Genomic DNA, 144,179 nt, shown 5'->3' with positions numbered 1-144,179 from the left:
AAAACACGTTTCATCCTACAGATCGAGAGTGTATTGAACTAATTCAAATAACAGCGATTCACTCTAAAAATTTGGTATTGAACTTATAAGTAAGAGATAGTGAATAATAAAAATAATTGGAGCCAAAATATCTGTCGTTCTGTTAGCTTGATTAATTATGTAAATGAAACATAAAGGGTTAGACCCTCAAAATGTCTTATTTTTGGCAATTTATACTGTGTGTAAAAAAGAAGGAATTATATTTCTGTCTCTCAGGTACTTTTAAACATGTGTTTCAGTACATGGAAAACGTTTATGTTATCATGTTGATACAAACTGGCGGCTACTGGACCAATCTTAGATATATATTTTCTCAAGAAGACCGATTATTCTGGGAACTCGTGCTATTAAAAAAACTGGATTTAAACTATGTAAGATTTGCAAGATTTGCTAGTAAACAAAGTATGTTTTTAGCATAAATCGGTTATATCCACTTGCAAGTCAGAAAAAATTAGATTTTACTGAATTTTCTTTTTCGGGAGGAGATTAAATAAAAAAATAAAAAAATTACACTTACAGAATTTTATTTCCTTTAATAACACTACTCAAGAAATCTGAAAGAAAAATTTGCCAATGATGTGCTAAGAGTTCTGTGGAGTGTCCTGATTAGGAATTTGAGTTCAAAAAGTTTCCATCACGTACAGCTATTTTTTTTAATTTTAGTAAATGGTGGTGGTCTGACCGCTACACCCCTTGGCTACTTTACAAAAAATCATACGTATTATTAAATTTTCCGGTTCATTTTTTGTTTTAGCAATCCAAAATGAACCAGGAACAGCCTCTAACATCACAGTCTTAAAATGACTGTAAACTAGTGTAATCGGTGGTTTATTTTGAACAACTTTTCTTTGCCTTGAAGCCATGAGGACTTCCAAAAAGTTGTCTGGCAGTGCAGAAGATTTTTCTGCATAAAATTATATGAAATCTAAAAATCAAAAAAATTCTTTATTCTTATAATGGTAAGCCAAAATTTTTACTAAAAAAAAATTACGTCCTATCAAAACAAAGTTTTTTTTTTAAACCGGCAAATATATCTAAGAAGCTCATGTGAAAATTTCAAGCAGGTCGGTTCAGCAGTTTCCAAGAAATTTTTCTCACCCACTCTGACAGCAGTGTTTCGAGAAAAATTAATTTAAATAAGCTCACAAATCGATCATACAATACATATACATATGTATACACATACAAACGGAGGCTTTTTTAAAATAAACGAGATTAAAACCCCTTCCCAGGTGCATTTCTTTTAATAACTATGTGTTCATATTGATCATTTATATATACACTTTATAGGGTCTCCGACGCTTCCTTCTGTGTGTTACAAACTTCGTGGCAAACTTAATATACCCTGTTCAGGGTATATAAAGCACAACCCTAATGTAAGTCCTAAATTTGTCTTCGTTCATATGTTATTTAGAGCAGCATTTATTGATCCTTAATTTTGGCAATGCTTGAAATTAATATTTGTCGTCAGAATTTTTTTTTGCAACATTTTGAGAACCACATTACGCACAATTGGGACGAGCACGTGGGGAGCAGGAAGATGTGCACTCCGATTATTAGCTACACTAATGAATTGGTCTGCAGATTTTTGAGCAAACAAAATTGGATCCAATAGCTTAAATGGACTACACAGTCAACATCACTAGAACGTCGTGCACACGTACATCACACACACATGCACATATGTATGTACATATATGCGTGTATGTGTTTGTATATGAAATGGTCAGTGTCAGTCAATAGTTTTAGAAATTCGGCAGTGGGGCCAACAGCACATGATAACCGCTGGAATTGCCAATATACAATTCAATCGCTAGCCTGTGGACATATTTCGGATTAATAACGCACATACGCTTATGCCTTCAACGCTCTGCGCCTGGCGCGCGCCCGCCATGCCACGCCAGCCAACCATGCCCGGCCCATGCGCTGTGCAATTAAGAGCTCAATCAGTCTACATTTCGGGCAAAGTCCATTTATGAAATTATTGATGTGCGCACACACACACACACACACACACACACACACATATATATATCCGTCGCCCACCCACCAACCGCCAATCTTCTTAGTTTAATTTTGCCATTCGGCAGCACTCCCACAGCTGCTGCGCCCCGCCTGCCTGCTCCCTCGCACAGCAGAGGCATTAGTTGGCTGGCGGTTAGTTGGTTTCCGATTTCAACAATTGGCCCAAACCGGGCATGTCCAGCACCCATGGCAAGTATCTAATTTCGTTGAGTGGCGGTCATGTTTGTTTGTGTGTGTGTGTAAGACATTTGTGTGTGTGCGTATGTGCTTGTATTGATGCGTATTTTTTATTGATATTTCTATGAGTGATGAATGTTCGGATCGAATGCGGCCGACAATGCGGCTTTCTGATTGCGCTCCACGCTCAACACACTCACACACATACACATGCTGCTACATGCATATGTATGTATGTACATGTTGTTGGCACGCCTTTAAGGCAATCGAATTTCCATCCCGCACTTCAGCTAATCTCACTCTATGTACACAATTGATTTGCTCATTGAGTTGCTCATAAAGTTTCGCCAGAAAAAGTGGATATGCCGCCAATATGAGTTCCAGGCGAGAACTCAATTTTGGCAATTCTCACTCTACATATGGATTCTAGCTTTCTTCGGACGATCCCGAATATTGAAACAATTATGTATTTATGTGCCATGCGAGTATGTGTGTGTGTGTGTGTTTAATTTTTGGCAAGAATGCTGGAAACATAGCGCAAGCAGTGTATGTACATTTGTATATAGCAGCAGTGTTGAGCTGCAGCATGTCGAGAAGGGAAGGAAATATTATAGTTTGCTCACACCGCCGTTTCCCATAAATTGTGCAAATATTTGCACTCGTAAGTGGATTGAAGATGGATGAGTTTATCATAAACGTACCTACTCATAGTTTCACACAGACTCGCAAACTTTTGTTTATACTTCGCGCAAGTACAATGTACCTTCCAACATACTCACTCACTTACTCATACATATACACATACCATACACAAATATATATATACATATATATATATATATATATATATATATATACATATATATAATCATCTAGTATATATATGTTAATGTGGCTGTTTGCATTCATATATTTAGTTAAGTATGTGCACATGAGCAGCATTTATTGGCACATTTAAGCTGCAATTGCCATCACCGCGCACCCGCTTTGTTGCAGGCGCATTTTGCCAGCGTAAAATAACCTCCTATGCTATTATCTATCAAGCGGTAGTACTTGCTTACAATCATATACATGCATACATATGTGGTTTACATATACATACATGTATATGTGTGAGTGTATTGCTTGCTTCATGTCCTTTAGATAATTTCATGCCAGAGTGCGGCAGCAGTAAGAAGCAATCAAACTGATTTATTTCGATATATCTTAAAATTATCTCAAAATTTTCTTGAGCTCGCATTTAAATTGATCACTCATACACACACACGCACACACGTGTCTCTTACCTGTTTGATAATGAAATTATATAAGTATAAGAAGTTGATGAAGAATATAAAATGACAGCCACTTTTCGGTGGTGCCATATCTTTTAATATAAACATTATATTTGCTTCGAAAATCGGTAAAAGATTAAAAAGTTACATGAATAAAACTCGATTTTTTATTGTCATATTTAACTCTATAATACAGGGGGCGATCCATTTCGAGGTTCCCTACTTTTCTACACAGAAACTTCAAATTTAATGGGGAACGTTTATTATCATTCGAAAGAACACTCTTTGGCATTTTTTTAAGATTCTCTCTTTCAAATGTTGGCTGCAGCTACGTCTCAGATGGTCGGTCCATCCATTGAGTCCAATGTTCCATGACTCGCTCGAGCATTTCGATTGGTAACTGGCGAATGACAAGCGTGATGTTTTGCTCCAAGACCTGAATCGATTGGCCGGCATAGACTTTAGACTTTACATATTCCCACAGGAAAAAGTCTAACGATGTGATATCAAACGATCTTGGTGGGCAATCGACCGGCATAAAATGTGAAATTATCTGCTCACCGAAGTGTTTTCTTAATAAATCCATTGATTGTTGCGATTTGTGGGAAATGGCGCCGTCCAAATGTCGTCGAGATCACGAGCTTCAATTTCAATCACCATTGACGGTTACATTCTCACCAGGATAATTTTTCAAGAAATATGGACCGATGATTCCACCGGCCTCAAACCACATGAAACTGCTGTTTTTTCTGGATGAAATGACAGCTCTTGAATATCTTTAGGCTGCTCTTCGTCCCAAATGTGACAACTTTGCTTGTTTACATACGTCTTGAGCCAGAAATGGGCCTCATCGATGAAAAGTATTTAGCTCGAAAATGGAAAATGGATCTTATTGGAACTTTTCAAGAGCCCATAGAGCGAAGCAATGTAACTTGGGAAGGTCGAGCAGCTTCAGTTCTTGCGCAAAATTAATTTTGTAGGCTTTCAATTTAAGATCTCGACATAAAATGTGCCAAGTCGCTCCATACGTCAATCCGAATTGTTGCCAACGGCGCGGAATCTACGCTCCACGGTCTTTGTATACACTCTCAGCTGCGGCTGCATTTCTATTCGGTCGAATATTAACAATAATGAATGCTGGGTCTCAAGATGGTTGATGGTGTTGCGAATAGTACGCTCAGAAGGCCGATTATGTTGATCCGAAGCGCTCGAAACAAATTCCTTACAAAACGTGAATTTTCGATAATAAAGTTTGTTAAGGTTGGCAGGATTAAGTCTTTCCATGATGAAATGCCACACAATACTGAACTAAAATAACATGACACCTTGACAAGACTTATCTGTAAAAAAATGCTGTTGAAAAAGATATTTCTACTCGGACCACCCGTAATTTAAGAATGTTATCCAAACATTTTAAATTTATCTGGTAAATAGTTTCGGAGATGTCACCGTATTTGAAGGAATTTTTTAGCTTAGTGTAATCGGTTCGCAAAACTTTAAACGCGTTTTTTCTCGAAGACTGTCGCTAAAGAAAGGATCTCCAAAGCGTCTGACCGACCGAGTAAAAATTTTCACACGCCCTACTTAAATATACATATGTACATATATATCAGGCAACGCTGAAATATAATTTTTGATAATAATTTTGGTTTTTTTAAGGCGCTCTAAAATGTAAAATTTTATTTTTTTTGTTAGGAAGACGCTGTTTCAAAAAAGCAAAATTTTCAATGGTCTTTCAATTATAGAAATAAACTAGTAATATTTTATTTACATATTTTATTTTATTTATATATTTTGTATGCAGCTCATTAGATAAAAGACGGATGTTCATAAAAACACTTGTCGCCGCAAGTCAATAATGAGTATTGCTTAGCAGTTTTGCCTTCAAACTTCTTTTTTCGATTTTAGCCTCCTCGTGAAGTCCTGAATTAATATTTTAGTTATACCATAGCCATACCCAAAACATTAACTGTTATGAGTTGAATCGATTCGTAAAATATTTTGATAGCATCCATCATTTGAAGTGATGGAAAAATTTACCGTTTTTACATACATATGTATTTATGCGTGCTCTTTAAATGCACTCCGTTCTATTGTGGATTCAATTCAAACTATAACTTAACAATCTTAGGATTTTTATCCATTGTTGGCCATGATCGACACACAGCTCATTTTAAAATGACTTTATCAAATCCATGCAACTTTTAATGCATAGAATAAGACATTTCGAATTTTATACATATTTTCAGACGTACTTAAATTTTTTAAACTACAATATGCGTTCGTCTCAGATTTTCTTTTGGCTGCGGTTGAAATCAGCTTACAAAGAAATAAGTCACTCCCAATGGGTGTAGCATCGCACTGCATTACTAAAAGCCTGCCGTCATGGTCCAAAATGACAAATATAAGCATCACGTACATACATACATATATCGGTAACATGCAATAAAATAAATAACACCGGTCAACAAAAAAATATTTTTTGGGGGTTTCAGTTCTCATGCTTGAATTCTGATTCTAGACATTGAAAAACACTTAAATATTAATCTTTAGTTTTTTAAGTTTGTTTTGGGCTGATCTACATCGATAAGTATATTTGGGGTTTAATACGAGAGAGCTCATATGTATGAGCATAAAAGAAATACAAAAAATATTCACTTTTAGACAGTAATTTCTTGTTATTTTACATTTATATATTATTTTCTATCACACATCTTGAATAAAAACGACTCTTGTATCTAAAAAAAAGTTTTCTAATTATAATCTATAGTGAAATTGTAGAAATAATATAAAAATCATCGAAAAATTGCTCTAATTTCTACGAAAGCAAACTTTAACCGGAACAAAAATTTTTTCCTTATTTTTGTCATAGGAGAAACTAAAATTTAACATGTAGATGTCGGACCCAAAAATCGTGTTGACCGGTGTAATTAATAATGAACATCTATTTAGCAAATTTTCAAACTGTTTGTCTTCTTTTACGTTCTCTGTGTTTGTACGAATAGGTTTGTAACCACACTGTTGCCAAATCCTTTCAAACTTCAGTAACGCCAATGGCAGCTAAATTGTGATATTTTGGCACTGCATTATCTACCCAAAAAATCATTTCAGCACTGCAATATCGCTTAAGGGCGCCATCTGGCGTGAAAATATGTGTCTCAACTAAAATCGAATCTAAGGTGCTGCGCTCTGCTAAACACTTCCGCAACACAATATGTGCATCCAATACAGTGGCTCTTACACAATTTCAATTTTTCACTTACTGCTGCATTTTGAGCGCCTGGTGTAAATTCACTCTGCACATGAATACGAAAATTTTTTCGTTCGCTGCGACATTTTTTTTGTAGCATGCATGAAATTTTTATGCTTTAGTTGTTAGAAAGTTGGTTGTTGTAAAAGCAGGCAACATGGGCTTAAAGTTAAAAAAAGTTTTTGATAATACAAACATTTTTTAAATAATTCTTACTAAAAATTATTATTTTTAATATTTTTCGCTGCGAATTTTTATTTGAATTTTGATTAAACATTGTTGGCAGTGTTGAATGGTCGGTTTAAAACCGGAACAGGAGGTTACATACATACGTATAGCTAGTTTGCCACGACGTTTGTAAGAACCAGAAGGTAACGTTGGGGGCACAAATACAAAATGTAAAAATAAACAGATGAACTTCCCTAACGCGAATCACCATAATAATCCAGAGAGAGACTACGAGTTATGGCAGAAATTTTTATAAAATGTGACTTCCATTGCCAATTCAAAAGTTCGAGTTATGGGGAACTTCGAGTTATAGAAATTCGAGCTATGGAAGTTCAACTGTATTTAAATGACAGCGTGACAATCTTTGTTGGTTTAGCCATATCTTTCTGTATATGTATGTGCGAATTAGTTCCTCAGTTTCTGAAATATCGATCTGTAATTCCTTACACATCCTTTCCTCCACAAGAAGCTGTTAATATATCGGAATCTTCAATATCGGACTACTATAGCATAAAGCTGCCATACAAACTGAATGGTCGGAAACAAGTGCTTGTATGGAAAACTTTTTTATTTGACAAGATATCTTCAAGAAATTTCGTATAAATTATAGACTAAAGTAATGATGCAATCTCCGAAGAAATCGTTCAGATCGGATAACTATAGCATATAGCTGCCATATAAACTGATCGATCAAAATCAAGCTAAATGACCTTTTTCCACTCCTTTATGCTATAAAAAATGCAGCTATGAAGCGTATTATAGCTTTGCTGCAATCGAAGTTAACGTTCATGTTGTTAATTATTTTTAACATATGAAAAATATTAATTAATATTTGTTAGCAGGGTTGAAAACAGTTTTGCTTAATTTTTGCTCCATTAAATCGTCCATTTATTTAACTGAGCACACGTAATAAGTACACACAACATTTCATTTAGTTTTTTTTTCATCTTTTAAACCATCGATTAATTTATTTACATCAATTTTTATCTTAATAATATTGCTTACGCTACTTATTCCGTTATTCGATTTCTTATATGATGTATTCCCCAACTATCTTAAGTCCGGCTGCTCTACTACCTTTATACAACATATTTCCCTTATCATATCCAACCCTAACTCTTTGTACATACATACATAAGTATCCATTTACTATATACATATGTACATGAAAATATGTACTTCTGTTTGTTATGACTTAAATTAGCACTAACTTAATTTACAACAATAAAATCAACTAAAACTATCACAGGCATCGAAAAAGCATCATTGCAGCCTCCGAGGACAACAACAACAACGTTTCATATTTTTGTTTAAATACAACGTGACCTAGGCACTTCTACATTGAATTCAACACATATACACGTATGTACATATACATAGATATACATACATTTTTATATACATGTGTGGCTTAAGGCTGCGCAAAGTCATGGCAACAACGCGAATAGTCGCTAGCGACTTAGGAACATTAACGACCCATATAAACCGTCCAACCAGTCATTCTTACGTATATAACTCCTGCTTATTTACTGTTGGATCAGTTCATGGGCATGTTGACTTCCCACAGTTTCATCTGATTGTCGAGCACTTCGTTGAACCAGTTTTGCTTCTCGGGCTCATCCCTAAATATGACGTTCAATGATTTCAGATCTAGTTGAAGTATGGCATCGTTGCCCAAGAGGCTATCCAATGCCTTGAGTAGCGTCGCATTGCCGTGCAACTTGAGCAATGTCACATACTTCACCACATAGTACTCGTATTGCAGTTTGCGTCGCGCCCAGCGCTCCACCGTCGCATTGGCGCTCGCTGAGCGTATTTGACCCAGGTGCACGGCGTGCCATGGCGCAAAGAAATCGTACAGGTCCTTCTTCGAAAGGCTGTTCAAGCCTTTCGTTTTAATGCGATCCCTGATCAGCTGGTAGTTTTTCCGCGAGTAGACAAACACCTACAAAAACAGAGAAAATAAATAACAAATATAGTAAGTAATAGATTTAGTCTTACCTGGTACAACGAATTGCCCGTCGTGTAGGAGTTGATGTAGTGTGTGCCGTACGATTCCATAAACTCGATGGCGCCGGTCACATTACCCGCCGTTATGCCACCGATACGCTCATGCACGTCATTTTCCAGCGTTTGATTGAGCGGTATGTCGCCTTTGAACTTGCCCACTTCGCGGAAACGCACAACGCGCACCAACACATACGAATATTCGCCCATTATGTAGGACGTGTTGATGCCCAGCTTCTTGGCGGCATTCTCGGCGAACCAGCCACCGGTGAAAGCCTCCCACGGTTTATCCAGCCGCTCGACCGTAAAGTCTCTGAAGTAAGCCTGATAGAGCTGTCGTCGATTATCGCAAAATTCCATATGAAAGTCACCATGAAAGATGCCCGGCGCATTCTCCTCACGACTTTCACTCAACGCATTTAAATCCTGCAAAGAAAAGATTTTGTACAGGTTTAATAAATATAGAATGAAAGGTGTTAACTTATTGAGAACACAACAATTTGGGTGTTAGACCAAACCAGTTTTTCGAGAGATTGAGTGATAAGTAAAAAATTAGTTTCTCTCTTTTTCGAAAAAATCATCATTAATTACGGTATTTACTAAGTTCCTAAACAAGGAAGAATATGGGACCGTTTCCTATAATTTCAATTGTGGATATGGAATAAAAGTTGGATATTCGGAAAAAGTGTATTTTCTCTTATTATTTATTTTTAAATAAGTAAAAAAAGGGTCGGTGATATCTCTTATGAGATGAAAATCTCCTGATATTCAGTTATCAGAAGTTTTTACTAGAAATATATATACTACATATATGTATCAAATGTTAATTTTTTGTAAGTGAGGCGCTGTAGAAAAACACGATCTAATAGATCTTTTGAGCAAAATCGTCTCTAATTTCCAATAAAATGTATGATTTCTTCATGAACTGTTGGTAGACAGATTTCGAATTAATAAAGCATCGATTGAAACAGACTTAGGGGTCTTCACCTAGCCACACACGAAATGTGTTCAAAAGGTAACGGGAACTTTCGTTAAAAATGAAAAATATTTATTCATTTGTCTTCATACATATCGATGCCTTCCAAATAGTTCCCTACGCTATTATGGCAGCGCTTCTTCCAATGGTCGAAACAGTTCTCAAAACTCAATTTTTGGGATAGCCTTTGCGCTTTCAGCGATTCTCATATACATATCTTGTAAAATTTTATAGTATTTCAGTTAATAAAATAAAATTTGATATTTTTTTTATAAAAAAATTTGGAAAATTGGACTCTCCAAACCTGAGGAATTCAAAAATTCACGTTATTTTTTTAACACATTTCGTACAAAAAATGTGGTTCGTCTTCGAAATAAAGTCAATTATGATAGATTTTCAAGGTAAACAATATTCTGAACGAAAGAATATGAATCAGCAATATATACATTGTTATCGACGATTCACAACGACCAACGACTTTATTTTACCCACATTGGCTTCAAGAGGACTTCCAGGACGTGGGGCATTCTCAAGATCGAAATAACCGGAAGGAAGTGGTACACACCTCTTTAGACATTGGCGTTCGGTCAATACATCTTCTCCATATACTATAAATCACATAATTTTCGAGTTGTTTGAACTTAATTTTTACCCTTTTGACAGTAAAACAGTAAAATTTACCGAAAATGTTGTTTTCGATATTCCATCTTCGACAGGCCACCAAACAAAAACTATTTCAAAAAATTTAAAAACATTTTTTACAAACAAGCCTTACTAAATCAGCGTTTCAAATGTATAACTGAAAAGCGTCTAAGTGTGAAGTTAAAAAATTACTTGGTGAATGACCTAAAATTTATGAAGGCAGTGTGTTCCTGCCAAAAGCACTCCATTCCCTTAGTATTTCTTACAAATTCTTTATTCACTCCTCGACAAAATCGGATTTCGCTTTACCGTAGGCAAATACAACATTGATGATGGAATTTTATTTCGAAAACAAGGTTCAGAAACAGTTTGAAACAATTATTTCATTTATTTCATTTAGGATATTAGGTGACAAACCAGGAGGGTTAGAAAAAAAGTAGTAGTAGTAAGACATGTCTCGTTCTGGAAAAATTAAAAAAGTGAAGAACTAGGGGCTTGAAAATCGTCAGGAAAATGTTAGAGAGGTGGCAAGAGAAGTCGACATCTCTCGCGAGTCCATTCGAATGATTTTAGTGGTTATTTTGGGTATGAAACACGTTCTTATTCGACTTGTCCCGATAAAGCTGAATTTTTGTTCAAAAAGAATATCGTAAACAAGTCTCTTTGGACATGCTTGATCGTGTGAATTTCGATCCCACATTCATATAGAGCATTGTAACTGCCGATGAGAAATGGGTTCATGAGTTTGACATGCGAAAAAGTCAACAATCATGGGAATGGAGGGAAAAAACGAGCCGAAACCAAAAAAAAACACGCAAAAGTCGCTCAAAAATCAAGGTGATGGTCATTGTTTTTTCGATATTCATGGTTTGGTACATAATGAAATTGTTCCGGAGGGACAGACGGTCAATAAGGAGTTCTATTTGGCCGTATTGAGGCGTTTGTGTAAGAACATCCGGCCGGAATTGTGAAAGAACAATTCATAGATTTTACACGATGACTGCACCATCGCATCGAGCCACGATTGTGGCCGAATTTAAAGCCAAAAACGCAATGAATACCATTGATCAATCACCGTATTCACCAGATTTGGATCCATGTGATTTTTTTCTTGTTCCCAAACTGAAATTGACGCTCTATGGAACCCTTTTCAGTCGATCGAAAAGATAAAACATAATTCACTGAAGGAGCTGAAGGCCATCATAAAAAGGGCTTACGAAAAGTGTTTAAAGAGCTGGAAAAAATTGTTGGCATAAGTGTATTACATCTGGTGGGGTTTACTTTGAAGGCAACAAAATATATACTGATGAAGTATATGTGCATTGATGATTCATAAAATTGGATTAAAAATAATCTGATAAACCGCAAAAACAATTCCACGGAAAATATGCTTATTAAGCTGTGGGTAATGTAAATGAAGTTGAGTAAACATGATTTACTGATAAGCCAGAATTATATGTAAATTAATATTTAGTAATTACTTGCTAAACAAAAAAAAAATATCAAAACAAAAAAAAAATCAAAACAAAAAAAAAATCAAAACAAAAAAAATATCAAACCAAAAAAATCAACAAAATAAATTTAAAAAATTGTCGTTTTTCAACTTCAAAATTGCTTATAATTTTTTTTCTTTTAACTTCCATTACAATAGCTCTAAGATGATATCGAATGATATAACTGATTTAAGAAACCTTAAACTCGTTAAAGTCACTCCAATGTATGTAAATATGTATGTATGTACTTTAACTAATTATAGCAAATAATGAATTTACATATGTATGACATACCTTATAAATTGACTTTGTCGGCTCCTTGAATAGCCATTTGTCCGTCTCGTAGCTGTCGTTGTATGGTATGACACGCATCGATATTCCCAAATAGCCATAGCGCACGAAGATATTGATGGCCTTACCGATGCGCAGTTGAGACTCACGAGTACCGCCGAAGGACAGATTGCAGGCTACGAAAATAAGTGCCACCAGCCAGAACAGACCATTACCCAGGTTCATCGCTCATGCGGCGTAACGTTTACATAGAAACGTCTCAAATGTATGTGCTGTACAAACGAAGTAACTGTAAACATTAAAAATATATTCAATTATGTACATATGTTGCAATTTTTGATGAAAAATAATTTTTGCACAAATAAAATAAATGAATGCAAACATGCACACACACACCTATTAAATTTGCTGTGAAAACCATTTGTATGTGGATCGAATGTTGGTGTATTTTCAAGGTCACAAAAACGCAGAAACTTGTACGAGCCTACGCTTTGCCTCAAATGATCCAAATTAGATAATTTTTAATGTTTATATTATACATACATATTATCATACATACATATGTATAGTATATATATACATTGACATGTGCTTTTGGTGATGTAATTTTAATCTTTTACCAAACTTTCGAAAAAAGTCAAGCTTTTTTCGTCTTTTACATGACAGCAAGATTGGTTTCAATCAATATTCAATATGAAAAAGTAATCCATGTGCTTAGGCAACGAAAGTAATGGCATAATTGCAATAATTTTTAGTCGTAAAAAAAAATTAAGCTGTTGCCAATATTGAATTTCTACTCCCACATATTTTTTACTTATTATATTATGAAGCAAAATGCTTCGTGCATGCGGAAATGTGGAATTGTTTTAAATACAGTATATATTATATGCGTGTTAGGGTGGGTAAAAAAACGAGAAAATTATTTCGCTTGATACTCTAAATAATATATAATATATTTTATTTATTTGACGGGTGATTCAAGTAGAGGTACTTTTTTCAATAGGTTATATCACATGTCAGTCGTGTCAAGCTATAATGTTATTTTTGTTCAGCATTTTTTGGTATTTCATCGTTTAACTATTACGAAAATTCACGTGCTGTAAAGAATTTGTTTATGTTCAACGTAATTAGCCTACTGAGCATACTATTCGCAACACCACACCCATCTTGAACCCCAGCATTCATTATTGTTAATATTCGACCGAATAGACCACGTCCAGCACGCAGTGAAGAAAATATAGCAGCCGTAGCTGAGAGTAACACGAAGACTGTGGAGAGGCGATTCGCAGCAACTCAGACTGACGTGTGAAACGTCCTGGCTCATTTTACGTCAATATCTAAAATTGAAATATATCTTGTGCAAGAATTGAAGCCGCCCAACCTTTCCACGCAACATCGCTATTCTCTATGGGCTCTTGAAAAGTTCCAAAGAGAACCGACGATTTCGAGTAAAATTTTGTTCAGCGATGAAACCCATTTATGGCTTAATGGGTAAACAAGCAAATTGCCGCATTTGAGACAAACAACAAACCTCAAGAAATTCAAGAGCTGCCATTTTATCCAGAAAAAGCAACCTATTGATGCGGTTTGTGAATCGGTAAAAGGTGTTTCAACAATGATGCGGCCAATGGCGACCGTTATCGCGCCATGTTAGCCGACTATTTGATGCCTGAAATTGAAGCTCGTGATCTTGGCGACATTTGGTTTCAACAAGACGGAGCCATTTCCCACACATCGCATCAAACAATGGATTTATGGAGAATACACTTCAGTGAGCAGATAATTTCACGTTTTGGGTCACTTGATTGGCCACCAAGATTGTATGATATAACACCGTTAAACTTTTTCCAGTGGGGATATGTAAAGTCTAAAGTCTAAGTGGACAATCCCGCTTCAATTCAGGCTTTGGAGCAAAATATCACATGTCATTTGCCAGTTAGCAGTCGAAATGCTCGAACGAGTTATCGAAAATTGGACTCAGCGGATGGACCAACTGAGACTTTTGGAAAGAGATAATCTCCAAAAAATAAAAACCAAAGAATTTTCTTTCCAATGATAATAAAAATTCCTCATTAAATTTGAAGCTTCTGTATTTTTTCTTAAAAAAATTAGGTTTAATATACACATAGTGTATGTATGTATGTAGATATACAAGTATATGTATAGAAATATTGTAACCTAAGTCTAAATTGTGTATTTAAAAACAAAATGCTTTGAAAAATCTTAAAACATTAGTCAGATAACTTCTGTACATCAAGCTTCTAATCACCTAAAGCCATCAACTTTTTGAGAAGTGATTTGCGACAGCGAATTGTCTTGTTTTTCTAAATGGTTAGCTATGTTCTTGCATATAATCGCTTGTAATCAGATATCATAAAGAAGAGATAATGCTACTAATATTTCTCGCGCTGACTAACAATATATCAAACTTGAACTTGCGCACATACGTGTATATATGTATACTCACATACATACATTTGAAATGAATATGAGCCAACATATGAGACCCAAATTGACCGTGAATCGTGGTAAACTTGACATCGGATGAACCATCGACATCGACATCGGCACTCACCATCACCGCCAAAGTTAATGATCGCCGTCGTAAACTTTTCAAAAGCACAATTAAAACGCTGAATATGATAAAAGCAACAAAATAAAGGCTAAAAATGGCTTACACTGGTGACAACACGCTAGCAACAACAATAACGATGTGAATTACATATAAACAACGCGCGACCAAAATTAGTCAAATGCCAAGCACAAACCTACACACTATTTAAACATATATAGTACGCATGTATATGCTAATATGATGGAAAACTGTAATTAAAAATCATTTATGTTCGAAATCAACGCCTGAGATAAAAGAAATAGCAAAATAATGCGCGGTTATGCACATTCGCTTCGCTTTTGAACAAAGCGGAAGAGATTTGCATTTTTTCTAGCTTTTTATAGAATTTCGTCAATTAACTGAAGAAGATGAAGAAGAGTGCTGATGGCCATCGAAAATATTAACTGCGAGAAGTAATTAAAAGAGTTTTGATGGCATTTTTTTTTCTTTTGTTAATTGTCTAATTAAGAGTTATTTCAATCTTAAGATTTTTAACGCCTTGAATCAAATTTACAATAATATCAATTTATTCTCGATAAAATGTAATTTCATCATAACATTGTGATTGGCATAAAAATGAAGGCGAGGCCTGTATATGCATAATATTACCATGCTCAATGGACCTCTGTTTAATTGACTTCCTTGGTCATTTACATAACAAGCTTAGACAACAAAGTATAACATGCAAAAGACAATTTATTTACCCATTGTGTGTTTACTGTTAGTAATTATATGAATATGCTTTTGAAAAATACAACTTGAAATTTTCCGGCTTGATTGTAAAAAATATTATAAAGAATATGAGTGCCGATATAAAAGTTGCTTTCTTTTCTCCCTTTACAGTTAAAAATATTATTGGTATATCATTGAAAAGGAACATATAACTAATTAAAGCTTATGCCATTTACATTGTGACAAAAAAGTACCCGGGAATTGTAAGTAAAGCGCAAAATATTTAATTAATAATCATTTTTATTTCATAGTCTTCAAAGTAATAACCAAAAGACGTAATACACTTATGCCAACGATTTTTCCAGTCCTCGAAAGACTTTTCATAACGTTTTTTGGGATGACCTTCAGTTCCAGCGAATTTTATTTCTTCCATTGACTGAAAACGGCTCGATGCGATGGTGCAATATTATCGTTTTAAATCCATGAATTGTTCTTCCACAATTCCGAACGCCTCAAAATGACCAAATAGAACTCCTTATGGACCGCCTGTCCCTCCGGAACAAATTCATGATGCACCAAACCACGAATATCGAACAAAAACATAGAACATCACCTTGATTTTTGAGCGACTTTGGCGTGGTTTTTAGATTGGGCTCGTTTTTTGCCCTCTATTCCGATAATTGCTGACAAACTCGTAAACCCATGGTTCATCGGAAGTTATAATGCTCTCCATGTACATATGTATGTGTGATCGGAATTCGAACGAACAAGCACGTCCAAAAAGATCTGTTTACGACACTCTTTTTGAAGAGAATTCAGCTTTATCGGGACGCGTCGAGCAAGAACGTGTTTTATACCCAAAATATCCACCAAAATAATTCGAGCGAATTCGCGAAAGTTCCCTAATACTTTTCTAACGATTTTCAAGCCCCATATCCTCCACTTTTTTAATATTTTCATCAGTTAAAGAGGTCGAAGATCATCCAGAACAATGCAAGTATTCAGAACTCTCGACAGTATTTGAAGGCTTTGTACCACTTGTATGTTTGTGTTTTTATAAAACCGAATCACCGTAAGCCTTTTCTAACATTCGCAACGATTCCGCAAACGAAATTTGGTTATAAATACCAAATTTTTTGTTAGAAATTTTTATCCATTTTAAAAATCGCAACGCACTACTGTGGTGTACCGACTTAAGAAGCTGCTGTAAACAAACTGGTTGACAGATCGCGTTCATATTTGACATAGTAATTAAGAACAGTCCTACCTATTTAGCGCAATACATTTTTTTTTTTTTTGAAATACCATTTACCCAGGGAATTCAATAACAATTTCCGCATGTTTTTTTGTAACAATGTCTAATAAAAAACATAATTTTTGCATTAAATTGAATGTTTTTATTTAGTTTAGTTAACGGGCAATAGAGACAGTACTTAGACTGCGTTGCATTATCGGAAACTTCAGCAGAGTCCAATTGTGAGTGCCGATCAATCGCAACCATAAAAAGAATTCCACAATCTTTAATCGTTGTTCCTTCGTTGTTCCTTCGCTTCAAAAACCCGGTTTGGAGCCGGTGTGGGAAAGGAGTCTTACATGATCGTTGAACTCGACAATTTAAACTATTTGGCGAAACCAAAATTACGCGTAATTGACTGTTACACTTGTAAAAGACAAGCAATCTCAAAACTGTTTGAGAAGTTTTTTCTAGTAAGAAATATTATCTTTGTAACAGCATATAGCGTAGGACGATCACATTTGCTGAAATTTGCACGTTTCATAGACGTAGTGCAATAAACCGAGAGTCCTACAAATTTTGAAGGGTTTTGATAGGAGTGCCCAAAAGGTATGGTATCTATTGCAGTGTTGGGAACTGCGATTCCTGTGCAGACCAACTGTCATAGCAGCGAACTTTTAATCCATGGATCGATTCGTGCAGCGCTATATCGGTGACTCAGGAGCGTTTCGGGGACATTGCTCCATCTGTCGAGCATTTAAGTAACCTATTCCAATCATTTGGCTAGAGTTGTGGGTTGTGCCCCCGCGACTTCGCTTTAATCGACTGCTTGCTGCTGAGGAGTCATATCCTCTGATAAGTTCAGACTAACGGACGGCGGGCCACTGATAGCAGAACGGTCAGTTACGAAATAAGTTAAAACGAATAAGCAATACCCCGACGATGAGTGGCAGGTGTGGAAGATGCGGTATAAAAGCTGGCAGATCCGCTTCTGTGAATCGAATCGACACCACCTCAAAGAAATACGTGTCCCATCTCATGATGCATGATGAACAAAAATAAAAAACCCAGGCGCGACGTACTAATAATGGGCGACTGCGTCTGTCCACAATGTTAGATGCGGCTGATTTAACAACCCGACCGGTACACACCGCGGCGCACTAGGAGTACCAGGAAGTCTCGATAGCGATGCCTCCGCTGGTTAGAAGGAAAGGGTGATGTGAGCTTGCTCTTCTAAAGGTGTCAGCCGTGTGGAGTATCAGTAAACAGTCACTTCGGTCCTTGATCAGGAATGTGCATTGAAAGCAGCAGTAATAGCTTACCCAATAAGCCATTTCCAAACGGCTTATACACTTTATGAAGGGAGGCTAGAAGGAGAATGACCAAAAACACTATAAATTTAAATTTTGCTCGCGATCGCTATGATTGTTTAAATTGTACAATTAATTCGGTCTCCTTTGACCAAATTTTAGTGCATAATTAATTCCTTAGGGAATATTGCTGTGAATGTTTGCAAAAAAAAAAGGATATATTTGCCTTTTATACACTATTTATGTTTTTACACGATGCATTTAGCAAATTATGTGACGCAAAAGCACAGAAAGTTTAGCAATCAGTTTGTTGTAAGTTCGCGGAATGCAGGGCAGACGAAAACAAAGGAGTACGAGCGCTATTAGCATCTAAATTGCTTTCTAATGAGTTGAGAGAAAAACAACAAAATCACTTAACACTTGCCAAGTCATAATCATAAAAAGCAGCCACATGAATTGTAATGTAAATTTGATGTAAAAGCAAAACTAAAACTAAACAACCAAAACAAAACAAAGCGCTCGGGGAAAAACTGCAAATTCGAGCGCAAATAAACTGCACTTACTTGCACAAACCGGTTGCAACGCCAGGCGGATTCCTGCTCGTATCACTTACGATACCTGATACATGCATGCAAACATACAGATCTATTATTGTAAATAAACATGGGTGTGTGTGTGTAATTTACTCCTCAGCATAACAAAGCACAGCCAGGAAACGCAGGCGCGAAGCTTGCGACAAGCAAATAAAGTGCAGAAAAAATGTCGATGTGACAACGGTGTGTGTGTGTGTGTGGAATCGCAAAAATTTCAGAAGTTTTCTGGTTTCCGATTTCAATATCGGTATATTTTACAGGCACATGCAAAAAATTACAGCGGTAAGTATGTGTGTGTGTGCGAATGAGAATATACGTGACAACAATGTGCTGCTGCTTAAGTTGTTGGTCATCCAATATGAGCTTAAACAAAGAGTAATGCAAAGTGTGTGTACTTGTAGCCGGCGCTGCATGTTGTTGTTGGTAGCTTTCAAGTGAATACTCTTTAAAATAAAATTATTCGATCTTTGGCATAATGATATTGCATTGACACATGCACCAGCACGAAGCACGATTCGATGTATAGTGTTATTATATCATTCCTCTTTTTGTCAGAAATCTTTACAAAAGTTCAGTATTGCATTTCCATAAAACAAATTAACGGTAAATGTTGCATATTGCATATGCGATGGCAAGAGTTGATCGATATATTTTTGAAAAAGTTGCCGGAGAAAGCATATGTTAAGCGATGAACATTCTAATGATGCGATGAATGACAAATACGTGCCCGAAGGCTGACTTAAGTGGCTTTGGAATTAAACAAGAGGGCTTACATCACATAAACTCCATATTTTGTATTTACATATGTAAGCCGTATTTGTGAATATTGAGCGTGACGCTCTGATTGAGCTATTAACTATAACCAAGTTCTTGGAAACGGTTCATTCCAGCAATCAAATCGTATTTCATAAATAAAGTGGTAAACCAATAATATACAGAAAAAATAGTAAGAATTTCAACATACTAAGCTCCACAATTAGACATTTCCAATCTCGAAAAATCAAATTTTCTTAACAGTGGTCCACAGTGCTTTTGTTGTCCTAGATATGAGGTGGATTTTGGATTTATTTTAGCACACAGAATGGTTTTCTAAGGATTTCTCACGTTCATTTTTAAATATTTATTTTTATTTTACATTGGAGAAGTCAGAAAACAAGAAGCAAAATAATAAGAGATACATGTATGTATGTATTTATAATTTCAGTTTTTTTTTTTAATAGGGGAGCATCGAAGTAAACAGTTAGAAAAATCTCGCGTCTTTTATGAGCTTTTTTTTCTTAATTTTTCTGTCTTAAAAATTTTTTTTTATCAGTAATTCTCCATCACGTGACGACCCCATCAACATTGATCCCTTTCTTCCATCACTTTAAGATCGTGGTTGAGCGCCTCTCTGTTCCTCATTATAATCGATATTGGATACTATAGCATATAGCATCAACTGCTTGTAAGAAGATCATTGCTGAAAAAATGTTGGCTCGAAAACATTGGAACTACAAGCGTTGTTGCTTGAAAAGGTCGAGCGGCTTCAATTCTTGCACAAGCTGTATTTTGTACACTTTCAATTTAAAATCTCGATCCCGACGTAAAATGCGTCAAGTCGTTTCATACGTCAGTCCGAGTATCTGCAAACGGCGCCGAATCGACTCTCCATGGTCTTCTGGTACACTCTCAGCTATAGGTTGGTACGCAGCTCTCAAGTAATTGCTCAAGAAAAAAAATACATTATTTCTCAAGTAATTTTGACAGCTGGTTACGCATTGTGAATGATCTACATTAGAAGAGCAAGAGAGAATAAACAAAGAAAACAAACTTTGTGCGTAATATGTATGTGTGTATGTGTATGGTAACATAAATATTTTCATTGAGATTTTAGAAATGTTGTTGATGATTGGTAGGTTTTATACAACATTTCAAAATGGAATATACTTCATAATAATGATTTCAACTAATTTAGGATGAATTTGACGATTACTTTGAATTTCCTTCAAGAAACTTGTTGATTTGATGTTTCTTGGCAAAACCAGGTTTGCCATATTCACATTTTACTGAAAAAAGCATTAAAAATTAGTACTATTTCTTGAGAGCTGCGTACTAGCACAAGTAAATTTATCGCAGGAAAGTTTCTTTACCGTTTCTTAAGCGTTTTTTTATATGAAGTTTTAACGTTTCTTGAGAGCTGCGTACTAAGCTTATGACTGCTTCGTTGCTTGCTGAACGTGGTCTTTTCGATCGAATATTATCTAATAATGAATGCAGGGTCTCAAGATGGGTAATGGTGTTGCGAATAGGCTGATTATGTTGACCGTAAGTTGAGCGAAGCGCGAGAAACATATTCTTTACAGAACATGAATTTTTAAAATAAAATTGAACGACTTGTAAACGTTGTTCAGGCGTAAGTCTTACCATAATGAAATGTCAAACAACATAGAACAAAAATAACATGACAACTTGACACTACTCATGCGTGATCTGACAAAAAAAAGGCTATTGGAAAAAGTACTTTTACTTGGATAACTCGTTAGCTGTCATACAAACTGACCGATCAAAGTTCTTGTAAAGAATTTTTTGTATTTGTGAAGGGTATTATAGCTTTAAGTTTGAATTCGAGTTTTTCATATCTACAGTAATTAAATAATTAAGTCGGTCATTTAACGAAAATTACTAACAACATTCTTTAGAAAAGGAGCTTTTTATAAACATTTACTATTTATTAAGTGTGCGATGAGGAATGCATGGTGAATAATGAACAATTCAGAGGAATTTTAGTATAAATTATGTATTGAATTTCATCACCCAAGATTTCAATAAAATGCTCATGTATGTACTATATGTAAGTACATGTATAATCGTTATCAAATTGTACACATAACAAAGCAGGAATTCATACGCAAACACATACATACATATTTAGGTTTGGAATTCGATTTCTTCACATACATAAATGCAAATAATTAGAAATAAGTAAGTGGTCGTCTGAACACAATTGCGATAACAAATACGCAGTAAATATTATTAGCAGGCAGTGGCTTGTAATAAGTATGTACAAACACCCAAGGAGGACGGAAAGCTTGCGCGGCAGCTTAGATCTTGGCGCCGCACACAATTCGACATCATAATTACTAGTTACAGTTACAGCCGATGTTTCTGTTATTGTTTTGTATTTTAAAGCAATGAACACCTATGAAAGTATATGGCTGAATATTTACAATAACACGTTGCCAGATCGCTATGTCGGTGGGTAATTCGCATTACAACAATACAAGAATTATTTGTAGCAAATATTTGTTAAACTAAGTAATGTTATTTAACAAGCTTTTTTTTGCAAGTAAATGATTCGTTTTCGAATTGAGGTCGTGTGCTTATTACACACAAAAGACAAAGTACGCACAGCAATCGATATTATGCCCATTATTTGCTTGTAAGGGATTTAAATCTACAAAAGGCAGTTGACGCAGTTTTTTTAAGTGACAAATCAAAAAGTTGTGCGTCATTGCATACAGGATATTGAAGAGCGACAATTCAAAAAGACTTTTATATAATGAATTGGATGTACAACTTTTAGCCTGTCATTAAACTATTAAAAAATATTGAAGAGCTATTATTTTTTATGACCCAAACCTAATTAGGTTTAGATTCACTCTTACTTGAATATTGAATTTGAATTTGAATCAATACTCAGTGACTATAGACTGATACAAAACAAGTAAGAAAGGCTAAGTTCGGATGTAACCGAACATTTTATGCGCTTGCAACTTGCAAGAAACAAAGTCCGCGAAATTCCTTCAGGAAAATATGAGAGTTAGGAAAGATATTCTCTTATGAGTAAAACCGTTTCTGTAATTTTCATTGAGATAACTCAATAATTGGCCGACATATCGAATATAAAGTCACCCAGAAGTTGGAAAATCTTTATAATAGGTAAATGGTGGCTCAGGGAAGTATTGACCCGATACAACCCATTTTTGATATAGAAAGATACGATTATCAGGAGAGGATTTTCTCTGAATTATAATTGTATATATTGGGTAGTCGAAAAAGTATTTTCGTATTTGGTCAATAGATGTCGTTGCTGTCGTATATCTCCAGTGCTATCAATCACATTGTGTCATACCATATAGTGTTGGAAAGGTGAGATTTTAAGCTTCATTTAACCAATTAAATTCGGGGAAGTTAAAAAAAAGTTACAGCTGTTCAAAAAAGGGTTAAAATAACGAAGAAATTCGCTATAAATATTAAAAAAAAAAATTGAAGTTAAATACGAAAAGACTTTTTCGACTACCAATATAAATTTCTTCAGGAAAAAATGCCAAATTTTAACAAAATGTTTCATTGAAGCGTAGGTTAAGAGTAAAGCCAGACGGTTGTTCGAAAATCCTGAAATTATATGTGGTAGGTTAAGTTTTCGACCAATTTTATCTATTTTATGCACAAAGATAACTCAAACATTGGCTGACATATGTAACATAAAGTCATCAGGAAGTTTAAAAATATTTATACTAGGTATATGGGGGCTCAGAGAAGTATTCAAACCATTTCTGATACACAGAGGTACTATTGTCAGGACAGGATTGCCTCTGAATTTCAATTGTACAGTCTTCTAAGTCTACATATTCGGTACCTACGGGCTTGAACAGTTTCGGTTGGATTTGGCCATTTTTCGTCATAAGGTGGCATACTTTAAAGGAACTATTAGTGCAGAATTTTACACCGTTATATTAATTACTTCTAGATTTATGTACTGGAAAGTAAAAAAATAAAATGGGATTAGAATTGAGTTATATGGACAGTAGGCGTGGTTGTAATCGAATTTCGCCCATTTTCGCTGTGTAAATCGCCCATCGATCAATTTTTACAACGGCTCTCAGATAGCCCTCTCATACCATCTCGAAAGTAAAGTTCTTTTAATATTTGCGCTGCGTGAATTTAGTTTTTGGGAGATATGTACATTAAACTTTTTAGAGAACGGGATACGCCCACTTTTTCAAAAGTCCATTATAATGGGATCCCATGTGCCAAATTGGAGTTTTATATCTTAACGTCATCCTGATCATTTATATAATTATAATAAAAAAATTTGTACAAGATAAAAATAAAAAACCGAAAAATTGGGTCATGGAATTTTTATCTTAAATTTGTAGTAAAATGAAAAATGTCTGTATGCAAAAGTTATAAATCCTTTCATTGCCTACATACATATCTATAGAACTCGTAGTTTTGTCGGAAATCGAGAAAAACCGTTTTTACCCCTTAAAAATTCAGTCCACCCCGCCCCTTCATTTTCCCGGCCTTAGATTGCCCGCAAGTTATTTTTTCCGTAATGTTTTCTATTTTTTATTTCGTTTCCGGTTGGTTACAACCGACTATGAAGTTCTTTCCTTTTTATAATTTTCAAAGGCTTCTGCACTATTCTCTTTTACCTTTTTTTTATTTTCAAAGACGAATTTTAGTGAAATAAATATGTTACTTTTATTATAACTATTTTCGCCGAGCCGTGCCCACATTGGCCATGAACTAATGCAGCAACTATTTTTCCGCTCACTTGCCGAGTAGATGCTCTATTACGGGCAAATAAATACAAATGTACGCAAATGCATTTATATAATGTACTAATCAACATTGGTGATTACGGAAAACGATTGCTTGTTATAAGCGCACCAATGCTTCTGAATGGACAGCGTTATTGTCATCACTTCCAAAAAACGAAAAGAAAACTTTTGCTGTTGGGGCGCAATGAGTTTGCGCATTTGCATCCGAGCTTTTCGGCTTGCAATTCAAAGCCTTGAGCAAACACTGTGACCATACCGAACGCAACTCACGTGGACACAAAAACAGTTGGCGTCGTCTTTCAGCGACTCAAGCATAAAAACAAACCAGTAGCTACATACATACATTCATATAGACTCGTAATATGTTGTGTACAACTAACTGACGCTTTGAGTAACACCAGCGACGTTTCGCACTGTTCGGGCGTTGATTAGCAATTTGCCGTCATTGCGACAATCTTCTTTGCGCATGCACCAGCGTCGTCATCGCGTTTAGGCTTGCGCCCTTCCGAGCTCTCATGCATAATAAATGAACGCAAACAGCGAAGAAGACGCTACCGCATAAGCATTTGGCGAAGAGAAGACGCGCACGAATGAGTGAGTAACCTTGTGCAAATGTGAATCCAAATAAAAATTTTACGCCACGATTGAAAAGATCGACCAATATTCGCCGCCGCAGAGAGGCAACAATGCGACTTGGACGTACATACATACATATAAATGGTATATGTATCGATAACAAATATGTACTTACATATGTATATGTTAAATATACTTTGGTAGATGTAAAGCAATGTTGCGCAAGCTTTGACTTGTAAACGAGCTGTATTTCTAACTTCAAAGAAGTCTAATCGAAATATGCGCATGCAAAGCTAATATAATGAGGCAGCCGAAGAACAGTCATTCGTATGCGAAATCAATTGAAATCAAAAGTGCACTTTGCCGATTTGAATTTTATGTTGGATTTTTTGCTTTTCGCAAAAATTTGCATTCTAAAGTGAATATTGGCATTCTCAGCAATGTTTCGTAAAATTTAAGCGCAGTTAGCTTATTAAGAGTCACACATGTGTAGTAGGACAGCCTAAAAACATCAACATCAACAGAAAGGGCTTCGTCTTTCATCAGGATAACGCTGGAGCACACATATCTTTGATCTTTGAGTAAAGTTGGCTTCAAAAGAAGCCTGTGAAGATTACTTGTCGCAGTTTTTCGCCGAGAAACCAAAAAAGTGTTGCATTGATGGAATAATGTCTCCAGCAGAAAAATGGAAAAAAGAGGTGGATAAAAATGGTACATATTTGGTTCATTAAAGTTCATTACAAATAGAAAAAAAAAATAAGTTGAAGTTTAATCGATGTTTAAGAGCTCACATTATTGGAAGCAGAGAAGATTTCTTGAAAGACAACTGGTTCTATATCCTTCAGAATTTACTGTTCCACGTTGTTAGACTGGCTTGGTTGCGATATATTCAGTTGTCCCAAAAGAACAGGTAAACATTAGCTTGGACCCTTTGCGTGGGAACAACTCTTGTTGGATTCGAGTCATCTTGGAACGCCCAAGCAGTCGACTGATCTTTACTTTTGGGCGAATAAAGTTCATCTATGCCCTCTTGATTAGTTAAACCACGTAGAAAGTTGTAAAAAATAATCGCGACGACTTAATTCCATTTGTTGGCCGAAAAGAATATTTGAAGTTACTGTAAACAACAAAAACAGCGGTCGAATGTCAATACGTTTTGGGCATGCATAAAACAAAAATGTCAAACTTTACGATAAAGTTATGAAGCGAAGGATTTGCAACACTCCGGTTGCCAAATACCGAAGTATAAAAGGCAACCTACATACACAGTAAAATTAAAAAAACAATTAAATATTTTTCGAGTTAAATCAAGACGCGCTCGGCTGCTGTGGCGTTATCTCCGTAGATGAAATCTAAAATAAATATCTACTTCAAGACATTGTCGTACAATGACCAATGGTCGAAAATAAAATCAAAGAATGACAAAATGGCGGCGTTTTTAAAAATAACTTAAATTTTACCTAAAAAAAATTAAATGTTTGAAACTGTGACGTCATTGTTTGTACCGCAGAAAAAATTAGATAGTGAAGATCAATGTTTGAATCCTCGCAGTAAATTCGAAAAATGCTTCTTCGAGAAAAACGAGTTTTATGAGAAATTGACAGAGCTGATTAAATCGAGCGATTGCATTTTAAGGATCTATGACTTAAAAATTACTTTTGATAACGATTTAAATTTTTAGATCAATGTCTACGAGTAATCCTCGCAGTAAATTCGAAAAATGCTTCTTCGAGAAAAACGAGTTTCATGATAAACTGACAGAGCTGATTGAATCAAGCGATTACATTTTAGAGACATACGACTTAAAAATTAATTTCGTCGATATGTCGATTTAAAATTTTATTATGTTATTTTTAGAGGTATAGGCTAACGAAATATGAAAAAAAATATATTATTTTTCCACTAGGTGGGCCATTTAAAATCATTCTATATATATTTATGTATTTATGTGTTGACGGGTATGGCTATAGTTCCAAAAAATTTTACAACTCAGAACTTTTCTTTATGTTCAGTAACTACAACATCTAATATCGAACTTATAAAACTTATAAACCGAAGTATGTATGTATGTACAATATTGAATCAATAAGAATCGCGTTAATTGCAGCAACGGCACGTGGTTCATCGTAAGTTTCATCAGAACAGTTGTGTTGGCAACTGAAAAAAGCTGGGTATTTTTGCTCATGAAAAACTGTTGTTCATAATTTTCCTTCTTGTTATTTTCATTTTTGAATATTCGAAAAAAATATGTACATATATTATTGTAATAAAATATTATTAGGCTTCTTTTAGATGTCATTACACTGCGCAATGCTCCAAGTATGATTAGAATGAATGAGATTGATCTTCACATTTCACATCATTATTTTATATTCAAGAGACTAGCTTGATCGCTGTAAAAGGTTTTTAGAATCTATGGATTTGCTATGTTTTCAACACTACAAGTTTTACAAAAATTCGTCCAATTCTATATTTGCCCTACGTTAGTGTGCAGGACAAGGTTATTCTCCATTTTCCACCCTATAATAACTTATGTAAATATATAGCAGTGTTTAAGCCTCTTACTATATGGTAACAAATTATTCTAATTTCTAGCTTGAAGGATACTAGTGGTTCTGATCAATTATCCTTCAAGCTAGAAATTCAAAACTAAATTTTCCGTGACGCTAATTTTTTATACCATTTTTATAACAATGCGTACTATTTTAGGTACATAAATACATCAATAACAAATCTATTACAGTAAAATCATAGAAGAAATCATTTTAACTCATCTTAATTGAGGGTTACGCAGCAAGTGTTATCAAAAAACATAAACATAAAATTGAGAATGGTGTCATAACATTTATTTTCTAAATTCTTTAAATGCTATTTTTATAAAGCGCTACTGAATTATAAATATATTTTGATGAACATTCATTTATTTTTATGTTCATACAGAGCTCATGTTAAAAACATTATCAATGAACAAAGTTCGCTACTTTAGCTACTACATTTCTTAGACTGTAATATTAAACGCATCAACTGATGCCCCATTGGAAATCGAATACCTTGTATAATGTATGTACATAAGTATACTGTTATATATATATATGTACATACATATAGTCATTTCAAGTAAGCTATATATTTATACCCAGAATATATTTATACCCCAAGAAATCTGAATCATCCAGAAGGAAACGTGGAGACTTTTTAAGTACAAATTACGATTTATCCATGACCGTCTGTCTGTCAGTTTTTGAGCTATGCATCTGAAATTTTGCATGTTTTTTTCTCATCAAGAAGCTGCTCATTTTTGGGACTGGCGATATCGGACGGCCGTAGGATCAAACCGATCGATCAAATTCAAGTTCTTGTATAGAAAGCTTTTTTCTTGTATGATATACTACATAATATCTAACGAAATTTAGTTATACAAACATATAGTTGCTATAAGAAATGCACCTGTAAAGGGTATTATACTTCGGTGCAGTCAAAGTTAGCGCTTTTTTCTAGTTTTACTATATAGTGTATTGTCAATCATACATATGTATGTACTATATAGCTACTGTCTAAATGGCATAAAAACGGCTCTTAGATTATGCCTACCTATGTATGTATGTCTAGTTGTATGTATGTATATATGATTGTAAATATGTATGTATAATTTAATATGACCACAATTGCGGTTCAGTAATTCTGAGATCATTTATTTTTAGATTACTGAAGAATGATTCATCATAATTGCATTAACCATTGATGATTGGTGTCAAATAAATCTAGGCATAGGCAAGCGAGGGTAAACACCGGTCTGTCAATGACATGACAGAAATGTTATAGCAATAATTACGTAACTTGAATTACGATAAGTGATGCACACGAAGGCATCTTCTTAATAATCCAACAATTCCAAAAAAGATGATTGTCCATTCACACAGACTCCAATTGGAAACAGAAAACTTACTTCAAATTAAATTTATAGTAAATTTAATTTTTTTATACAATTTTGAAACGCCAACAAAATAATCATTTATTATCTATTAAACACGATTATCGGCTTATGTTTTGTAATGTACTTTTACCACGTTATTTTCATGTTTTAAATGAACTAGTTCACAAATACCACTTCATATTTACATTTTGCACTTTTTGTATGCTCAAAGAGAAGTTGAGAAACCGCAAATTTACAAACAATGATTAGGGCTATACAAAATTAGTCAGTCAGAGAATCAAGCTTGTATTTGAGAACAACTAACTGTTGACGAATGACATTCCTACAGGGCACATTTACAGCGTGCCATAGAGATCCCAACACACCAACTGGTTTGCCTTATCACGATTTATTTTTTTGTTCGAACAACAACATCAATATCGGCAACAAAACCAATCAACATACTTGTACATAGCCACTGCATGCTGTTCATATTGTTGCTTGTGTGAATGTCGTGGAGGCAGCGAAGCAAGCACAATTAAACTGAAAGGCGCACAGTTTATACTTTGCTACATCAGCGCTAACCAATAACAATGACAAGAACAAAGAGAATAATGTTTTTTTAGCATCAAAACATACATAATAACATAAAAGTCAAAAGGTCATGTTCGCTCAAATACCTATGTACATACATACATATTGTATGGGTGCCGATCCTCAAGTGCTTCCAATAAATTAAAATGAAATATATATTTTACACACATACATACATACGACATTTACCTACAAGCATATGTATACTCGTATTGACATGCACAAGTGTTTCCCTAAACAAGAAAACATGTTGGCTCCGGCTGCACACAGAAGTTATAATACCCTTCACAGCTGCATTTCTTATAGCATAAAAGTGTTAGGAGATCTTTATCTTGCTTTTGATAGGTCAGTTAGTATGACAGCTATATGCTACAGTAGTCCGATCTGAACAATATGTTTGCAGATTGTAGCATTGCTTTGGAAAATACTTCACGCCGAATTTCGTGGCAATATCTTGAAAAAATTAAAAAAAAAAGCTGTCCACAAAAGCGCTTGGTTTTGACCGATCAGTTTGTATGTCAGCTATTTGATAGTGTTCAAATATCGGCGACTCCAAAAAAATGAGCAGCTTTTTAGGGAGAAAAGCACGTCTGCAAAATTTCAGCTCGATATCTCAAAAACTAAGGGTCTAGTTCGCGTACATATGACAGAAAGACACTCATCACATACTCGCATATACTTCACAGAGTCTCCGAGGTTTCGTTCTGGGTGTAACTCGTGGTAAACTCAAAAAACACTGTTCAGGGTATAAAAATGCTATAACGCTGAGCGCTGCAGATCTAATTTGTTGATATGAACTTTGCTGTTGGTGCTCGAATTTCAATATTTTAATTTCGCGTTTACGGTCATTGTAATTATACGCTCGGCCGCACATTTAAAACAGTGATGTGTATCACTTGTAGCACTCCTCATGTGTCCAACTTCCGTTTACAGACACATAAGTATGTGCTGACATAAATATATGTATTTATATTATTTATTAAAAAAATATGCATAATATTGTCATAAACCTAGATAACTCATCATGTGAGCTCGCCAACTTTATATTTAGAACAATTAACTGCTACAATATGTCATAATTCTCGCTGGCGGCGCCAACCAGTTGATTCGGCATCTAGCGCCGCTGACTTCACCGAAACCAAATTGTTTGTGGTTTACAAGTTGTCACACCAGCTCGCAGTTAGTTGTAGTGACAATTCGTTGATCGCTTGCTAGAGTGGCATGATGAACCCCACCGGCTTAACAGAAAACTTCCACTACCAACTAGTAACCCATCTTTCAAGTTAGACTTCTGTTTTAGTCACGTTTTCACACAAACATTTTCATTTACATATGTACCATCTTACTATGTGCAAAAATGAAAATAAACAACAATTTATTAGCACCAAATTATTGAGTTTCATCACTGTTGCTGATAATTAATCCAAAATTTCAGAATGATTGCGTTCAGTGAATACTAACGAGTAATTCACACTTCACAAGTCGTAAATTACTATTAGAACACACATTTCAAGCGGTAATTTGCCGTAAAGTTATTCAAAAAGGCGAGAAAAAACAATCACTCCATATTATTACATTCATACTTCTTCACTGCTGAGCCACTCACTTTACTCTGCACTTTGTTATGAATGTGTATTTGCTAATATGTAGCAGACGCGCGACAATAACCAAACACAACCGATCGACACGAGCTTCACTGCATTACTGAGCGCAGCACAGCAACACAAAAACCCAATGGCCTCGGGCAAAAAGCCATGTGCTTCAACTGAGCCAAAGCGATAGTGAGTCTGGAAACATGTTGCCAACAGGTGCTCTTAAACATGCGAGTGGTCGGTCGGTACATATGCACTAAGGCATAATCATTGATTGCATTGTTAGATCGAGTTTAGTTTGAGAAGATTTCCAGATTACAAGAGATATTATAACAAAAACTTAGTGACAAAATATAGTACTTAAAATATATCATTCAATAGTTGATGGCTAAGTCGGAGACCTTATATAGTATTCATGCTTCATCAGCGTGACGAGGGGAATCGATTTAGTCATGCCCTTTATCTGTACTTGTATATATGCGAATTAATCCCAAAGTTTTTGAGATATCGATTGTCGAAACCGTTGATATTGGTCCACAATAGGCTAGATGTAGTTCTCATATCAATCGATCGAAATAGTATTCTAGGTATTCTAACCAAATTTGGCATAGATTTTTGTTCAAACATTTTGTTCTGCTGTACAAATTGACCGATCAAAGTCAAGTAAATTTTCATAAACATGTTTATATCAAAAAATATGACTAGAACTAGAACTAGAAATACGTTTTCTGTTGGATGAAGTATAGTTCTATCCATAAAATCTAGAAGGATGGAGTCATGTGTAGAAGTTCACGCAAATGAGGAAAGTATTCTGAGCGGCATTCACTTGGGAGTGGTCAGAAACATTCTTTTACATATGGCTTAAGCAGCCCACGACTTCCTGTCGTAGCCGAAAAAACATTCGTTTGATGACGAGCTAAAGTGAGAAGGTGAAACCTCCCTCCCCAGGGTTGTGACCTGGGTTTGGGACCCGCCACGTAAAATACAACAACCCCAATGAAAAGTATAAAACAGCCTCGCGCTCTTGTAAGATCTTTTCACTCCCCTTCAACTACGCCACTGCAAATGTTGCAGACACATCTCTCATATAAACGCATATTTAGCTACAACAATGCAACTGCAACAGTATCGAGCGGACTGCTGAGTAAAAAACGATGCATTTTACTCACCAACTGCCGATCGTCGACACACTGAGAGGAAAACTGTGGGGGTGGTAGTTGGTGCTAGTGCGGGTATGAGCCGGCATTTGAATTTATAATTGTCGAAAGGTATAAAGTGGCAGGCGTCGAAGGAATGTCTGCCTGATATTTGGCCGGTTCGTTGACTAGTTGGCGTGTGGTGGCTGGCTGATTGGTTGGCCAAAGCCAACACGTACACGAGTGCATGCATATGCTGATGCGACTACAATTGTGATCGTGTTGCTTCGGCTCGTATTAATGCAATGAAAGGGCCCGCTGCATGCAAAGTGCAGCAAAAGGTAAACAACAACATTAGTCGACACTAAATGATAAGGTTTTTTTTTCTGTTTTTCTCATTCAAACACGCAGGCCGCTCTGTGTCTCATCGTTGGCTCGCACACGCACAGCTTACTTGTTGTTATTTAATGCTTTGTTTGTACGACTACTACGACTAGTGGGGTATTTTTAAAATCGTCGCACATGTTGGGCGCAAACGTGGTGTTGCGTTTATAATTAAAACAATAGGTAGACTTCAGCACAATATTAAAGTGTGGTGTTGATTTTTGTATCAACGCACAATGTAAATATTGAAGGCATTGCACTCCAAAAGGGTCAGCACAGCTAAATGGGGTTTTGTCAACACGCTTTGGCGCCCACAATGCTGCAATTGTTCATTACTCATGTAATAACTATCCACATACATATGTACATATGTATAAATGTATATTTATTATGTGATAAAAGTATTAAGTGAGCTTAATTTAATTGTAGTTTCTCTTATCTGTGTGCGTATGTATAGCCAAATAAAGCTTCATTATATACAAATTGTTTATCTATGTGGTAATATTAGCTCGGATTTGTACGATAAGATGGAATTTTAAAAATGTATACACAAATATTACGCCATTATAGTACTACACTTGCACAATTTGATATAAAAATAAAGATAATTGCATTAGAGATAAAAACCGTGCAGCTGGTAAGGTCTGATCTAACAACTCAGAAAGAAAATAGTTCATAATTTCAGAAAATATCAAAACAAACATATTAAGCAATACTAGGGTTGCCTTTGATACTTTGGAATTAGTAAGCAAAAAATTTTTTTAGTCAAATGTTCATGCAATATTGAATGTATGCTGGTCGCACTAATCCCTATAGTTGTCGCAATCTATAGGTCACATGTCGATCTTGCAATAAAAGTTTACGCACAGCGTCAATGCAACAAGAACTAATTTTAGAAGACTTTCACGAATTTGGTGTTGGAGTGTTCTAGGCCCTCGATTGATTTCACCGTGAAAATCTTCGCGATTTAATTCCATTTTTTGGACGAGATGAATATTTTAAGCTACTGTTAACAACACAAATAGCGTTCCTACGACAAAATGTTCTGAGTATGTATAAAATAAAAAAAAAATTAAAATTTTCGATAAAGTTGTGCGTAGCCAGATTACAACACTAGGGTTGCCAAATCCCAATAAAATGTTAAACCAGTTTTTCTGCGAATGCTTTTTACAGAGTCCTTGAGGAAAATTTCTCTGAAATGGCTGGACCGATCGACTTGCAACTTTCACAATCAGGAAATATAATTTCCACTCCTAAAGTATAAATTTTTTCACAAAAACCCACTTTTTTGGGAAGCCTTCATTTTGTCAAAAATCAAAACTTTGACTATATCTTCGATCATTAATTGTATTCATCTATTGTTATAATAAATATTTTTGTTTTTTTTTTTGGGTTTGAAATAATTTAAAGCAAAAAAGGCTTACTTACCGTTATACACATTTTGTTAACGGGTTATATACAAGTTAGAACGTTCAAAAAATCGATTTTTTTTTAATTTTCCCGGTGAATATTTTCGAGGTTACACGCAAATTTTAAAAGGCGTTTCAAAGTGCTTGGAAGTGCATTCCAAACTTTAAACGCATTTTTCTCAAAATGGCGTTTTCAAAAGTGGCGTCTCAAATCTTAACACGAGCTTCTTAAATATATTTTTTAGTAATTAATATAAAAACAAGATTTTAATCAATAATTTTTTTTATAAACAATTTCAGTCAGAAATTTAGGTCAAAAATGGAATTTTTTAGAAACCGCCATTTTGTCATAAAAATGTAGTTTGCTTTAACATTACTCTAGCGAAATCTTTTGTTTTTTTAATTTTATTTGAGAGGATTCAGTTCAGAAATATAGTGGTCACCGCAAAACGTTTTTTTTTTAGAAGAGCTCCAGGAAATCAGCTGTTCCTTTCCAAATAAATACTTTTACTAAGACTGAAGTTATTCTCTTTAGGTTTTCACTCTGTCTTCTTGCGGTGGATCAAGTCGTATTTGCACAATAGATGTGTTATTGTCAATAGGGTGTCATAAAATGTTTAACCGAAATCAAAGGTCTTAGGTTAATCTTTGACAATAGACTAAACGCATCAATTATATCACTTCGAAATCGTTTTCTGTCCTTGGCTTTGTCTGTCGAAATGCTTCCAAATTTTCCGATTCCTATACGTTAAAATTACATCGTTTGTTCATTCCATTTTGTAGTATGCTGTGCTCATCTGAAGACGCATTCAAACGATTTTTCTTAAATTTGCCCTCCGCTCCTTAAAGTTTGTTGGCCCCATACCGTCTTATGAATCACGTTTACTGCTATTATACCATAAATTACTTGAAAATCGACGTACCGTTCTCTGCCTTTCATTTAACTTCGATGATTTTAATGAAGGTATTGACTGTCGTTATAGGTTAGGAAAACTTAATTTCAATATTCCTCAGGGTTGCCTCAGATCTATTACCCCATTTTACTGAGAAAGTTCTACTTGATTTTTTTCACGCTAGAGCTTCTTCATTCTCACCCTAAATTCTGTTTTTAGCTAAGTTCACTATTTGTTTGCTTGTATTTTTATTATTTTATAATTTTAATAATTTTCTAATGGTATATAAGAATAACTGTTCATAACTTTACTTAAGTAACTGATAATAAAAAACAATCAAAAATTAATAGATTGGTCGATAAAAGTAAAGCTCTAACAGATATACCATACCTGTACCAAAGAATATTCATATACCGCTCGCCCAAAAATCTTAAAATTTGTTGAATAATCCTCCAGCTGTTATTATTATTACGGTTTTATTTGTACGAAGGGATATATACAGGGTGCGTTCCAAAAAAAACAGGACTCTTAAAAACAAAAACAAAATGGTCAAAATAGTCTCCTTCTGCTTCAAAACAGCTTTTTAAACGGTCCAAAAGCATATCGAACGAGTGTTTTAGCTCGTTGACCGGTATGGCCGCCAGTATGCCGGTGCAAACCTTTTGAATGGCCTCTACGTCTTCATAACGCTTAGCTTTCATGGGCAAATTGCATTTTTCCGAAAAGGAAGAAGTCGCACGGTGCCATATCAGGTGAATACGGGGAGTGGTTAATGGTTAAAATGTGATTTTTGGTCAAATAATCGTCCTTCGAATGTTGGATTCTGAGCAATTTTTGGTCGTCAGTCTATTTGTGCGAAAGAAACCGTTGACACACCTTTCAAAAGCCCAAATATTCGGTCAAAATGCGATAAATCGTAGTTTTGGAGATGTTCAATTCCATTTCCATGAATTTCAATGATGATTTCGCTGATTTTTGATGAATTCACGCATAGTTTCGATGGAATTTCCGGTGATCACGGATTTTGATTGGCCCAGATATTGATCGTCATTTATGTCCTTACGGCCACTTTGAAAACGTTGAAACCACACGTGCACTCCCGTAGCAGAGGAGGCAATCATCGCTATAAACTGATTTCATCAATTGAAACGTTTCGGTAAAAGTTTTAGCAATTTTAAAACAAAATTTAATGTTGACTCTTTGTTCGAAGCTCATTTTCGCACCGATAACTCAAACATACTGCCACTTAAAACGTAAGAACTTCACTTCCAATCCATGAAATGTCATGAAATTCTCACTGGACAATCTATAAAGATAGCAGATTCTAACGCACCAGTCGACATATACATAGATGGCGCTACCAGGGGGCACTCGATTCAAAAAGTCCTGTTTACTTTGGAACGCACCTTTTAGTATGTGAATATGTTATAATAATGTATATGCATTTTGAGGAAAATATGTATGATGTGATGTATGTATATTTGCATATACATATGCATATGTGATGTATGCAGAAAAAAACATTATATTTAGAATTTGTTGAAACATTCATAACACTGCGATACATTAAAATAAGCTATAAAAATTACAGAGGCAATAAATAACAGTAACAAAAGTCCCAAAAACCGTGTATTCATATGCAAAAATATGTAGGCAAGTCCATACATACAAACATATGTGCATACGTGCAAGCAAAGAGTATTTTAAATTTTGTGTATCAAACTACGGAAACATCATCAGCATAAAAAATTAGCTGAAATAAATATTTAGTATGCAACATGCAAATTATCGTCTAAAAGAACTTACAAACACACACACATATATACTTCCATATGAAATGTACTTGGAATACACATCGGTACTTAATAGCGGTGGTTGCTTGACCAGCTTGACTTTGGAACTTTAGTGGTCTTGAATATTTAAGCTGTGCGCGGAGTCACTCAGAATGAGAATTCACTTCAAAGACACGCTGAATTATGCATTAAAGTTAGTGTATAGACCTAACTATGTATGTATTAATGTACATACATACGTACATACTATATGTGATTTAATAAGCGGGCTATTATTAAAGCGGCTAACGGTCATGCATATTTATGGTCTTTCGTATTACTTGTATTAGAAGTACGTATGTACATACATACATAAGTGCTCCTATAAAATTTAGTATTCTCATACAAATGGAGTAGTTCCAAGCGCTTTAGCAACTTTGTTAGCCATTTCTAAAACTGATCTGAAATTAATATAAAAAGTTTAGTTGTTTTTGGCGGTTTCGTATGTAGTGGAGCCACAGGTCAGAGTTAGACTAAGACCACAGAAATAACTGACATGAAGATAATGTAGTCAAAAGCACATTTTATAGCCCCTTACTACCACAAGAGCAAGATTTTGAACTAAAAATTAGGAAATTCGAAATATATTGAACTTGGCAAGCTAGTACATACGCGTATTTCGCCGATATGGAAGAAAACTTAAAAAACCAAGAAAAACGAATGTGGCGCTTTTCCACTCAACTACCTAAATTGAGTACTAACGTCGAGAGCTTTGTTTAATAATGTCGGTGCTCGGAGTAATTTGCTTTAGGTTTAGGTTCATCTTGTGCAAATAATTATTTTCTTTCTTAAGATATAGCGGAAATGGGTCATACCTAGTGTGACAGCCCACAAAACGGCGATTTTGGAATTTAAAAAAATACAGTATGAATCCTATAAAACTTGGAAGTATATGGTAATTATATAATTTAAGAATATATAGACAAATTTTTGAGGAAAAAAATATTATTATTCGAGTTAAATGCGATCACCAATGGCGCAAAAAACGATCGTCTACTGGTGCAGTAATTCCGGTCTTCTACGTAGATAAAAGCTAAAAAAAAATCCACCACAAGAAGATATTATCCGTAAAGTGACCCACGGTAAAAAAACCAAAAACTGACATAATGGCGGCCTTTTTAAGAAATAAGTTGAACTTCAACCAAAGTTGGGGTCGTTTCTGGCCGGACAAAATTCAATTATTGATCATATTAAAAGAGTGTCAGGCCATTGTAAGGAGAACTATACATTCAGAAACTGTTTAATAGTGATGCGAACATTAGTCTGAAACTCAGCATATTCGAAAAATGAAGTTTCGAGAAAAAATCGTTTAAAGGTTAACTGATGAATGGTCACACTTTAGAAGCCTATAACTTACAAGCTATTTGAGATATCGAGCTAACATTTTAGTAGGTTTTTTAAAAATAGTATAACATATCGAAATTAAAAAATTATATATATATTTTTTTTCACACTAGGTATGCCCATTAAAAAGAAGACCCCTCTCACAATGAATTAAAATTATTTATGTTATCATTTCTTTTTAGACGGCATATTTAGAGACTACTGGAAAGTATTTTGGCGCCGTCTCTTGATAACTAATAATATTTTATTAGAAAACTATCATAAGTAGACTCGCAGACTGAGAACTCGAGAACTGAGATTGCCGGCAGAGAGTTTGTAGATTTTTTTTATAATTCAGATATTGTTGTCTCGCACATGAAGTACTTTGTTATATCGATTAATGAGTCATATAATTATTAAAACGATTATTGTCAATATTTCCAATTTACAATTTATTGAACAAAAAGATGCTCCAAATTAGGTAGATTGCTTAAAAGACTTATTACGCAACTGAAAACTTATTATTTATTTATTGTATCTTTTTTTTGTTTGGAGAAAAAACTCTCTTTTACGTGTTTTTACTGCAAACTAACTAATAAAAACAACAAATACAAGAAATATTTTTTTAAAATTATAAAAAAAAAATTTGCCTTCCAATATTAACTAATTTGGTATATTCAAAATTTATTTATCTCTACTGTATAATTATGCCATTGATAATAATAACTTTTAATAAATTTCTTTTAATTAATAAACCTGTCAAATACCGACTCGGTGCCATTCATTTTACTATGACAATGTGAAATTCTCAAAAAAATTAGAGCTATAGGTAAAATTCCATTTATATATAAGCAGAGTTTAACGGCCCAATCATTAATTAACAGATTCTCAATTTGTCAAGACAAAAATAATAATGAAGTAAATGTTCGGCCAAAAAAAAAATAAATTATTCAGACGCCAGCTAAGAAATTTTTGGCTGAGTGCAAATTGATAGACTAGTGCAGAAGCCTTTAAAAATTACAACAAAAGGTGTCTTTTATAATTTGGAATTTTATAATGCGAAAACACACAATTTTATTGTAAAGTTTGACATTTTTGATGGTATCCATACTATTGATGATGTGCGCAAACTGATATTGCAAGATCGTCAGGTGATCTATCTTGAGATTGAGACAACTATAGGCATTAGTGGGAAAAGCATAAATTCGATATTGCATGAATATTTCATTGTTGATAAAATTTGTTCACGTTGGAGGTGATTCAAAACACGACATGACATCGTGACAGGTGATGAATCGTGGATTTACGCGTATGAGCCCAACAAAAGTAATTCGCGCACGAAGCATTTCAAAGCCAATGATGGCTGGTTTTTAGAAAAAACTTTACTAATCGCAACAATTTCACTAGAACAAAACAAAACAGTAAATTCTGAGTAGCACACAATCATTTGTTTGCCGGAGATGGATCACTCTTCACCACGATAATGCGAGCTCTCAAACATCGACTGGAACAATTGCATTTTTGAGCTCTTAAAACATTGATTTGCTAAGTAATCCACCGCAGAGTCTTGACTAGGCATCGAATGACTTCTGTCAATATGAACAATTCAACGTTTTGCGACAACTAAAGAGGCGATTAAAACGAATGTTTTGGAGATACCTCAATCAAAGTGGCAAAAGTGCTTCGACAATTGGTTCAAACGCACGGGAGAGTGTATAGATCATAATGGAGAATATTTTGAAAAATAATTAAGGTATTTTCGATGATTAATACTTATTTTTGTTATAAAAGGAAACCTTAAAATAACAAACATTAAAGGGAAAATAATTACCGAACAATCTGAGGTCGGGAAGAGAAAGGGAGAAGCGTGGTTGCAGTTTTGAGTGTTAAAAACGGTATATCTCAATTTACGGCAAAACTAAAGGTCTTATAGAAAACATACAGCAATGTTTTACGTAATGGAAAGATCTATAACTTTTGTATATAGACCTTTTTCACATAACCTCAAAACATATGTGAAAAATTTAAATAATCAAGTTTTTGAGTGTTCTTACTTTTATCTCGTACAAAAAATTGCTTTCTTTCACAAGATTTGGTGTAAACTTACCTTCTGATATGCCAAGCATACTGTATATTTTTTTAATTGAATGGGGTTAATACTTCCTGTAGCCCCCATATACCTAATATAAAGATTTTCGAGCTTCCGGGTGACTTTATATCGCATTATTGGCCGATATGTGAGTTATCTTAATGAAAATGAGAGAGCATCTTTTCTTATAATGGTGCATATTTGTGTTTAGAATAAAATAGGGTGAAAACTCGCCCTATACTACATATAACTAACAGGCCTTATGTAGGTGAAGGTAGTTCCATGGCTTTAATCCTTGCAAGTTTCGAAAGTATGAAATGTTCAGTTATACCCGAACTTAGTTGAAAACATTAAGAAAGAAACCTTATATTGACCCAAAATTGAAAAAACTGTAATTTTTAAACAAAAATTGTAGATTCCTGTGTTCGACTGTTTTAGCAAAAAGCTTTTAACTGTTTGCAGTCTAGCGGCTTTTATCGAGGCATCCTCACTTCAATGCTAACTTTTTGCTTTGCAAACCTGTGCGGCAAAGAAAACACGTTTGATTTAAATTTATTTTTGGTGTATTTCATGTTTTTTCTTTTAATTAATTTTGTGGATTTCATTCTTTTCTTTGCTTTTCGTTAATTCTTATTTAGTGTTTTATTCTTGTTTTACTTTTTGTCTTTTTTTAACTGTATTGTTTCACTTTGTTGTTGTTGTTTGGTTTGGTTTGGTTTTACTGACTTTATGCGATTCATTGTATTAATCTAAATATATATAATATATAAGTTTATATATTTATGCTGTTTCAATGTTCAGCTTCAGCTTTTAGGCTTTATGGCGCCCGTGACTCTTAATACCATTATCACTACCATCAAAGTTTCGACACATCTGCATCCAACGAACCACGCGTCTGCGCACACACATGCGCATACCATTAATTTCATATGCAACTGCGCATGCGCATGTGTGTGCGACTTGTGTATGTATGAATCTATGAATGTACGTCTCTCAGAGGCTTCATATACTTCTTATTTTTTCGTTTGAATTCATTTATTTTGTTTTTAATATATTCTTTGTATTGTTTTCTTTTTTTTTATTTCATTAATTTTATTTTCTTTAACTTTAATTCTGCTTAAATAACAACTGTTTTTTCATTATTTTAGTATTACTTTTAACGGCTTTATATTACTGTTGATCACATACACGTATGTATGTGTGAGCTACATATGCATGTGTGCATGTATGTATGTATGTACATATCTCAAACTCGATTTTTAGTGTTGTTGCAATGATTGACGTTTTTCTTTTTGTTTCTTTGATGAGTTGCATTTAAAGAAAATATGTGTATAGACAATTCTAATAAAAAACTTTCAACAATTAAATTAATGTTTAAGCCATTTGCTACGAATAGCCAGAATTAAATTACACCCCCGTACAGCTAAGGTACCCATTACAACTTATGATTTCATAAAATTTCAATTCATTTCATTGAAACAATGCTAAATTTATTTATTCTAAAGTGTTTCGAAAATAAATTCTAATAATGACATGCAAGCAAGCGCTGCTTCAAGATCTTGCCGCCGTTACTCGTTTATTGTACATGTAAATATATATACATATATTCATTTATGCATCCCGATTTTTATTAAACACGACTTTCACTCAAAGGGACAAAAGTGTGTGTTTGGCTCTCTGGCGCTGTAGAGTAAAGTGCGTTCGCTTTTCGGCTGCTCGGCTACTCGTTTTCGTCAAATTTTATTCTACGCGTATGTATGTGTAATTTTGATTCTCAAAGCAGTGATTTTCTTTAATTGTATTAAATGTATATTAATTTTGTCAATGTCGCTAGTAGTGTGTACGTTAGTGATAATTTATAAGTATGTATGTTTGTATGTTAGCGTTTTTTGTAATGAAAACCTACTTGGAATTGCTAATTTAAGTACCGTTATTGAGTAAAATTCCCCTTACTCGTATTATGTAATTCATATCTAATCATAATTACTACCACGCCCCGTTTAAGTAAGCATCTAAGCAGCTGTATATTTTCACTATAAAAAAACATTGCAGTAAAATGGGCGAGGTGGTGCGGAACTAAGGCAGGAGGGTGGTCACAGGGAGGAAAACAACGATTAAACATACATATGAGAGATGAGAAGTTGCTCTGTGTTTGCTATCGATGAGGGAATGTACAATAATGTTGTGGCAGGATGTGGGACTTGGACTTCCAACTAGCTCCTTAACCAGGCATCTTCCTAGTCTATATAGTAGTCTATTTAAATCTAATTTTAATCTAGTTTCATTTTAGTAAAACGTAAATTGAGCGATTTAAGTTTAGTTTGGCAACAGTTTTCAAATGGTCTCAACCACTTCTTAGTCAATTTTATACCGTCTATTTTATATGACTTATTTGTTTATCATTTGTTTTTGTTTTAATATTTAACCAACATGCATGCAGCACATGTTTGTTCTCTTATGTCTCTTAGTTAGAAAGTGTGTATAACTTTTGAAATTAACAATTAATTTAATGCATAGTAGTGTGAAGTACAGTTACTATTCATTATGTTGGGGGAAACTTTTTCACATTTCCCCCCACATTTTCATAGCATGAGTAGTATAGCTGCGTTCGCGTTTTTGTTTAATTATCTCTCTTTAAATTTGCTGAAATATTCGATTACAATCATCAACCCTTTGAAACCATAGAATCTTAAAGATACTTACAAAAGTTTTTTTAGTTCTCTCAAAAACTACAAAATAAGCTCAGAAATACGGTAAATATATTTGTCTGTTGGTTTAGTATGTATGCATGTTTGTGTGTAGGTATGCTGTGTGTCTACTCACGTTTGCGGTTGATTGGTGAACACTTTTTTGGGTGAAATGAAAAGTCACTGATGAAATAGTTGTATATATGTATGTATGTATGCAAATGCTTTTTGTGGCAAATTTTGTTGTTAGTTTTCTTTCCAAACTATTCATGACATGAATGTGGTTAAATATTGAAACTAAAAATGAAAATAAACAAAAATATTAAATGAAATATCCACTAAATTAAATAAAATAAAAATATGTCACGGCAGTTTTAAATATATGAATAGAGCTTTTAAGTAGTATTATTAGTAAAACAACGAAAGCCAATAATGACACTTATTTCCAAACTAAAACAGGCGCATACATACATTTTTGAATGGTAATGCGTTGAAAATGAGTTTAACCTCAAATAAATATTATTTTCAGAGGACTTATATGATAGCTTTACATTCATACAGGATTGCAAATTAACATTTGATTTATTTAATTTTTTTTTGTATTTCCGAAAATATCGATTAAAAATAATTACAATTAATTAATAGATTTACTCGTGCATTCACAATAATGCACTAAAAAATTTTAAATTATCACTTAAAGTTAAATAAAAAACATAATTATTTTATTTTTTAACTTGCAAATTTTTCCAAAATCAATTTTAAAAATTTATTTTCAATTTTTAATTAATAAAAAAAACAATTCTTAAATTTTTAATTCCAAATACCGGATTGAAAATTAATAAAAAAAAATTAAATTCCAAGCATATTATCTTCATATTAATTTTTTCTTTGTATTTATGATTCTGATTTGGGATAAAAATTTAATTTTTTTTTACTTTTCTCAAAATTTATTTTATATATCTTGGAATAATAAGTGAATTTTTAATCCCAAACATCTTCGAATACAAATTAATTTCTAATATTTAATTCTAAAATCAGTTTTAAGAAATTTATTTTTAATTTTTAATTAATAAAAAAATAATTCTTAAATTTTTAATCCCAAATACCGGATGGAAAATTAAAAAAAATTAATTTCCAAGCATATTATCTTCATATTCATTTTTTCTATGTATTTATAATTCTGATTTTGGGACTAAAAATTTAAACTTTAATTTGAAATTAAATTAATTAAATTTTAATTTTAAATTCGATTAAATTTTAAATAAAAATTTGTATTTAAAAAAAAATTACATATATGTATGTATGTATTTAAATTTTCAGTTTTTAATTTTTTGGCTTTTGGATTTTTCTCAAAACATGTTTTACGTATCTTGGAATAAATAAATTTAATTTTTAAAAGTTAAAAATTTATTTTTAATTAATAGAAAATAATTCTTATATTTTTAAACTCAAATACCAGATTGAAAAATAAAAATAATTTTTTCTTCACATTTTATCAATTTTTAATTTTTATGCTGAGTTCAAAATTTTTACTATTGAAATAAAAAGTTAACATTTTCAATTTATATTCTTAAAAACTTGGAATATAAATGAACTTTCAGTTTTTATTTTGGATGCTATTTTCGAAAATTGAAACTTGAAAAAAAAATCCAAATTAGAAATAAAAAGTGAAAAAGTGCAACTAAGAACTAACCTAGAGCAAATATTACAAAAAAAATATTAATGTAATTTGCGAAATTGCTGTATTGAATAAATGCATATAAATTTTTAAATGGGAAAAGCTGTTAGTGTTAGTTAGTTGAAATAAGTGTTAGTGACTTGAAATAATGCCCGCGCAAGGAAATGAAGCCTATACGTACCGAAATGTACATACATATGTGTGAATGAGTATGCATATTTTGCAATCCAATAAAGTAATTGTGTGCTAATGGTTTCGCTATGACAGCCTGCAGCGTTAAATGTGTGCCAATGTCGCGTGATGCTGTGATGATCTTCATTTGTGTTGCCTTAATAGAAGGGTTTACGTGCTGCTGGTGGGGCTTTGTGTTAGGTTCTCTTAGTTAGTTTATTGGAAAAAATTCAATACATTTACAGTTGTCTGCTTTCACATTTTGAAATAATTCAACCTGAGTTATTTGTAATCAAATTATTACCATTTCTCTTAACGTTCTTAACGATTCCATGTAACGGTTCTCAAATATTTAATGCATGTATGTACGTAATATACTTGTACGATTATCTTTTCATTGCATACCTGTGTGTCCGCGTTTCGAATATTTTTTAATTGGTTTACAATTTACTGTTTTTCATTTATATTTTTAATTTCCTTTTGTTTTGTTTTAGTATTTGGTTGACAGTAACTTTACTAAAATTATTACTATGATTCTCTCTTTTACCGTTTTTTTATTTTATTAACGTTTTTCCATGTGCTTTTTTATTTCATTTAATTCTTATATGTGTAGATGTGTGTATGAATGCTTTACTTGTATCGTTTTTTTTTTTGCTTTTGTGCTTACTTCACTGCTTCACTTGTGCTGCAGATTTAACGCTCAGCAAACTTGCTTTTCGTCATCTTGTTCTCTGCAACGTTAACTTTGTTTATTATGCATTTTGTATTATTTTGTTAAAAAGTGCAAATATTATTTGGTTGTTGTTGTTTGTTTATAACTCTTTTTACTTGTTTACTTTGTGTTTTACTTTCATTGTTTACAATTGCATGATTTTCATTTAAAATTTACTTAATTTGCTTTTTGTGACTCTTACTTTTGAAACACTCTTAATTGCATCGGTTGAATACTTTTCAATAATACTTTTAGTTTATTGTGTTGTGTACCCGCTCGTAAAATTGTAATTATTAATTATATGCAGTATACTTTGCAAATTCTCTTTCACTTAATTTCAAATAGTTCGTTTTAAGAAGTTCTATAATTAAAAGTTACATTAAATTAATTTAACAAGTACTTGTGTGTGTGTGTACATATGTATATATATTTTACTTTACATAAGAGTTTCGAAATAAATAAAAAATTTAACAATTGCTTTAAGTAAACTTAACAAAGTTCCCAAATAAAGTGGTTTACATTTTGAAAATTCCACAACTTGCCATTATTTAACACACGTGCAACAGTCTTATTCAAACACAACATAGAAGGGATTACCGATTACCTCCCGATTTGCCTGATTACAAAATTTTAATATTTTTCTTCTTACTGTGTATTGAAGTATAGGCAGGATTGTTAAAAATGCTTAAAAAAAAAATAATTCAATTAAATTTTTTTTTTTAATTTTGTGGTCATATGTAAATAGAGGAAACAATAGTCCAGGATCGAAAAATAAAAAATAAATTTTTATTTCCTCGTACCGGATTAAAAAAAATTAATTCCAAAAACTGCATAACAAATTTTTTAATGTTTTATCCTCAAAAATCTTAGTTAAAAACAATTTTTGTATTTTTAACCACAAAACATGGATTGAAAAATAAAAAACGAAATTAAAAATATTTAAAAAAAGTTTCAATCGCAAAAATCAGAAATTAAAAATAAATTTAAAAAAATCTTAATTAAAAGCAATTTTTAATTTTTAATCCCAAAAACTGGATTGAAAAATATAAATATGAATACCAGAATTAAAATTAATACAAACAAATTTTAATTCCAAAAACCTGAAATTACAAATAAATTTTAAATTAAGTGTTTTCTTAACCCAAAAAGTATAATTAAAACTTCCAAAAGGAAGTTTATACAGAATTTCCCCTTTTTCTCGTTTGCGTGCTTCGATAGTATGATGATCGCGCATTTAGGTTAAAGAAGTATAAATTTTAATAAAATGCCAACATAATTCAACTCTTTGTGTCTTATAGATATTTAATTGCTTTACTTTATCGCATTTCAGTAAATTTTTCCTGTTTTATACCTTTTTATTCCAGCTTTTAATTTGAAAAACATTTTTTTTTGTTGCTCCAATTTTTTAATCAAAAAATATTTTCTCAATTTAATTCCAAATAACTTGGTTTTCAATTTTCGATTTTTATTATTAAATTAAGAAATAATAATTTTCATTTTTAATAACAAAACAAAAAAGTCGCAAACGCGAGTGTAGGCAGCCGGAAAAATATTATTTCACTTTTATTTATTTATAATTAAATTGAAAAATAATAATCATGAAAATATAATTTATGTATGATCAAAAATTAAATTTTCAATTCAATAATTGCAAAATCAGAATTAAAAATTGAAAGTTTAATTTTTAAACCATATTTTTTTAATAAAAAATATGCAACCCTGAGTAAAGGCTACCCGAAAAGTATAATTTAACTTTTATTTAATTATAATGTATCAAAATAAAAATAATATTTTCATTTTTTAATTCCAAAATGGGAATTAAAAATGGAAAATCTAATTTTTAATCCATATTTTAATTAAAAAAAGTTGGAACCCGAAAAGAATAATTCCACTTTTAAGTTTACATCCATTGCTTGACTTACAACGAAATAATGCCCGCAAATATAATAAAAATAAGCAAAATTGCTCGTGTGCTTAAAAATGCTCAAGACGTGAAAATTTTTAGGCTTCAAAGTTTCTGCTGCACTATTCTTGTGTATGCGTGTACTCAAAACAGACATACTCAATTGTTTAACGTTGTCTTTTCAATTATTTGGAATGTATGTATGTCTGTGTATAAGTGTTAATGCTTAATTTTTCTTTATTTCTTTATTGCCTATACTATACCTATATTGTTTTATAATGTTGTTGCACCCGAATTTTCATTTATAAATTTTTCTACGAACTAGTGTATGTTTGTGTTTCGTGTGTATTTGCTTGTGTCACTTTGTGCACTGCTGCAAGTAAATATGTCTTTATGTTTTCTTTTTTCTGCACTTTTCCATTTGCGTTTTTTTTTTACTGATGCGTCTTGCCTTAATTCTTATTTAATAATCATTCCTCGGTATACGCGTGTGTATATATGTAAGTTGATTTCCCCAAGTGATGTTCTTTAACGGTGCTTTTTTATTAGATTTACTATTGTTTGTTTTAATAGTTCAGAAGAGGCCCGTATTTGGTTGTTGGGCACCGGCTGCGTATGCTTCCCATTCACAGTCACAGCCCTCTAAGCAGTCGGGACACTCAAGCTCACTGTCTTGTCAGTATAGCCATGAAACTGGCACCCATTGTGGTGTGGTGTGTACACGCTCGATGGCCGCTTCCAGCGTGGCAATTGTCTCGCTTATATCGTTGTTTACGATCGTCAAATCGAAAAAGTGTCCATACAATTGACGTAACATATCGGACTCTTTTGCCAAACGCTCCAAACTGCCATCGTACTGCAAACGAAAATATCAAAATAGTATAATATGATTGTTACGAATATAATACGTTGCGACTTACATCGGCGATATTTTGTAATGATGGCGCCGCAATAAACACGACATAGGGTGTAAATTCTGCAGTGCGCAGAATCTTCAACGCCTGTGGCTCAACGTCCAATATGGCCATTTTACCTTCGGTATGTATGCGACGTATGGTGTCCAGTTTGGTGCCGTACATGGCGTCCTCATGAGTACCTACAATGTAAATACCATATTTAGCGATTTTATATAAATTAGTTAGGCAAACCTTCAAACCGAGCACTTACCATACTCCAAATACTCATTCGCAGCAATGTCGGCCATCATCTCGTCGTGCGATACAAAGTAATAGCTGCGTCCACTCTCCTCCTCCGGTTTTGCAGGTCTCGTTGTATCTGCAAGCATATCGAAAGTTAATATATATAATTTACATTTTCATTTTTATACAAGTAGTGTACTCACGTGGTATGGGGTATGCATATTTATCGGGATACTTGGAAATTAGTGTATTCTTAATGTGACGGCGACCCACACCATGCGCACCAAGCAAAACCAACGTTTTCCGTTGAAAGTTTGGATCACCGACTAGCAGTAAAACAATGTTTATCTTTAGTTGCATACATTTTGTTATATACCGTTAAGAGCAATGCATACCTGGCACTTTTACAACCTCTTCATATGTCACCACATCCAAGTTGTCAAATATGGCATTGTGTTTAGCTAAGTATTTGTCGCGACATTGTTTCTTCTTACGCCCGAAGATCGAACAATTTACTGTGAATAAAGAGAACCGAATTAAAGCAAATGTTCGGCAAAGTTTCGAGGAAAATGTAAAAGTCAAATTCAGGGAGTGTGTGTATTTCCCAAAAACAAGTTTTCATGCTGAAAAAACATTGGCCATGCATTATTGTGATTTAGTTTTTGTCAGCAAGCAATGCAATGTCCATAATTCTGTTTTGAAGCAAACATCAAAAATTACATATTTTTAAAATACATACAAGCTCGTACTTAAAGATGTCCCTAGGCCGCATTTCAAACAACAATTTTAATAATAATAAATTGTAAATATTCTACAACCTCACGCACTTAACCTGCAAACCTCTTTTGAAATATTATATTTTTCAGTAAATTACACTGTGTGACATGATTTTTCTAACAGGAATGAGATTACGGGTTTTGAATTCCTTATTCCATTGTTAAAAACATTGTCTATTGATATGGTTGTCTAACACCTCACATTGCTTAGTAATAGTGTTAATACGATTTACGGGTAACTTCGTTAAAAACAAAAAATCAAACGTCGTTAATTGCAGATTTATTTTAATGGTAAACTCTGTTGGACTATATTTAAATTTTTTTAATTTTCTTAAAATAATTCTAACAGTTCATTTGGGTACCTAATCATATCATTTTTTGGAAAGCCAAGGCGAAAAGTGACCACCGCAAGTGTTTAAATCAGTCGGAGAAGCTTTTTTATGTTTATGGAAACTATATTATTTAATTTCAAGTAAGAATTCCTACTGAGAAGGTTAAACAATCGTTTTTACGTTATTTTGGTCATTCTGTGATGCAGGATAAGGAATGGATTCTGAAAGTTTTTTTTTGCATTTCGTGCTTGTCACAACTGCGAAACCGTAGATAATTTCGTCCATCTTGGAAGCAGCACTAACGCCAACAACAATGTCAGCCTTAAAATCCAACGCAGAATAACTATTGCCAACAGGTGCTACTTCGAACTGAGAGTAAAGTCCTCTCTTTTTCGAGAGAAATGTTCTGCGGGAGATTTATGGTCCGCGAATACCGCATTCGATGGAAGGATGAGCTATACTAGTTATATAACGCCATTGAAATAGTTAAGCGAATTAAGAGACAGCGGCTACGTTGGATAGGTTTTGTCGTTCGAATGGATAAAAACACTCCAGCTCTGAAGGTATTCGACGCAGTACCTGCCGAAGGAAGCAGAGGAAGAGGAAGACCTCGACTCTGTTGGGAACACCAGGTAAAGAAGAAATCTCCGATTATAACTGATAAATAAATAAAGAAGAAGAAGGTCCTTTTCGATAAAAAAAAAAGCCGTTTCATTAAATGTTAGAGCACAAAACAAAAATTAGCCGAATTTTCTATATCATTTCAACTTAAGTTCATTTTCAATACGAACACTTTACACCCTACCAGGGAATCGTACGTTAGCGACAGTATATTTTCTTACCGTCCGCTGTGGAAGAGAGTATACCGTTCCCAAAAAACTCGGGTATGGATCTTGACTTTTGTCCAAATTTACCTTCTCTAAGGTAAAAAGTAGAGAAATTATTTCAGCTGAATGTAGAATTCTCATTTTTCTGATGCAATTAATAAAAGAGCGAAAACTTGGATTCAGTGTTTGTGCTTCACACATATTCGCTTTTTTGGTCTTTTTGGAAATTTGAACTTTTCTTGTGATGAATATAATTAAATTATGTTATGGTTTAGTATTTTATACAGTTATACGATGAGATGATTGTTGAATTATTCAATGGAAGAAACGCAAATTACAAGCCCTGTTATTCTACTATTATGCGTTTTTGACTTATACAAACCGCTTTATACATTTACATGAAATAAAGTCCATTTGCAACTTTAACCTTAATAGCAAATTTAACGAACTTTAGTATTTTTAGTATATATAGTATAATATATTCTAGTAGATAATATATTCAAATACAAGCCATTGTTGAAAATTAATTACCAAAATTTATAAATTGCCATTTTCAAATGTAAAAACTATTTTAAAATTCAACAAACGACTGAGGCAGGTTTATCAGTATAAACAATGGCGCAGATTAAAAATGTATAGTTTACATTGTGACAAAAAAGTCCCTGGAAATTGAAACTAAAACGCAAAATATTTAATTATTCATCAAAATGTATTTTGTTGCCTTCAAAGTAATCCCCACCAGATGTAATACACCTATGCCAACGATCTTTCCAGTCTTCGAAAAACTTTTCATAAGCCCTTTTTGCGATGGTCTTCAGCGAATTTTGTTTTATCTCTTCGATCGACTCAAAACGGGTTACACGGAGCGGCAATTTCAGTTTGAGGAACAAGAAAAAATTACGCGGAGCCAAATCTGGTGAATACAGTGGCTAATCGATGGTATTCATTGCGTTATTGGCTTTAAATTCGGTCGCAATCATGGCTCGATGCGATGATGCATTATCATCGTGTAAAATCCATGAATTGTTCTCCCAAAAATCCGGCCGCTTTCGACGGATATTCTCACGCAAACGGCTCAATACGGCCAAATTGAACTCCTTATTAACCGTCTGTCACTCCGGAACAAGTTCATGATGCACCAAACCACGAATAGCGAGAAAACAATGAGCATCACCTTGTTTTTGAGCGACTTTGGCGTGTTTTTTTTTTTTGGTTTTGGCTCTTTTTCCCCCTCCATTTCGATGATTGCATATCTATCTCATAAACCCATGTCTTATCGGCGGTTATAATACTCTCCATGAAAGTGGAATTGGAATTCGCACAATCAAGCATGTCCAAAGAGACCTGTTTACGGTACTCTTTTTGAAAAAATATCAGCTTTATCGGGACGAGGCGAGCAAGAACGTGTTTCATACCCAAAATATCCACCAAATCTTTCGAACAAACACACGAGAGATGTCGAGCTCCCTTGCTCTTTCTAACAATTGCCTGAATTTGAGACAAAATGTTTGATCGATATTTTTATCCATTGTAAAAATCGCAACGCACTACTGAGGTGTACCGACTTAAGCAGCTGCTGTAAACAAACTGGTTGACAGATAGCGGATATATATGGCATAGTAATTAAGAACAGTCCCTTCCGGTTGCTTTTTTGTCACAATGTATAACGAATCATTCTAACTATGCTATATACAATTTGTAATTTACTATTTTATTAGTAATATTTACGTATATGCAAGTTGTACATAATAAGTATTAAATACATAATTACTATGAGAATTAATTACTCTACAAGGTGGGTCAACCAGTAGGTTACTAAATGGGATTCTAAGTAAAAGCACGGCATATAATGTGGCATAAGGCCTTGGAAGTACCAACTTAATCTTACTTTATGGAAAAAGTAGTGTGTGTGATTGGGTGGAATGTGTGGTGCACGGGATGATACTTAACTATTTCAGCTGGAAAAATGTGCCCCAACAAACTATATTATAACTTTTTAGTGTGGCAGCCATTGGAATCTACATTAGGAATGGCTTTCAAGCGAAGCAACGAAATTGCAAGTTAGGTGTGTGCAAGTCTACTCTAGGTCTTCAACTACTAAAATCAAACACAAAGTGTAAACGGCTCGAAAACCGCACGAATCGTGAGCAACAGTAGCATATGCTGGCAAGTAACGCTTTTCTTGAGGGGTGAAAATGTTTAAATCAATCAACTATTGGGAAAAATTTATTTTATGTACGCTATATAAGAAAGGGTGTGTGTGTGCGTTTGTGAGCGTGTGGGGTTGACTTGGGCGGCACGTGAGTGAGTGAGTGATTGGTGTGTGAGAATTATACAACTGGGGTTAAGTAGCGGTTGCATGGGTGATTGTATACGGTAACTACCTGTCGATCCATCACACCCATCGGCGTGGGCGGAACAGCCAGCGGCACCTTCTCCTGTTTATCATTATGGTTAATATGCGATTTATTGTATTTTACATTATTCATCATCACCAACATTTTTTTGTTTTGTTTTTTTTTTTCGTTTTTATTTTGTATTATCAAAGATATGTTTATCACCAACATGACATCATCATTACAATGAAATCAAAATTGTATGTATGTAATGTGGATAAGAGAAGGGAGACAATCACAACATAACACAATTGGCAAGTTTAACTAGAGGCATGATTGACTATACAATACATACATACATTTACATATATTACAAATACAAATTAAATGGGGAAAATAGAAGGAACTGAAAAACCAAAAAAAAATTAAGAAATTACCGTAGAAAATAATTAATGGCATTGAATACTTGTGCAACCCAACGCAGTTAACAATTTGAATAGTCATGTTTATTTTGCATTAATTTGACGCTGACACGCATGGCTTGGCCGTGGGTTGCACACGCCGCTGACATTTGGCACTTTCGCCTTTCAATTCGGTTTGTAAATAATGGCTCAATTTGAATTACTCAATGCCGCATAATTAAACTTTTTGTTTTTTTTTGGCAACTAAAAACAATGCTTAAATTACACTAAATCATACTAAATTATCGGGTCATAGGTCATACTAAAGAATATAAATTTCATATAGATATTTACTTAGACGCACACACGGGTTAAGGTAATCAAATCGAGTTCCGAAATACATTTTTCAACTACAGCACATACATGTTATAGACGTACAATACTTTATAATACATATACACAGATAATATATATGCGAGTATAATTTGTTAGAGGTTAAATTTTACAATCAACAACCAATTACATATAAGTTCCTCATCTCGGAGGCGGAGGAGGACACAATTAGAGAGTGTGGTAAGCGTGCTGTGTGTTAATTATGTTGGCGATTGCCACTCACCTTGTTCCTGTTTGGTCTTATCCGCAACATTACATGCGATACGCCACTCCTGCAGCTCCGGCGACGGTATCAAACCGGCCGAACCACCGACCGTGTCTAATCGGGCCTGCCACCAATGATGGTCATCTTTGCTTATAATCTTATTAATGAGATAAATCAAATATAAATGAATAGATTAATCTAAGTTAGACAAATCAATTTAGCATATATGTATGTATTATATATGTATATATGTATGTCTGTGTGTATATGCATGCGCTCGCTTTGTTAATAACACGATAATATTCGATTTCCATCATCGCATTTTGCGGTTGATGCCACAACACATTAAGTGTGCGGCACGAAAGGCACAACCAAAAATTTAGCCCTTCCTTAATCACTACCGTTAGCAAATCAAGCGTGTGCTATGAAGCAGTGGCATACTCCTTAGTTATTATGCGTGTTAGTTTGTAGTGTGGCGTGTGAATGCGCTCACCTGTAAAATATCACCGACTTGGAATGCGATGCCTGCCTGAGCACATGGTATAAGCTCATCATCTAAAGGATTATAATCGAATTGTGCACGCACAAATATCTGCAAATAAGAGGATAAAAATTAAATGTCGGTTTCATTTTGCCATACAAAATGCTGTTTGTGCTACACTTTGATCTTTTCACGCCCACTAACTGCTAATGCCGCTTCACTGACTATTTGCTCGAAGAAAGAAGCATCGCTACTTTGTAACTACCATAAATAAATGTATGTGTATGTGTGTGTGTTATGAAAATTTAGTGTTAAAGCATGAACGAGACATTGTCAACTTCTGATTTGACTACCATCTGTAATAGTATGTTAGTATGTGTTCATAATGGAAGGTAACAGAAAGCGCATTATGGCTTTGGTCTTCAAGATTTTAATAATTACTAAGTATTTTAATAATGGGTTTTTCAAAGTGATCAGCCGCACGAGAAATTCACATTCATTTAAAATTCTACTTTTCAGACGAACTTTTGCGAAATTAATTTCAATTGAATTCCTCACTAACAGAATATCAATTAAATTTGAGGTGATTACCGATGCCGTAATCTTTGATAAATAATAAAATTGAAAGAATTTGTTGAAAGCTCATTTTACAGGTAAATATGTAAATAGGCTCAAAAATCTCATATAATATATGTATTTATACTCAGAGACGCTTATAATTTATGATGCCTAGAACTCTTACGTATCGAACAAAAAGATCGTGGCACATCGACAAAATGGCGGCTAATATCATTTCTATCCAATTTACTGGGTTCATAAAAAGTATGGCAACCGAGATGCTTCAACTTTAGTTTAGTGAAAGCTGGACAGTGGAGGAGAAAGTATCTAGATATTTTCATCTCATCTTGCTCAGTGCTGCATTGACAAGTTGCGTCCAACAAAATCTTTAATCTCACGGCGTGAATGCCAAAGGGAAGATATTATTGCGGCAGTGCGCCCAGCTGAGATCTAAGAGTTCAATGGCCCGTTTACGTTGCACTTTGGGTTAAAAAGCTTTCCCAACCCCATAAGTGCTGGCTGCTGACCAACGCCTGCTGAGCTCGTGCTAAAGAAGTCGCATCCTGCTGGATATGGGTGCTTTTTCTTGGAATATACCGACGGCACTAGGCACCCAGACAAATTTAATATGGAAGTAGCTTCACGCTACTGCTTGTGATGTTACGCATTCCTTGACTAGCTTTGAACTCACAGTCAGCGAGCTCAAGATCTGTACCGCTATTATCGGAGTAGATGCATACCTCACTAAAGGAAGCCGAACTTCAGAGGAATACTGCTTCTGATACGTTGTTGTATGGAACTTCTGCATCAAAGACACTACAGTGGTCTGGCAGTTTGCAACTAGAGTTGATTGAGAGCTCCAGACAGAAGACAACCCCTCCAAGTTTCCCCTTGAGCTTTGATCCTTCCGTGAAAAATCTCACTGCACCTCTTCTCCAGGGACTAAGCCCCATTCGCATATTTGTCAGAGGTACATATGTGCGCGGAAAAAATGCTGCTAGAAGTAGGTGCCGCGACGCAGTGGTCCAAGTTAATAGGGAAGCAGGGTATAAGTCATTTGGTAAGAGACCTTATTGCTTCCTAATTCTTTGGGAGGTAAGAAATAAATCCTAATTTTTCTGAAGAAACATATCTAGGGTGAAATTTTCAAATTTTTTTATTTGCATTTTTGCAAATGTTTGGAAGTACAAAACCGACCGACATTTTGAGTAAAGTGCATATTTTTTTACGCCGTCACTTTTCATTTTTATATCCAAAACATATTCAGTTTACCACAAAGTTTGAGATGCTATGAAATATGTATATACCATATATAAATAATCAGCGTGACGAACTGAGTGGATTTAGCTATGTCCGTCTGTCTGTTTATACGAACTATTCCCTCAATCTTTGCCATTTCGATCTGAAATTTTGCACACGACCGTTTTTCTTCTCATTTGTCGGAATGGCCGATATCGGACCACTACAGCATGTAGTTGATATACAAACTAAATGGTTAGAATAAAATTCTTGTATGGAAAGCTGCTTCATTTGACGAGATATCTTCAGGCAATGGTGCTATCTACGAAGAAATTGTTTAGATCGATTCACTATAGTATATAGATGCCATACAAACTGACCAATCAAAATGAAGTTCTTGTAACGTATAATTTGTATGTATCTGTATGTGAAGGATATTGGAGCAAATGAAAAGATTTTTTTAATTTCATTTTACTTCGATCGTGTGTAGGTCATTATACTCTCAACATCTTCTTTTATAGATTTTTCTACGTTTCGTCCATGGAAAAAGAAGGAATCACTGCAGCAGGCGATCGAGTGTAACTTTCAAAAATGTTACCTTGTAAACTTAAAAAAATGCATTTTTTTTTAGGAAAATATAATTTTAAATTTTGATAATTTTCATTATTTGTTAGATCGTAGATTTGTCTCTCTTATTGCTTCAGAAATCAATCATTACGCTAAGGGAATATGTCAATACGCCCGTTTTTGAAAAATATGCTTAACTATAAGCTTAAAAGAATAGTGACCTGTATGCAGAGTAGACATGGCTAACCACCGACTTTGCTTTTTTCACACCGACGCTAAAATTGTATGCAATTAATGTAGATAAAATACCCAAAGTGACTTGAGAAGCAAAAAATTTGAGCTAAACTGACCCACTCTTTGTTCAATGTCGAATGTCAATGTCCTTTTTCGCATGTTAACATGACAAAACTACTATATTTTGTGTTATTTCTAGGAATGTTATAGACTTTTTTTTATAAATATCAGCAGATGATCTAAAATATATTATTTATATTTTTTAACTGCCCTTTAGTTTTGGAGACATTGAGGCAAACTAACGAATAAAATGTATATAATTTTGTATTTAGTGCCAGTTCTTCAAAATACAAAATATGACTGTCGTTATGCGGCACTTGTTTACATAAGCAATTAATAGAAATAGCTACAATGATGTTGATTTTACTTACAAGTACTGGAGTTGGTCTTATCCTGAAAAGCTGCATTTGTACATGAGTGTAGAAATGTAAAAGTAATGTTAATGGAAAATATGAGAAACACATTATGAGAAATCAACTACAATTAATTGGAAATTCGATACCGAAAATAAAAGTTGACTATTTAAATAAGTATACAAATAAAGGGATATTAGCCAATTTTTGTAAAACAAAAGAAGAATATAAATATGAAATAGTGCGCAAACTAATTCTTAAATACTTAAGTGCAATTAATTGAATTTCAATTCTTAAGTGTCGTTACGCCGTGGAGTGTGCTCATTAAGGACATATCACAAATCTGTTTTTGTTTTTGTTTCTTTTTTGAATTTTACATGCGCTAAACTAAAAGAAATGGTATCGGCGAAAGCTATAGACTTTTAAATGCATGATTAAATAAATATTCATACCTCACAGGGTGGCGGAGCACTTCTATAAGAAGGAACTATTTTAAAGGTAACCGAACCACGCGCTTCACGCTGTAACAATAAACAAAAAGAGAGAAAATAAGGAAATGAAATAAGCATATAAGTACTCATTACTTCGATTTATTCAACCATTAGCGCAGCATAAATAAATAAATGGATGTATGTTTGCAAGGCACTCACCAGCATGCGTTGTAATTGGCCCACAGATTGATGTTGAACAGGCTGACCATTAATTTCCCGTATCTCGTCGCCAACATGCAGCGTTGCCTGACGGTGTATCATGCCACCATGCATTATTCTAGCCACAATACAACGTCCATCTTCGGTCATTTTTAACGTTATGCCCTTAAGAAATTTATACAATTATAAAATTAGCGCTGAGTAGTCACAATTGCTCATTGCAAAAGACACATACACACACATACATGTGTTACACACATACATATGAGTGTGTTACACATAAATCTTATTAAGAGCCTCATTCATATCTTTATATCTTAAATAGCAGAAGAATTGTCATTTAGCTGCGAGGCTTGCCTGTGACTGCGACATTGTTTGTACTCACCATTGGTTCATCGGTGTTCTTCTGGAATTGCACTAAACGCACTCGGGTTACGTGCTGCAATTCGCCGTTGTCCACATTATCGATTTCGTCGCCATTAATGTAGGGTACCATTGGTGGCGGTGTGACGCGCAGTGCCTCCTCACCGTAAACGTCTCGGGCAACAACATCGTGAGTGTGTAGCAAAGCCTGAAATGAAAAATGTAGGGAAAAACTTTATTAATAACATAACGACAAACCACACATACGCACACACACACACATCGACAACTTCTTCTTCGCGGTGTAGCAAACTCTTGAAAAGTATAATATACATATATACCTACATATATATATACAATCACTACGGTAGAAGATTCATATATATTTTTGCATACATACATATGTACATATAGATGTTATGTTGTGTTGTAGAAGAGCCCAGTGTCGAAAGTAGCTGCGAAAATGTGGTCAGCGGGTGCAATAAATATTATGTGGTTTATGTGTGTAGGTATGTGCTGCACCCAACTTTATCAATAAAACTGTCATTTATGCTTTGCAAATTAAATATATGTGGGTAGGTATGCTGCTAGTGGTCGTCTTTAATGATCACCACTGCGTATACGTAACGCATGTGTTGGCCACCTTTTGCTCACAAGTAAGCCGCCAAGTAAGTAATACTTTGTCAAAACTGTGTAGCCGTTTGATCGTTTTTATTTGTTTGTACTGGGGGTTATTTGGCAGATTGACCGCTTTTAGCTTTCAATATCCAGAAAAATATTTTTTCATATTAAAATACCAATTTATATCTACATATATTTTTTCAGATAAAAACTTTAAGGGGCGAGGTAGGTTTGAAAATTTCCAAAAAAAAATTTTTGTTAGTACAATACAATAGTACAATATGTTTAAAATATTCTGCCAAAAATTTAAATCGATCCGAGTAAAATTCTAAGAGATAGACCCCTCGGGATTTCCAATCAGGCCACGTCGGTGTATCGCACCAACTTTAAATGCGTTTTTCTCAAAACTCCATGTTTGAAGTCGGTGGACACGATTTCTCGAAAATTTATGGTCCGATTTAGTTCGAATTGTGTTCACATCTTTAAAATAACATTATCTAGTTATTGAACGAAGAATTTGTTTCTTTTCATTAAAACTTATTTTTTAAGTTAATAAATAGCGAAAATTTTACCAAAAAAATTTAAAAAAATTAAAATTTTATTTTTTTTATTTCCTCTATATTTATTTGTACCAACGGAATATTTTTGGTTTTTTAATTTTAGTTATGCTGTCCACGGCGGGAGCACTTTTTTTGTGAGACGCCCAGCGAGATGAGGTCTCAATGGCTGAATTTTCAACGTTTTTATATCAAAATTTCAGGAGATATTGTTCAAATATTTACCTTTGATATCCCATATTACATTTTTGATATATATAATTGTTTATATTGCAAAAAAAAAAATCGTAAAATTACATTTTTTTTGTACCTCTGAAATCCACCTAACCCCTTAAGTTTTACTTTCATATTTAGTAATTGTAATATTACTTTGAGAAACAGTAATATTTTTGTTATTTTGTTTGTGAAGTACTTTAACCATTGAAAATTCATAATTTCTCTTAAATACTTAAATTCTGTGCCATAAAAAAGTGATAGATACAGCTAAATCAAAGCATTCTACAAATATTTTCGATTTTTATTGTTTTTTTTTATATTTCTGAGTGGTTTTAACTGTGTTTCTTCTTGAAATTTTCGGCCGGTAGCTTAGTAGCTTGATTTCACAAAAACAAAAAACATTTTTTTTTTTTAATATTTTACGCATGAGAGATGCTTCGGCGCTGCTTTTTCTTAAAGCACTTAGTTTTAGTTCATATAAACGAAGTGTTGTTTTGGGCATCAGACAAGCCGCAAAATATTTTTTCTTTAGGCCTAATTTTGTTCAGAAAAGCTGTGGCATTACTATGTCAACAATACTCCGTTAAACAGCCAATTGATTCCTCAGTATCCGCGTTTGCTTTGGTAGAACGTTTTTATACAGTGAACACAAAAACTAAACTTGTGCGGGGAAATGATTTGACTTTGAAATGACTTATCTCCTAAACTATGAAAACTTTTGAGTTACATGTAAAAGTGAGAAAAAGATAATATCTAATAGTATAATAATTTCCAAAATGTAATCGAAATTTATTTTAAAAAAATAAGTTTTTTTTTTGAAGATTAAAAAATTCGAAATGAGTCCTTTTTGTCGCCAAATTGTCACAGAAATTGATATTTTAGCACTTTTTAAGAAAAATGAATATGCACCTCTGCCCACTATTATGGTTTTCATTGTTTTATGCATAGCATGCATCGTCTTTTTATAGACCTAAAAGTGTTCAATGGAATTGAGGTCTGAACTCTGGACAGGATGTGGCAGCCCTTTTTTACGTTATACAACAGCCATTCCTTAACCAATAAAACAGACTGCTTCGGGGGTCCGGAATCAAGCAATAGCCAACATTTCAATTGAGTTTAGATACTGACGAAAATTATTTGTTTATATTGCTTTTATCATATTATTGTAGTAGTATATTGTTATATAATGTTATAGTAGTCCATTCTTCATATAATTGCTTAGATGAAAACAAGTCCAGCCTTCACCATGCTTGACAATATTATTTAAATTTTTATCTTTCAACGCTTCGGCTTACTTACGCCATACAAATCAGATTTAAATAAATTGAATTTGGACTAATCTGTAAAGTTTACAGTATCATAAAATTCGTTATCAAAGTAATCCCCACAGATGTAATACACTTCTACCAACGATTTTTCCAGTCTTCGAAACACTTATCATAATCGCTTTTTGGGATGACTTTCAGCTCATTCAGCGAATTTTGTTTTACCTCTTCGATCGACGGAAAACGGGTTCCACGGAGGGCCAATTTGTGTTTGGGAGACACACGGATATGGTGAATAGGATGGTTGATCGATTGTATTAATTATTTTCGACGGATGTTCTCAAGCAAACGCTTCAATACGGCTAATTAGAACTTCTTAATGACCGTCTCTCCCTTCAGGAAAAATTCATGATGCACCAAACCACAAATATCGAAAAAATGAGCATAACCTTAATTTTTGAGCGGCTTTGGCGTGGTTTTTTTGGTTTCGGCTATTGTTTTTACCCTCCATGCCGATGATTGTTGATTTGTTTGCAAGTTAAACTCATAAACTCATGTCTCGTCGGCACTTGTAAAGCTCTCCATGAATGAGGGATCGGAATTCACAAGATCAAACATGTTCAAAGAAACCTGTTTACGGTATTCTTTTTGAAAAATTTCAGCTTTATCGGGAGGAGTCGAGCAAGAACGCGTTTCATACACAAAATAACCACCAAAACCAATCAAACGGAATCGCGATAGATATCGAGCTCTCTTGCTTCTCTACACTTGTCTGAGGATTTTCAATTATGATATCATATCCTTAATTTTTTTAATAAGGGTGTAGTGTTCCTCCAGAACAACGCCAGACCACACACTTCGTTGATGACCCGTCAGAAGCTACGGGAGCTCGGATGAGAGGTTTTATCGCATCCACCATATAGCCCGGACATAGCGCCAAGTGATTACCACCTGTTCTTGTCCATGGCGAACGCCCTTGTTGGTGTAAATTTGAACACAAAAGAGGCTTGTGAAAAGTGGCTGTCCCAGTTCTTCGCAAATAAAGAGGGGGCTTCTACAAGGGGTATTATGAAGTTGTCGTTTAGATGGAAACACATTATCAAACGAAACGGCATATTTGAACTAAATCCGATCACTGCAACACTTTTTATAAAGCATTGAACAAAGAGCAAAAAAGCGGGAAGGAGATATTTGATAACCTAATATTTTCATCAGTTGAAGAGGTCGAAGGTCGTCCTGAACGAGACATATCTTCAACGATCTCTCGATCGTATTTGAAGGCATTAACCACTCGTAGGCTTGTGTTTTTGATAAAACTGAATCATCGTAAACCATGAAATTTGGTTAGAAATACTAAATTTGAGACAAATTCTTTGTTCGATATTTTTATCCACTGTAAAAATCGAAACGCACTTTTGATGTGTGCCGACTTAAGCAGCTGCTGTAAATAAACTGGCTGACAGATCGCCCACATGTTCGGCATAGTAATTAAGGACAGTCCTACCAACTTAGCAAGATACGTTTTTTTAAATATTATTTACCCGAGAGCTTTTTTGTCATTATAAAAATCCTTCTTATAGCCTAACCTTTGCCATATTTGTTTTAATATAAATTGGTGAGGATTGATATTTATTATCATCAACCCTTTCATTAAATGAAGTGTTGTGTATAATATTCGTAAAAACATCAGGCATACTAATCACGAATGAAATCGAAAACCCTCAATTCGAACGCGCAAGAACCGAAACTAAAGGTCTAATACTACATAGTTACAAACATATGTACATTTTTACTGTAAAGTTAAAATCAAAATAAAATTAGGCTCATACTAAATCCACGTCAACAGAAATTTAAGAAAACACTTGCATACGATGTAATGGAAAGATGAAAACCTTTCAATAATTAAATTCACCACAATTTAATATAAAGCGTTAATGAATAAATTAATGTAGGAAACATCACAATTTTTAATTCTCCATATTTTTGGCATTTCACTATATTAAGGAAAGTAATGAAGCGTGTTCGTTCTACGAAAATTTCTTCCTTACTAATTCGTAGCATAGCTGGTGCATAAGTTCATTTGTTACGTAATAAATACTTTAATGCGCACAAGGGTTAATTGCTGCAACATTTTGTGCCTAATGGCCGGCGCACAGTTAAGCAATAAAATATTTAAGAAACATATCAAAATTAACTTGACGACATAAAAACCGTAAAACTTTGGAACTTTGTGGTCACGAATTTATAGGTTATATACACAGGCGAGCGACTTTCAATGCTGCCACATTTTTGTTACACTAATTTGATGTAATTTGCAACATGGCTAACAAAAAATGGCGAACAAAGTATGTGGAGCGATGCGGCGGTTTCGCAACTATAACCAAAAACGCTTCTTCCTCGCTTACGCGCTGTGGTTAAATATTAAATTATTAATTTCTTCAGCCCTTTCAACCGCCTGTAACGGTTATTATTACACAGCAATCAGAGTTAAATTATGCCGCTATGGCATTTCGGGGCGATGGAAGGCTGCACGCTGGAATGTTGCTGGCAGATGGTGTTGGGTGTACGGGTGTACCGGGTTCGGCGGTTGGTATGGTTAATGAATTATGGTCAATAACTGTTTGAATACGCTTTGTAATTAATTTGCGGTTTTGCTGTGTCACTCAAAGGCCAAAGTGTATGTGTGTGTGTGTGTGTTTAGCCGCATATCGCATATCATAGCCCAACAATATGTGCCTTCGCACCTCCACACCACATACTGTGGCCTGCATATGCAATAGACGCTGGGAGTATGAGTATATGCAAGGGTGTATGTGTGTATGTGCGTATGAGTGTCTGTCGTCGACAAGAAGCCAAGTCAGTTCAAGCAGTTGATGTCGGTACACAGATACCATGCCCAATATGCGCTTTTCTTGCCGCAAGCATATTTCATTATTATTATTATTATTATTGCTCTTATCCCTGTCGTTTGTCGTTCGTTTACCATTATTGCTACCGTTGCTAGAGCGCCGTTATCTTTCTTTTTATTCCTATCAACGTACGTGCGTACGCGTATACACTCGCATGCACCGACATTCTTCCGTTCCAATCTGCTGCCTACGTACAGTTGTTTTGTGATTATACTACAAGAAATTTCAAGTGTTGTTTATACTGTAAATAGAAGGGAAAAAGGATTTCATTTTGTGCCTTTTAAAAGGGACTCGACCAGCTGCGACCATCAACAGCAATACAAGTATGCGGCTGCCCAGCCACGCGCAAGATTTATACGAAGACACACACACACATACATAGGCGTATAAGTGCGTATATGTGTGTGTGTGTGTGTGTGTGTGTGTGTGTATGCAAACTGTTATCAAACACAATGCCTCCAGATGGCTAGCAACAAAAGCTACAAGCACTCAGTCGACCCCACTGTCATAAAGTCAACGCCAGCCCAGGCCACCGGCACGCGCTACGTTCTCAAAGGTTCCAGCTTTTTGCAGCAGGCGGAATATGCCATCACCAAGGAGCCGATATTTTATTTGCCAATGTTTGAGATCTGGCATGCGACCGGCATTTGCCATAAAATTCGTTTATTAAAACCTTTGACTGTGATACGAATTTGAATACCGACATACCACCGGCCGGCCGGCAGGCTGGCTGCGAAATCTCATTCAATCTCGAACTTTGCTTAGGTTGCCATGGTCAAGCAGTTTTATTGCTGGCGTGCTGGCGGAACAAATGATTTCATGGCAAACACTTGGCTGTGACATGATGAATTTTAATGATGCTCTATGAAAGCGAAAATGCGGGCATTGCGGAAGTTTAGCGGAATGATGTTGCAACATTGCAGCTGTGATTTCGGCAAGTTTCTCTATTATTGTTGAAGATTCATGTAAAACTTGTGTTGGGAATTTTGACATTTTGTCGGTCTAAATGAATTTTAACACATTTTACAGTTATAAAGTATACACATAGGTACATGAATAGTATGGACATAAAATTCTGCTTGACTGGGTATATACAATCTACAACATCGGCCTGTTCTTGCACAAAATAAGTCAGTTTCAATTTTTTTATTAGAAAAGAATTTATTTTCATTTTAAAATCAATGTGTAGAAAATTTTTTTATATGAGAAAATTTGTATGCAGGTTTGAGATTTCTCGAATGAAGATTGGATAGATACAAAATAAAAGGCGTTGGGACACTGTGTTATAACAAGTCAATTGAAAAGTCCTAAGGCTAACCATAGATGGCGCTATTATAATTAAATCCATATGATTTTAATTAAGCCCAATCTTCAAAAGTCGTGTGTATAAATTTGACAGCTCTCAGATGTTTAGTTTATGATATTTATCTATTATTTATTCATTACCATTTTGAGTGAACTTTTTTTGTTGTGAAAAAAAATGGTTAACAAGAAATTTCATGTGTTGATAAAATATTGCTTTTTGCAGGGGAAAAATACAGTTGAAGCACAAACTTGGCTGGATGACGAGTTTACAAGAAATTAAACATCAAGGATGGGTATGTTAAGTTTGAACGTGGTGAAATGAGCACCGAAGACGCTGAACGCAGTGGGCCCCCAAAAAATTAAAAAAAAAATGATAAAATAATGTCGGATGACCGTAAAATGAAGTTGTTCGAGGAAGCAGGCATTCAAAGATATCAACTGAACGTGTACATCGTACAACTCACGAATATTTGGGTTTGAGAGAGATCTGTGGGTGCGCCAGCTCACTTTTGACAAAAAAAAAAGGACGAATTGATGATTCTGAGCAGTGTTTGGAGATGTTCAAGCGTAATAAGCCCGAGTAGATATGCGACAATGAATGGTAGATGGTTCCATCATTTCACCCCAAATCCCAATCGACAGTCATCTGAGTGGACTGCACACATGAACCCGCTCCAAAGCGTGGAAAAATGCAACTGTCGGCTGGGAAGGTTATGGCGTCTATAATTTGGGATGCGCATGGAATATTTTTTTGCGTTATTGGACTGTTTGAAGCACGAAATCGGCGAAAATATTTGAAGAAAAAGAAAATGCTGTTTCACCAAGCCAATGTATCGTGTTCCAAGTCTTTGAAAATGAAAACAAAAATCCAGGAATTGGGCTTTGTCCACTAGCATATAATTGCAATGCAAACTGATCGATCGAAATCAAGCTTCATAGGAAAAGCTCTTTTACTTTTTCGAATAAATCTTCACGAATACAATGCTACAATCTTTAATTATTTTGTTCAGATCGATCCACTATATCATATAGCTACCGTGCAAGCTGTTCGACCAGAATCAAGAAAAGGATTTTCATGAAGTATTGTTTTTCCTTATCAAGTAATCTTAATTCGGCTTGAAGATTATTTATATAAAACAACTTGAAGAGTTAGCAAGGCGTTTTCGTTAGATGCAAAATCGTTGGCCGGTAACCTGTTCAGTTATACAGGGTGTCCCAAAATTAGAGAAGATTTAAATTTGCCGCTATTTCAATTAAGATTCACAGTTGACAACACTATTCCGCCCAAATTTTTATACTGCGGCCGCCAAGCTTTCATTATTTTTGATATTTGAATTTTGTCCATTTAAATTCCTTCAAAGTAGTCCCCTCCCGCTGCAATACACTTATGCCAACGAATTTTCCAGTTATCATAGCACTTGCAAAAATCCTCCGTCGTGATGGCCATCACAGCCTTCTTTTACCGCTGGTTGCAAGATACAACTTTTATGTCCTCAATTGACACAAAAACGGGTGTCCTCGACGAGTGTTTGATGACAGGAGACTTTCCTGAATAGCCAGAGTTACACTGTGAGGTAAATCAGACGAATGCGGTGGTTGCAGCACGATATTGGTTTAAAATGTGGCGAAATGATCACGAATAACCGATGCAGTATGAGATGGGGCATTATCGCACTTCTTTGTTCAATAAATTCAGACTTAGTAAAAATCGAAGAATTCACAGCCTCACAAAACGACGCGTATCTCAAGTACTAATGAATATTTTGACGTGAAATTTAGCATAGATGTCACTAACAATACTAAAAACTTACAGAAAAAAAGAATATTCCCGATTCGAAAAACATTTTTGCCTCGAAATGGATCATTATTTTATATAAATTATTAATTTTCTTTTTTCTTTATATGGTCCTCTCGAGAGTAAAAATATTGTCGATACACCCTCTACAATGTTCATTAAAGGTGACCACAATGGAAGGCAATGAATTGTTAGAAAGAATTTGCTGTGTTTATAGAAACGTGAAAAACGTCAAAGTTGTTTATTTTTAATAAAAACTGACATTTAATGCTGTTTGAAATAAAATAAAAGACTTTTTTGTATTTGTTATTATTTTTTTAATTATCAATTATTTTAGGTTTTAAGTGTGCAATAATTTTTTTTATGATCTACATGAGAGACCTGGAGCAATGAATAAATTACGAAAAAATAATTATGTTTTTTGTTGTACTCGTACCCCCGGAACCTCAGTACTGAATAGCTTTTATGAGCATCGTTAAAATCGTAGATAATTTGTCATCTGCATAAGGTTTATGGACACAATATACAAATAATTTCTACCTGTTATATACAAAAAGAAAAAAACCAAAAAATAAAACAAGAACAAGAAAGCTAAATTAGCTAGCTCTGCAACAAAATAAGCGAATGTAAATAAAACTGGACGATTTCTACTGCCGCCAGTTGCACGTAGTAGCCGAGGAAATAAAAACTTGTTATTAGAATATTAAATAAGCGCACTCGCGCTGACTACGGCGAAATCAAATTAAAATTAGGGCAATAAAATAAACATTGCCATCATATAAAAATACATTGAAATAGTTGATGATGCTAGGAAAGCAATTTCGATGTCGCAACAAATACACAGACACAACTATAAATGGCGCTAGCATGAATGAATAATGAACTGCCAAAAGCAACCATCTCAATTTCATATCGATTCATTAGATCAAAACCCATTCCACGTACATTCTTATGGAGTATTTTACTACCAACCGCAATATTACACCACCACACTCCACCCCAAAAGCTGAATGATGAAAAGGACAATAGTTTAATGAACGATAATACGCACTCCGTACCACAGACAGACAGCGAGCCAATTATCAGCTCCACCCACTCAACGCCGCGACGAGCGGAGTGACAACGGTAGCAATGCGCGTATAAAAACACCTCTATGGCGCTGCAGAGTTACAGAGGATGTGTCATGGCAACGAATTTTTATTGTACCGCAAATGCACTGTCATCATAATTGACAGTAAGGCATGCCGGCACGTCAGCGGCAAGTAGACAAACTTTATGAACGTGCGATTTGCAATATTGAAATATTGACGTTTTGACGTAATTTGATAAAGTAATAAAAACTGTAACGATCCATTGAATTAAATTCGCTGATAGCGAAGTTATAAACTATTCATAGCTGTTACCGTTACTTGGCGGCATGACGGGATAATAGTGGTAAAAATACAATAAATAATGTGGTACATTTAATGTGGTAGTAGCGAAGAAAGAGGAGTGAAGAGGCGAAAAGGCCAGGAGAGTGAAGAGGGGAAAGGGCCAGCAGCGCGACTCAAGTAGCCATCATTGCCGCGGATCTTCAGTGATGAAAATAAACGACTATTAAAACGTGTTCTACCTGCTTAATGTAAGTTTAGTGTTGGCTCTTTTTCAGCATAGTTGCTCCTCAAAAGCTCGGCGTTTGGACCGAAATTTCACTTCGGCCATTTTCTTATAACCACTCATCGCCAAGTGACTGAATTGGAGACTTTAAATTGGAAAGACTCACTTAAAGTGCCCAAAGTGCTTGAAACCTAATTCGTTTGCACTTTACTCTGGCTCTACCTCACTCACCACTCTCTGCGCTATTACATTTATTCCTTGAGTACTTGACGCTAAAGTGGAGGCCTATTAACTGTAATGCAAAAAAAAAAAAAAACAAGAAGCAGCACAAAATAGTAAGTAAATTAATAAGCAGCTCAGTGCTGATAGTACTCTCATTTACTCTTCCCCCCTCACACCGGAGCAAAATGCTATTTGCAGCAACACTACAGGGTACCACTAGCTCAGCTGTCGGTCTCGCTGACGGTGCTGCTCATCTTTATTTGACGACTTTGCTTAAGTAGTCCGTATTATCTGTTCACAAATCGTCTCTTCGTCATTGATATGCGCTAATGAAATGTTCGGTGCTAGGAAACGTAAATTGGCTGCTGAGAAAGCACAGCGACCCTCTTTATGCTTTCTGCGTTTGGCAGCGACAAAGAAATTGCGTGCACAGTAGGCAACTTTGTAGAAATGGCGGAGTAAATTTTGCTTCAAGTAAAATCGTGGACTTGGAGATATAATGCCGTCTTTGTCTTGCATGGACAATAATATATGCTAAATTTCGTTAAGATGATACATCAAGTCAATAATTTTCCCTTATAAGAACTTGACCTTTTGATTGTTCAATTGGTATGACAGCTATAGGTTATAGTAGTCTAATCTGTACAATTAGTTCCGAGATTGTAGCCTTTATTAATAAGCTACGCCGAAATTCGGAAACATATTTGGTCAAACAAAAAAGTTTTTCCATATAAGAACTTGATTTTGACCGAGTTTGTATGGCAGCTATATGCTATAGTCATCCGATAACGCCAAATCCAACAAATGAGTAGATTTTTGAGGAGAAAAGGGCGGGTTCAAAATTTCAGATCGATATCCCAAAAACTGAGGGACTATTTCGCGTATTACGGAGATGGGTAAATCGACTTAGCTTAGAACACTAATCTTTTATATACTTTATATGATCTCCGATGTTCGTTCTTGATTGTTACGAACTTCGGATGTTGCCCTATTCAGAATATAAATATAAAATATAGAAAAGGTTAGGTACGAGAATAACTCCACTTATATCTCGTTGCTTCTTTGTAGTAAAAAGAGAATGAAGACTGAAAGAGTTAGTGATGGGTCAAAGCTAAATAGGAATAGTTGCTGAACAATTGCTGTGGTTCATTTAGTTCATATCCATGAGAAGTTTAGTTGATTTTAAAGAGGTTACATGGGTTTCAAAAACTCGTTTTTTTATTATCTTATTAAATTCTACAACACCTTTAGAATATTGTTCTAATTTTTCAAGTTGATCCGAGTATTAAATTCGGAGAAACGGCCTTGAGAACTTGTCCGCTCGAGGCTAGCTAGGCCAAGTCGGCCGTCTTTAAACGCGTGTTTCTCGAAGCTGTGTTTTTGAAGTCATTTGGCAATATTTCTCAAGAAGTACTCAACCGATCTTAATGAAATTCTTTGAGACACAATTCTTAAAGACCTGGAGGAAGAATTTTTTCTCAAATTAAAACTATTTGAAAAAAAAAATTGCGAAAATTTTCTTTTTTTTTAAGTTGCCAAAATCTAATGTTGCCAAACATCCAACTTTGGGTTTGTTTTTTGTTTCGTCCAAGTTATAAGTTAAGTTTTTAACTAAAAAAAGCCCTTTTTTTCACTATAGATGATCCTGTAAGGAGTTATCATGCCAACGCGGGCGTATCTTTTTTCCGAGGGGTCACCGGAAATGGCGTGGCATCGCAATGGCCGAGTTTAAAATATATTTTTTTTTTTTCAAAAATTTCTGAGTGGTGAGGATTGAAGTCTAGCGATATTATATCAACCATCTTCAATAATCACATAATTCTAAAAAATCGGTAAAACACAGATTGTATCAACGGAAAACAATAAGTTTTCAGCCCTTGTGTAACTCCGTTATCCAAACTTCAAACATACAAATTGAACTTCGATTATGCCTCACTGTTTGCCTTTAATATGCCATCACTGTCTGTAGTCTTTCGATGCCTTAACGCCACAGCACACACTTGGGATTAATTTCGAATTTGGGAAGGTACCCATAGATGCGGACACTTGCGGGAGATATGCGTGTTTGTTGTGTCAAAGCTGACCAAATATCATTGGCATCCCACTCATCGTCCTCAAGCTACTTACTTAAATCGTTTCCGTGAACGCACAACAAACTTGACACTTTATTTTCATTTCATTCAGTTGTGATTTTGATGATTAACAAAAGGGAGCAGCAGCAACTGCAAATGGATCGTCTGAGGCAAATGTGGCGCACGCAGGCAAACTAGCACAGCACAGCTTCCTTTGAATGCACACAATGGCTGTTCGTCGCTTCTTGTTTATTTTCGGACTTATTTCTGTTGTCACTCAACTCTAACTCGGCTATGCGAACGTTTGCTTAGCCACCCGTAGATTATTCAAGTAATCTCAAGTATTTGCGGATGGTTGGCAAAACGGGTGAGGCGGTGTGACGTTGTTGAGCGTTAGTCATGTGCTGAGATAGCATTTAAGACCCAACATCCGAGACGACCGTCATTTGTTGGTCTTTATAATTATGACAATAATATTTTAGGCTTAACAACAACAACAGCAACACACCGGATGCAGTATAAAGTAAAAAGTATGGCCATAAAGTGAATGGTAGGAAATGAGTGGATAAAACAAAGTATGTAATAAGACATAACAACAAAAAGGCAAAAGTCTGAATACAGTCAAAGTTTAACAATGATACCCCAGGCTACTGTTTGGGCCATGCTCCGAAACTCATAACATTAGTTTCAAGTAACATTCTGTCTTCAGTTTTGGCATAAATTCGAGCATTATTGCGCCTTATAAGCAGCACCGGCCGGCAGTACTTTGCACGCACTCAAAATCCCTTTTAACGGTATATAATATCGCTGTCTCAACTGCTTTTCCATCGAGCGCGACCATCGATGCAGTCGCTGGAAATGATGGCAGCAGCCCAGCCAAACGACTAGCCAAGCAAGCAAACAACCAACAAACTAACTAGCTGCTGAATCATCTGGATTAATGCTGAATTTTAATTAGAAAGCTGTGGTAGTTATCTGCAAATTGGCCAAGTATTTCATTTCGCTTGCAGCATCATCGCAGTTTTGACACTTTTGTTATCAACGTCGCCCAGTCGACACAATTTCAATTTACACCCTCAGCCTTCCGCTGTTGCAGCTCTGGCTTCAAATTTCCGTTGCCTATCGGCCGACACTTCGGCGCTGATAGCGTGAGAAAGTACACACAAGCACGAGTGTGTGTGCTTTAACGGTGGCAATGTCATACACTCTCATACGTTACTGTATCTATGCATGTGATTGTGTGTGTGTACATCTCAAATTTTATGCTTAGCTAGGAGATGAGCTGGATTTAAAGCACAACAACACTAGCAGATTATGGTTAGCTGTTGAATTGCCAACGATGCATGCAGCGCAATGAGGTTAGATATCCTTGCTTTTCCATAAATTAACACCAGATATGGTAAGCTATCATATAGTACTTTGTAAAATTCTCCATTATCAACTTCTTGCCAAATTGAGTTTAAAGATTATAAATGAAATGTTGGAGCTTGAACGTGATGAGGTAGATTTTGTTCGATTAGATAGGGCGCTGTTAATAGCGACAGCGGTATGATGAAGCGATTGCAATTTTTTGACAAATTGTTGTTATAGTATAAATGCTATGAGTGAAATTAGACAGAAAGTTTTGAATATACCTTGATAAAAAAGAAGCCTGGAGTAAAGTTTAAGAATACAAGAATGATGACAGTGCTTTGTTGGCGCCAAATCTTGGAAAAGGCCAGTGAAAAGAGGATCGGCACACATCACCTCTTCGTCGATTTCAAAGCTGCTTTTGACAGCACGAAAAGGAGCTCCCGCAAAACTAATACGGCTGTGTAAACTGACTTTGAGCAATACTAAAAGCTCCTGTCGGAGCTGTATGAGAGAAGACCTCTCCGAGCCGTTCGATACTCCCTATCTTGCAGCTTTTTCAATCTACTGCTGAAGAAAAAAATCCGAGCTACAGAACTAAATAGAGCAATAGAGGTAAAATCTTCTATAAGCCTCGAAATCCAACGCATAATTTTTGGCGACAGGTGCTACTCCGAACTGAGTAAGCAATTGAGAGTAAAGTCCTCTCACGACGAATAAATACCAAACTCTACAAGTCACTCATCAACCCCGTCTTGCTATATGGTGCAGAGGCGTAGACGATGACAACATCTGATGAGTCGTTACCGAGCTTTCGAGAGAAAGATTTATGATAATTGACTACAGCGAATTCCGCAACAACATTAACAAACAAAGTGCTCCAAAGTAAACAGGACTTTTTGAATCTAGCGCCCTCTGGTGGCACCATCCATATGTCGACTGATGCGCTATCTGCTATCTTTATCGATTGTCCAGTGAGAATTTCATTACATTTCGTCGACTAGAAGTGAAGTTATTGCGTTTTAAGTGACAGTATGTTTGTGTTATCGGTGCGAAAATGAGCTTCACACAAAGAGCGAACATTAAATTTTGTTTTAAAATTGGTAAAACTTTTACCGAAACGTTTCAATTGAAAAAACAAGTTTTTGGCGATAATTGCCTATCCCGTAGCAGAGTGCACGAGTGGTTTCAACGTTTTTAAAGTGGTCGTGAGGACATAAATGACGATCAACATGTGGGCCAATCAAAATCCGTGATCACCGGAAATTCCATCGAAACTGTGGGTGAATTCATCAAAAATCAAACGAAATCATCATTGAAATTCATGGGGATGGAATTGAACATCTCCAAAACATCGTTTTATCGCATTTTGACCGAACATTTGGGCTTACGAAAGGTGTGTGCACGGTTTGTTTCGCATAAATTGACTGACGACCAAAAATTGCTCAGAATCCAACATTCGAAGGACGATTATTTGACCAAAAATCACCTTTTGACCATTAACCCCGTATTCACCTGATATGGCACCGTGCGACTTCTTCCTTTTCGGAAAAATGCATTTGCCCATGAAAGGAAAGCGTTATGCAGACACAGAGGCCATTCAAAAGGCCTGCACCGGCATACTGGCGGCCATACCGGTCAACGAGCTAAAACACTCATTCGACATGCTTTTGGACCATGCAAAAAGGCTGTATTGAAGCAGAAGAAGACTATTTTGAATAAAATAAATTGATTTTGCCGAAAAAACCATTTGTTCTGTTTTTTTTTAAGTCCTGTTTGCTTTGGAACGCTCCTTGTAAAAGACAGCGGCTATGATGGCTAAGTCATGCCATCCGAATGGATGAAAACACTCCATCTCTGTGAGTATAGCCGTCGAGGGAAGCAGAGGAAGAGGAAGACTTCCAATCCGTTGGAAAGACCAGGATGAGAAGGACCTGGCTTCGCTTGAATATCCAATTGGCGCCAAACAGTGAATAGGAAGAACGACTGGCGCGCTGTGGTAAACTCGGCTATAACTGCGTAAGCGGTATCTACGGCAGTAGAAAAGAATTGATAAAACACCTAGATGTATGAGAATATAACGAGGGACGAGCAATTAAGAGCTCGAGTTGTTATTGTTTTTGTAGTGACAGAAAACGTTTCTGAAGCTATTTCGAGAAATGGTGCCGAGTGGTTAGTCCTTGGATGTATAAAAAAAATCCGGGTTCGTTCCAGTTACTTAGACCCGACTGTGGTGGGAACGGAAGAAGAAGGCTAGTGTCAAATTCGCCCTTGATTTTAAAGCTATTTGACAGAAATAAGAAACTAGAAAGCAAAGGCTTACAAAAAATGGAAAACTCGTACATATTTTAACAATAAATGCCGAAGTGATCCAACAGGACTTTGTCGAACATTCAAGAGTTTCTTATATGCAAAACAATCATTCTGTTTCGACTAAGAAAAACACTAAGAAAACAAGTCTAGATTTAATAAAACCGCTGGAAAAGGCTTTTGAATCCAACAAATAATCGCTCTGAAGGTTCTAAGTTTAAGTCCAAACAATGAAATTTCTCCAAGAACTTCATTTAATTTAATTTCTTGTTCACGCGCTAAAATCACACCTTGCCGCAGTGAACCAACAAACCGTGAGATTACTTTTCGGCAAATTAGTGGCAAAATAAATAATCTTTATACGGGCGTTCATTAGACTTCTACTGCCTTCCATCCAGTTGTTCCAGTTTTTCCAGCACTTGCAGCAATTTAAGTGTCTCTGGCGCATGCAGACAATGAAACATTCACTTAATTAATTTTTAACAGACACACTTGTTTGTTTTCTTTATGCTGTGGGTTTCTTTGCTTTGTCTTACGTTTTTATCATGAAGTTTATTCCACTTGTAAAAGTCAACGGGACTTTATTCCGCTTTTGTTATTGCACATTTAATTACAAACTAGAAACCAATATCACCTACATACATAGCACACATAATTTTCCTTTTGTTATTATTTATTATGAAACTGTTGGAGACGGGATCCCACGCTGTATGCTGGCGCAACACTAAGACACAGTCTTACAGTTAACATTGGCTCAAAACACAACATTTGCTGTATGACTATGTCCCAGTAATTGAGCACAATTTCAAACACTTTCTCATTAAGACGGGTTGGACGCTTGGCATCGTGTTGCACGTTTGTGTGTACACCTATGTATATGTGGCAACTCCTTGTAGGCGGTATTCTTTAATAAAGCTGAATGCTACTGGGTTAGTTGCAGTTGGTATATGTATATATGTATGTATGTGGGCGCATTCTGTGGTGTTCCTGTGTTCGGTAGTAATTTTAAATCCTGGGAACATTGAGGTCCTTCAATAGATAGAAGCATTTTCAGCTGTTGTTGGCGCAAACACCGCAAGGTTCAGTCGCACTCATCCAACAGCAACTCGTCTATATTGTACTACATATATATGGTATGCATGTGCAACGTTGTCAGTGGCATTTTGCCGACCAATACATGTTTACATCAATTTCCCTTTTCTCTCTATTTTACTCTACCCTTATTTATTCAAAACGCTCGCCTTCCGTACGTTATGCCACAACAATGGCTGCCATATCAGTGAAGTAAGTAAGTGACACGCATTCATGCAGCTTGCAACGCATTTTGCAAAATCTAACAATGGACCAACACAGCACACATATTTCGAAAAGTATATGCAGCTAGAGGCTGTAGCAGTGGGTGAAGCATTCTACATTTTATCCGATTTGAAAGTATAGAGAAACTTGGAAATGAGATATTCGATTTTTTTAGCTTAATTTGTGGCTAGCATAGCAGAGCGTCAGAATCTTGCTTATAAGTATGTATGTATGTAAATAGATGTGGGTGCATATATTTTAATGAAGTGATGCACTCGCAAATATGCAGCAATAATCTGTGAAATTTGAGTGAATTTGTGGAATTTTGCAACTGCTATTACAAAAAGTTGTAATTATATCCTGAACAGGGTGCATTACGTTTCCCACGAAGTACGTAACACCCGGCCAGAAACGTCGAAGAGTTTATAAATTATATGTATACATAAATGAACAACTTGATGAGCTCAGTCGATTTGGTCATGTCCGTCTGTCTGTATATATGCGAACTTGTTTTCCAGTTTTTAAGATATCGTCTGAAACTATATACACGTCCATTTTTCTCCAAACTGCTACATATTTGTCGAAACCGCAGATATTAGACCATTGTAGCATATAATATTTAGCTGCCATAACAACTGATTGATCGACATCAAGTCTTTGTATGGAAAACCTTTTTTATTTAACGAGATGTCTGCACGAATTTTCATAGATTATTGTTTCATGGATCATTCTTCAAGACAACGCCACAATCTCCGTATAAATTGTTCAAATCGGACCACTATAGCATACGCATAGCACGGAAAATACCGATAACTACTCAATAAATCCTCCGAAGGATGGATTTCAAGAGTTACTTGCAGCTCAAAATAGCCTCTAGATGTGACTGCAGAAGATGTTTATCAGGGGAAGGGGTTAATATCTCAATCTAAACCGACTGGCCCAAAATGGACTGCGGTTTAGGGACGGCAGTATGCTCAAAGGAATACTTCTTTCTCACTTTCCGTCTACCAAACTAAGCTAGCACCTTCGGACAACAGAGTATATAGAAAACAACCATATACACAAACAGTCAGTCGGCATTGCTAGCTTTGTCGTCACCAATGATTAAGGGGTTACAACACTTCTAGAATATTGTCCTAAATTTTCAAGTTGATCCGAGTAATAGTTTCGGATATACAGTTTTGAGAAGTTCTGCGCTCGAGGTTAGCTAGCCTAAGTGTGCCGTCTTTAAACGCGTTTTTCTCGAAACTGTGATTTCGAAGTCGGGTGGCACGATTTCTCGAGAACCGATCTTCAAGAAATTTTACCCAGGTCTTTAAAATACAATTCTTAAAGATTTGGACGCAGGATTTCTTTCAATTAGAAATTAAAAAAAAAAAAAATCGCGAAATTTTCATGTTTTTTGTAAAAATGTCTGGCAAAAATCCAATTTTTAGTTTTTTTTCCTACGTCGAAGTTATAAGTTAAGGTTTTAACTAAAACACGTATTTTTCACTTCAGATGATCCAGTTGGGAGTTATCCTGCCAACCCGGGCGCACCTTTTTTCCGAGGAGTCACCGGAAATGGCGTCGCAACGGCCGAGTTTAAATTTTTTTTCCCAAAAATTTCAGAATTTCTTTGTTAATAGTGTATGTTTGTAACAATAAAAATTCTAATCAAATATTTCGTTTTTAATATGAGAAAAAAATGGTTGAAAAAAGGCTGTTTTTCACCCGAGGAAACTTATCTAACCACTTAAATCCAGCTTAGCAAAGAAATATATGTAGGAAAATTTTAGGCTCCCTGACAGGTCAACTCCACTTGTCCATAATCTTCGATAAAAGCAGACGAGTTGGCTAAGTCAGAAGCCTCCCCAGACGAATCCGAGGCAGAGATAATACCGTACCCGCTAGGAAAGATCAAAAGGGAGCTCAATACACGGTTTGAACAAATCGCTCAGAACAGATTGAAATCTATAACCAAATGATGATAGCGAAGCAGATACGGCAAAAATAAGACAGACAAAAACTAAGCACTTATTTTATAGGTCCAGGAAAATTATATTCAGACTTACAGCTGCCATAACGGGATATTGGCTACTTGTAGAGCAAGCGCTAAATATGTGCCTGCCTTATAATAATATTTGGCGCAGCTTCAATCTTGAAAGGAACGCAGATAATGGTTCTACACTATCGCTGTGAGTGCCAGCTCTATCACAACATCATCAGATACCAATTCTTGAATCTCTATGTATAGAAATCATAACGGAGTTAAGTAGCTTCATTGAGAAACCAAACGGTGTATCTAGCGTTAATGGAACCCGAAAGGGACTGTACTCCTACCTAGCTACCTACTCAGTATTGAAAAAATATCGGTTATTAAGTACATTTTAGGATTTTTTGAAACCATGTAAAGAAATTTTAAAATTTTTCAATTCAAGTAATTTTTTTAACAAAGAATACTTGCTTCTTGCTTTACTGGCTTTTCTGAAATAGTAAAAACGGTTGAATTAATCAAATTTTTCGATATACTCGAATTCTTCTATTCTCTCTTTTAATGGTAAAAACACCCGAATTAGTTAATTTTAATAATTTTCAAAGCATATATGTATATTATTTCGCCTATTCAGAACTCTGACAATAAAATATATTGATAACTTGCCTGTGTTTTCACAAAAACCTTATCGAACTTTATATCGTGGCATTCATAATTCAAAGCGCTTGCTTACAAGCTTTGTACCTACATCATAGCTATCGACTTGCAATCAACTGTAGAATATCTCACTCGTATTCACTTTGCGCTCGGTCAATTCCCTTATTTACTTACTCATTCACTGACTGGGCGGAAGACTACATATATACTACACGGTATCGGATGCTGTGATGAGCGATAGACATTTGCCATCAACTGATAGCCGATCCGAAATGGGGAATAAAGCATGTTGACGGCCGTGTCACACCTCACTCACTCAATACGAATTGACAGGTTTGTGTCAGAGTGACAACAGCAATGCACGCATAAAGTGTGAAAATCCCATGCTTCCTACTACAGTTTAGGAGTTGCATAAAAAATGGTGCTTGCTGCCCTTGGGCAATGATATTTAATAATAAATGTGTGTGTGCTTATGTTTGTGTGTTTATGTTGTAAACTTGTAATTGCAACAATTTCTGCTTAAGTACACTTTCGGTACTTTCGTCGATAAACAAAAGCCTTCTCACACCCCTTGCTCTCTTGTTTGCTTTGTCGCTGTGTGGCATGTTTGCCTTCGTGTTTGCGCATATCCTTTTAAAAAATTTTCACTTACATTTAACTTTTATTTGTTTATTATTATTTGTTTTGCCACACTTTTTCCGTACTTGCAACTAAGACAAGAAATCTCCATAAGCATGACAGCTGCCTGATATATTAGAGTCTTAAAAAGTAGCAGCAACAACAGCAGTAACAGTGATGCTGATGTTGCCAGGCAGGCGCAGGCTGTCAGCAGCGGTGGCAGTTGCATGTTGACAAGTTTTCGCGCCACCACCAACTCAAGCTACAAGCAAGTAAACTAATTATTTTGAGACTTTTTGCATATTGTCTGTCAGATGTTGCAAGTGCAACTTGCAGTTTCGCTCAATTGTTATTTGCATGAACATAGTTCGTGTGTGTGTTTGTGGGCGCAAATGTATGTCTGCCACCTGCGCTGCCCTTCTCAGCTGCTCTTTCGACAACTTTTCATTCTTCTAATCCTTTTAAGTGTTAAGCAATTAGCAAGTTTTAACAAGTGAAAAGTGTCAACCAGCTTGGCATTGCTTATGAGGTGACGATGGGTTGCGGCATTAGGGCTGTCCGCAAATCTTCTTTTAATAATATTTCTTTTTATAATTTAATAAAACTATTTTTTCCTTAGACAGCTATGTGCTAAAATGGTCCGATCTGAACAATTTGTCTTGGATAAAATCAAAAAAAAATTTTCGTGATGATTTATTGTCAAATAAAATAGTTTTCATACGAGAACTTGATTTTGAGCATTCAAATTGTATGGCAGCTATATGCTCTATCTGAACACTATAGATTTGAGTATTATGCTCGGAACTTGAAACGTTTGCTTGGAGCATCATATATGTCAAAATTCAGGAAGATATCTTGTCAGATAAAAAATTTGTTATACGGGAACTTCAACTTTATTGATCTGTTTATATGACAGTTACATGCTATAGTGGTGCGATCTGAATAATATGCTCAGAACTTGTAGCGTTGCCTCGGGTGATAATCTATGAAAATTTTCGTGAAGATAAATTGTAAAATAAAAAAGTTCTCCATAAAAGGACTTGAGTTTGAGCATTCAAAATATATCACAGCTATAGCTTCTAGTGCCCCGATGTCTGTAGTTCTGAAAAATGAACAGCTTCTTAGAAAGAAAGGGACGTGTGGAACATTTCAGACTGATATCTCAAAAACTGAGAGACTACAGTCACACAGACTGACATGACTCAGCTCGTCACGCTGTTACAAATTTCGTGGCAAAATTGCCTTCGTTATGAACATAGGCAAGATTAAAAGAGTGCTAATTTTTTCTGAAACAGAAGATGTGTATAAAATTATATAATGAAGTGTAGACAAATTTTGGTCTGGGTAAGAAACTTACAAACAAAATTTAATATTAAGTTCATAACGAAGAGAAATAAATAAACTTTTGCATTAGCACTTTTTTGAAAATGAAGCATCTTTGTGACTTTTTTCTCCCTTTTTCAGAAAACAAAAATTTCGCAATGAAAAAGAGCCACCTTCATGTTATTATGTAGCCATCATCTCTTTTGTTGCCGCATAGATGTCGGCATTGACGCTGACTCCGTCAATCATTGCTTCTTCTTAACGCTGTGCCCGAGCTGCTGCCGCTCCAACTGACAGTGGCGATGTCAGCTAACTGGCTTTTGTTTGCGCTCAACTTCTGGAGCTCATGCCAATGAAAGTGCTCTGATATGCCAGCGCACGAGTGTCTGTTTGTGTGACACATGTGTGATTTTTGCCACTTTAACTCCTCTACTCGCATGCATATGCTACTATAGGGATGAGTAAGCTTGAAGCTGTGCTGGAGCGAACATGTTTTGAAATGAGCTACTTTCAACTACTTAATAAACTACACATTTTCACATTTCTACACACACATACTCGTACATATATGCATAGAAATGTGTACATAGCGTTGTCCTTGGCCCATAGATGTAAGCGTTGTTGGCGACAAAGAAGACGACAAAGTCAGACAGACGGCCGTTGGGCTTACAAATATGTTACACAGCGAGCATGTCCTTAAAATGACACAGCCTAATTAAACAATTTTCACAGCGAACGATTAGCCAACAAACAACAACGAGTGTCTGGTAGTGTTAGCATGTTGATGCATTTAAGTATGTAAATATGCCGTTTTTCATGTGTCACTTGGTCGACTTGCCGCTCAGCTTCAATAAAACTTATATGCATTATTTAGCGCGCATTAATAAGCCAGTTTCTGGCTGTGCACTCACATAGATATATTTGTAATTGTGACAATGTGCATAAAAACGGTATAAATGCACGAGCAGATAATGACGATAGTGTGTTAATTGCTAAAGAATTGACTCTGTTATGTTAGGAATGTGGAATTATGGCAGTAGGCAGTGCTGTACTTGGATGGAAGTGAGCATTTGGCATATATACGAGCATAATTAGCCAAGATAAAATGGAATATATGTATGTATGTGCCAGCGCAGTAACATATTGTTAAATAATGAATGAAATCTTAAGCTGTGTATAGAGAAAGTAATAAAAAATTTATAAATTTATCATTTAAGAGCTGGCTTCAAAGTTTCATAGACATTTTGACTGCCATTGCGCAGGAATATATTATATTTTTCCACATTAAAAAAAGAATGACGAGTTTAACACTAAGAACAACGAGATATTTTGATAGCTTGTTGTCATAACAGACATTTTTTTCCAAGACTTTTGGTTGAGATTCTAGTATCTCATGTTTTAGTTACTACGGAGAAACAATATTGAGATGTTACTATGTTGGTGTATGTTGGTGAATAAAAAGCTGAATAAAACGAAGAATCTTAAAGGACTGGCTTTGGTAAAGTCACACGGACATATTTGGTCTGAATATGGTAATCGTTAACATTATTTGTTGCCAAAAATTCACGAAAAGATACGAAGTAACGAAATGTTTTAACAAAAAACCTAACGGCCACAAAAGGTTTTGCTTATAAAAAATTTTTATCGCATTCAGAGACATGTATGTCGACATAATAAAAAAAAATTAAACAATATAACACACAACTGCCCAGATGCAACAGATACGACTTTCTTTTTCAATCGTAAACCATCTGACTATCTCAAAACGACAAATGACCGTAGTATTAACCTAATTGCAAAATTTGTAGCACTCTCTAAATTAAATATATAAAAATACATAATTATAACCACTATCCTTAGATCTTAAAAATAGATATCCTAAAAGTTAAAAATACAGTATATATCATTATTTCTTCTTCTTTAAACGATCATATTGTCATATACTGTCATAACCACCTAGAACTTAATGTATACTTAAGCCGAAGGCCCTGGTAGCCAGTGCTTTAGCTCGTAAGTGAGATAATTATTTATAATTGTTTCTCTTTTAAATAAATAAATAAAAATAAATAAATTAACACACCTGGTGAATAGTGTAAAGTACAAATAAAATAGCAATTCCGTTGAAGTTTGGGTAGCTAAGCCCAAAATACTTCACTTACGAAATGGAATAGTTAACAACTTGATTATCGGAAGTGTCTGACAAAATTATAAAAATCGTATCCAGCTTTGCATCCTTTGATGCGATAATATCAATATCGATATGAAATATTTCCTCAAATATTTTGTTCGAACGTCTCCGAGCTGACAATTTTTGACCTGCATAAAATCCGTATCTGTTCCCTAAACGTAAAATTTTTGTGGAAAAAGAGAGTTTCTCTCAGCAGATAATGGAAACATGGAAAAAACATATTTCAGAAAAGTTTAGTTTTTTAAAAAACCTCTTTTGATTTAAAAGAAAAACACTTATAAGCAAATAGCTCAAGGATATCGTTCTATTAAGGGAGTATTCTTGCATAAAAAACTTTTTTTTTTCAAAATTTACTATTCAAGAATATGTCTCTAAAAGAATTTTTCAAAATTTATAGTATTTTCGGAGATATAGGTATTTTGCTGACCCGACTTTTAAATTAGTTCGGTCTAAACTGAAACTTTAAACGCATTTCTCTTAAAACTGTCTTTTTCAAAAGGATATCCACGATTTCTCAGGTTCTGCTTGACGGATTTACCCGAAATTTTTATCGAGTCTTCTTTAAAGACTTGTCTACTATATTTGTCTGGAACTACCCATATACTCAGATTTCAATATTTACTGTTTCAAAAAAACTCATAACAGTGAAAAACAAAGCGGCACAAAAATTTTTTTTTTTTTTTGCTTCAAGATTTGCATTTCCTGTGAAAAAAAATTGTATAACTTTTCTGCAGTACCAGACATTGCGACATTATTATAGATTAATAATTTATTTTCTCGCTTCCGATTGCTAGGAGGCTTGAAACCGTGGGTATGGTCATGTGGCAATTTTTTTTACACCAAACTCATCAGCTGAAATTTTTGATTTTTGAAATTTTTAGCTTTCTAATTTTTTTTATTTTTTACAGTACTCTTGCAACGTTAATAAATAATTAGTAAAAATATTAATGTCATTTCATGACACTTCCAAAATTAGCTTTGATTAGAATACCGTCTTCAACCCTCTTGAACTGCAAAAAAAAAAAAAAAAAATAAGCTGAGAAACAAGTCAAATGGACCAGCTTTACTTTTGTTGGAACGAGTACTATTATGGATACATTTTATTATCCAATAATTCAATAGCATTCACAATTTCAAACATTTTTCTACCAAAGTTTGTTTATGGTTCCATAACCACAAAATTGCACGCTATACCCACCTATAGCAAAAGTGTTAGCTGCAAAATTATGTGCAAAAGTTTTCAACAATTATCGCAGATAAATTTAATAAGGTTTGTTAATGAGCAGAAAACTTCACCTACAGTTCTAAACAGCCACTGCATAATACATTCGTTGAAATCCATTACAAGTCATGCCAAAAGTTCTCGAGTAAAACAATCAAGCGGAAAAATTGTAACTAATTGCATTAGTTACATTCAATTTGCGGTCGAATGTCACAATGATGAACGATAATGCCAGCGTTAAGGTCATTTAGACACAAAGCAATACACAAACAAATGCATACATACATACATACGTATATTTTTAGCCGTTGATAATGTGTGCTTTTCACTTGAGAATGACTTAGAAGTTGACAGTAGTAAATCATATATTGTATTTGGTTGGTCAACTATGTGAAGACCCAAAGTCACCCACGTGTGTGTGAATGTATGCAAGCGTTTATATTAATAACTGACAACATAAATGGTGTATACGTATATATACGTTTACTATTAAGCAAGGCATTGCAGTAATGACGGTCAAACCTGCGATGCTGTCGATGAAACCGACATCTGCCACGACCGCACAGCTATAAACTTTGAAAATTCCTGCACATGCTTTTCAAACTATTTGCGCCGGTATGCCCATATTTATATACAATATATACATATGTATGTATGATGATTGAAAGCATATGCTTTAATACACACACTTATTTATATGTATGTTTGTGCTTGTGTGTGTGTATGTACAAACAAATAGTTCCATACAATTATCTGCAATGATGACAGGCAATCATGTGAATTCAAGTCTTTATAATTCGGAAATCTGTGGCACAATACACGCGCACTCACCGCTACCCTGTGCAATACACACAACCAAACATATACATACGTATATGCACCGTTGTTAGCTACAAATGTGGCCTTTCGGTGGCGCTGTCGATGTCCTTTGTCGTTGTGATAACTTAACATCGAGTATTACGTGGTTCTAGTGCTGTTATTGTTGTTGTTGGATATGAAAATGACCCGCAATGAGCAATAGTAACCACGTATGACGCCATACTACTTACATACATACTTAAATGCAGATATAAATACCGACTATATGTATGTATGTATATTAATGCTTTTATATACATACATATTTATAAATGTATGTATACATGTATATGTACATATGCATAAGCGTAGCACGTATGTGCGAGGTCTTTTGACACCAACCAATTACACTACATGCATATTAAGCATATATATACATACATATACATATATGTATATATGACATATGCTGATATGGGAGATTTTTTGCGGTTAGTTTGTTTGGTTGTGCAGTTGATTCTAGAGCGAAAATAATCTTACATGTCGTTGACACATTTTAAGCTTTCCCGGCGCTGCTATGTTACTTTAGACTACGGTTGATGCTATAGCAAGCGATGCGGTGATGAGCGTGGATTTACTTTTTATTTGCTTACCTGAAAGAAATAGAAGAGCGGAGACAAAGAAAAGCACATGTTAAAATAGTCGGATATAAAGGCATCAGCATAAAGTGTGTAAACATCATATAAACTATTTTCGCACAAGACGGGCACGTATACCACGTACCAATTTACACTACATACCCATATTCGCAGCTATGTACATGCCAAAACAAAAGGATTTATGCGCCTAAATGTATGCTGTTGTTGTATGTGTATTTGCGTAAAAAAAAGCTTAAGCTTGCTACAGCGTGGAATTTAATAAGCCCTGTATAACGGTAGTGAATTCTTTAGGGATGTATCGTAGGTGTGCGTTTTTTTTTTGCCAAATTGTAAATATTTTTATTGCAAATTATTGCTGCCAATATAAATGGTTCTTGAAATCAAGCAGCTGGATGTTGGCGTGGTTGTTATTGCTTTGGTATTGCTACTGATTTTCATTTCTTATTGGTGTGGGAAAATATTGAAAATTTCGTCGGAAATAAAATGTTCAACATACCGCTATTTAATAATTTAAAAAAAATTTTTCTCCGGTTCGAGCACAGCAGACAAGTTTGAAAATGATAACAAGTGAAAGAAATTCATAGAAGGCTGAAATCCTTTCGAAATAAGAGATAAAATAACAAGAGTGACGGCCGAACTGAGGTTGGGAAGACAAAGGAGAGAGGAATAATTGAATTTTTAAGGGTTAAAAACGGCTTTGCTCGATATCCGGCAAGACTACAAGTTATATAGGAAAATAATTATTTTTCATTTCAGTTTTGTTATTTTATTTTGCATTTTCAATTGCTTTCAGCCTACTATGATGTTTTTTCGCTTTCAATAATTATCTACCCTGGCCGAGGTAAATACAAAGCAAGCAAGAAAAGAAAAATAAAATATTTTTTTATACCTAATATCAACAAAAGAGCCCTTATTTAATTTAAAAAGCGAGGTTGAACTGTCTTCTATCACAAGGATCCAATTATTTTGGGTTTGAATTTTTAAAAATAGGGGTCGTTGGACATATGCAGGTAGATCGATTTGATCAATTTCGGTTTCAGAAACTAATTTTTTTTTTAAGTTTTTTTAAGTATATCAACACCGAACATTTTTCCGAACACCCTTTTTAATGCAAAATATGTTACTCAGTGTCAAAATCAAGGAGCACTATACATTTCGATAGCAAAAACTTCATTAGCATAAAAGTTCAGAGCACGTCATATTGCTTGGTCATCCAATTTTTGCAATTTAAAACATTTAGAATAAAATTTTCAGAAGTCAAAGAACCCTTCCAACAAGCGGAAGCTTTAATACACTTCACAGTTACATTTCTTATAGCATAAAAGGGTATAAAAAAGATCATTATCTTGAAATTAGCCAGTCAGGTAATATGGCAGATATATGCTAAAGTGGTCCAATCTGAAAAATTTTATCGGAGAGTGTAGAGTTGCCTTGAACAATAATGTATGTCAAAGTTCGCGAAGTTATCTCGTCAAATAAAAAAATTTACCATACAGGAACTTCACTTTTATCTTCATTTTGTATGATAGCTATATGGCATAGTCTTCCGCTATAGGCGGTTCCGATAAATGTGCAACTGCTTTGAGGAAAAAGGACGTGTGCAAAATTTCAGAACGATATCTCAAAAACTGACGGACTAAGTAGCATATATACAAACGAACAAACACACAGACAGGCCAAATGGGCTCCGCTCGTCATGCTGAGCATTTATATATGTATATATATATATTTTATAGGGTCTCCGAACCTTAATACCGAATGTCATAAACTTCGTTTACAACTCAATAATATAGTCTGTTCAGAATATAAATAATAATCTGTTTCCTATCGTAAAACCCATTGAATAGAGAGTGGAAATAGAGAGTTCCTCTCTGCAGGTGATTAAAAAATCGAACCCATTGTTGCGGAAATAGAGAGTTTCTCTCAGCAGGTGATTAAAAAATCGAAAACTACTTTTTTCAGAAAACTTTAGTCTTTTAAAAATCCTTTTTCGATAAAAAAAATACATTTGTTAGCAAATATCTCACCGTTCTATTTAGGGAGTATTCTAATAGAGAAATAGAAAAGAGAGTATTCTATGTAGTTATAGTTCAAGATTTCATAAATTTCCAAATTAGTTCGGCCGGAACTGAAAATTTAAACGCGTTTTTCTTGAAACTGACTTTTTCAAACCGATACCCATGATTTCTCAGGTTCTACTTGCCCGATTGGCCTGAAATTTTTAGACAGTCTTCTTTAAAGACTTGCCTATGTCTTAAACTACTCACAAACCCAACTTTAATTGATACTATTTAAAATAAATTCGAAACAATCAAAACAAAGTGGCACAAAAATTTATTCTTTTTTGGTTTGGCAGTCGCATTTCCTGTAACAAAAAGAAAAAAAATAGATGCATACACGAAAATACTTGATTTCCTGCCTTGAATCCTAGAAAAATGTAACTCACCTTAAAAACTTAGACGTTGCTGGTACATCCCTAATAATTGCGCAAATATACATACATATAAACAAATTGGCATATACATATACATATGTATTCACTTCAATTCACTGCCGACCACAGCCCGCATACACGTCACATGTGACATGTGGGCGGCGTTAGATTATATTTGGTACGTGGTACGTGGCGCACTATGGCGTTTGATACAACACATTTGGTTTATGCTAAGTGGTTAAAAGGTGATGGCAAGAATCTGCTTTTCTCACATATTTCACATATTGTATGAACAAAAAAAAAAAAAAACTAGTAGTTAGAAGCAGACATATTTGGCTACATATTGGTTTCTTTGTTTCGTTGTTTGCTTTCCTATATTTGACTACTAAACAAACTCAACTGAAAGCAACACAAGTGTTTAATTCAACATATTTACACATTTGAGAAATGTCAGAAACATCACAAACGTTTGTATGTAACTAAGTACATGCGTGCACGTGTATGGCAAATATTTTATATTAATACATAGTGTGTTTGTATGTGTGGACGTGTGTTTTTGCGGTAAATTCATACAGAGACAGGCGGCCTTTCGCATAAATCACACACAAAAGCAACCAAACGCACCCACATACCACAGACGCCAAGCCTTTTTCGTTTCGGTTTCGCATTGGTAACCGCCATTTTACTCAAATATCAAGCAATTTCACTTACAGTAATCAAAAACACGCACACACACACACACAGAGGCAACTGCTTGAGGTTGGTTGTGTGAATTGGTATGGGAGTATATAAAGACGAGTATATGCATTGCTTAACTATGAGTACAACAACCATTTAGTATGAAATTACCTGATGTCCAGAGCATATTGAACCGTTGGGTGCGCGCACACGAAACGGACTGTGAATCGGGCATGATGTACGCGGTCCCCAGCGTGAGGAGCTTGGCCCCTGCATCGATTGTATCGAATTAAAACTATTTGAACTACATGGATTGAAGAGGGGTGGAGGCGGCACTGGTGGTGCTGGCGGTCCGATACTCAGACTACTCAAACCGCTTAGACTGCGACAATGACTGGGACCTGAGATGATCGTATCACAACCGTAGAGACCAACACCGCCGCCGCCGCCACCGCCGCCGCCGCCTATGCTCATTCCGCCAAGCGACAAATGTGAGCCCAGTAAGCTGCTGCTGCTGTGCAATGGATTGCGCATATCGCTGCCGACGCCGATGCCACCGACGCCGCCGCCACCGGACATCATCGCATGTGGCGGTTGTGGTGGTGGTGGTACGCCCATCGGCATGCCACCGGATACATGATGACACATCGTGTTGCTGCAATAACAAGCGCCAACTCCGCTGTTGTTGTGGTTGATGATGTTGTTGTTGTTGTTGTTGCCGCCAACGCCGCTGCCACCGCCACCGCACGATGTTGTCCCCGCTGCAGCTACAGCCGCAGCTGCTGCTGACGCCGCTGCCGCCGTTGATGAGCATTGACTGCAAACACCGCCGACTCCGCCACTAACACCGCTGCCTGAGCCACTTATACCAGCCGCCCCACCAACTCCAAGTACACTATTCACTGCGTGTGGCGTATCACCGCTGCTGCTGCCGCAATAGTGATCCACGGCAAAACTATCTTGGCTACCAGAGCATTGTAGTCTGTGCGGTGGCGGTGGAGATGATTGCCTCGAGTAAATGTTTATTTAGTACCGAACGGCGCAATTTGTTCGTACGCGCACTGCACACACACACACACGTCCGTCCGTCCGTCCGTCCTTATAACGATAACGACGTCACGTCACGTCCTTGTTGCACACTTTCAGCCGTCACAGCCAATTCCACCGGTGCCACAGTGTATGAGCTTTGCGAACGAGACGAGCACCGCTGCACTTGGTTCGTTGTTCGTAATCACCGCACCGTCCCTCGTAAGTTGGCTTTGTCAACGACCTATCAGCTGTCAATTCTACTAACTGCTAAACGGTTGCGACCACCTTCCAACACTTGGCACTGTGGGCACTATGTATGCGGCGTCGAGCTCCGCGCGAAAAACTCTTAGCTGATCGAACTCCTGTTGCTATTGCGGCGACGTTAACTGTTGCTGCTGCTGACGTTGCTGTTGCTGTTGCTGCTGCTCTTGGTATTGTTTTAGCGCCAGAAAGGTTGGCTGCTGCTCGAGGGCGGTTACACTGTTGCTCCGTGTAGGCGTTGTACACGTCAACATCATCACCAATGGATTAGCGTAATCCTCTTTTCGTGTGACTTGTTTTATTTTACTTCAGCTGTTTTTCTTTCGCCTTATAATATTTTATTTCCGTGCAGATATATGTACGCGGTTTCTCGCGTATTACAGGACTCCAGCCAGCGAGTGCGGAGCTTTCACATTCAACACTCAATTTCGCACACGAATCAACCCACTTTTTACGCTTGAAGTCAGCTTGCGGCTGCCCTGCTGTCAGCCCGGCTTTGCCTCGTTCGTCCTCGTTGACGTCGTCGCAATCCCTCTCGCTCGGTTAGGCCTTTGCGATTTCTTATTATTGGGCGCTAATCTTAACGTGTGTACGAGTGGGTGTTTTGTATGTGAATGTATAAATTGATGTTTTCGGTTTTTCGGTTTTCTTAGGTTTTTTTGTGGTTATCTTAAATAAGTGTATATACTTATGTATATTAATCAATAACAACAATAACTACACCTAATAATACAACAATTGAAAGGAGCACTATCGGTTCCAAATGAACGGCATTCATGAATACGAATGAATATCTACACAAACCGAGAAGCGAGTACTGGGTATAAATCGATTTTGGCACACTTTACTTATACAATTGTCCTTCAGAGGATTTGTTCTCATCCTACATTTGCAAATCTTTGGGAATGTGTGTTATTTGGTTAATTTTACGAGTATAGACTTTTTTATCACCGTACAAATGTACATGTCTTCTACAACTTATTATACTTATTGTATGTGTTTGTTGCTGTTTTTGGTTTTAGTTTAGTTTAGTAATTGATATTGGTTTTGTGCGCTACTTTGTTAATACATTTTGTTGTTTAAAACATTTTTCTTTAGTTTGGTTTATTTAGAGTTTTGCATTTTATTTGGTTTTAGCATCACAAGTTCCCATTAGAAATGTTTCTTTTTTAGTTTCAACAGTTTATTGATTTATATTTATGTTTATTTGGTTTTTATTTATTTATTTTTCAATCTTTATTTCGTATAAATAAATTTTGTAAGCATGCGTGTTCTGTAAGAAATGCAGAAACGAAAATTAAATTAGTTCCCTTAAAGGTTTTTACAGAATTTAGCGATTTCGAAATCAAAGCCAAAGCAAAAATTTAATTAGAGAATATAAAAAACAACTGAGCCGAGATTAAATACAAAATGAACTATTTCCAAAAGCAATAACTGATGTGGAATTGAGAGGTAACAAGAGCAAAGCGGAAATGGCTATTGAATATACATACGTATAGGTATGTAGTATATAGGAAGAAAACTGCTTACACTACATTATGTACAGGAAGCAAAACAAAAAATAATGGAGATTAAATTGTATCAAAAAACAAAAAATAACAAACCAGAAACTCAACTAAAAACAAAACAAAAAACTAAAAACACACACACAAAACTAGAAGAAAAAGACTAAAACAACATAAACGAAAAAAATGTAGAAAACGAAACTGCATACACTCAACTTGCTTGTATTTCCGATTTTGCTCAATTGCTTCGAAAATGCATAACATTTTCGGTAGAGAAATAAAAAAGAATTGCTTTAACCGTGGAACCCAGCAGCCGAGAAACAGAGAGAACGACAGACAATTCAAAAGATCAAAACTTTGTAGTGACTTTTTCAAATAATTAGCAGATAATACGCGATAGGAAACATATGAAAAAATAGTAACCTGATCAACTTCGGGGATTAGATTATTGTCTATAATTTCTTCGGAGATTGCACGAGTGATTGCCTTGGATAATAATCCATACCAAATTCCATGAAAATATTCCGTTAAATGAAATACTTTTCCATGAAAGCACTTGGTTCGGATCGTTCTGTTTGTAGGGCAGCTATATGCTATAGTGATCCGATATCAGCGTCTGTGACAAATGAGCAGCTCCTTGGGGATAATAGAACGTGTGATAAATTTCAGAGCGATATCTCAAAATCTGAAGGACTAGTAAGCACCATATACCTATACAGACAGACGGACAGACAGAAGAACATGGCAAAATCGGCTTAGCTCGTCACGCTGATTATATAGGGTTGTTGTTCTTGTAACGGATGCCTAATCCCCGTTAGGATGATAAGGGTTATTTAAGGTGTTATCGAGGTCACCCAACGGTATGCCCAGGAAACGTACTGTTTCGACGAGGACGGACCATAGGGAGAGGAGTGTCAGATTGATAAGGTTAGCAGGGCATGCAAAGTGGTAGTTAGTGTCATGCGGGGCACGCTGCACGCTGGACATATGTTTGATATGTCAGAGTCGATTCTGGATAAGTAGGAGTTTAACCTGCTGCAGTATTCATTCTCGATTCTCTTCGTCCGGAATGGGTGGTGGTTTGACTCCAAGTACGCCATTCACTGAGAGGGAATTGGTGAAGGTGTTAATGGCTCTACTGTGAATGGCGGTCAGGGTATGTCTGAAGTTTGTTGCGTCCGAAGTCTAGTCGGCGTATTGTTTTATGTCGTCGACGTAGTTGAGGAAGAACCTCTTGATACTTCTAGGAGGGAGTTCCGCTACAAGCTACTGCGGGGATGGTTTCTTGCGAAAGCACTCCAGCAAAAACTACTCGGAGAAGAGTTAATTATCCTCCTTAACTGGGAGCATACGGGCCTCACTACAGCAAATCGAACAAACTATAGCAAATGCTTAAGGAAACGAGCAGCACTTGTGGTGCAACCCTCCGTTAACATGTCTTTTGCCGCAGTGTCATAATTCTTTCTGAATAGAGAAAATCTTTTTTCTCTTTATTTTGGTTTTCTATAAATTATTTTATTTTTTTTTTTATTTTTAAATCTTAAGGTTTAAAAATACAAGTTAAAGGAAAGTAAATATTTTCATTTGTCATTTGAACCATTCACAACAGCAAAACTGACAGCATTGGAGATGACAGATAGATGGATTTAAGATAGCGTTTATACCACTTTATTGAGGTATCCGCATACTCTCTTACGTCCAATTCAACTCGATAGCTTTGTTATTGCTTTTACATGTAATTTTTTGGCAAGTGAGCAGAAGCGAGCAGAGAAATGGCGTAACGAACAGAGCTATTGAATATAATGCTGATTCGGTACAGTGGGTGGTGGTCTTTGTAAAATTATTGAAAAATATAATATCTAAGGCTGAAAGAAAGCGATTGCAAACAAACTACCATCAAAAGAAAGAAAAGCGTAAACTCGAATTCTTACATTTGAAATAAGCCAGATTTTTGCTAATATGTTTATTAACCTATTTTCCCTGTAAAAGCAAAGCACATCACATCCCATATCCCAACATTAATATGCCTTCCGTAATTAGTATGAATCATGAGGAATTACAATAAAAAAAGCAGCTCCAACCCCTTTTCTTTGACAGCAAAGCAATTATATTTATCACAAAATAATTCATATTTATTAAAATTGCGCATCGCAGACATTAATCAAGCGGCAAGGCGCCAGCACCCGAAGTTTGAGCGCGTGTGTGCGGCTGCTGCAATTGTTTTATTATTTCTTGACGATGAACGCACAACATATGTCATACACGCTTCCAACTAAATGTCTGTAGGTGAGACCGAGCAATCCTTCCATTACTAAGTGTCTATGTGCGCAAGCATGTAGGAGTTCATATATCATTTCTAAACCGTATTACTTATTAGCATTTGCCTAAGGTGGCTGTGAAAGTCTAACATTTGAAACACATCCATCATATCAGCGAGAGTAGGCAAAAGCAACAAATCGCAAAAAATAATAATAAATAATCCGAAAACCTAATAATCTGCTCAGAGTGAAATGGAAATGTTATCAATGACAGAAAGTTTGCAGACAGCTTCAACAATTGCACAAACATACCGACGATTGTACATTTGTATATTTGTAATCGTGAGTGTAAGTGAATTACACCTTCGCTGCTTAAGTGCAATCAATTATTCATTATTTATAAAGGGTGTAGTATGCTTATTTCTATTCTTGTTTTTTTTTTTGGCACATACACACACACACAATCTCATATAGAACAAACATGTGTGACGGCGCAGCTGTTGTACGAGCGTTCAATGGCGCTGATGCTATTAAATTCCCATTTACGATTAACTTTTTGTTTTTTTTTTTTTGCACGCCACTTTACTTCAACTTTAGCCCTTTCCTTCCTTCCGACATATTTCAATAGAAATACGCTTATCTTAGCGTTTTGTACATATTTTTCTTTCTGCTATCCACTTTCCATATCCTTTTGTATTTCATCGGCATTATTTGTTGAAAATTTCTAACTGAAATATCATGTCTACACTATCTGTAGCGCATTTGTAGCTTTGAACGAAACTAGCTGCCGTTTCCTGTGCGGATTTCGTTGGTTGCACGCTTTCCGTTTCCCTTTTCGAAAATCTTCTGCCATTTTGCATAAACTTAAGTATTTTTGGGGAAAGTTTGGAACACGTACATATAGCATGTAGGCTCGCAGTTAGATATATGTATAGATATATACAGATATATGTATATATTTAATCAAGGTATTTATATTTATATTTAAAATTTTAAAGCCACTTATACACACACACCTTTGCTCTTATTCGAGCATCTTCCTTAGCTCCCTTTTATTAAGGTATTTGGTGTGCTTTAGCGCGCGGGCCTATAGCGTCTTCAGCATAAAAATGCTTTTCGTGCATTAATAAAATTGTACTTATGCTAATATTTAGGTATCAACACATATATAAAATTTACATTTTATAATACTGCGGAAATTCAAGCGCAACAGGGAAGCTGTCGCAATTTTCTGGTAATGAAGCTGTCCTTCACACCTTAGCATAAAAGCCTTTGGACAGCTTTTAAAGCTTATGATTTATATTTGGTGCAAAAAACAAACTAGTTAATATTGTAACTTTATCAAGAGCTGTAAGATTGTAAGACTTAATTTACATTTTAAATATTTTTAAAGAAATACTTTAGCTTTTCAATCAAAGGGATTTTACGCTGATAGTTGAAGCTATAAAAATATTTTAATTTTTTACAGAATAGTAAAACTGATATAAAATATCCTAAAACAAAAATTGGTAGAATTGAAGATAGCGGTTATACCACTTAAATGAACACCACCACTCTTGTACCGCAATCAACTTGATAGCTTTGTTGTTGCCTTCACATGTAATTTTTTGACAAGAGAGCAGCAGCCATATATAGTTAGCAGAAAATTGGCGAATCGAAGACAGCTACATACATACATATATGACAGCAAATGAGCCAATAAACGCAGCAGGCATGAATTTAGCAATAAAACTGCGAATTAGTGTTCAAGCACGTCTAACTGCGACATTTAATCGCCAATATTACGAGTACTAGCGTGTTTCTTCATATCTGAAAATTTTACCAAGCTTAATTGTGATATCACAAATGGCATGATATTTTGACTCTTTGTTAATTAAAAGAGAAAATGAAAATTGCTCAGCGAGACATATTCGTTTCACCGTTTAAGGGTATTTTTTTTTCCTAATTCCTAACGGCAATGCTTAGATTATAGAAAACTCCGAAACGTTGTCTAATTCGATGTGGAAAAACAAAAACAAAGTATATTCGGAAGAATTAAGAAGTGTCCGTCTGGATATACGCGAACTAGTCTCTTAGTTTTTGAGATATAAAACTGAAATTTTGTTCATTTCTCCCCAAGAAGCTGTTTATTTAAGACTAGAAGTCTTCACCAAACTTGGTACTGAATATTGTTCAAAAAGAACAATCTCTTAATATGTATATTGTTGTAATCGGACTGCCATAGCCTACTACTATGAGGAAAATATAGCAGGACTTTGCTCATAATTTTAAAATTCTTAATTTATTCTTCAAAATCTTTGTCGTTTCATTCAAGGTAATCCCCTTTGGCCCCAAAACACTTGTGCCAACGTTTGTTCCAATCCTGAAAACAGTTGTTAACAGTTTCCGAAATGGTATTCAATCACGTTTAATGTCTTCAATTGACTCAAAACGGTTTCCCCAAGCGGCCGTTTGAGTTTGCTGAATAGCTAGAAGCCACACGGAGCTGAATCAGACGAATACGTTGGCTGCGGCACAATATTGGATGATAATTTGCCGAAAACTCGTGAAGAATCAATATAGTAAGTAGTATGGTGCATTATCTTGGTGCAAAAAGCAAGAGCTGTTAGCCCATAATTCTGTCCTCTTTTTACGAATAGCTTCGCGCAAACAACGCATAGCACTCAAATAGTATTCCTTGTTGACAGCTTGGCCGATTCGAAGGAATTCGGAGTGCACCACACCTCGATAATAGAAGAAAACTGTCAACATTATCTTGATTTCTGACCTGCTTTGACGTGTTTTTTCAGCTTCGGCTCACTTTTGCTGCGATATTCGGCCGATTGTTTGTCTGTTTGCGGGTCGTAAGCATAGATCCGTCCTGGAAGTCAGAAAGCTTTGTTTCACAGACGTTAATGTGACGCTGTTTTTTGAAAGAATCGCGTGATTTTGGAACCAATCCAAACTGACTGTTAATCATCAAGCTCCAATTCATTTTTTTATTAGCGTGTGGATCATGAGTTGATGTTGATGGCCATCCGGGACGTGGTTCGTCATCAACGCGTTCTTGACCCATTTGAACAATTTTTACCAATCAAAAACACTTAATTGCGACAAACAATTGTCACCGAAAGCCTTTTCCAACATTCTGAACATTTTGGCACCATAAATTTACACAAAATTCAAAAGAACTTCTTTGTTGAATAATATCACTTATCTTAAAAATCCCCCGAATGCATTTTATGTACTTCAGTAAGGCAAGCGTATACTAAACCTTGATGATTATTTTGACGTGACATTTGGCACAGATGTCACTGACAGTCAAACCAACCTAGAAAAAAAATATTTCGACGAATGGTTTTTCGCACGAAATTTAAATTAAAAGATCTTACTATTTTTTGCTCTTTTTTCATTTTCTTCATGTGCACGCCATTTCGAAATATCAAGAAAGACGCCGTCGCAATCAAAGAAATATAGTGTTAAGGTAAAGCGGCATGCTATTACAGAGTGGCCAAGTGAAAGTGGATTCATTTCAAAAGAGAAATTCCCTTTTGAGGCTGTCTTAGCAATCGCTTTTTCAAATTTTTCGTTTGACAAACAAGTCGAGAGCACTCTACTACTTGACATGTCTGGCGGCATTTGGCCTCATGCGTCGTAACCTTTTAGACTAATTAAATTTGTATGTACTATTGTAAACGCGTAAGGAATTGAGCAGTCAATAAACTAGAACAACTGTATACAATTTTCTTTGCTTAATATGGCAACCGATTTCAAAAATATCATAATCATGAAGGAATTGATGGGAAAGATTTGAGATACACGGTAAACCAACCTGCAATCTAATGCAAACGATTTTTTTTACTTTTAGTTAATTTTTTTTTAGAACAACGGCAAGGTGCTTATTCTAAATAACTGAGACTGAGACTGAGAAAATAACAACTCAAACTACTTCAGGCTGTTATTTCTTCAAATCCTTAATATTAATAAACTTGAATGCTCGCCCTGGAGTTTATGTTTTCGTTTATTCCAGTTGTGTTTTGAGAAATTCTACCTGAGATTTTCTCAGAAGTACATTTCGCACGAAATGGAAGTACAGAGAATTAGCAGACTAACTGATTCACTTGAAATTTACAACAAATCGCAGCATGCAGGCTCAATATACAAGCGTACATACATATGTATGTATATACGAGCATAAGCCATGTGATTTATATTAAACCCTACCTGTTCTTCCCGATATGCACATAATATAACGGTGTAACTACTAAATCGCAATTAAGTATTAAAAGCTACATCAAATAAACAGCAAGGCTTAACGGTATTGACGTGACTTTCATACCTAGCAGCATATTTTAAAGCTCAGTCCATGTAATGGCGAGGCCATTACACTAAATTTCAATTTCTATAAGCTAAATGTGCCGATGAATGCTTGAATATCAATTGCTAAGCAGACATAAAGACGCTGAAAAAGGATGCAAGCTCGCGCATAGCACTTTTCGGAATCAGACCACTTAGCGTTTGATGAGAAAAATGGCAACTTGCTATAGCTTAAATCAAAAAATGAAAGTGAATAAAGTGAAAAACCGTTAATTTTACAATTTTGCGTATTTTAAACTTTTTCTCAAGTGAAAAGTAGTTGCACAAAATTTTTTCATCATTTCTGCACTAGAATGATGCTTTTAATCCATTTAAGTTTTTTCTTAATTTTTGCTGATTTTTTAAATTTCCGCTTCAAAGCTACCAACATAAATTACGAACGTGATAACACAAACAGCAACGTTTTAAATTGAGAAAAAAAAAATCAATTTTTTTAATTCTCAATTAAATCAACATCTTTCGCACGCTCCAGCGTCTATGTCTAAGCTAAGCACAAACATTTGCAGGAAGTTGAAAATTTCTTCTTAATTAAATTGGTATTTCCGATTAATCAACTGCTGTGCAGAAAGTTTCCCCAACTACGTGAACGATATAGATATAACGGCAGTTAGGCGTCTAGAGCTACAGCTACGCCAATGACAACAGCAATGAGAGAAGAAACAACACGATTGCGACTGCTACCACTACCACTACCACCAGCTAGCAGCAGCAACGTCATAACACGAATAAAAACAAGCAAGGCGAAGGCAAGTAGAAAAAAATACCGAATAAAATGCAAAGAACGAATTATATCGGGCTAAAGAATATGCTGAAATAACATTTACGGGAACTTGCTAGTTGCTCGACTGCAAATGGCTGCCACGTCAGATGTTGCAAATAAAAACCGCAAAGGAAAATTTAATTAAATTAAACGAACGAACGAGCTAACAAACGAACGGAGGAGCAAAAAGTCAAACACCAAACAAGTCGAGCAGCTTGACGGTGGACCGGCCCTGCGTCGAGTGTGTCAGCGCGTGTATCGACGACGACCGAATTGTGTCGTGCGAAAAGTAACTGCGGCGAGAATTGTTTAAATTTACGAAATTCTTGTGGCATATCAAATACAAAGAGGACGGGAAAACCGAACGAACGAAAAAACACGAAATAAATTAAACAAATTGAAAAATTTATGAAACATTTTAAAATGCTGCGGCCAATTCACCAACGAATTCTCAATAAAAGCGCAGGAGGAGCGGTGCAAATGTATTTAAGCGGGGGACGAGGAGCGCATCCTCAAACGCAGCGGGACACGCACCGCCAACTAGGCGGCACACGGCTACATACAATACAAGCAAATGTAGTGATGAAAACGGAAAGCGAAATCTAAGCCAAGAGTAACTGTAACTGTAACTGTAACATAAGCAGCAACAATAATATGAAAGCTGGCAAATAAAACTTTAAAAGAAACTGAACGGAAAAAAGTAGATGAAATACGAAATTGAACAAAAAGGTCTAAAGCAAACTTGAGCCAAAAAGAAAAGTTGTGTAAAAAGTGGCAAAGTCATACTTACTACAATATTGCTAGCATCTTCACGGCTGGTTGGCTCACTGACTGCTTGCCTGACTGGCTGGATGAGCGGTTAGCGGGTGGGCGTGCGACAGTACCGTACAAGCTTGCCACACTTCTTTGCTTCGCGCCACGCCGCTCAACGTCGTACCCAACTTTGACTGCCCGGCCGTGCGCCAAGCTCGTTGCAACAAACACTGTATGCGTTTGCTGGCTGCTGTATGTTGAATTTTGTGGCGGCTGCCTCTCTCGTTAGCAGTCAGCTACAGCAACACACGACACCAACAACGACGATGATGATGATGACGACGAGGACGAGGACGATAACGACGGCGGCGTGTGTGTTTGAATCCAAAATCAATAAGAGATTTTGGGGTGAAGGCAGCAGTATATACAAGCACAACTCCGAACAGCACTCAGTCAGCAATACACACACACACACGCAGCTGTAGCAGCAGCAGTAACTCTCTTTTGTATAATGAACACTGAGCGCGCGACCGTTTGATGTTGGCAGCGCGCACAAAGTTTGGGGGAGCTGACGCCGCTAATGCTGATGCTGTTTTACTGTTACTGAATCTCAATCCGACGCTGGCTGGTTGGCACTGCGGCGCACTGAGGTTGAGTCTGAGGCTGGGGGCAGGTGCTGAGCCGCTAGGCAGATGCACAGGCACGAAGTGATGTAGAAAATGGAGTGTGTGTGTGTACTTTTGCGAGTTCGTATGCGTGCGTGTGCTTTACACACCGTGGCTACGCTCCTCTACGCTCCTTACGCTGTAACATAGAGACCAAGTCCAAGTCCAAACGCAGACGTAGACAAAGTTTTTCCTTTCTTTTTTTTGCATTTATTTCAAAGTTCAGTGCGTTTATTGTATGTTTTTCTTGTTTTTCTTTTTGTTTTTGTATAAGTTTTTGTTGCTTTCTTTATCGTATCGAACACTGTTCAATTTCCTTTTGCTAAGCGCGTCGAGTGAAAAAGTTTAAGAGCGTTACAACAACCATTAAGCGCCTTTTCTACGACCCTTACATTACAACATTTTTCATTTTCATTTTCCTTTTCGTTTTCTTCTCTATTTGCTGTGTTTTAATCTTTTTAGCGAGTTGTTTTCAAATTTTCTAATTAAGTTGAGTAGGCAGCCGTAATGTGGGCGGCAGCGGCGACGGCGGCTATTTACGTGACAGCAAAAACAAAAACAAACAGTTGGATTGACGCGGAAATCGCATGGAAAGAAGGAAGGGAAAAAAACGCAAACTTAATGAAACTGGTAGCTGGAGGACTGAGCAGCCTCTGTCCAGTTTCATTAAGTTTGCGTTTTTTTTTTCATGATTTCCGCTTTTACATTCGATTTCCGCGAAAGCCTCCACCAAAAGTGGTGCACTAAGCCAGCACTGTTTGTTTGAGCTTTAATTTTTAGTCAAACTATGCTGAAGTAGCGCATAAACCAAATTTATAGCATACTTATAGGCGCGCGCACTACGTAAAATATAAACAAGTGGCTGAACTTTAATTTTAAGTCGACATATTTAATTTTAACTGGCAGACATATTATATAGCATGGCAGTAGGGGGTGTTGCGTTGCTTTGAATAGACAACGGCGTCAATAAATACCATATACATATGATTTATTTGAAGTGGAGGGTACACTGCCGCGCATCAAGTCACGCTGCATTTAAGCTTATTTTTGCAACTTTGCAACAACGAGCAAGTGCAGGCTCTTTACCGTTAACAACCAACACGGCCTGCAGACTTTGTGACCACAACCAACCCACTTGAAGCGCTGGAAACAATAAAACAAAAACTGTGCAGCTCACAACAGCCGCCCACGCCATGAACTTTGCGCATATCGCGATTTTCCTATTCTTATGCCATCAGCAAGTTCGCTACCTCGCCGCAATATTTATTTTTATTTATTCATGGTTTTTTCTTTTTTTGGTTTTGTTTTTGCTTTTTTTTTTGTTTCTTGTTAGTGCGCTGCCATTGTAGCTGGCTGTCCGCCTTCAACGCCGCAGCATTGCACTGCCCACTCGCGTCAACACAGTGAACAGAAAGGAAAATAGATGATTGTTGCTTTTTAAAATTGCAAATAGTAAAAAATCACTTAATATGTGTGTGGCTGTGTGCGTTTGCCAGCGCACACCAACAAGCACACACACACACGTATGCGTATATGTGCTGCAGCAAGAACAATTGGAATGGCAATGGCAACTCGCAATATGTGCGAATCAACGCAATGTGGGGGCGTGCGGCGCGGCGGGGCAGCAAGGTGAACTCGATATCCTCCGCACCGCCGCCAAACGCACACCCACACATACACACATGACCATGCCAACTGACACACACACACACAACAGCAAGGAGTCGTGGAAAAAACGCTGCTTGTGGATGGTGCAAAAAGGCTGCCAGTTTTTCTTTCACACACAATTTCAATTTCAATTTCAACTTCAACTTTTCACTACAATTCCAATACCGTTAAATAAACATTAGCGTTACCAAATTACACAAAAACAACAACAATATTTACTTTAAGTTGCATTTGTAATTAATTAATTATTCACAGATGTTTTTATTGTCTAAATTCTCAAGTCTCCATTAATTTACACAATTTTTAGCACCACCAAACTGTGTGTGGATGTTTGTATGTGTGTATGTTTCTCTGTTTTTTTACTATTCGCTTGGTGCCCGTATGCAGTATGGAGTAAGTGCTGCTGAGCTGTGTACCCTTTCCAGCCAAGGGCTCGCGTTCGACTGCCACAAATAGCGCCAGCAAGGTACACTGTTATAGACGCGAAAGTCGCGCAGATCCTTCGAACGGCTACGGCTAGGAGCAGCGCAGCATCACAACAACATGCCGCCGAAGAGAGCCGCAACTATTGGCTGACTTGAATTTTTGCTCAACACAAATTGCGAACTGGACTCAACAACTAGACGTACGAAGCGCAGTCACGCTCACTCACGAACCAAGCGAAATAGTTGATGCCACGCAAGTTGCAGCGCTGAATGCAGCTTTGGCTTCAGCAAATCACATCTCACGATTTAGCAGCAAATATGTTTCAAATATTTCGTGTAACTTTGCCCATTCCAATACGCGACAGGCTTCAGCTTTTGGCTTACGTCCCACCAACCCACCAGCCCACTTCTCAAGGCGTTCTGCGCCTCGCTGTTGCTACTGCGTGTGTATGCATGCTTACCGGGTGGCAAGGATTTTACCTTTCGCCAGCGACTGCGTTGCCTGCGTCGACTTTGGCAGCAATCAATTTCCGGTACAGCTTTTGAAGCTGCCAACAGCGTCGTGTGCACAAGCAAGACGGCAATATGCATATTCAAAAGCAGCGCAATACTGCCGTTAGCACCCTTACCCCACCGGATAGGCAGCAGGCAACAGCAGACACCATTGCGCCCTTGGCTGGTGGATGCTGTTGCACGGGATTGCGTGCTCAGGCCGCTCACTACATGCGCGCTGAATCTGCAGGAGCAGCATCAAGCTTAAGAACAACAACATGCTGAGATTTAAAGCGAAAAAATGTCTAGCATTTTAAATCGCTCACAAGCTTTTCACACATAGCGCATGCGCCAAACGGAGCTTAAAGCGCGTAGTCTCCGCTCACTCTCGGCATTGGCCAACACACGCTCTCTCGCTCATTGTGCGTTCCGTTCGTGTAATTGATGGTGCCAGATTAAGCGCACAGCATTCAAATGGACACAGTCATTATTGCCAATACAACAACACATAAATATACATGAATGCGCATATGCGTTTGAATGTATGTCATCATATGACAGCAAAAGGAAAATAACGCAAGCATTGTAACCAAAGACGACGACGATTGTGTGCGTACCGCCGAATGAGTACGATGCTTGCATAGCATTTGACTATGGCAATGACAGCTTCGTTGCAGCATAAGTCAGAGGCTACAGCGAAGCATTAAGTAAGCACAATTACACAGAGAATCGGTAAACGACTTAACGGCTCAGAAACTGCCAGCTCACGACCGAACGAGGGACCAACCAACTAAATAGCCGACACAGTGACAACTCGACACAATCGGCACAAGACCAACATACAAACACATCTACATATGTACCTAATATACATTCATATGTATGTATGTAGTACATATGTTAAAATAAATGTGCATGATGGACCACCAGCGAGCAGCAGAAAGCTTAAATTTGAATATTTACAATTACATATAAATATATATGTGTGTGTGTTAGTGTGTATGTTCACCTATGTATTTGTATGTGTCATGTCTTCACATTCAGATATTCAGCAGCGAATTCATATTGCGCAATGCCTACCCTATGAAATACAACAGAGGCTGTGACAAATTGCAGGGATTGCATGCTGATATGTCTGCCAGCTCTCGGGCAGGTGGGCTGTCAAGCAGTCGGCCAGTGCGCCAGTGAGCCAGTTCGGGCCTATAACTGTGCAATTTTGTACGCTTGCCATGACGCACGAAGCTGAGTCTGTGGTTTATGGACGAAAGAATTGACGATTTCTGGAAGAAAGTTGCAATTGATAGTTTGACAGATAAACCTCAAACAAAAACCATATTTCAAGCTTATATTGAAAGCTTGTGAGGAAAATGAATACAATTTGGAAATGTTGCAATCTCTGTAGACAATATTCATTAAAATTTTATTTTGTTTTTACAATTTTTGGTTTTGTTTTTATTTCTTTCTATTGTATATGAATGAAAATTTATTTTTGTTTAGAGATATTAATTTTTTTTAACACAATTTCACAATTTAAATAGCATAAAGTAATAAGTGCCATGATAGTTACTTATTTCGCATTATTAGCCAAACAATTACTGTGTGGGGTACTACAAAATAACGTTGCCTACATTTAGGAGCGCAAAACAGTCAACGTAGTAAAAAGCCCGTTTTTAATGAGCTAAAGCTGGTTAACTGATTAACTGAATTACTTACATCGAAATAAAACAAAATAAAAAAGTGTCAGAAGATTGGAAAGTTAAGGGAGGATTCTAGTCTAGAAATAAAATAAATCGATTTTTTTCAAAGTTTAACTATTGAAGAATATGTTTACAAGAGAATTTTTCAAAATTCAAATTATTTTCGGAGCATATACATATACATATACATAGGCATTTCGAGGCATAGGCATTATAGGCATCAAAAGTGGTAAAATTTTTTTTTTATGTATTCGCTAGTTGTAGATTGCTATGAGGGTAGAAATTCTGAGTATGGCCAAAAGCCGATCTTTTAAGAAAAGTAGCAGTTGTGTTTTAGGGAATCTACATTATCGCAATCACAAGAATTCGAGTGGCAGAGAGCAATCAGTGAAGATCGTGAAATCATCGAAAACTTGTCATATATATAATCGAGTCCACCTTTGTTAATGAAGATAACATTGCAAAAGTGAAAGAAACAGTGCTTGAAAATCGTCGTGATAACATCAGAAAGACAGCAGAGAATCACAACATTTCTTATGGATCAACTCAACAAGTTTTGGTTAATATTTTGGGTATGAAGCTGTCAATGCAAGACTCGTACCAAACTATCTCAATCTTTTTTAGAAACAACGTCAAGTAGATGATGCAAAAGAGATGCTTGACAACGTAGCTGAGCACCCTACATGCATCAAACGCATCAACGGTGGCGGTACTAAGACTCGGGACATTGAAACAATCTAGCGAAAGACGCTTCATCATGAGCTGATACCGAAAAAACATTGTCAAAATCAGTCCAAAATCAAGATGATCATTGTTTTCTTTGATTACCGTGGTGTGATTCACCATATATTCGTTATACAGGCTCAAAAGGTTCAAAAGGCGTACTACTTGGCCGTTTTGAGGCGTCTATGCGTAGCAATTCGTCGTAAACAACCTGGTTTAGTGAAGATAATTTATGGATTTTTACCACTGTGACTAACTTGACTAACTTTCTGGTCAAACGCGAGACGAGATTCATTCCTCAGCCACCGTGCTCGCCAGATTTGGCTCACTGTGACTTTTTTCTGTTTTCGAAACTGAAATATCCGCTCCGGGACGCACCATGAGTCCATTAAAGATATCAAAAGTAGATATTAAAAGTAGTCATTCGCTGAAGGCCCCACCGGCCATCCTTGTCGAGGTTTATAACAAGGGTATGAAAAATTGGATCAAGCGTTGTTATGCCTGTGTTGGTTCTGGGCCCATTTTGAAGGCATAATACAGATGTGTGTTCAAATAGTGGGAAAATGCTTTTTTTGTCAATCAATGACAACAATAATAATAAATAATATCAAAAAAATAATAATAATTTATGAAAAATCGAGCATTTCACTTTTTTCTACTTTTAAGTTGCTGAGAATACAATTAGAACAATATTTTCAAGTCAAAGTACCGTTTTGCTAATTTATTAGCACACTAGAGTCATTCTTTTCTATGGCTTCACAAAAAAACTACATATAGCAGTCCACGTGCGATCTCCTTAGATCAGCCATCTAACATAACCTAACTGTTGAAAGGCAGTGATGTGGGTTTGAGAGGTACTTTTGTGTTCAATTTAACCTCAAGCTCGACTCAAGGAAATTTTTTTTGTTTAATTTTGTACCTTAAAACTGGATTTAAACAGCGATAATAAAGACTGGCGTTTATCAGGTTTGAAAGTATTCTAATTAATTTGAGTTCCATCACTACTTTCCAAATATTTATTAGACGAAGATTTCATTACTCTAAAAAAAGCGCTAATCGTGATTCTCGGAAGAGTATATTTCTAAAAATACTTTACATTCTTTAAACTATATCAAAAACACATTACATTGAACCATTTGGCCCAAAAATTATTAGTGAAAAAATAATACTTTCGAGGTTCCTTAAATGGTGTCAGTTTTCTTTGAGCCCAAAATTGGGAGCACGCCGATTTAAACGGTTGAATCGCATATAGACGACTCATATAGAATATGCAACACCGTTTAATTTCCGTTCACTCATCTCACACAAATTTCTATGATTTCAAGTCCATGCTCACTATACTCATCACCACTTAAACTTACTGATAGCACACATCCCTTTAATTCGTAGCTCACACTTAGGCTTTGTTTACAAATGCAAATGCTGAATACGAAGGGGTTCAACACAAACACTGGCAACTACACGAATGTGAAACGTGTGTGTGTGTGCGTGCCACATGCACTTAATACACGGATGTATGCACTAGATGCTGCAGTGATGAACGTTGTTGTTGTTGTTATGGCTTGCGCTGTAGCGTATGAGTGATAGATAAACTCTTAGTCGACAGGCTGACGGACTGGTTGACAAACCAAGATATGAGCCTTTATGTGAACGCGCACACATACACACACACACATATACACCGGCATGCTGGTGGTTAAGTGCATACAATGATGGTGAGTATGTGTGAAGAGGTCACACACGAAATAAAGGCTTACGAGGATGCACAGCAGCTAATATACGAGTATACAAGCGCATACACAGATGGACATACCAGTTGGCGAATGCCATTGGCATTTCTTATAGCGCAAAAATGAGTTTCTAAATCATGTCAGCCACCCCTACTGCTGCGTCTGCGGTGCTGCATTTTGGAAAGCGGTTGGGCAAAGTAGCGCACACACACGCTTAAACAAAATACGGGATTTCCTTTGCGGTTGGCAAAGGGATGTGCCGCTCCTGCTAACGCCTGCTTAAGCATACATGGCGTATGATTCACATTCATTGCCAAAAGACGCACACAGACACACACAACTCATACACATGCACAGTGTGGAAAAAAGGACTAAGTGAAATGAAGTCGCAAATCGAAATAAAATGAAATGAAAACGAGCCGCCGCAACCGCAACCTAATTACGGGTAGTAAACACGTTTGTGCGCACTGCATACAAAGCAACTGTAGACGCACACATACCCATATATACATATATATATGTATATTTATGTGCATAAGTAGCTGCTGACTGGCCGCAAAAGTAAAGAAAGCGCAGCAAGCGCGCACTGACCGTACAGACAAATGCTTTGGACCAACAGACACCGTCCATAAAAGCTAAACATTGGAAAAAACATGCACGTAGTACAAGGCATGCCTCATGCCACGTCACTTGGACATGCTACACCTATGTATGTATGTATGTCTCTGTGTGTGTACAGCTTGCATATGGAGTAGCAGAGAGTTTATATGCTCGTGGAAAGAAATCACATTTGTTTGCTTTAATGTATAGCCATGCGCCAGAATCCAGTCGAAATCAGTGAAGAGCAGAAAAAAAAGCAAGAAATAAATAAATAAATAAATAGATAGTAAACAAAAACGAGGACCCGAGCGTATCGAAAACATTAAGCAAACACAACCTACCAACCAACATAAATGACATCAATTGAAGCTGCTGCCGTGGACGGTATGTAGGTCCTGTGTTGGGCAAAGTAGGCCTGCGTCAGTGAAAGGACGATGCATACACTTTCATCAGGCAACTCCCAGGCGTTGTCGTCCTCGTCGTTGCAGCAGCGCGGCACGAGTTAGCCAACACAACTACTACCACACGAGCACACAGACATTGCCTACAAACAGACTGTAAATATGAAAAATGCTCCAGTTTAAATGTTAACACAGAAACGGGCACGTGATTAAAGGACGTGGCTAACAAAAACAAAAACGAGCACGAAAAATCACATGAAACTTTGTTGAGCCGCCGCTGCTTCGCTCACTACTGTTCGACTGTTTGACTGTTCGTTGGGCTGCTGCTGCTGCGTCACTTTGCCAGTTTGCCAGTTCGCTAGTTCGCTAGTTACCTACTCGCTCGCTGGCTAAGCTAACTTACATATGTATATGGTGTGGCATAGTGTGGCATGGTGCATGCGGCAAAAAAGCCAAGTTGTATGCAAGAAACGTTAGTGGGACATGCGGCGCGCGCCCGCCCATTGTTTGCCGCGTACCGATGCTGATGATAAAATTATTGGGCCGAACGGACTTTTGCCGTTGTGAGCAACCAAACTCACTTACTAGTGCATAAAAAGTTTATTTTCGCAAAACAGTTGAATTAATATTTTATATATTCATATTTTATTGTTTTTATACCGGGGTATTTACAGCAAAAATGCATATGTACAGGTGTATGTGTGTGTGTGTGTGGGCATTCATGCATATAGTGAGCAATGAATGATGCAGTGTAGCAATGAAAAGCGCTACAGTATGCGCGCTGTAAGCGAAAAGTGCGCTCAGATTGTGCAATTTTTTATTATTCAGTGTGATTCTCACTTCGGCAGCAATGTGCCAGCCAGCCAGCTACGGTGCTGAGCCGGAAAAACTTTGAAAATATGTATGCGAAAAAAACACATTGCGATATACTCGTAATAAAATATATATTAATATTGCAAAAAGTCGATTTTTTTCACAGTTCAACTGCAAATGCTCGCATTATTCGCCAAATACAACACAAACAAATGCACAGCGCGGAAAAACGCTCAATAAGACGTCATCCATGCCATGCATATGAAATATACGAACATTCATACGACCGGCAATAACGCACGGGAGTGTGTTCAGCTATAAAAATGAATTTTAAATTTAAAGTCTTGAAGTGCGAATGTTTACATGTTTTTATCGATAGAATTGATTTTTAAAAGTTCACATGGCTCTTTGTTGAAATGAAAAACTACAATTACTAATTAATTTATTATTAATAACAGTTTTAGCGTACAAACTCTAGTTGGATCTCATAAAAGAGTAGTTTGCTTAAGACGGTTAAAAAAAATAATTATTTTTGTTTCTAAAGGGTGATGCGTTTCAAGGTTCCTTACTTTGTTTTATTTGGCATTTATTTTTTGAAGATTACCTCTTTCAAATGTTGGTCGTCGGACATTTCGACGGCGAATTACATGCGTGATGGTTTGCTCCAAGGCCTGAATCGAAGCGGGATAGTCCGCATAGACTTCAGAGTTTACATATCCCCACAGGAAAAAAATCTAGCGGTTCTTTCTCAATAAATTCATTGATTGAATTTCCGAATATTAAACCTGAAATTTTTTTCAAAACAAGAAAAAGCATTGGCCAAAGTAATAGGTGTAAAATACACAATTGCTCATTATTTCGAAATGAAAAGGCTGCTTATCTACTCTTAAGGACTCTTAAGGTTATCTTGTTGATAACACCATCTCAGCGGCATGCTTTCTTAAGCATATGGTAGCATAACTTCTCCTTCTTAATTGGCGTAGACACCGCTTACGCGATTATAGCCGAGTTAACAACAGCGCGCCAGTCGTTTCTTCTTTTCGCTACGTGGCGTCAATTGGATATTCCAAGCGTAGCCAGTCCTTCTCCACCTGGTCGTTCCAATGGAGTGGAGGTCTTCCTCTTCCTCTGCTTCTCCCGGCGGGTACAGCGTCGAATACTTTCAGAGCTGGAGTGTTTCCGTCCATTCGGACAACATGACCTAGCCAGCGTAGCCGCTGTCTTTTAATTCGCTGAACTATGTCAATGTCGTCATATATCTCGTACAGCTCATCGTTCCATCGAATGCGAATTTCGCATCTTTCGCAGAACTTTTCTCTCGAAAACTCGCAACGTCGACTCATCAGTTGTTGACATCGTCCAAGCCTCTGCACCATATAGCAGGACGGGAATTATGAGTGACTTATAGAATTTGGTTTTTGTTTGTCGAGAGAAGACTTTGCTTCTCAATTGCCTACTCAGTCCGAAGTAGCACCTGTTGGCAAGAGTTATCTTGCGTTGGATTTCTAGGCTGACATTGTTGGTGGTGTTTACGCTGGTTCCAAGATGGACGAAATTATCCACGACTTCAAAGTTATGACTGTCAACAGTGACGTGAGTGCCAAGTCGCGAATGCGACGACTGTTTGTTTGATGACAGGAGATATTTCGTCTTGCCCTCGTTCACTGCCAGACCCATTTGTTTTGCTTCCTTGTCCAGTCTGGAGAAAGCAGAACTAACGGCGCGGGTGTTAAGGCCGATGATATCAATATCATCGGCATACGCCAGCAGCTGTACACTCTTATAAAAGATGGTACCTTCTCTATTAAGCTCTGCAGCTCGAACTATTTTCTCCAGAAGCAGGTTGAAAAAGTCACACGAGAGGGAATCGCCTTGTCTGAAACCTCGTTTGGTATCGAACGGCTTTTCCAAGATTTGGCGCATGGTGAATATCTGGTCGGCGCTCTCTCTGATCGCCATCCACTTGGGGGTGGCCAGAAACGATTATTTTACACATGGCTCAAGCAGCTCACTACTTCCGGTCTTTGACCAAGTATCCTCTGGGTAGCCTAAGAACATCCGTTCGAAGGCGAGCTAAAGTGAGAAGGCGAAACATCCCCCACATAGGGTTGTGCGCTGGGTTTGGGACCCGCCACGTAAAAAAACACCCCCAGTGAATAGGTAGCATAACGCTTCGCAAAATATCTCTGTACTCAAAGGCGGTCTTGTGTCCTATATCCAAAATAAAAGACCAACGCCTCTCCAGCAAAAACATCCCCACACCATTATGTGTCTGCCCCCATGTTTAATTTTCTCTGTGCTGTATCTACAATCAAATTCCTTACAGTTATGTCAGCAGTCAGTTCAGTACAATAATTTCCGTAAAAATTATCTTAACTTCATCACTAAACAAAATAAGTCTCTACTTTTTTTGCGGTGGGACCACGAGTTTTCTGTTTTTTTTTTTTTTTTGCACTAGAGCGTTACAAAATTTTCCGACCGTTCTAATATATGTACTTATGTACAAAGAATTGATGCTTAAGAATTGACGATCTTACTGGCATCGTTGGAATATCGGAAGGATCAGTGAAACTTATTTTTGGGCCTAAGAAAAGTGAAAGCATGATTGCTTCCAAAACCACACAATTTTTTCGAAAAAGGTCGCGTGAACGTTTGTAAAACCAACTTTTAAGATGTCATGAAACGTATTAAAACAGACGATCAATCGGCCGAATATCGTGGCAAAGGAGAGCCTAACTTACTCTTCACTTATTTTTTTAACATTACGTACACATATTTTATTGGCCAACTCATTTTAATGAAGCAATGATAAATTGTCACTCAAACACAAAATTAACGCTCTATTAATTCGCCTTCGTCGTGAGGAAATTGTTGAGTTCTGACCACTATAGCATACAAACTGGACGATCGGAATCAAATTTTTGTAAGGAATTTACATATTTGTGGCGGGTAAAATGTTTCGGTACAAGCAAAGTTGATGTTTTTTGTGTTAACATTATTCGGACTCTGCAGCAGGAAAATGAACCATTGAGAAGTTGAAAAAAAAATCAAAAAAGTCGCCAAAATAATTTTGGATGCGAAGTTGTTCGAGAGAGCTAAGACTCGATATGTGACAACGGTTGAAAAATGGCTCCTTCATTTCTATCCAAAATCCAATCGACAGTCATCCGAGTGGACTGCACATGATGAACCGAACTCGAAGCGTGAAAAGACACAAAAGTCGACTAACAAGGTTATGATATACATAAGTACTTTGGGATTAACGTAGTATAATATTCATCGAGTATCTTCAAAAGTAAAAAACCATTAGCTCCGAACTTTACATTGCCTTATTGGATCGTTTAAAGGGCAAAATCGTGAAAACGGTGTCATTTGATGAAGAAGAAAGTGCAGTTTCATCAAGACAACATAGCGTGTCACAAATCTATGAAAACGATGTGAAAATTTTATGAATTGGGCTTCGAATTGTTTCCGCATCCACCTTATTCTGCAGATCTGTTTCTGTTTTCAGTTGTCAGACCTCTAGAGCATGCTCGCTTAAAAGAAATTTAGCAACACTGAAGAGGTAATCGCAGAAATTGAGGCTTATTTTGACACTTAAGGGGTTAGTAGGGTAATCTGGCCTGTTTTTCTGAAATTTTTTTCATAGGAATTTTTATATAAACAAATTTTTTGGGAATTTTTTGATGACATCTGTCGGAGAAATGGCTGGGTTAATGAGATGTGTTTCTTCACTGGCGGACACGATTTATTCTTAAAAAGTACGTGAATGGTTATCGCCCCTGCTGGAATCATGAAAAACTGTTGATAAATAAAAAAGTAATTAACGTTTTTTTTTTTTTAATTTTTCCCCATGCTTTTTTACATAAATTTTGTCATAACATTGTCAATAAATTATAAAAAATATAGGGACGATAGCCAGGCGTATTGTGAACATTAAAAAAAAATTAAGCGGTATTATTATTTTTGGGCCTTTTTCGAAACCTTCCAATGGTAAAGTGGGTTTCTACATTAATTCTAAGGGTATAAGGGAACAGAAAATGCAAAAAAAAAAAAATTTTTTGAAAAAAGATTACCCTACTGACCCCTTAAGAAAAATGCATTACGTATATAAAAATGGTATGTGTCGCCTTCGAAGCTAACTATGTTGAATAGTAAGAACAAATTTTACAAGAACTCTATTTTAATCGGTCATTTTGTGTGACAGTTACATAGATGATATAGTGCTCCGACCTGATCGATATACCCGAAGATTATAGCATTGCCCTTAACAAAAATTCATGCCAAATTTCGTGAAGATATGTATATTGTCAAATAAAAAAGTTCTTGGTTCCCAGTTTGCATGGCAGCTATGTATATGCTCTAGTGACTCGATCTGAACAATTTCGTCGTAAATTGCACCATTGCTTTAATCAACAATTGCTTTAGTCAATAATCCATTCCAAATTTCTTGAAGATATATCGTCAAATGAAGAAGCCTTTAAGGGGCTATACCAGTGTGACGCATGAAAAATTAGGCGATTTTCGTGAATTTTTTTAAAAGAAAGTACTAGATTGAATGTTTCGACGTTCTATGGACGTAATAAAGTATATTTTTAGCTATTTAAAAAAAAAAAATTTACAAAAATATTGAAAAATAACGGAGTAATGTGCTGTCTGCGGAAGTGCCAAAAAAAAAAAGTGCCTCAACTGCTGGCATGATTCCGGTCGATTGAGTAGCTGAAACAAAAAAATTCAAAATGTTTATTAAACTTAAATATATTTTCTATACAATGGACTACGATCTTTGAAAAATATCAAAAATTAAGAAAATGGCGCCATTTTGAAAAAAAAAAAATCGTTTTTTTACGAAAAAAATTGTCGTTTTTTTAATGCCAAATTGACAATTTTCAGCCAATCAAAAAGATCGTAGTCTATTGTATAGCAAATGTATTCAACTATATCCAGTTTTAATTTGAAGTCGATCGGTTAATTTCTCGTTGAGTTATAATGTCAGCAAATTTGAAAAATGTCGTTTCGAGAAAAACGCGTTTAAAGTTTCACTTATATATGTTTGCACCTCTGAGCGGTCGCTATTTAGAACGCTGCCATTCAAAAACTATTTAAAATACGACCTCGCCGATTTCACAGGATATTTTTTAATATATAAGCTATCGAAAAAAGCAAAAAAAAAAAATTTTTTTTTGAAAGTGTCACACTGGTATAGCCCCTTAATCCACGTTTAGTTTAGTTTGTATGGCAACTATATGCTATAGTCGTCCAATATCGGCGATTCCGACAAATGAGCAATTTTTTGAAAAGAAAGAGACGTGTGCAAATGTCAGATCTATAACTCAAAAACTGAGGCCATAGTTTCGATATATACAGACGGACAGATAGACGGGAATGGCTAAATCGACTCAGCTAGTCACACAGATCACTTATACATACATATATGTATATTCTTATAAATACGTATAAAACTTGCTTGAGCTTCATTAGTGAACACAGAGGGAGTGGCAAGCTTTGTGAAGTTATGTTTATGATAACTTGAAATTAATATGAATGATAATTTCTAAGCTACGGCTTGATTAAATAATTAATTTAAATGAAATGAAATTATAATGTTTCAAAAGCCGCTTTTGAGCCGCTTATTTGTATCTTTCTTCAAAGTAATGAAGGTGAACGAATTACATTTTTTTCAACTGGAAAAATGCGAATTGTCTGAAAAAAGGTTAAATTACTTTTAAGAAAAGAAATATAATAAATAAGGCTGCGCCTGAGTTACTAATGAACTACTTGTTAGCCACACACAAACCCCATTAAACACGAAATTTTCTTAAAAGGGCAACGCCAAGGCAATAAAACTCGAATACACTTTAAAACGACCTTTTTGGCAATCACACACACACACACAAATGTAAATGTATATGTATGGGGTAAGTTAGAGCACTATTCGCACGCATTTGTGTGGCCACTGAGCGTACACCTTGGCTGCGAAGCCCCCAAAGAATTACGGTAAACGACCAAATTTAAGAAACCTTATTACCGCCAATTATGTGCAGACATACAATACATAGTATACAATATGCTCGCTGTATATACACACATATTTATGTGTTTTATATGTATATGTATAGCAAGATAACCGTAATTTGCTGTCAACGGATTATACAATTAATTAACAACAACCTCAAGTGAACCAATTATCTTCCACTTTGCTGCTCAAAGCCAATTTTATAAATGAAATCTCGGTTTGCACAACACTTTAATCCGGCAACTTTTCGGATTCAATGACAATCCCCCAATTTTCTACCCCGCACTGCCGCTTTCTACCACCACACTATTATAACACAGCAACAACTGTTGCAATCATTCGTGGCGCTTATGTACGTATTTATGTTGGCGGATAGACAGAAAACATACATACAAACAAACCACTCTACGCATAGCATTCGTTTATCCCTTCTACTGACAAACTGACAAGGCCAAAAATCGTACAACAACAATAGATTTTTTGAAAAAAAAAACAACAAAAATGTTTATTGTCATTTATTTACATATGAAAAGTGCACAAAGTGAATGTGTCTACAATAGCACATAGCAACCTATTCAACAACGGTCGAGTACCGAGCGACGAGCGAGGAACGACGAATGCCGAGTGGCACTGACTGCTTTGATATTACAATTTGAATATTGAAGCTTTTGTGAAAATTTAATTAATGCGGTACGAACGATTTGCAGTGATTATGAGTGAACACTGTTAATTCCATGGGTTATATCTTCTATATATATAGCCTGACATACACATACATAGGCAGCTATGTGCCTGCGTTGTTGCGTTCGTTTGCATGTTAAATATGTAGATGTAAGTATTTGAGACAGAATATGAATTACAATGATGTCCTTGCAGACGTCGTCAACGTTGCGACTTGGGTAACGGTAAAAGTGACAGCAGCGGCTGGGATGACAGGGATAACCAGTGAAGCAAAAGCAATGCGCACAGACACACATATGTATACATGCACATAGTTAATATGTAAGTCTGTCTGAGCTGAGCATATGTGGGTAGGTCAAGGATTTACAATGCTGCAATTTGAATAATAAAACACAAGCTTAGCAACAACAACAAGCGCACACATACATACGTAGAATGCTTATGTCCAAGACACTGAAGCCCAAAGCACATACATCCACACATACTTATGCTTTCAGAAGCTAGCATATCGAGCACATCGTGCAGCTCGCGCGTTCGACGTAGCCAACCACTCACTTTCAAGCACTTTAATCGCACAATCAAACACACTCGCTAAGCCCTGCATATACATAGCTACGTACGTACGTACTCGTAACGGCATAGTAATCACCCAAATTTGTCGTGAATCGTTAAGATGATGGATTCGATGCCAAGTACCGTTGCCAATTCGCGAATCATTCTTTTCATCTCGTCTCTTTTGCATTTCATTTGCAATCACTTTCCGCCAAAATGAAATATTTATCAGCACAGCGCTTGTTGCAACATGCATATGTAAGCGATACAATAGCAGCATGTAACACACACAGTGTTGCCAACACAATCACTGGTGAATGGTGAAATTAGAAAATCATTAGACAAGCGCTTTTAGCCTTAATACAAAATGCGGTGAGCGGTCAGCGTCGAGTGAAATTGCAGGCATCTGTAACTGTATTGGAAGAATTAGGATTTGAGTTCAGTGAAGAATTGAATTTGATGGGTTTGCGCTGAAAGATTACAAATCAAAAGTTAATTGAAATGTGCTCGTATGTTTCTTGGTACAATTGGAAACAGATTCTGTAGCGGTTAGATACACAGTTCAAGGTGACAGTGACTGCGAAAAATCTAGCGTGCTTAAATTTCATGCGATAAAACCTTTTTATTGAAAAAACGAAACAAGAAGAACACGCTAAGTATGGCTAAACACCCTTCACAGGTGCATTTCTAATAACGGGTGATCCAAGTAGAGGTGATTTTTTCAACAGTATTTTTTGACAGATCACGCGTACACGGAGACCGTGGAAAGTCGATTCGGCGCCATTTGCAGCAACTCGAACTGACGTATTGAAAGCATTTGGGCATTTTACGTCGATATCTTAAATTTTAAGCGTACTTGTGCAAGAACTGTAGTCGCTCGACCTTCCCAAGCGACACCGCTTAGCTCTATGAGCTCTTGAAAAGTTACAAGAAGATTCAAAGTTTCTTAACCAAATTTTGTTCAATGATGAGGCTCATTTCTAGCTTAACGGGTTTGTAGAGAAGCAAAATTTCCGCATTTGGGACAAAGATCAACCTGAAGACATTCAAGAGCTGCCATATCATCCAGAAAAATCAACGGTTTGGTGTAATTTGTGGGCCGTTGGAATCATCGGTCCATATTTCATCAGTGAGAACGTAACCGTCAATGGTAACGGTCGCCATGATAAGCGACTATTTAATGCCTGAAATTGAAGCTCGTGATCTCGGCGACATTTGGTTTCAACAAGACGGCGCCAATTCCCACACATCGCATCAATCAACGGATTTATTGAGCAGATAATTTAAGGTTTGGTACGGTTGATTGGCAACCAAGTTCGTGCTATATCACACCGTTAGACTTTTTCCTGTGGCACTATGTAAAGTCTAAAGTCTATGCAGACTATCCCGCTTCGATTCAGCCTTGGAGCAAAATATCACGGATGTCATCGGCAGTTACCAAAAGTTTCTGTGTTTTCTCTTTAGAAAAGTAAGTAACCTCGAAATGGATCACCCTTGAGCAAAACAAGATGTAAAAAGTTCTTTATATTATTTTGGTCGTTCAGTTTGTAAGACAGCTGGCATTGTTGTGCTATCTGAATGATCGAAAACTATAGCTTTGCCATAGACAATAAATTATGTCAAATTTCATGGAAATATCTTGTCAAATAAAACGGTTTTCCAAAAAAGAACTTGATCTTGTTTAGTCAGTTTGTATATGACAGCTATATGGTATAGGGGTCGCATACCGGCGAATCCGACAAATTAGCAGCTTCTTGGGTAGAAAGGGATAAGTGTAATATTTCACATCGTTATCTCAAAAACTGAAGTGCTAGTTAGACAGGTAGAGACAAACTTGGTTAAATCAACTTAAGTCAACAGGCTGATTTCGACATTATCTTGTGGACGTTACAAACGTGGCATATTTGATATGAGTATACCCCTTCAGCGTTGCTCGCCTTGCCGTGGGGAATAGGCTTAATGGGCTTCAAAAAATCGATTTTTTTGAGGATTTTTTTGGGAGGGAAAGAAATAATTGATTATATTTAAACATCATTCACAAATTTTTTTGGATACGAAATCTTTGATATTCTGCCTTTGGCAAGCAATTGCCCGATGCATCATGCATGTACATTTGTCGGACGACGGGTAGGATGCAGGTCGCAATTTCTATCGGAAACAAAAAGTTCGAAGAGATTCATATTTTTTAATAATTTATCTTCTAGTTAAATTATAAAAATTCCAAAAAAAAATTTTAAAGTTAACAAATTTTTTAAAATTTGAAAAAAAGTCGTTTTTAGACCAAAAAAATTTTACTTCATGTTGGGTGCTCACTAAAGTAAGGTGTTGAGGCACCCGTACTGTTGGCGAACAATCTCTTCCGATACCTGGGCGAGGTCGGCTCTGTGGACGAGTGACCAACCAACAGTTCCCAACGACAGTCCAGTCTAAGTAACCGCCACGGACCTGGTTTTTTAACCGGCCAAGGACTGTCAACTCGGTACCATGACTCGAAATTACTTCAAGAACGTTTTCTGCCGCTACAACAATAATGAGTGACCAACCCTTTCCTGCTAATTCGTGGGACCAAACATGAATGACAACAACAACAAATGACACTTCGACGAACAATGTTTACATTACAATGTATCGGATCCCTATAACGGTATCCGTTGTGGACAACCTTCTCGCCTCCCGTCAGAGACGATAAAGAGTACTACCGGTTGTAACACTATACAACCTGACTTCATCTAACGCGTAAGCGGTGTCTGCGCCAATAAGTTATTTTTGTTAATGAGTTAAAGCAGTTTCTTCTTTAAACTGCTCTGTGCGCATAGTTTAAGGATTTCTAGTCAAAATTAATTATTACAGCCGCTGAAAGCTTTGACTTGCAAAATTTATTTTCTGAGCATGGCAAAAACTTCTATCTTGCAAAGCATGTACTTCAAAATTACAGTTATAAACTCAGTTGCAACTTCTTGGCTGCTTAATTAAAGCGTCGACATGCTGACTTACTCCCGAAACACACGGTAAAAAGTTGCAAGCACTTAAAAGCCAAGTTTTTGCTACCTTTAGCGGATTTAATTTTGCTATTTTTTGCTTCCATTCTGAGCTCACAATTGCTGGCCAAAAAAAGAAAAACAGAACTCATAAATTCCCACTGTCCATTTTCTAACTTAGCAAGTACAATGGTAACACAAATTTGGCAGCACTCAACAAACACTTCTTAACGAAAAAAAAACAACAACAAACAGCCAGCAGTTATTGGGCACACGCTAATGATACAAATGAGAAATGAAAAAGCTTTTCAGCATCATATTTTTTCCTTTTGTTTTCTTTTGTTTTATGATCTACTCGTTCGGCTTATTGCTAAGCCCTTAATCGCCTTTGTAGCCGGCCATTTCCAACTAGCTAAAACAGCAAGCTACTCGTGCACTAAAATTGAAATAGGACGTGGTGTGGCGCAGACGAACCAACCAGAGCTTACACAGCAAAATTACAAAAATACAAATTTTTGACCATTACATTCAAATTTCCAGCAATCCATATACGAAGCGAAAGAAACAAAAATCTCTGCAGCTAAGTACATGACAGTACACAAATTCTAGACTCACTCTATATAGACAAGTATATACAAGGGTGTGTTTGTGTGTGTTGCACGTACATACCTGGTGATGCAAATTATTGTAGTAGCGCATTATGTATGGTGGCAGCTGGTCGGCCGTCTCTAAGCCAATCCACTGGAAAACAATCGATCCTGACGATGATGAATCATACAAATTTTCCTCCTCATCCATTCAAAAATCGTTCGACGCCCACCTATACACGTACATATACACTGTGCAATTGCGATTGGTACTGCGACTGGTACGTATTCGTATGCTTTTAGGTACATATGTATGAAAGCAAGCAAGTAGGTAAGTCTGAAGCTGATGATGGTGGTGTTGGTGGTGTTGGTGGTCTTGGTGGAAGAGGTTTCAGAGGTCGCGGTGTGTCTGTGGTGTCGGTAAGTGCTCTTCATGCGACGCTTATCCCTTGGCACCACCATAAAATATTGGTGTCACGTTAAATAGCACACACACAAGGAAGCGCGCGCGCGACATGGCAGCGCGTTTCTATTTGGATTTTAATTTTAAATCAATCGTTCTGCTCTCGGCATTGTTGTTATTGTATTTTTGTGTTTTTTTTTTTTTTCACACTTGGGTTATCAATTCACAGAACACGATTCGTCGATAATTGCTAACATTACTTTCGCCCGGGGCTTGTCACAAATGTCATGGTGGTGGTGGTGGTGGCGTCATCGCCTAGCAGCAGCAATAACGGTTGAGCTTCCTTGAAGGCATCACAGCATATCCATTTGCCGCCGCACAACACACTAACGCCAGCAACAACAGCTGCAATCAACACCCAGTTTTGGAACGAAACGTGCACTGAACACTCAATTAAAACATGGTCTGTATATATATTTGTATATATGTGCATATGTATCTATTAACTATTAATTTTTATGTGCTTCTTTGCGTAGCGCAACAATAACAATAACGCAGAGCCAACAGCAGCAATCACAATGGTAATAATGGCACTTGCAATGATCAAGTTTGGTGAAAGGAAAATTAGTTTGGCACTCAATGATTGGTTACTTGTAGTTTTTGCCGCCAAAAAAATTCGGATTTCGGAGCGCCATCAGTGTCGCTGGTCACGCATACGCCATGGCGCACTGTGTTGCGGGATGGCGGCGCGCGCGGCGTTGTTGTTTTATGGAACGCGTCACCGAGCGCGCGGCGTCAAGCACGAAATTTTCGATTCCTATAAGTTTCATATGTAATTGGCACGTAGTTGCGGACCGCCGAGTACTGCCCAGCTTTGCTCAGTGTCTTGCAATGGGGTTGGCGCTTACGCTACTGCAGGCGCTGTCGTTGTGTGTATGCTTGGCGCTGATTACATACAAATTAGGTCAGCAGTTATCAGCGAAATTTGGTGCGACGCTCACCGCGACAACGTACAGACGCTGGCGTTTTTTTGGCACTTTTCATTAGCGTACACTAGCGCGCTGGTGGCTGGTGGCGTTGTTGGCGGCGCGACGGCATTAGGCCCATTGCGTATTCCCTATTGACACTAAGCACACAGTGACGTTTATTGTTTTATCGTTTGCGCTTTGTTCGATTGCTTCTTCGTGTACTTTTTCCGTTTTTTTTTCTTGTTTTTTTGTATGCTCAATTATTTTCTTTGTATGAATTCAATTTGATGAGGGTTTAATTTTGCATAAAGTCTGAGCTAACGAAGCATATGCTGCAGTGTCCCAAACGCACACAATGATCGGCACAAACGGCAACGCCACAGCCACAAATCACACTTGTCCACAATGTAAGTGGCGCGGTTCGGCTGCGTGTCCGCCCTGTTTACGCGGTCGCGCACGGACATGGATCAGGGTAACGAGCAGCTGTTCCAACTCTTGTCAATATGTCGGCCAGGCGAAATGCTTGTTAGTTGGTTAGTCGGCCGATGATGGACGGCGGACGCACACCTCGCGTGTTGCAAGCGTATGCTAATGGTATGCTACGCCACTTGGCGAGTGCGGCCTCCACTACTGCTGCATAAATATCATTAACGGGGCTTTTATTTTTCCACGTGACTTAACGAATGTCAAATAAATCAAACCAAAATGCCTAGATCCGGATTCGTATCCGTTCAGCGTAGTCACACACAAACGCGCACATAGCGAGAGAAAAAAAAACACCAAGAAGACAAACAAAAAAACGGGATATTGTTCTACACGCAAGTGTGGCGGAAGTTCTAACTCAGACCGAAGATTCGGTGGCTAATGCAGCAGCCAAAGAAGTTGAAACCGCGCGCGCGCTCGCATACCAGATCCACAACTGCTGCTGGTGCTGGTGCTGACACCATTGCGCTCCGGCTCGGCTCGGCGCCTCCATCACAACTGCTTGGAAAAACAAATTGCACGCGACTGTGTATGTACACGACAAGCGCCGCGCCGTGCTGAGCGCTGCGGAGTAGGCAGCGCGGAAAAATATGCCAAAACGCGCGCTGGTGCTAGTGCTAGTGCGCCCCCCTAGCGGATTGAGCGTAAACTAAATGCCTCGGATTTGTTACTGTAAATCTCGAGATGCATACACCATGAAAGTGGCGGCAGCCAGAGCCACAGCAACCGCAATCGCAACAACAGCGGCCGCTGCATGGCCAGGGAACGATAACGAGAGAGAGAGTGAAGTGAAAATGTGAAAAACAACAACAATATGGCGGGTCAACATACAACAGCTACCCAAGACGCCACCGCAACAATAACCAGCCAAGCACGTACACCCATACAAACACATAAATATATGAGTACACATATACGAAATGCACCCATTCAGCGAAGTTGTACGTTTGTAGTTGTATGTGCGCTGCCGACGACAACGTCGAGCACGACGAATGACAACAAACGCAGTTAGCTGCTTTATAGGCGCATCAAAGCCTAACGGCTGCACCACCTGCAGCTTTGCTCTCACACACACACACACACACACACACACCTATACATACATGCATATTTACGCCCTGTGTTTCTGCAACATAAACAACAGCAGCAACAAAAACAAAGTCAACATCAACAAAAATAAAGCCAGCAACAAACCGTGGCATGTATTGGTGAGTATGTGAGACACATACATATACACACACGCACACACATGCAAGAGAACGAGCGCCTTATTTGTGCGGTATACTGTCATAAAGCATCATTGTATGCCACCAATGCATGCGAGAAAGTTGCAATAGTAGCACCAGCAACAACAACGGCATAATTATTATAACAACAACAACAAGCGCAATGTAAATTGCAACCAGAGTGCAAAAAGCTTAGCATGCGCACATGCAGCATCCTTCCAACAGCCGAGCATGCGGTGCTTATCATCAGGCCGCTCTTTACCCTCTACACTGCCCATCTATATTGCAGTTGTTATTGTTGTTGTTTTAATTTTTGCTGCAGCAGCCTGCTCCCTAGCGCACACACACAAACAATAACTCACGACACAAACGCCAAAGTTTCTTGGAAAAAACTATAACTTTTTCCTCTCGCCTCTCTTCACACTTGCCCCCCCGCCACACACTCCACTCATTCTATTCAGCTTTCACTGCACGCCCATCCAATATGTGTCTCTCTGTTTCTAATATAGTATCCTTTGTTCACTTTTTTGGCTCCCTTTTTCGTGTTTTTTTTTATTTTTGTTTGCTTTCTTACAGCAAATCGCTGCCTGCCACGATGTAAATTTATGAAAATGAGATTGCTTTAGCGGAAAAATCGTGGAAAACTTACAGAAAAACTGGCACAAAGGATGCGCCTCACTCAGCCGCAAATGAAACTGTGCTGTAGGTACTACGACTAGTTGGGCGCAGTTGGCAGCAGTGGCAGCCACTCGACGGTATTTGCGACTGCAACTGCAACTTCAATTTGCTTTGGAGGCCAGCTTGTTTGGCAAGGCTAGATAGGAGGCCCGTACTCGCAGTTCGGCATACACACACACACACACATACTCATATACATGCATATATGAATATTTATGTAATTCTCTACTACAGCAGCTTACTGCTCAGCATAGGTTGTAGACGGCCTGGCGAGAAACAACAAAAGCAAATATGCCTAGTGCATATGATTGCATACATTAGGCCGAACCGTCTTCTCAGACACTTGAAATTAAAAATTAAAGAATCTTTATTTAAAAGGAGTTCAGTGGAATGGCACGGTTTTGAGGTTGAATCGAACCTCAGATCCCTTATTTCAATTTTCTGTGCGATAGAGTTGTCGTGACGGAAAAATGTGAATAGGGGCATCCCTTTTTCTTCTCTTCTCTGGATCATGGTCGTCAACGACCTGCTGAAAAAACGAGGAAGCACTCATTCTCTTCTTGAATACGGTGTATGGGTTAGAAGTATGGGTATCTGAGCGTCGTAACTAACTAGGCGGCCGGAAGTGGCCTCGCCATTAACCCTAATAATACTGAGATCGTTTATTTACTAGGAGATAGAAGATCCAGGCGGCACCACTGCCGCGGGTTGGAAGCATCCGTCTGCAACGTGCGGATACAGAAGTAAAGCTGAGGAGGAAAGGTATCAGTAGAATGGGACCATTGACCAACTCTGGAGTACCACGGTTCATGCGCTATCGAAAGATCATTTTGGTCCAAGATTGCTCGTAAGCGATACAGTGAGCTCTTTGCCCTCAGTAAGGCTAGCCTCTCCCTGGTTGTGGTGGGTCCAACAGGTCATTAGCCTATCGGCGTTCATACTGTAAGGTCGAGAATTTTACCTGACTTCAGCTGCAGAAGCTGTATGAAAAGAGGTGGAATCATCTAAGCACTTCCTTCTTGATTGTCCTGCCCTTAGCGAAAAGGCTTGAACATTTGGGAGCTCACACTTTCAGATGTCCCACCGAACTGGTGGAAATAGAAATTAAACGCCTGAACAAATTTTTATTGGCCACAAGGCCAGTAAAGTGTGTATATTCGAATTACAGGAGTTCTATATTTATGGGATCACCAAGGACTTTTAGTCTGCATTCCTACTATTTGTTGGCTGCGTCTTAATATTATTCCACAAATGGAGACTGACAAGTTTTCAGCGTATTTCGAACTAAGTTTATGAGGAGCTTTAGATGCTGTTTTGTTGTTGTAACGGGTTAGAATGGTAAGGATTTGATAAGTTGTCTTAGAGATCATCCAATGGTAAGAAACATGCTGTTTCGAAGAGGTCGGACGATAGGAGGAGGGGTGTCAGATATGTTGGTCTTGCAGGGCATCCAAAGAGGTGGTTAGTGTCACAAAACAGCCGGTTCTAAGTTTCCGGAATTAACCCGGATTGTATGCGGCCAAGCGCCATACTTTCGGAGATCTAACCTCCTTTCAATAGGTAAGCTTTGGGAGCTTTTGATAGTTTCCTTTAAACAATACATTGATCATCTTAAAGAATATCTATAGTTATCAAAATCACTCGACATGCCCAATCCGAAAACTATATGAAACATACTACAAATCTTCTTTGGAATATCAAACAGAAATCATTGGCCACAAAATAATGCAAAATATCAGAGAAATTAAATTTCTAATAACCACCCTAGTGTACCTGCAGCTGCCGAACCTGCTGTCTATCGCATCAGTAGCAGCGATTCGTAACTCTTTGCAGAAGGATTTTGGGCATACACAAATATGTAAGTATGTATGCATGCACGTCGTGCCAGCGTTGCATACGAGCACGAGCACCACATGCAATTGGTGTATGGAGTATTTGTGCAGCAATTACCCGAACGTGCAGAATTAGTGATGCCAGCGTGTTTGCTGCTAAATTTTGGTCGTTTCATTTGTGGCGTTGCACGGTGAAGTGTGGCGTAGCCCAACAACTGCGGCTTCCTGCGACACTGAACTGCCAGTCGGTTGGGGGGCAAATTAATGGTTTTTGTATGTCGCTGCCAAATTAAAAGACTTCGAGTAACTGCTGTTGGTGTGAGTGCGCGTGTATTACAGGGACCATGTAGTGAAACAGCGGGCAAGTCAACAAAGATACCAGTTTACTATGGCAATTTACTGATTAAAATCGAACTTGTTAGAAAAGTATCGATGATTTTTGATGAAACAATGAAAACCGGAATAAAATCAAAAATAAAATTTTCTGCGCATATAAACTGTACTGTACTGTATCTGTTCTGAACTAGTTGAGACTGATACACAGCTGACCCAAATCATACTAGTTACTTGCATGGAAAATACTCAGTCAGCTAACTAGTTCGGCTTGTGGTTCAAACCTGGTTGTAAAGTAGTTGTAACTAGTTGGTTCGACTGCAAGGGGTCCATGGCACCAATATGCAGAGTCATAAGCATTTGTCATATTGTATAAGTGCATGCATGCTCTCCAAACTTTACAATAGGTAGGTTTATTATTTCATATGAAAATAAAAATTGCATTAAAAATTCAAGAGCGAAACTAAAAGCTAAAACGTAATAACTCGTAAATACAAATTTGAGAAAAACGAGAACTGTAATTACATTTCTTTATGTGCTATATATATACTCTTGTATGCGCTGTGTTTTTGTGTAAGAAGTAATTATAACTAAAATTTGCTCAATTTAAACAAGTCCTAAAAAAGTACGTTTATTAAATGCGAAAAGTTAATGAAGTGAACACCACTGATTCACTGATTGGACCGCCCTCTACCCCATGTATATTACGAGATGTGTCTAATTAGCACGTCACTTGTTCAACATTTGCTTCACAAAAGTAACGGCTGTTGGAAAATTTCATTTGTCATTCAAATAATTTTGATTTAAGCTTTATTTAGGACATAAAAAGAAAATGCAAACATAAATTTAAAAATTACCAAAAAAATTTTTTTAATTTTTAAAATATACAATTTATACACATATAATTTGGTATAATTTTTGTAGTTTCTGAAAAAGTTTACCTTATATTTTGTATATATTTTTATACCATCAAAAAGTAGAGAAGCCTACTGACTTTTTAAAATCATCCGATACTTTGACGTGAGCAATTATGATTGAAAATTGTTTTCTTTTCGATTTTAAGTCGAAATAAGGTGTCCTTCTTAAGGGAGTACATGGTGAAAATTTAATTTTTCTGTAAAAATGTCTGCTAATTGGATTTTTCAGTTTTTTTTCCTTCACCTAAGTTAAGGTTTAAACTGAAACATGTATTTTTTACTTTCAAATATCCTATAAGGAGTTATCCTGCCAACGCGGACACATCTTTTTTCGAGGGGTCACCGGAAATGGCGTTGCAATGGCCGAGTATAAAATATTTTTTTTCCGAATATTTCGGTGTTTCTTTGTTAATTGTGTATGTTTCACAAAAAATTAAAAATTTGAATAAAATATTTCATTTTTTAAATAAGAATAAAAATTTTTGAAAAAGGCCGTTGTTTACCGGAGGAAAAAATACAGTATATTTGGGATATAATATTAAAATTGTCTATCGAATCGAATAAAAAACAAAAATCTCAAATTTTTATATTATATAAATTTTGGGGTTATGTGAAAAAGATGTTTATAAAAACAATTTCAAATCTTTTTAAAACTTTGTCATATAACCTTTTTATATAGGACTCGTAGTTTCCTCGGGAGTTGAGTCAAACCGTTTTAGCCATTAAAAATTCAGTCCCCCCGTCCCCTTCCTCTTCCTGACTTCAGACCGCGCTAAATTATTTTTGCGCCAATAGATTTTGTCCTACTATAATTTTTAAAATTATCTAACCTAGTCTACAAGGTGCTTTCCAAAGTAAACAGGACTTTTTGAATCTAGCGCCCCCTGGTGGCGCCGTCTATATGTCGACTGGTGCGTTAGAATCTGCTATCTTTATCGATTGTGCAGTGAGAATTTCATGACATTTCATCGATTGGAAGTGAAGTTCTTGCGTTTTAAGTGTCAGTATGTTTGTGTTATCGGTGCGAAAATGAGCTTCGAACAAAAAGCCAACATTAAATTTTGTTTTGAAATTGGTAAAACTTTTACCGAACCGTTTCAATTGATGAAACAAGTTTATGGCGATGATTGCCTATTCCATAGCAGTGTACATGAGTGGTTCCAACGTTTTCAAAGTGGTCGTGAGGACATAAATGACGATCAACATGTGGGCCAATTAAAATCCGTGATCACCGGAAATTCCATCGAAAATGTGCGTGAATTCATCAAGAATTAGCCGAAATCATCATTAAAATTCATGGAAATGGAATTGAACATCTCCAAAACATCGATTTATCGCATTTTGACCGAACATTTGGGCTTACGGAAGGTGTGAACACGGTTTGTTCCCCACAAGTTGACTGACGAACAAAAATTGCTCAGAATCCAACATTCGAAGGACGATTATTTGACCAAAAATCACATTTTAACCATTAACCACTCCCCTTATTCACCTGATATGGCGCCGTGCGACTTCTTCCTTTTCGGAAAAATGCATTTGCCCATGAAAGGAAAGCGTTATGCAGACCTTTTGGACCGTGCAAAAAGCTGTATTGAAGCAGGAGACTATTTTGAATAAAATAAATTGATTTTGCCGAAAAAACCATTTGTTCTGTTTGAGCCACATGTTTTCGTGAAATTTTAGGTTTTCAATGGAATCACGGCTTCATTGAAAGTCTACTTTATCATGAGAAGTCCACTTTATCATGAATAAATGAGCCAAGTTTTCGATGACTAACATCCTTCCGTGTGTCATTCAAATGCAAAGTATTCAGCGAAGGTTGTGAGTCATCGTAAACTTGCCTCATGCGAGTCGGCCATCCACGATAACACCGAAAAAGTTAAATAAACAGTGTTTTAAAAGCGTCGTGTTGGCATCAGAGGGATCGCTGAGGATCTCAACTTCTCCTTAGGCTCGCCGCAGCGTATCAATGCTAAATTTGGACCCGAATCTTTTGCAAAAATATGGCGACGAAACTGCCCAACAATCTAGCAAATGGTGGAATCCGAAAAAAACTGAAATTTGTGAAGACACTGAAGGACGAAATTACCTGTATTTTTATACCTGCATTACGAAAGTTTTAAATGAGGTTTCAAAACGCTCAAAAATTTAAAAGCGTTTTCTACACAACTAACGTTTACAAAATCGCCTTTCATAACTAAACCAAAACTATTCAGCAGCAATTCATTTAGAATGTCTATTTCGGTACATATTTTACGAGGTATTGCTGAAAAGCCAGGTTTGTTAATTATTTTTATTTTACAATTACAAATAAGCCGTTTTTTTAAAGTGTTCTAAAAATATGAAAAATTGGCATTTCGAAAAAGAGGAAAATTTTTTATCTAACGAATAAATTTTAATTTTTGATCATTGTTGTAAAAAAAAATTCTGAAAATCATGTGTCAAATAATTCTGAGAAATTACAAATTTAGAGTTCTCAGTCGCATATAAATTCGACTTCATCCTAGAATTCGCATAGAGAATTTTTTTTTTGAAAAATAAAACTTTTTTTGTAAACTTTAACTCAGCCGACGACTTATTACTGTTATAATTTTAGCTTTATCTTAAATTGTTATTCTATCAATGGTTGGATAATAAGGCCATATACGCAGCAAAGAAATTGCGTCGACTATAAAACAGCAAATCTCCTAATGGCTTACTTGTTGCCCTGTCAAGAAACCAACAATATTTGTTTATTGCTTGTGAACTTAAATTTTTTTTTTATTGCAGATATATCCAATGTTCATATATTTAAGAAAATTATCCGAAAATTTTTTGAACCGCCAAATAGCTTCGAAGATATGAGCGAAATTGTAAGTGTAATCGGTCCCAAAAGAAAAAAAATCTCGAAACGCTGAGCCATTGAGGAAAATTTCTTGGAACCGGCTGGACCGGTCGACTTTCCATACAACCTCTTAAATATATTTGTCAGGAAATGATAGAAGGAATAAGATTTTTGATAATAATTTCGAATTTGTAAGTCAATTTGAATTGTAACTTTTTTGACAAAAACTAACCTGTTATTTCGCAAAAAATCAAAATTTTAACTAGTTCTAATTTTAAGCTGAAAAACCTTTTTGAAGGTTCTCCTGGATATTGGATATATACATATGTACATTCTTTTAACGGGTGGTCCAAGTAGAGGTACTTTTTTCAATAGCCTTTTTTGACAGATCACGCGTGAGTCGTGTCAAGCTGTCATGTTATTTTATGCAGTCAAGAAACGGCTGCTATGAAGTTGAGAATGTACACTAAAACCGTGGAGAGTCGATTCCGCGCCTTTCGCAGCGTATGGAACGACTTGGCGCATTTTACATCGATATTAAATTGAAAGCGTACAAAATACAGCTTGTGCACGAACTAAAGCCGCTAGACCTTAGCAAGCGACACAGCTTCGCTCTATGGGCTCTTGAATGTTCCAAAAAGATCCGACGTTTTTGAGCCAAATTTTGTTCAGCGATGAGACCCATTTCTTGCTCAATGGGTATGGAAACAAGCAAAATTGAAGCATTTCGGAAGAATAGCAACCTGAAGAGATTCAGCAGTTGTCATTTCATCCACAAAAAACAAGGGCCGTTATCGCGATATCATAACCGACTATTTTATGCCTGAAATTGATGCTCCTGACCTCGGCGACATTTGGTTTCAATAAAACGGCGCCACTTTCCACACATCGCGAGAGAACACTTCGGTGAACAGATAATTTCACGTTTTGGGTCGGTCAATTGGCCACAAAGGTCGGTTGATATCACACCATTCGACTTTTTTCTGTGGGGATATGTAAAGTTTAAAGTCTATAAGGACAATCCCGTTTCGATTCAGACCTTGGAGCAAAACAACACGCTGTCATTTACAAGTTACCAGTCGAAATACTCGGACGAGTCATCGAAAATTGGACTAAACAGATGGACCATCTTAGACGTAGACGTGCCCAACATTTGACAAAAATAATCTCCAAAAATAATGCCAAAGAATGTTCTTTCGAATGATAGCATTAACTTTTAAGTTTCTATGGTTTTTCTTTAAATAGCAGGGAACCTCGATATTATTTATATATTAAATAAATAAAAAACGCGTTGGGTTATAACCGCTTAACTTATTAGAAACTAATAACATGTTTCTATGCATCGACAGTTTCGAGTGGCTAATTAATACAAGTTCAGCCAACAACACAATAACTGTCTCCTTAAGGGGGTAGTAAGGTATTTTTTTTTTTTTTGCATTTTTTTTATATATATATTAATGTATAATATCTTAAGATTATTCTGTAAAAATTTGAGAGCAATTAAAGCAAAATTGACGGAGATATACACTTGCCTCCGATTTGATTGTGAACGGCTGTGAAACTTTAAACGTGTTTTTGTCTTTCTCACGCTTCTCTTTTTCGAAGCCGGTGAACTCTGTAGATCAAAATCTACTGAACCGATCCTTTTGAAATTTCGCACAGTCTTTCTTTACATAAATTGTGAGGTAAGTCTGTCGAGTTTTTTTTTTAATTTTAACTTATTTTTAAACAACAAAATTTCGGATTTTTTTGGTGAAAAATCAGTATTTTGAGTTCCGAGCGTTGTAAAAAATTGAAAAATCATTAAAAAAAAAAAACTCGACAGCGTTACCTGAGGAAACTTATCAACTAATCAAATCAATTTGGTTTTTTAATTTTAAATGATCCAGTCATGAGTTATGCGGTTCACCGCGAATCAATTTTTTTTGGAAGGTCACCGGCTCATTTTTTAATATTTTTCTATGAAACTTTCACAGAATATTCTTTAAATATCATATAATTATGCTATAATTATACAAATAAATAAATATTGATTGTATCTTTAGAAAAATTATTGAAAATAGGCTTTTTTCGCTCGAATTAACCTTACTACCCCATTAAGTCTTTTAAAATATAAACACAATATAAATAGATTACTAAATTGATTGGAAATATTGAAACCTCCTGGTTCATCCTCAGCTTAATTTGACTTCTTACAAGCAACATTTTTATGTATATATAGATATGTTTTAATTTTAGAAAAATATATACATATGTATGTTATACTTCGAAAATATTCTTAAAACATAATTCGAAGTAGTTTTCGTCAAACATTACAGACAATTTTTGTTATACTCAATAAAAATAAATATTTGTTATTGTTTGTATAATATATTTAATTCTCCCCACTTGTGACAGTGCAATTGCATTATGTTGAAAAATAACTACCAAACTCTTTCTATCACATTACCAACCCGCCAAAAGTATTTTTATCTGTGAGTTCTAGCTATATATGTAAACTTTTGACAAATAAAACTTATTTTAATATTGCTGTGTTCAATTGGGAGAATTGTATAGTTAATTGAACATAGAAAACCTCGAACTATACGGATCATTTAAAAAAATATTTTGTTTAATAGCATTTTCTCTAGACAGATTCTGGCCATTTTCACCTTCATATAGCATATACCTGTGTAACTACGTTGTTACTTAAATTATTTCATGTGCTGGAATAGATATAACTTGCAACATACCTGAACGTGTGGCGATGCTAGAACCTGCATCAATTCATCCTTTAAGTACTTATTGCCGCCAACTGATGACACTGATTCTATGACGTCTCTACATCGTGCCACAGCATCACCGGGTGGTGCACGTGACGGCGACACCACTGTCGACGTAATGCGATCAAACAACTGCTTGAAAACATAAACGAATAATATTAGCAATTATAATACAAAAACAGTTATTTGTTAAATGAGCGCCAACCAACCTGTAAAAATTGGTGCAATCGTCCATCGCGCAACATCTCGCGCAAAACTTCAGGATCGACATTGGAATCCTGCAGCGCGTATATGTCATCGAGGCAGTCTAGTATGCGTTGCACGGCTTCAATGCCCGCCTCCTCGTCAGCCCATTCATTCAACATATCCGAAGCAGACGCCACGGGCACTACAACAATACAAAATGCAAAAGTTAGTTGGAAACTTTACGGCCAAGTGCAGTGTGGCATGCATACTTGAGTCGGTGTCTGTGCCGAATAGAGGGTCTAACGTTGTGCCACCAGCAATTGCTTGCACAGCACCTTTTAGTTTGCGGCGCGCATTGTAACGCTTCAATTCCTCAACTGTGTCCGCCAAATGTTGACGTTGCAGCTTATCGCGATCCTAAGTGGCGGCAAACAACAGCAAACAAGAGGAAGCGTTAGTATGATACGCATATAAATGTAATGGTTGTACGAAGGTAAATTTACCCGCATCCAAGGATGCTCCAACACCTCCGTTATAGACGGTCTGTGATGTGGATTCGCCGAGAGCATTTTCATAACCAAATCCTTAGCCGTTGTGGAGATTGATTTCCATTCGGGAGCTTCAAACTGAAATGTGGATTTAAAGTAACAGTAACAGTTTATGCGCTTGCAGCAAAACTTACCGAAACACGTCCACGCGCTATGGAATTTTGCAGTCTTATACCCGAGCCCAGAAACGGCAGACGACCAGACAACAGCACATGCAGCATAACACCTGCACCCCAAACATCACAGCCTTTTCCATATAAGCGACGCGTCACCACCTCGGGCGCCATATAGTGCGGACAACCGACGCGGCCTACAAACCCAAGAGTGCCATGTACATTTACAATATGAGCCTTGTTTAGGTACAACTAGTGTGATAAGTGTAAGAAATCATACTACGAACCATGTGTCTCGATGGTCTCCCTACCGCCAGGCAGTTGTATAGCCGAACCAAAACCGCCCAATTTCACCGGCGCTGAATTGTCCACTGTGGCGAGTAATGCACACGCCGGCCTCACATCTCTATGCAAAATGTCGTTTTCATGGCAGTAGCGTAACGCCTCCAATATTTGACGCATGTAATGACTTTAGGAAGGTTTTTTTGTTTCATTAGCACGTGTCACTCTGCTTGTACCATGTACATGTACTACATATATATATGTATGTATGTATATTTTGTGCATATGTTATTGAATTTCAAGTAGATGTGTTGGTAATGTGGACATAATGAACGAAGAATATGATGGGATGAGATAATTATACTAACCATGCCACAGCTTCGCTGTATACAAAGCCAGCCACAGCACGACGCACCACTTCGAAGCACAGATCAGAACCTTCCATGCTGTAAGTGAATATGAGTGCAGCGTACAATAGCACACGCACACCCACACACACACGCGTTTATATAAAGAAAAATGAGCAGAGTAACAACAATAAAAATTAGCACAACATTTTCAAAATCAAGTGTAAAATTGTTACAATATGCACGCATACATATTTACATATGTATGTATGTATGTGATTGTATGCTTGTACATATATGTAAGCAATGTTAGGTTGGAGGAGCGCATACATACAATTCGAACACCATGTACAGCATGCCCTCTGAGCTGTACGTCTCCAGCAACTCGACTATATGCGGATGTTTCAGCATGTGGCATATTGTCGCTTCGCGCTTCAAGTCTGCAATGAGCATATTTTGTTCTAATTATATTAAAAAGGTTCGCATCCAAAGGGACAAACGGGCGTACACATTTACATAAAAAAAATTTCAGAAAAGACAAAGTAAAGTGGGAGAGAAAATTAGGAAGAGGTGAATGTACAATGTGAATAAAGCAAACGGCTATACAGCGGTAACCAGATAATCGCTGCCACAAGCTGTTGCCTTACACAATGCAGAAGTATTTAAAATTTATTATAAATAGAGTATGTTGTAAGCATAACAAGTTTGCATTTTACGGTACTTATCTAAAGACTTAATTAAAGAAAAACGCTTTTTGGAGCGGCGTGTGATAATCGTATGCATATATGGGTATATTACTCTGCTTGTACTAGGGTAATCGATAAGGTCACACTTTAAGGCAATTAAATGTTAATAATTGCAAAATAAGGAAATACGTAAATTTCAAAAAAAAAGCCAGTAAAATGTAAAAAATGCGGAAAACTTTAAATGTTTCAAATTTATATAATTGCATACCGAGTTGTACTTATAGTATTAAGAAATATTTGTGCATTGAATATTTGTAACCGTTTACCCTATCGTTGTATATTTTAAATTTGCCTTATCTTAAAACTGTAGTTAGTCAGTCATTATTTTTACAAATAATATTATGTATTATATAGTTTAAGCCTGAATTAAGCGTAAGCACCTTAAATGACCTAACCTCCTTTCTTACGGCAGCCGAGTCTACGTAACCGCAACGGACCCGGTGTTTTATCCAGCCAAGGGATGGCAACTCAACAGATTTCTTCCGCTACAACAACAATCTAACCATTTTACAAGACAGTAACGGTAAACTTTAAACAGTAACGGTAAAAAAAAGTATTACAACTAATTTTAAAACCTAAAAACTCAGTTTAGCAGGTTACCATAAAAGGTTATTTTATATCGAGAATGTTCTTCAAAATTTGGAAATTTATTGAACAAATAATTTTGAAGATATGATCATATTTGTAAGAACTTTTAAGTTAATGTAATCGGCTCCCGAACGTTAAACGTGTATTTCTCTTAACGATGTTTGCAGAATCGGTGAGAAAAATTTCCCTGAACTGGTGAACAGATCGACTTGACATTTTCACACGACCTTCTGAGATATTTTTGCCAAATTATTTGCGAAGAAATAAGATTTTTGATAATAATTTCGAATTTTTAAGTTACTCCGAAATGTAACAACACTTTCGGAAGCTGCCAAAAATCAAAAAATTTACTAGTCCTTTGATCATTAAATTTATTAACGTATTGTAATAATAAATTAGTTTAGTTTTTGAATTTTAAGTAATTTTAGGCGGAAAAATCTTTCTCACCGCCAGCCACCGTTTTTCGAAGGCCCTACTGGAGAGATCGGTTACCGATTATTAATTATAATTCACTTTTATATTTACTTATTTCTTTATTAAACAAAATGTATTTTAAAAAATCAATATTTTGTGGACATAACCCAAAATTTCAAATGACTCATTTAGAAAAAAACAAAACCAAAATCTGAATTTGAATAAAATGAAAACATAAACTGGAATGGTAACGGTTTATTATACTTGATTTCAAATTTAAATATTTTCACTTTTTTTCAAGTCACTTTAACTGTGAGGATCACCTTAATATAAACATAAAGATATGCTAATAAAAGTCTAAGAAAATTGAGGTTATAAAAGATTTCTGGTTGTTATAAATGCATAAGCATTAAATATTGTGTGTTGAAATCTATAAACGTACATATGTACATATATATAAATAACTGAATAAATTCGTTGGATCTGCCTATTAAAGAAAAAGCAATTCGGTAACAGTAAACCTACATATCTGAGCGCTTAATTTGGCAATTATAAACACATATGTATGTATGTCTAAATATGTATTTTTATTGGCTAGCATTGTGTGAAAGAATTTTTAATTGGTTAAAATATAATGAACTAATCATAATTATTAGGAGGTAGATGTTCTCATACTTTCAATTAATTCTAAAATGATTTTTGGTAAACTGCATTCTAAAAAATTAAATTAACCCACTTTTCGCTTTTAGTATAGCATTTGGTCGTTCAAGTTTATTAAAGATATAAAGTTAACGGCATATTTCAAAAATAAACAACCTATTTGAAAAGCGGCACTAAACGTGGTGGCCATTAGTCAGAAAGCAAAATGTGCTATGCGACTAATGTGCCTCGTAATAGGCTTTAATGGCACTTCACTGCCTGTCTGCCCGCCAGTCAACCAGTCACAGCTAGCTTAGCGAGCGAAACAGTTAGCAACACCATATTGCGACAAGCAATACATGAATAATGTGAAGTAATGAATCAAAACAATCATGCCAACAAGCCTGCCGTCTAAATGCTTAGTAAACCTAAAAATATACCGTAGTAATGGGAATATGTCCTTTACACACAAACATAAAAGTGTAGCTTGAAGCTGATAAATTATTGTAGATGCATGCGTAGTATAAGTTTAGTTGTACGCAATCGCCAAATTTAATAATTTCTATCATATTTACTTTAAATTACACGTTCATTAAACGAGTAATAAAATAGAAGCGAGAAAATGGCAAAACAGACGTTAACATTGGTTTAAAATGAGACTTTCGAAGCCTATAACTTAGAATAATTATAGCGCTTAATTATAATTTATTTACGCCACAACTAATATTCTATTCAAATACTTTGTCACACTTACCAGCTGTGCTCAGGCCAGGACTCGCTGTAAACTTCGCCACATCGACAATTTTGACAGCAAACTGTTGGTTTGATTCTCTGTGTATGCAACGTCGTACAATGGAAAATGGGCCTCTGTAAATATGAAACCAAATAATTTATTGAAGAGAACAACACTTACGGCATTAGTTGTGTGTAAATAACTTACTTTCCAATGACTTCGCATAATTCGTAAACATCGTCGAACAAAATTTCGTCCTCTGCCATTTTTAATAATTGATAATTTGATGAATTGCTATCGTTACTGCTGTTTTCAATTATATTTTCTGCCCAAATGCGCTGAGCAGAACAATTCCTTTTAAAGCTGTATCCTTGTCAAAGTCCACGCTTGGCCAGAATATTGATGAGGACACTCGTACCAATGTACAGTCAACTAAATAACTAGCGCCAATTTGCCTAAATACTCAATTGGCAACTTTTTCGAGTACATGTACAAATAGTGTTCACCGCCACACTTTGCTGTTCTCTCGCTCCGCCACCACTTTTCTAGGCTACTGTGTTCGCATCCGTGTTGCGCTAAAAGTTTGCGTTGCTATTTTTGATTTTAGCTGTTGTCGATGTCAGTCAAAATCTCTTACACGAAAACTCTAGCACATCTACAATAAACTTTGAAATTTTGTCTAATTTAATTTACGCAATATAAAATATGCGAAAAATAACATGTCATATAATTTGAGAAGAACGCTATTAAGATAAAAGGTGGATTGTAAAGTTTTGAATTGTGTGACAACGCCGCGTAGATACAGTAAGGTGGTTCAATGCACTTCGCAGACAACAGTCAACGAGCGTAAAAACAACAATAGGCCTGCCGTGTTTGTGGCAAAACATATAGTTCATCATCTACTCATGTGGAAGAAATATAAGAAACATCAGCACAACGCCGTCATTGCTGCATCCGCTTGGGTATGAATATGTCAATCACAACTTTTATGGACATTCACACTTTTGAAATTCAAAGAGTATATACATATGTATGTATGTTTGCGGCAGGGTTTCATCCTTATGATGCAGTACTTGCTATGCCCTCCACCACATCTCGACTTTTAACGTGCTTGCACCAAATAGCAAACAATGAGAAACGTTTGCTTAAAAGTAACAACAAACAGCAGTCAACAAGCCCAATAACTTTGCCGTATCATAGTAAAAGTGTTACAACAGACAATAAACGAAAAAAAGTGTTTTCTGTTATCTCTTCGCACATCATCTAGCTGCGGTGCCTCCGAATGATAACCACGGAAGGAACTGTGTTGTGAAAGAAATGAATTTTCAATCGGAAATGGATTCTTCATGATATGCATCTCCCCCACAAACTTCTTGTTAGTCACAACTGCGGCACCCTGCGTACCCCTGTGCGTATGTGTACCATTTTACGCCTGTCAACATTGACGATACGTAATTCATCATTCACCATTTTCCCAATGCTATTTAGTTGATGGCTCACCACTGCATCCGTAGCTACTTTTCAACTTATTGACGTTGAAATGTTCGCAGTTTGATAAGATTTTTCGCTGATTTTATCTAATTTTATGTCAGGTTTTATATCATGAACGAAAGTGAAGCTGGAGAGCAATGTACCCTTATAGGTAAAAAAACACTAGTATGAGATTCATTGATACGGTCGAGAGACTGTGCTTTGTAATTAAATTGGTGTATGGTATTGCAATAGATAAACTTTGCAAGGTAAGTATACATATGTAAGTACTATTTGCCGATATCTTAAGTAGCTTCATTTAACCGGCTGCCACTATCGGGGCATATCACTTATTTTTTAGAAATTAAACGCTTACAAATATAAGGTAACGTAATACACCTTGGCGGGGAAAAAACTAGTTGGCAATTCTTATTATTATCAACATTAATTTTATTCGGTTCAATTTGCACTCAAATCAATTTAAATATTTTTCTTTAAATCATTGCTGTAATTAGTTTTGTTTGGCTTTTGCTATCGTTTAACCTTTATGTGACGTTAATTAACTTTATAAAATCTGTCTGTATTCAATTATGTTTAAATACTTTTTTAAATTTATTGTTATTTAGCAACAACTATATAATTACAGTTACATTTATATTACGACTGCACAAAATATGTTTTAATAATATTATATTCAATAGAGTTAACAAATATGTACGTGTTGGAAAATATTGATAATAATATGGCAACACGATGGGAGACTCGCCCTAAAATTGAGCGTAGAAGTAGAAAATGAAAGAGAGCATAATACAACAAAGAGAAAATAGTGTGTAAAATGAGAGTTGAGGTACGAAATTTCTTTGCAATGCCTATTAACACCTTGAAATTCTTTTTTGAATAACTTTGCACTGCCGCTATATGTAAAACTGACACAAAGAATGTCCTTTCACTACATATGCACACTACACTGCATCAATTAACCCTTTAAAGCTAATTAATAAATCATTTGTAGCACTCATGCTGCAGCAAGAACTAATTAGCACTTCAACGAACAGTTCTTTTGTAACCCAGTTAAGTGATAATATCACAAATGCTGTAAGACAGGTTTTGGACGGTGATAACATATATGTATGAAATGTTAATATAGTTGTTGGAATATGAAATTGTTAAAGAAGATGGTGTTTTCTTGATTTTAAATTATAATTTCTATGTATATTGGACAAGACAACACTTATTATTCAGCTTTCAGAAATGGATCTAATGAATGGGAAATGAAGCTCATATGGTTCACTTGGCAGTCACTTTGCGCACCAGGCAAAGGGCGGTGACAACAGTTGATCACTTCTCTGTGCTTTTACTTCTTTGTAGTCCCGCTCTCGGCTTTCCCATTTCTTTGCATCTTCTTCACACTTTTCACTTTTTTTATGATTCGTGTACATTTTTTACCTTGCAGCGGCACTCACATGAACATTTTACATCAAATTTCCTTGACATTTCCACCCCGCCCAAAACAAGCAAACGAACATACGCACGCACATAAATTAAACAAACACGGCGCATCCTTTTCCGCTTTCAGTGCAGCAGCAGGACCACTGGCACTACTAGCACCAGCACTAGCACCAAAGTTGATGGGCAGCGACAGCGACAGCGGCAGCAGTAATAGCAACGGGCAGGTTGGTTGGTCTTGAGGGCCATTACCGCCACACACCAACCACCGCGCACACCGTGACAAACAAAAATCTTACATTCTCAATCCAATTGGAACGATTCGTTTTATCTGCTTGCTCGCACTCAATCAATGCACTTTTCCACTTCAAATAAATTGTAACCATTTAACTCATCTTTCACTTACATCAAACATTAACGAGTGCGTGGCTCACATAATTTTATTTCAATTGAATATTTTAATACACTTTTTAAGAATTAAAAACCCTTTTTGTTTACGATTTTTGTCTCCGCCGTTTGCAAATTTTCTTTCTGTACTGCAGAGAACGTATGAGAATTACTCGTGACTGCGTTGCCAAATGTATTGTAAAATATTTCGCGTTACCAACAGCATGCATTTTTCCATTTTGCTTTGTTCAACATATTCTTAAAAATTTTTTTCAGAGAATGTAGATTTTTAAATAAATATACTCTACATTCTGTTCTTATAACTTTTCTTTGCAATCATTTGTCATTATTTAATCTTCTGAAAAGAATCATATCATAAAAGTTTTAATAACCTACAAAATACCAACAGAAATCAGCTGTTGTTTTATTAAATTGGTGAGGCACTCAGAATAGGGCTTAGGAGTTTATCACTTTCTTTAATATTTTAATTAACTGCTTACTGGGCCATCTGTCGGCTGCTAGTAAGGCCGTTTTGGTAAATGTCTTGCATAAAGTTTTGTTTAGCGGTGTCGCAGCGGCAGCAATAAATAGAGAATGCGTTGCGTTATTTTTAATTTTGAATATGCATTTTGATAAAACAGAGTAGAGTTTAAACAATAGCCCTTGGACTTTAGTTGCTACTAAGAGTAAAGATCATGTTCATATATTCTACAGCTGTAGAAAAAAAATTTGTTACCCTGGATATGTTAACATATTTTGATATTTTCAAATGCCCAAATTGCGCATTTCTTATTGGCTGATATATGTAGGTGCCATCCTTTTGGGTTAACACTTACAGTCGTATGACTATACTCAATTCCTACTATTGCGTCCTCGCTGCCCATCCTGGCAATGTGAACAACCCTTTTGTAAGATGCGATAGCCAACACATGTGGAGCCTGGGGTCACTGCTAAAAGAGAGGACGCTTCAGTGGAGTCACTCTGACGTATTCGGTGCTTGCCGGCTACGAGCGTGCGTCGGTCTTGTAACACGCTTTATAAATGTGAATAGAACTTTATACTATTCGCCTAGCGAGGTAGTGCGCAGAATTTGGGATCCGTTACCGCTGTTCAAGAAATGCGATGGACAGAAGCAAGAACGGAAACGATGTCCTTGTGACATTTAGAAAATTCATCAAGCTAGTTGGCAGTATCCGGATCGAAAAGTTCAAAACTAGAACGATTTGTTGTGATAGATGGACAACATGTCTCCAGTGTTCTTGACGTGCGTACGCTCCGAAGATCTAACATCGACAGGGAAGTTACGACCTCGAGAAGTTACAATCACAATTGACAGCTAAGCAGTTGCCTACTCGACTTCCACTCCTGCTCTCTGAGAGTATTCATCAGCAACTCGGTATAAAGAAAGTATGGGACGAAGCGATTTCAAGACTGTTACGTACAGCTGCAAGCGAAACCATTGGTTTTCATAAGAGTCGCAAAAACAACTGGTACGATGAGGAAGAGGACTATAATGTCACTGCTCGAAAATTCTACGAAAAGATGCAGCGATTAACGGAAGGCTTCAAGACCGCAGCATAATCTTGTAGCACCCAAAGTGGTGTACAGAGCTGATGATCAGAGCATACTGAAGTTAAGGAGGCAACAGTGTGAAAGAATGCCCGATGATTGGAACTTATGTGTGCTCTGATCAATCCACAGAAAGGGGGACTCCACAATCAGCGCCAATCACCGTGCCATAAGTCTCCTTAATATCGCATATAAGGTCTTATCGAGCGTAGTTTGTGGAGGACTGACACCCTCCGTCAACGAACTTATCAGTGTGGCTTTAGACCGGGAAAATGTTAGCATTAACACCAACAACAACTTCAGTCTCGAAATCCAACGCAGAATAGCTCTTGCCAACAAGTGCTACTTTGGACTGAGTAGGCAATTGCAAAGTATAGTCCTCTCTCGACGAACAAAGGCCGAACTGTATAAGTCCTCATTATTCCCGTTCGGCTATATGGAACGTTAGCATGAACAATGATATCATCTGATGTCGACGTTACGAGTTTTCGAAAGAAAGGTTCTACGGAAAATTTATGGTCCTTTGCGCGTTGGCCACGGCGAATATCGCATTCGATGGAACGATGAGCTGTATGAGATATACGACGACATTGACATTCAGCGAATCAAGGGACAGCGGCTGCGCTGGCTGGATCATGTTATCTGGATGGAAGAGAACACTCCTGTTTTGAAGGTTTCGATTTAGTACCTGCCGGTAGAAGCAGAGGAAAAGAAAGACCTCCTGGAAATATCATGTGTAGAAAGACCTCATTGCACTTGGTATCTCGAATTGGTGCCAAATGGCAAAAAGAAGAAACGACTGGCGCGCTGTTGTTAACTCGGCTATAACAGCGTAAGCGGTGTCTGCACCACTAAAGAAGAAGAAGAAGAAAAAAGAAGCAAACTAGCCGATAACTGAGCGGTTTGTAAGCATGAAATTTATTTTTCCAGTGATGATTAGGGCTCTGAGCACCTTTCCCGCGCACCATTTAGCTTGTGACAGCATTTCTTGATCCAATACTGGCTTGAGGGAAATGCAGTTAGGAGCCACTTACATAGTAATCAAAATAACATTGTCCTGTCCACTTTATGTACACATAATTTATTATTATCATCTATCATTCAGTTAACTATCTTCAGTCTTATAATTTATGAACTACATATATCCCTTCACCAAAAGTCATCTTCTTTTTCTACTGACATTTTCACCGTTAAGCATACACCAACATATCCGTATTTAGGTCCGCACAGACTACAAATCCTTATCGCTTTAATGGTAATACTAAATTTATCACATTGGCGCCAATATCTAATAAACACTGGGACACTCACGGACGTGAATAATTACCGCTTAAAGTAACCCACAGACCCATGGCCCACTAAGAGCATTTACTTCCTGCTTACAGTGTGCCTACGCGCACTGACTTATAGGACGACTTTGACACTTTTCACTTCCGTAGCTGACGCCGGCCAATAATCTGGCCGCCGCTGCTGTATACAAAAACAAAAAAAGATAAAATAAATAAATAAGTAAAAAAGTGCAAGCTACGCAAACTCATAAACACATATAAACACACATACATACATATGAACCAGCTAAGAGTGAACCCAAATGGAAATGAGCGTCAATTGTGCAATTACAATGTTAGGACATACATACATACGCACACACATACATATGTATATCCACTTTAAGTATCACTTTCAAACGTCTTGATGGTGCCCTTAATGTTCATTGTGCATTCGAATCACGACCGTAAATTGTAACTTTGTGCATTTGCGTTGCGGTTTTCTGCTCTCACAACCTACCCTATACGCCTCGTTCTTCAATCGGTTTGCTAACACACAAGCACACTTACGTAGTTACGTTAATGCATGTGTTGATATTGCAATTGTTTGCTTACCTGTTCATTTCACTTAATGTCTCCAGACACACACGCACACACACACATACACACACTTATGCTTGCATACGTCACATTAAATGCGTGCCCGTTTTGTATTCATACGCTGATTACGTAGCCGATAACGACAAATTCTACATATTGATCACGTCGGCCATCGTAATAATGACGTAGACGTAGACAACGCATACGACGTCTGCTCTGTTGGCGAGGACGACCCCTGCAAGGGTCTCAATCAGAACATCATAACTTGTATTGATTCGAAACCGCGTCCATCAGCAAACACCACTACCACAAACATGATTAGCCTTACCTGTTTTAATGGATGACCAGTCCTCTAACCTACAATTAAAATTGACACGGTCGCATAAAAGCACTGGTTTCATAAATCACCACGAAAGTCAACTTACTGTAACAGGATATGGGTAAACAAAATTTTGAAGTAATGACTACGTCAGAGCCAACTTTTTGAGTTCCAAGGAACTCGGAACTAATCATGCTGAGCTGAGAGGAATGGAATAATGCTGGAGCAGGTTCAAAAGGAAAATAATGTGTATTTCCAACAACAAACAGAATGGTCGAAATAAACAACGAGCGCAAAACGTATCGATAGTTTTTTTTAGGTTGATAAAATTTTTGTATGTCTCTGTGTAGTTAGGTTAGGTTAGGTTAATCTGGTAGACCAATAAGCCACGCATAGACCAAGTTTGGTCCTTTGGGACACCAGATGGAGCTCAGTTGTTAGACCCAGAAGGAGTAATCATCCTTTAGGATTGCTGCGCTTGACGTGAATTTTAACAAATTCTGCGGCCTTACTATCGATACCTCCTCCAGTGTATCATACCGTTAGAACCCCAAATGCTTACAGCGTAGTCTTTTCAATGCAGAATTAGTGAACAAGAGATGCATCATTGATTCCCTGGTGCCCTGCTCTAGACATTTTCTGCAGTCTTCAGCTCTGTCAGCCTCATCCTGCGGCAATAACCAGTTAGTATTTTCATCATGTTCCTACAGTCTCTTCTATCGACTGCCGTGTGAAATTTGATCTCCATATGTTAATTCGAGTGTGTTTGGCAGCTGTTTGTTTACAACATGAAATTTATGTTTGAAATTTTGAGTCACCAACGTAAACACGTTTACGGAATCTTCGGAAAATTTTCAGAAGTGTTTTCGGGAGTCTGTTTTTATCAAAAACACGAGTATTTGAGC

General features: G+C 36.4%; 2 protein-coding genes across 10 annotated transcripts; both read right to left on the bottom strand.

Annotated features, from left to right (window-relative positions):
- Positions 1–7,918: 7,918 nt before the first annotated feature.
- On the bottom strand, positions 7,919–31,171 carry LOC126751563 (torso-like protein). Of its 2 annotated transcripts, none has more exons than XM_050461941.1 (4): positions 31,038–31,171; positions 12,406–12,691; positions 8,995–9,426; positions 7,919–8,938 (listed from the first exon to the last, which is right to left on the bottom strand). In XM_050461941.1, the coding sequence occupies exons 2-4, from the start codon at positions 12,625–12,627 to the stop codon at positions 8,531–8,533; spliced, it is 1,062 nt and encodes a 353-aa protein (XP_050317898.1). In that variant the 5' UTR covers positions 12,628–12,691; positions 31,038–31,171; the 3' UTR covers positions 7,919–8,530. The 2 variants fall into 2 exon arrangements, with proteins under 2 accessions (XP_050317898.1, XP_050317890.1); XM_050461933.1 differs by having other exon boundaries at positions 31,061–31,171.
- Positions 31,172–40,736: 9,565 nt separating this feature from the next.
- LOC126751455 (peripheral plasma membrane protein CASK) lies at positions 40,737–139,673 on the bottom strand. Of its 8 annotated transcripts, XM_050461733.1 has the most exons (23): positions 139,538–139,673; positions 136,423–136,880; positions 136,237–136,349; positions 133,430–133,556; positions 133,117–133,194; positions 132,754–132,935; positions 132,488–132,663; positions 132,309–132,431; positions 132,075–132,222; positions 131,829–132,007; positions 131,590–131,751; positions 58,200–58,385; positions 57,815–57,979; positions 57,617–57,685; positions 57,183–57,212; positions 54,166–54,264; positions 53,691–53,829; positions 52,722–52,775; positions 48,798–48,917; positions 48,606–48,728; positions 48,431–48,538; positions 48,184–48,359; positions 40,737–48,119 (listed from the first exon to the last, which is right to left on the bottom strand). In XM_050461733.1, the coding sequence occupies exons 2-23, from the start codon at positions 136,479–136,481 to the stop codon at positions 47,940–47,942; spliced, it is 2,796 nt and encodes a 931-aa protein (XP_050317690.1). In that variant the 5' UTR covers positions 136,482–136,880; positions 139,538–139,673; the 3' UTR covers positions 40,737–47,939. The 8 variants fall into 8 exon arrangements, with proteins under 8 accessions (XP_050317690.1, XP_050317698.1, XP_050317706.1 ...); XM_050461741.1 differs by lacking the exon at positions 57,183–57,212 and having other exon boundaries at positions 133,430–133,535; XM_050461749.1 differs by lacking the exons at positions 52,722–52,775; positions 57,183–57,212 and having other exon boundaries at positions 133,430–133,535; positions 139,538–139,672.
- Positions 139,674–144,179: the final 4,506 nt, after the last annotated feature.

The sequence above is a fragment of the Bactrocera neohumeralis genome, chromosome 2, assembly GCF_024586455.1.
Source record: "Bactrocera neohumeralis isolate Rockhampton chromosome 2, APGP_CSIRO_Bneo_wtdbg2-racon-allhic-juicebox.fasta_v2, whole genome shotgun sequence".
In the NCBI taxonomy this organism is placed as follows: domain Eukaryota; kingdom Metazoa; phylum Arthropoda; class Insecta; order Diptera; family Tephritidae; genus Bactrocera; species Bactrocera neohumeralis.
Note: the sequence above shows the minus strand (reverse complement) of the source record. Positions and strands in the feature narration are given on the sequence as shown.

What these genes read in the sequence shown, in the direction of transcription:
- LOC126751563 (XM_050461941.1), bottom strand. Translation starts at nt 12,627, where the DNA reads ATGAACCTGGGTAATGGTCTGTTCTGGCTGGTGGCACTTATTTTCGTA. An exon ending in CGACAAAGTCAATTTATAAG is followed by an intron (nt 9,427 to 12,405) that starts GTATGTCATACA and finishes TTTTCTTTGCAG; the next exon opens with GATTTAAATGCGTTGAGTGA. An exon ending in CGGGCAATTCGTTGTACCAG is followed by an intron (nt 8,939 to 8,994) that starts GTAAGACTAAAT and finishes CTGTTTTTGTAG; the next exon opens with GTGTTTGTCTACTCGCGGAA.
- LOC126751455 (XM_050461733.1), bottom strand. Translation starts at nt 136,481, where the DNA reads ATGGCAGAGGACGAAATTTTGTTCGACGATGTTTACGAATTATGCGAA. An exon ending in CTGTACATGGTGTTCGAATT is followed by an intron (nt 133,195 to 133,429) that starts GTATGTATGCGC and finishes ATTCACTTACAG; the next exon opens with CATGGAAGGTTCTGATCTGT. An exon ending in AGAGGTTGTAAAAGTGCCAG is followed by an intron (nt 48,729 to 48,797) that starts GTATGCATTGCT and finishes TTTTACTGCTAG; the next exon opens with TCGGTGATCCAAACTTTCAA.